This window comes from Podarcis gaigeae (assembly GCF_964106915.1).
Source record: "Podarcis gaigeae genome assembly, chromosome: 9".
Taxonomy (NCBI): domain Eukaryota; kingdom Metazoa; phylum Chordata; class Lepidosauria; order Squamata; family Lacertidae; genus Podarcis; species Podarcis gaigeae.
The window spans coordinates 5,820,428-5,964,186 of record NC_139685.1 but is presented as its reverse complement, the minus strand read 5'-3'; the positions used below and the strand labels follow the sequence as shown (position 1 = coordinate 5,964,186).

Here is a 143,759-nt window from a genome sequence, read left to right as displayed (position 1 = left end):
TAGTCCTGAAACGGCAAATGGCTCTCTTCCTGCTCTGCTGAAAGGGCTTGTGTCAGCCCTGGGGAAAGATGGGGGGGGGGGGGGGGAGAGGCAGCACTTGGGCATCACCCTGCTGTGTGGGGAGGAGGAGGAGGAGGAGAGTCTTGTTCTAGAACCTGAGACTTCCAGACACACCTCACATTCACTTATGGGGCGGGAAGGACTGAGACATCTTTCACAGGGAAGAGACGGTGGTTTAGAAAAAGGGTATCCAGCCCACACACACCTAGGTGGGGAAGACAAACTTGACAGGAGCCTGTTGGATATTTTAATAAACCACCTGCACCCTTGCACTCCCCTTTTGTGCCCACAGCCCACCCCACAATGGGACACACTTTACAACTTGGGAAGGGGAGGGGTTTATTCTGCTGATGAGCAACAGCTGGGTCACATGACGGCACACTTCTCGGCGGACTGCTTGAGGTCGTCCAGCGTGGCCTGGGCCTTGTCCTTCAGGGAATCCAGGTCCAGGTTCTGGATGCTGGTCAGCTGTCCGATAACAGAGTCCTTTTCCTCCTCCTCTTCGTTGTCCTGCTCAATCATCTTGGCCAGCTCTTTGGGGAGCTCCACATCACCCCCGACCAGCTGGATCTGGTTGTCATCTGTTTCATTCTAAAGGGGATGGTGGTGATTAGAGAAGAGAGGGAGAGATTAGGCTCAGGGGTCATAATAGTCCATAATGGTCTAGGGCCCGAGCCCAGCCACACCGGAGGTCCAATGCAATGGCCACTCAAAGCCAAGTTGCTGAGGGAAATAGCAACTGTGTTTTCTGTTGCTATGGTGACAGTGGGACGAAACTGCAAAGCCAGCAGCAGGTAGCAATGGGGGTGTGAACGTATCTCCTGGCTCACCGCCACACAGGAAGACATGGGAAAGGCAGGACAAGAAGGTGAGAAGTGCCAGGTTTGCTGGCAGGTATTTAAAGCCCAGCAAGCCTTGGTGCCCTCAAGAGGTTGAAGCACAGAGGGTAGGAAGGAAGAACAGGGTAGATTGACCCCATTCTCCCTTGGGGTTGGGGAAGCAACTGCTGCGTCCTGGAGCTGGCGGCCATGACAGGTGGCCTCAAGAGTGGGAAGATCTGAATGATGCTGGAGTTGGAGAAAAGATGTTTCCATTCAGTCCTGTTTTAATCTCTCATGCCTGACTGACTCCATCAGAACATAAGTGGATGTGATGATCACACTCTGGAAGTTAAGAGCATGAAAACGGGCTTTGATGAAGTGGAACAAGATGCTGATGTGTTGGAGGTGTCTGGGACAGATTGAAGTAGAGTGGCATTAGGCAATTGTGTTGGACGATTTATGGTTAGTGGTGGGAATCAGCCATGGACCAAAACATAGAAGGGAGGCAGTGTGTGTGTGTGAGAGAGAGAGAGGGGGGGGGGTGGCTGGCTGGTTGGTTGAACAGATGCCAGTGTGTTTGGTGGCTAGGTTGGAGTTAGATCAGTGAAACTCAAGTTCAATTCCCACTCAGCTAGGAAGATGGCCTTGGGCCAATCACCACCTCTTGTTCTAGCCAACCACATAAGGCTGTTGTGATGATGAAATGGAGAGGGGAGAAGATCTGTGCATGGAGGAGAGTTGGGATAAAAAATATAACCAATAAATTCTCAACCACAAACTCATTGGGAAAACCAGAATCATTTGGTGTCCTCTCATCTGTAAAAAGAAAGAGAGAATTATAATGACAGTCAAGAGCATTTTGATATTGATATAAAAGATATTGAACAGTATGCTAGATTACTTCATTGAAGACCATATGGTTAACACAGAGAGCAATTAGAAAACTTAGCAATAGCACTTAAAAAGAAAGATGCAGTTCTCAATTTTTGTGCAACCAATATTGCTATGCTGTAAAGCAAATAATTACTTTTTAAAAGCTAAAATTTCAGTGAACAACCAAACAGTTCTTTCTAGCTTTAACATTCACTCCTTCAGCACTGGCAAATGACACTTGTCTGAGGGCCAGAATGCTGTCATTCTGCTCTGCTCCTCACATCACCAGTTGCTTGAGATGTCAATGCAGCAAACCAGAATGATTTGGTACGCTAGAAGTGGCCCTTTTCTTTGAAGGATCATTTCGACAAACAATTATGACATGCAAAACCAGAGCTAAATAAACAAGAAGAAGGATGCAGGTTTTGGACAGATGGGGACGTCAGGTGCTAGTGGGGAGGGAGGACCCAAAATTCAGTGGTGTAAGAGGGACATTGTGTTAAAATAAGATGCCTTTATTGTCGAGATCTTTGCGTAGCTTGAATTGGATGGTCCTGGACCAAGACCACCTGAGAGCATCAGAGTTATCCTTGCCTGTTTTTCACAGAGCAAAGATAACCAGGAGGCTAGAGGCTAGTAAGAGACCCGTGAAAAATCAGGTGAACAACACCTAGGCAGCCCTTGACCATGTGGGACTTTTTCAGAGTGCTGGAGATGGGCGTGCTCTAACCCTCTTGATAGAGCTCCGCTTTTGTCTGGTGTTTAGAAAAACAAGAATATTAGATTACAATCTCAACATTAGTGCAGCTCTTGTAACATTTATGGAAAGATTCCAGAATGAATATTTCCATGCTTTACTACAAAATCTGTATCATCATCATCATCATCATCTTTAAATATTTTTTTCAGCTCTCTTTCTATTCTGAAGTTGCTCAAATATTTAAAAATACACAACCATGCAAAACACACACACACAGAGAGAGGCCCCAAATGAACCTGCAGCTTTAAGCCTGATGGAAGCTAACTGGACTAAACCAGCTTAAACTGAAATGATCAGCTGTCTAGGCATTTTTACAAGCAAGACCTCTAGAATTGGGATGATGTCATTCCTGGATCTAAGATCTGGAACTAGGCAGATCTGAGTCTGCAGAACACCTAGGCCTCCATGATGGTAGATTGGCAGAATATATGCATATAGGTCATATGTATCATCACACTATTAGATTTCTAACACTCCAAAGATCAGAAATAAGTATGAAAAATAAGAAGAAGAAACATATATCTCATTAATACTATGAAGAAATGTTTTATAAAAAATGCAATTTAAATATAATAATAACGGAGCCTTCCAATATTCTCTGTCTGGCTCTGGAGATTTCCCTACCCCCCCCCCCCGGACCAAACCCCCCTCTCAGCAACTCTCTGTACTTTGTTCTGCTTTGCACCCTCCTTCATTGCTGTATTGCCTAACTGGAATGTGTCTTTGAACTCTGATGATGCCTTTTGGTTCCCTGGATGAGTGGATGAAGGACCCATCTGTACAGGGATGTATGAGTGTGTGCAAAAACTAATACAGTGGCAAAATTCACATTCATTGTTCCACCTACTTCTTCCTCTGGCCCTGCCCACCACTGGAATGTGGCCCCCAGAAGATTGCCCAGAAAGGGATGCAGCCCTTGGGCTTCACAAAGCCCTCCACCCCCGTCCTGGCCTTAGGACACAATCCAACAGGTGTTTAACAAAGTCCCACTGAAGGCAATGGGATGGAATTCAGTTGCACCTATTTTAAGTCCCGCTGATTTCAATAGAACTTAACTGATACAAAATTTTGTTGGATTAACCTGATTATGTCTGGTCTTGCAGCCAACCTAGCCAGTAAACCAGCTGTTTCGATGGCAGGTAATGATGCATTTAAAGTCCAGCGTCACTCAGCTATTTCATGGTACAGAAATAAAAGCATACAAATGGCGAGGAATTGAACACCTTTTTTCCCCCTAAGGTGTCTTATCCATAAGAATATCTTATTATGTACTACAACAGTCTGAATTTCCTATAATTATGATTATCATTTATATTTCATGTATTACATTTCTATCCTGGCACACTTCTGCCAGGGAACTCAAGACCTGGAATGCCCAAGAGGCCTCTCATCCGGACGCTGACCAGATGCAGTCCAGCTTAGATTTAGCAAGTTTGTTGTATCAGGTACCTTTAGACCATGCCCAAATTGTTCCCAGATTCCTAACACCTTCTTGCTCAACACATAGCTTCTGGAGAAGTCTAAATGCGTTTATACACCTCTACATCCCCAAATCAGCTTCAGGCCACCTCAGATCCTATTTAAGTTTATTTCCATGCTCAGCCAAGTGCTTAAAGCCCTAAATGACTCAGGCTGCCTCCTTCTCAACAGACTTTCTTGAGTGTCAAGACTGGCAGAGGTGGCCTTCTTGCTAATTCCACTGCCCTCAGAAGGTCACTGTCTGGGACAGGTGTGTTTTCAGGATCTATCCTATTCCTCTGACTGTAATTTGTTTTTAATTCTGAATTTTAAATTGCAGCAACAACAACAACAGTTTATTACTTATACCCCACCCGCCTGGCCTCCTCAGCCACTCTGAGCGGCTTCCAACAAGATATTAAAAACACAATAAAAGATCAAACATTAAAAACTTCCCTAAACAGGGCTGCCTTCAGATGTCTTCTAAAAATCAGATAGTTGTTGTCAAGGAAATAGACATCTGGTGGCAGGGTGTTCCACAGGGCGGGCACCACCACTGAAAAGGCCCTCTGCCTGGTTCCCTGTAACCTTACTTCTCACAGTGAGGGAACCGCCAGAAGGCCCTCGGAGCTGGACCTCAGTGTTCAGGCTGAGCAATGGGGGTGGAGACACACCTTCAGGTCTACTGGGCCAAGGCCGTAACCCACCCTGGGACCAGAAGGGCTGCTACTACTCTGAAGTGTCAGTCCAGAGAAGTTTTATCTGAAATGCATTGCACAGGAAATAAGCTTTGGGCTGGAGACAAAGGTATGGAAGGTTTGCCTTAGTCATGCTCATTCATTTCAATAGTTCTACTCTGTGTAAAACTTAGTTGACTATCACCCACAATTTGGAGTGGCCCAGACCTTGACCCTAGATCCAGAGATGTGTCAACTTCCATTTCATATTCAGACAGCTCATGTAGTTCTGTGCCAAAGAAGAAACATAGGACAGCTGCCCTTAAACCAGGCCAGGTGCCTTGCCCATCTTACCTAGATCCATCTATTCTGACTGGCAGCAGTTCTAAAAAGTCTTAGGCTTAGAAGGGCCTTTCCCATCACTTGGACCTTGATCTTTTTAATGGAAGATGTCAGGGATGGAGCCTGGACTCACCTGCTGATCTACTCTGCATCCTCAACAAGGAACTGCTGACTGGTTCCAGCCTCATTTTGGAGTGAACTTAAAAAGAACGCCACATTCTCCCATTAGCCATTTCCAAGCGCAGGATGTCTCTGGCATTTTATCAGCACCGGCCACTCTGTGTATGGTGGCTCGTGACTCGTAAGGTCAACATATTGACTTCCACCCTTCTCTTCAGTCCTAATGCTCTGTCTCCATCAACAGTAGGGGTGGGGAAGAGCTGTGGTTCTCCAGATGTTGTTGGACTGTCCTGGATAGTAGAGCCAATGGTCATTGATAATGGGAGCTGTAGCAACATCTGGAGAGCCACAACCTCCCCACCCCTGCCCTACAGGAAAGAACAAAGAAGCTGTGACCCTCAGGATATTGCTGGGCTCCAGTCCCCATCACCCTTGCCCATTGGTCAAGAAGGCTGGAGGCAATGGAAGTTGAAGTATCAGCACCATCCGAGCGGTTATGGTTTCCCCACCCTGCCATCAAAGGTTCTGGTTATTTCTTCCTCCACTTCCTCTGGTATCTGGCTGTTGCTCAACCTAATACAACCAGCAATATCCCTGTGGAAATCTGCCCAGGTTCCCTTCATCCTCCTCCTGCAGCAAAGGCCTGGTGGCTTACCTTGGGAAGTCTGTATTTGTCCCGAAAATGGGTCCGCAGGGTGGCTCGTTCTGCTTTGCGCTGTGCAAACTGGGCATCCCGCTCCATTCTGCAAGCAACATTGGGAGAAGATGTTGTTGATTAGCTGCAATGTGTGTGCCCCACTTGGCATGGTGAGCAAATGTTTTGGTCACTAGGGCAGAGGAAGCCTGAGAAGTTTCCCGGTACAGGCCATTAATCTCTGCTTCAAACCTCAGCATTTCACACAGCTAATATGATGCTAGTCAGAGTGCATCCACAAGATCACACTCTGTTTAATCTCGCCTAATTAACTTGGAATAATTGCCAGTGCCCTTTCTCCACTCATCCTCAGTAATGCTGCAGATAACATGCACATCACAGAGAGAAAGAGAGAGAGATTTTTCTTTTTTACACAGCCTTGCATGTAAAACAACTCATTCTATTATTTTATGTATTCATCCCCAACAGAAAGGGCTCAGTGGCAGATCACCTGCTTTGCATGCAAAAGATCCCAGGTTTGGGTCTTTGTGGCACCTCCAGGTAGGACAGGGAGACTCGCTGCCTGGAACTCTGGTAAGCCACTGCTGGTCATTGTGGGCAGTATTGGGCCAGGTGGACTAAGGGTATAATTCAGTGTAAGACTTCTTTTCATGTTCCTGTGTAAGTCGTAGTTGTTAAGCGCCATCCACACAACACTGAATCTCAGCCTCAACATTATACAATCCAGAACACTGACCACCACAGGGTTTTACACTTACAATGGCTAATGCACACTGGGATGCCCATACTTGGACATACTGGAGGTGTGGAGAGAAAAATCCCTATTTTTATCGTTTTTTAAAAAACCACGATGGAGGATAACAAACTATGTGGTATGGAATTAATTCAAGTAATTAATATTAATAAATCCTGGGATATGGTCTCAGGGTGCTCATTTAACCAAATGACTGGAGTGTAGGATAGCTGTGAGAGTTCTTTCACCCCAGGTATTACCATCCCCAAATAAATCAAAGCTAGCCCATAATATCTAAGAACATAAGAGCCCTGAGGCTGGATAAGACCGAATGCCCATGATGTCCAGAATTCTGCTTCCACAGTGGCCAACCAGATGCTTATGCGAAACCCACAAGCAAGACATTGGCACAAATAATATGGCCATAATGACTTATAGCCATAAACAGTCATTCACCTCCTCCTTATCTCCCTTCTATGACCACAGTAACATGGACAGAAGGGTTGTGTAGTTGGATAAGGATGGAGAAGCTTAACATTGGCCACAAGTAAACTCTTGTTTGTTAACTTCTGAGGCAGGCTTCCCCATTTGGCCAGTGAGGCCATTTCCACCAAGCCATGCCCACCTACCCTACACCTGCCGTATATGATGTATATGTCGTATATGATGTCGTTTATGATGGCAGGTGTGGGGCAGATGAGGGTGGGGCCTGGACAAAAGCCCCTTGTGCACCCTTCCTGAGTGCCTGACAACAAGCTGGTGCCCAGGTGTGCAAAGGTGCCTTGCAGGTCTCGTGCATGACTCCCAGCAGCACAGTTCTCGGGAGAGTTTTACTTCCACTAAAATCAGTGGGGCGACTGAATACATCTCCTCTCTCCAGGTGCTTTGGCTAAGTTCATTTGCAGCTCTGGAAATATCTAGTACGTCTGGCTGATTTTGGTACAGCTTCTGGGAGTCAGTGGAGACAGTATTGGTCTTCACGATGGGGAGATCAAATGATACTGAGCAAAACAGAAGCTGACTTTGTTGTATTGGGCTGGGGAAATTGCGGCCCCCCAGATGTTGCCTGGTTATCACTTTCATCATCCCCAAACCATTGTCCACACTGTCTGGGGTTGATGGCAGTTGGAGTCCAGCAACATCTGGTGGGCCACAGGTTCTAAGCCTTAAGTCAAATGGACTATATGAACAAAGTATGGAGGAAAAGAAGAATTGCTCTTTTTGACACCTCATTTGTTCCTCAGCTAAAAACGACCATTTCCAACCAGTTTCATCATTTCTGTGATTGTGAGCTCACTTTGCATATTAGTAGGGTTTAAATAGATATATATTTCTATGGAAACATTATGATCAGAATTGAATATATCCAATGTCTTTCAACAACCAGATCTCTGAGCCAGCCCAGCCAATTAAAAAAACAAACTAGGAATTTGCTCATGAATGACTTTTCTAACTTTTTATGGATTTATGTTTTAATCATTGTAAACTCATCTGGTATATATTTTTATGATACAGCTGTATGCAATTTTAAAAAATAAGTAAATAAAACAATTCAAGAGTAACTTTCCTGGATCACTAATGACATAACGCTTCTATCAATGTGCCCCTAATATGCCTTGCAGTGGTAGGTCTTCAGTATGATTTAGGCGTTTTATGCAAATCCAGGAGTAGATCTAAGTTCTCCAGAAGACCTGTGCTTGACAGTTCAGTGGGGCTTCCACCCAGACAAGTGTGTGTAGGATTGCCACCTGAGTGATGGTGCTGATGTGATCTGTTCTCCAGAACATAAATTGCAGCATAGAATGTGTCTTTTTCTTTTCTTCTTTTAAAAAGTAGGCTGCTTTGTCCTCTTTGCAAAGAGGACTGTAGTGATGTAGACAATGGTACAGCAGGGTAATTAATGGTTTTGGTTTTTGTTTTGCTCTGGCAAGTGAATGAGTTGATACTGAGGCTTTCAAATTTGTTTGTGGCAGATTAGCAAGGCAGAAGGAAGAGAATGAAGAAAGTAATTGAGGAGTCTGGATACTTCTTTCCTTTTCCGTCATGGAGTTCCTACTAGACACAAGCAATTTAAATGGCAAGACATCTTTGGAAGATTTCTTTTAATTTATAATTAAATGCTAAAGGTTATGTTTGAACTGGCTGGAAATATTTTATTAAAGCACATTGTGTTTACCAGTCAAATTTATCCTGAGACTGCTGGCAGACTATAACAACCTGGGTATACTGCTATTTCTGCACTGCTGCTCTTTGGAAGGTGTAAGGACATATGTGCATATATGAATCAATACAGCTGCCTGTGCGTTTGTAAAAAAAATCCCCAGGGGTGGAGTGACTACAGGGGCTGCCACAATCAGTTCTTGGACTTCAGAATTTTCTGGAATGCCACTTGATGCATTAAATGGACAGCAGGGAAAACTGCTCAGCACAAGGTTTGGAAGCAAACTGCGGGTGGGAGGGACAGGTGAAACACAGTGAAATTATGCATGCAAACTACTACAGGAAGCAAACGGTTGCTGCGGGAGCAAAACAGCATTTAAAAATTGTGTGTAAATGCAGCCTTAGATACTTCCCCCCTTTTCAAAATCAGAAATGGTGAATAATCTAAACTCCGACTTCCGGGGGTGGGGGGAGGCAGGGAGCTATAGTGAGATGTAGTTTTTCCTGAGAAAACAATCCCATCTCTTGAAGGCAAAAGCGGATTAAAAGATTAGGGGTTCATTAAAATGCATTACTAACATTCCCCGCCTTCCACAACAAATGTAAAGTCCTGGGTTCACTTCCTCTTTCCCTTCACCACTTATTTGGGAGGAACTAAGGCAGAGGATCTCTTTAACCCAGTTTGGGCTTAAATGAAAAGATCAAGCTTCCACGGGGCGCCTTCTGTAGCCCAGATTCATATGTCGACATCTAAAAAGGGGAGGATTTGGGTCTGAACTTTGCATAAAAACTGCTTAGAGCAAGGGATTTATTTTCGCACAGACACTGCTTAGCGCTATTTTAAATTTATTTTTAAAATTGCCCTATTTTTATTGTAGGAGTGGACTTTTTAACATCCTGCTAGAATCAATCCAGTGGAGCCAGCATGAGGTTTTCAAATGTCCTCTTTTGTACACCACTGTTTGATGCTCAAGGTACAATCCCAGGACAATACAAAAGCAGTTTCTTGGGAAATAAATTTTATTGTGTGTGTAGTACTGGATGTTGTGAACTTGCAAGATCTTCCTAGATTCCCTTTAGCCTATTTCTCTCCTTCCTTAAAGATATAAACTGGTGTGATCAGTAAAGAAGCTTAGACTTAGACGCACACTTGTATTGCTCTTCAGATGTTGATTCACCAAACTTGCTCACAGCAGCCCAGACGTCTCCTGATTCTGAGACCCTGATTCTAGACCTGGGAATAATAGTCATTTACCTCAACAGGATTGGTGGTGGGATGAGTCTGAGATGAGGCAAAGTTCAGAATTCCCTTCATCTCAGACTTGCTTGCCTTGAGTCTTCTGGCCAGGCTCTACATTGAAATGCATAATATGTCATGAGCTGCAATCAAATCACTCACATTTCCCTGGTCTGATCTTGATTTTGCTCAGGAATTTCCTTAAAGGGGGTTATCAAGCAGTTTCTTTCTCCATCTCCTCTCCTGCTAATCTACCATACAGACTAAGACCATAAAAGACACGTACGGCTAAGGTTTCTAAAAGTTACATACAGAAAGAGTCATGTGATATTCTCCAAAGGGATAGCCATGGCTCTCATGAAGTGGGCTCTTCTCCATGAACGCTTGTGCCAAGGCTCTTGGTTGCAGTATAACTGGACAAACACAAAAAGGAACCCTTCATCACCCGATACTTACTTTTCTTCCACCAGCTGCTTCTGGTACTCTTCGTATTCTTCCTTCGTCATCCCCTGGGCTTCAGCCGGGGACTTCTCCCCTTCTCCTTTCTCTTCTCCTCCCAGTCCGCCAGTGAGGTTCTTCAGTTGCCCACCAACCATGGACTTCACCATGAAAGCCATGACTAGCTGTGTTGAGGAGGGGAGGAAGTTGCTGGAGGAAGAATTAGGATCAAGGAAAGAAGAAAAGATGGGGTAACGATGGGGACTTGAGCTTGGCCGGCTTGTCAAAGCTCAGCGACCAGGTTTGATCTAAATCAGCATCGTCTCCTGTTGGGGATCCCGTTGCTCACTGGGAGATCTGGCTCTGCTGCAGAAGGAATGGTCCGGGATTCCGCCGGCCTTCAGCACCGGCGGGAGGCGGACAGTTCCGAAAGCTCCCAGCAGTGCCGAATGAATCCGCTCCCTTCCTTCGGACCACCGCGCGGCTTTGCGTTCAGCACCACGGAGCGCGGACAGCGACTGCTGCTTCCGAGCGTCTGCGCGCGTCTGTGGCTGACGGAGCCGGCCGCGAGGAGGGGGCGCCCCCTTGCGGTGGGCAGTAGCTCACTTTCCAGGGACCCTCACGCTCATCTGACCTCGCCTCCGACGGTGTGGCAGTTTGGCTCTGCTCGCCCACTCCCCCCCCCCTCGCTCGCGCTCCAGCACCGCCTTCTTTGCCTTCGTAAAAAAAGATTAAAGCTGTTGACTGGTGTGACGAACCTCGCGCATCTTCCAGAGTGGGTAGCTCTGTGTTAGTCTGTTGCAAGAAAACCACAAAGTATCTCGTGGCAAAGACAGGTTTGTTGTGTAAATAACTTGCACGGAGTACAACCAGCTTCGTTAGTTGCAAGAAGGGTTTATGCTCAGCTGATAGATAAGCTACACAGAGAGAAAGTGATGAGCTTAAAGGGGGAAATGGGAAAGAGGGGAACCAAAGGCAAGAGGTCACCTGCGACAAACCTGTAGTGTAGCTTAAAGGTAAAGGTAAAGGGACCCCTGACCATTAGGTCCAGTCGCGGATGACTCTGGGATTGCGGCACTCATCTCGCTTAACTGGCCGAGGGAGCCAGCGTACAGCTTCTGGGTCATGTGGCCAGCATGACTAAGCTGCTTCCGGCAAAATCAGAGCAGAACACAGAAACACCGTTTACCTTCCCACTGGAGCAGTACCTATTTATCTACTTGCACTTTTGTGCTTTCGAACTGCTAGGTTGGCAGGAGCAGGGACCGAGCAACGGGAGCTCACCCCGTCGTGGGGATTCGAACCGCCGACCTTCTGATTGGCAAATCCTAGGCTCTGTGGTTTAACCCACAGCGCCACCCACATAGCTTAAATGCATGCAAAACAAGCACAGAGTGTGTGTGCAGGTGTGTATGTAATACAAACATGCATAGAAGTGTCATAAGCTGTACATATTGCCAGATACCTCAATTTCCCAGCAATGAGAGACTCCGGGGGCTTCAAGCGCTTTGTTTCCTTGGAATGAAGGTCAGCAGAGACTGCGAGGTCTTTAGAATATATGGACACACATGCACACACAGAGGGAGCAGAGGCTGGAGGTGCTCACAGTGTTAACACCCCAACACAGTTTACTTCCCCATTCTGTTTTGGGGGGTGGGGTGGCAAGCACAGAGCAATCAATGTCTCTCTCTCTCCAGCACTGAGCTTCCAGCTCATTCTTCACTCATCTCATCCCATTGTTCTTCTACCTACCACGTGAGAGGGGTGGGCCCACCACTTTTTGCCTATGGCAACCTCTTTGGACTTCTAAATCACAGTACTTAAGTACCTAGCAACTGGTCATTCCATTAACAAATGAACTGGATCAGGCATGCCCAAAGTCCATTTCAGGGGCCTCATCCAGCCCACTGGTTGGTTTAATCCAGCCCCTGTGGCAGTTTATTTCCTGGGGTAAAATCCTGAAAAATTGCTCAGCAACTTCAACCCTAAAAAAAGCTCAACAACTACTTTGGTCGGCCCTTTGGTTGGGCCCAAATCTGGCCCTCTTTGAAAAAAGTTTGGACACCACTGTCCTACAATTGCACTTTTGGAAGGTGCAGAAGGTGTCATCCAGACTGATCCCTCCCCACATAAACTCATAACACTATTGCAGTGGTTTTCAACCAGTGTGCCATGGCACCCTGGGGTGCCTTGAATGGTGGTCAGGGGCACCACAGGCCTCTGTCCCTCCTTCCCTCCTTCCTCTGATGCCCTCTTGCATCTCTGCCTCTCAAAGGCTTGTGCGTCTGTTTGTTGCAGCAGCCCTGGCTACAAGCTCCCTGGGCAAATGGTGCCTCTGGGGCTGGCCAGGGGGTGCTGGGTGCCAGGAGCTGAGGACGCAAGTGGGTGTGGGAGCCCAGGCAGCTAGTTCGCCAGTTGGGGGGTGGGTAGACAACTGGGAGGCCAGACAGGCAAGCGGCGAAGCTACGGGGGGGGGGGGGAGGCTAGCTTGTTCTTTTGCCCTGGGTGAAGCCTCCAGAGGGGTGCCATTGAGGCTCCCAGCCCATGTGTGTGTGTGTGCACACGCACACACAAATGCGTGTGAGTGGGTGTGCCAAACTGGGTCTTGGACTCAATTGAAATAAAGCCTAGTTACCCCGCGGGGAGGGGGAGAGGTACATCTCACGAGGAATGGCCAGGGGCCTAACCCCATCTTGTTCTGCCTAATGGTAGGTCTGGTTTTGCTTTTGAACCTGCCAGGTGATGGCGTTCCAAATGCAGGATGTCATCACCGAATAAAGGTGGGGGACCCAGAGAAGATCAGTGTGCCCTCAGTTCTGCTGCTAGGATAACAACGAAGATCTCTTTGGCACCTTGAAATAACTGTAGCTCAGTGGGAAAGCATTTCCAGCGGCTCTCAACCTGTGGGTCCCCAGATGTTGTTGGACTACAACTCCCATCATCCCTGAGCTCTGGCCTTGCTAGCTAGGGGTGATGGGAGTTGTAGTCCAACAACATCTGGGGACCCACAGGTTGAGAACCGCTGCTAGCCTCTCATGCCTCTCAAGTTCCATTTCTGACATCTCCAGGTGGAACTGGGAAAGCACTCCCCATCTAAACTAGATGGGCCTACACCCTGACCTGGTATGAGGTAGCTGCCCCTCATGTCACAGAACTGAAAGGAGGCTCACTGCCAGAGATGATAGATAGATAGATGATAGATGATAGATGATAGATGATAGATGATAGATTAGATAGATAGATGATAGATAGATAGATAGATAGATAGATATAGATAGATGATTGATAGATGATAGATGATAGAGATAGATAGATAGATAGATAGATAGATAGATAGATAGATAGATAGATATAGATAGATAGATAGATAGATAGATAGATGATAGATAGATAGATAGATAGATAGATAGATAGATAGATAGATATAGATAGATAGATAGATATAGATAGATGATTGATAGATGATAGATATAGATAGATAGATAGATAGATAGATAGATAGATAGATAGATAGATAGATGATAGATAGATAGATAGATAGATAGATAGATAGATAGATAGATAGATATAGATAGATAGATATAGATAGATTGATAGATGATTGATAGATAGATAGATGATAGATAGAAAGATAGATAGAAAGATAGATGATAGATAGAGATAGATAGATGATAGATAGATAGATAGATAGATAGATAGATAGATAGATAGATAGAGATAGATAGATAGATAGATAGATAGATGATAGATAGATAGATAGATAGATAGATAGATAGATAGATAGAGATAGATAGATAGATAGATAGATAGATAGATAGATAGATAGATGATAGATAGATAGATGATGGATACCTCTGGATACGAACAGGATTCGTTCTGGAGCCCCATTCGCATCCAGAAGCAAACCTAACTAGCGACGGCACATACACGCACGCTTACGCCAATTCTGCACACACGCACAATGTCATTTTGAGCGTCTGCGCATCGCAAGCGGCGAAACCCGAAAGTAACACACTCCATTACTTCCAGGTTGCCGTGGAGCGCAACTCAAACACGCTCAACCCGAGGTATGACCGTAGATAGATATCCGCTTTTCCACCATGTTTGGATCCCAGCAATGGAAATCAAATGCAATTGATACTGGAAGCAGCCTATTTGGGATTTTGGCAGGTGATGACATCGTCAAGGGTCCCAGCTCTCAACTCCATGAAGGAGGGGGACAAAGGGAGCCACATAAGGATTCACAGGGGGTGGGTGGGCCCACTGACAGGAGCAACCCACCCACTTATTTGCAAAAGAGTTCCTTCTGACCCTGGAGAGTTGGTGACATCATCCAGAGCAGAGCTGTGCTTTTGCTGTTTTATTTATAGATGTTGTTATTATTTGCAAAATCCATGTAACACTTAAAAAAATATTTCTATATCTCCAGCACCACCAGGATGCTTCCTGCCACTGGCTGGGATGGCTGCTGCCTGGGCGCGCAAGGTGTCCTCTTCACTTGTTCTGAGGCCTCCACCAGGAACCTTGCTCAAAGCGAGAGGGAGATGGAGGCCCTGAAAATCCCATGTGATGGGCACAAGCTCAGCAGAGGACAGACTTGGCTCTCTCCTTCTATTTTCATCTGTGGATAGAAGCTGAAACCTAAGGGGGGGGGGGGGAGGACGCCTAGCAGAACTCCAGACTACCCTTTGAAAACTAGATTCGTCTCAAGGAGACAGGCTGATCTTCTCCCCCACGCCCCCCTTCCAACGGAGGCAGGGCAGCCTTCAGATTGAATCAGGGCTCCTTAGGAGAATGCGCTCTCTCCGATGAGACTTGCGCCGTTAAGTCATACAGAAGGCAGCAGAGCAGTTCAGTTGCCTCCAACAAGAGCCTCTGCAGGCATATGGGCATGGGGGAGAGAGGTGTGTCCCCCAAGTTTAACTGGGATCTGAAGTGGTGTTTTTTTGAGGGGCAGAGAGAAATGCAAAAAGGAAGGAGCCAGGGCCCTTCTAAAGGGCAGGGGAGGGTAGCTCAGTACATTTTTGTACCACATGCATTTTGCACACAGTTATTTGTAAATTCATTCTGCTCTGTTTCCACATTAACAGGTGATTTCTCTCTAAAAACAGCAACAAAAACTCTGTACAAAAACTAAATTTAAATGTATATTTGTGTTTTTAAATCCCTGCTTAAATCCATTCTTTAATACATATTCTTTCAAAAAACACATATTGAAATGTGCATTTTATCCCCATGCATGCATTTCCAAAATAGTGTTATCCTAAACTAGGCACTTTAAAAAAATAAATGTTGGTACATTTCTTGAGCCAAGAAAATTTTGTATTGCAAAAATTTGGAAAGCTGCAAAATTCCAGTCTGTGCATTACTTCAGGAAGAAACATTTATTCCATATTTATTTCCTATATTTTTTTTATCCTGCATTTCAGAGTTATTGTCTTCCCAAGACAAGGCTAGGGAGATCTGGATTCAAGTCTCACCTGTGCCTTGGTAGCGCCAGAGAAATTTCTCCTCTCCAGCTCAGCTCCCCATTTGCAGGGACCTAACTTGCATGACTGTTGAAAAGACGAACGCAATATTATAATTTTCAGAGCAATTATCACAGATTACAAGCTGGCATGTCAATGGAAAATGGTAATAGCAAAATGCAGCACTTTCCAGATGACAGCAGCCTCCTTGGAGTTCACTCTCTCTTCCCGTTGCGTGATTTAGGTAGCAGCAGTGAAGAGGAATCCATTTATATCTGCTTTGATTTTTCAAGATTACAATGCACTGTGTCTGAGGATTAAAATGTCCAAAGAAATGTAAATCTACAGAGCTAAGGCAGAATACCTTGGAGAGAGAGAGAGAGAGAGAGAGAGAGAGAGAGAGAGAGGGAGGGAGGGAGGGAGTGCACCAAACTAGGGTCGTCTACACCTGCAGGACTGCCATAGGCAAAATGTCATTGACTTCCCTTTTCTTTCTTTGCTTGAGCAACAGTCTGGGATATGTTACAGATAGGTAGCCGTGTTGGTCTGCCATAGTCAAAACAAAAAAAAAATCCTTCCAGTAGCACCTTAAAGACCAACTAAGTTAGTTCTTGGTATGAGCTTTCGTGTGCATGCACACTTCTTCAGATACACTGAAACAGAAGTTTCCAGACCCTTCTATATGAGAAGGTGGGGAGGGGTATTACTCAGAAGGGTGGTGGGAATGGGTGATTGGCAGATAGCTCAGAAGGGTGAGATAGCTCAGAAGGTGGGGAGGGGTATTACTCAGAAGGGTGGTGGGAATGGGTGATTGGCAGATAGCTGCCAATTGGCAGATAGCTATCTGCCAATCACCCATTCCCACCACCCTTCTGAGTAATACCCCTCCCCACCTTCTCACTATATAGAAGGGTCTGGAAACTTCTGTTTCAGTGTATCTGAAGAAGTGTGCATGCACACGAAAGCTCATACCAAGAACTAACTTAGTTGGTCTTTAAGGTGCTACTGGAAGGAATTTTTTTTGTTTTGAGTCTGGGATATGATGGTCGTTCCTTCACAAGGGTTCAGTTAAAAGCAGAACCTGCCGCTTCTAACAAGCCCTGGTCTTTATTTTCTACAACAAAAAAAGACTTGCAGTTTAAGCTTTGCAAATTCCATTGGGCTCAACATAATGCTATGCTCTTCTCATTTTTCCTAAACAGGCACTCTGCCACTGAGCTAAACCCTTACCCTGATTTGATTCTTACAAACACCACCCTGGAATTCACAGTTTGGGTGATGGTGCAGTTTAGAACATTTCCAAATAGAAAAATTGCTCTCCCAGCCATTCACTCCCTTGCTTCTCCTGCCTTCCTCCCTTGTTTCAGTCATTCTTTGCCCACCCTCGGCTCTGTTCTGCTGCTGTTCTCTCACCTGCCCTGTTCAACTGTTGGCAAATCTGTATGCTCCTTGGGGCAAGGCCTTGTCTTTGGGGCTTATGGGAGAGGCAGCATCATGCGTATTGATGGCGCTGCGTTAAACAAGAACAGCAGCAACAAGATCTTTCTTTTTTAATGTCCTGAAACATCTCCAGAACCAGGAAAATGAAGCATTTGTATGTTTCTAACCCACCTGCCTGCAAAATGCACAAAATGAATATTCTCTACTTTTTTGACAGGCTACCTATTAACATAATTCCCATTTCTTTCCTTACAGGTTGGGGCCCTGAGCTTAAGCGTGACTCATGCTTGCTGAAGAATATGTCATGGATGGAGAACAGCTTAGTTCCCCAGCACAAGGGGTGGGGGTGGGGATGAACGCAAGTGCCTCTACCTTAAGCTTACCTACTTAGAGTCGAAAGGGATATGGAAAGAGGATTTTGACAGTGCAGATGTGTCGATGTTGTAACAGGAACAATTACAAAATGAAGAGGGAGCATTGAGTGTTGACATGAACTGAAGTCAACTTGTTGCCTGAGCTTTATTGAATGTCTGCTAAAATGAGAAAAGTCTGAAAGCTCTGCAGATTGGTGCCTGCGTCGTTCTGGTTGTGCTTTGTTTGTTACCAATTGAAGACTTGTGTGCTTGTTTTGCTTTGAACTGGTTAGAAGTCTAGACCTGGATGTTGCTATCCGGTGGGCCTGTGTGCTTTCTCTTGCAGCCCCTGAAGTTCAGCCTAGGCCAGGCTTGTGAAGCACCTGCCCGGTGGACAGCTGCTGCCCTTTGTGACCAGACTGTGGTCTTCAATGCCAAGAAGGTGAATTGCAGGCAACTGGAGCCAAGAGGCAGTGTGGCATAGTGGCTAGCGAGTGCCATGCTTGAGCTGGGTGAGACCAGCTCCAGGGTTCAAATCCCCAGGAAGCCATGAAGCTCCCTGGAGAGGGTTTGGAGGAGTGGCTGTTTCTCAACCTAGGCTACCTCATGAGTTGCTGTGATGCGAAAACGGATCCATCTCTGAGCTTCTTGGGAGAGGCCTGGGATGCAGCAGGCAAAAGTGAGTGTAATGGTGCATGTTTAGGTTAGAACAGAACAGAACAGAACAGAGCAGAGCAGAACAGAACAGAACAGAACAGAACAGAACAGAACAGAACAGAACAGAATAGAATAGAATAGAATAGAATAGAATAGAATAGAATAGAATAGAATAGAATAGAATTTATTATTTATACCCCACCCATCTGGCTGGGTTTCCCCAGCCACTCTGGGCGGCTTCCAACAAAGTATTAAAATACAGTAGTCTGTTAAACATTAAAAGCTTCCCTAAACAGGGCTGCCTTCAGATGTCTTCTAATAGTCTGGTAGTTGTTCTTCTCTTTGACATCTGGTGGGAGGGCATTCCACAGGGAGGGCGCCACTACCGAGAAGGCCCTCTGCCTTGTTTCCTGTAACCTCACTTCTTGCAGTGAGGAAACCACCAGAAGGCCTTCAGCGCTGGACCTCAGTGTCTGGGCTGAACAATGGGGTTGGAAACGCTCCTTCAGGTTTACTGGACCGAGGCCGTTTAGGGCTTTCAAGGTCAGCACCAACACTTTGAATTGTGCTCAGAAACAGGAGAGCCACTGTGTGCCAGTAGGTGCCTTCTCTGCAATTTACTGAGCATCACTGTTAATGCTGTCCCTGACTTCCAAAGGGTCCTGTCTTTCACCCTTCATGTGCCAGGGCTTGTCCCCCCTGAACACTGAGCCTCAGGGGCTCCCTTGGCGTGCACTGGGCAAGCTGTCAAAGGGAGGAGCGGAAAAACCCCCAAGCAGGCAGGCATGAAATCACAAAATGGCCCCATGTCACCCAGCCTTGGGAATATGCATGCGCTGCCGAGCGCTCATGGAGGGGAGGGGAGCGCATGCACCCAGAATGACACAAACATGCATGGACAGACACATACTGTGGCAGAGCCAGCCATGTAAACAGTCACATGGGGGTGACATGTGCTGCCGAGATGCCCTGTGGCTGGGAGTGAACCCTGAGTATGAACATGCGCACTAATATATATATATATCTACGTGCGCACACACACACACTCCCAGGGCTTCCCCCGAAGGGGACATCTCGATCCATGTGTGGTTTTCCTTGAGATGCAGGATGGGAGGTCAATGTCAGAGGATGGGGTGCCTTTCTGCACTGCTGTGCCATCAGCACACAGCAAGGAGGCACTGGGGAATGTTGCAGGAAAGGGCAGCCGTGCGCTTGCCCTGGGAGGGCTCCCCGGCTGGGCCCCCGGGGATGCAGCAGACGCTTCCCCACTCTTGCACTAACTGGCCCTAATTAGGAACTGCAAATAATTAGGCAGCCAGATGGCAAAGGGAAGCCGAGTGAGATTGACAAACACTGTACAGTCACCCCCTCTTCCCTGCTTCTAAGTAGAGCAAGCCTCTCCAGACAGCGATGAGGCAGTTGTGTCCAGATCCAGCTTCCTCTCAGCTTTGCAAATGGAAGGGGAAAGTATCCCTTTCCAAAACAGAGAGGGTGTGTTGCTCCGCACAAGAATGGGCTTCGCCAGACACCCACCCACCCACACTCCCCAGCATTCGCACCTATTCAGAGAGTGCCTGCTGCTGCTCATATATCCTAGTGGGTGACATTGTTTCTGGGAAGAGGCAAAATCAACCTGGCTCTTTCTGCATTTAATGCAGCACAGAATCATAGAATTCTAGTTGGAAGGGGCCCTTAGAGTCTTGAAAGACCTACATCGGCTCCCAGTACATTTCTGAGCACAATTCAAAGTGTTGGTGCTGACCTTTAAAGCCCCAAATGGCCTCTGTCCTGGCAGTTCCCTCACTGCAAGAAATGAGGTTACAGGGAACCAGGCAGAGGGCCTTCTCAGTAGTGGCGCCCACCCTGTGGAACGCCCTCCCACCAGATGTCAAAGAGAAGAACAACTACCAGACTTTTAGAAGACATCTGAAGGAAGCCCTGTTTAGGGAAGCTTTTAATGTTTGGTGCATTACTGTATTTTAATATTTTGTTGAAAGCTGCCCAGAGTGGCTGGGGAAGCCCAGCCAGATGGGCGATGTATAAATTATCATCATCATCATCATCTAGTCCAAGCAGGATTCTCAACTAAAGAATCCCTGACAGATGGCCATCCAACCTCCGCTTACAAACCTCCAGAGAAGGGGAGTCCACCACCTCCCGAGGGAGTCCATTCCAGTGTCCAACACCTCTTGCCACCAGAAAATTATTTCTGCTCTTGAGTTGGAATCTCTTTTCTTGTCATTTGAATCCATCGGTCCTATACTCTGGAGCAACAAAACACAAGCTTGCTCCATCTTCTGACAGCCCTTGAAGTCGGCTCTCCCCTCTCCTCTCAGCCTCCTCTTTTTCAGGCTAAACATACCCAACTCCCTCAACCGTTCCACCTTCGGCTTGGTTTCCAGACCCTGGATCCTCCCGGTTGCCCTGTGCTCCCCACGTTCCCGCTTATCAATATCCTTCTGGCTTGTGAAGCAGTGCACTGGATGTGGGAAACCCAGGTTCAAACTCCTGTCAAGATGGAGTTTGTGACACTCAGTTGGGTGTGAGAAGTCACAAATGTGTTTTAAAAACCTAAAAATATTTTTGTAGATTGCGTTGAGGTTGTTGTTGTTGTTTTTATAATCAAGCCATGTATAAATTTTATGAAATAAATAAAATAAAAATAAATGAAACCTTGAGCAAAATATTGACCTTTTGTGACCTTTAAATCATGAACAAATCCATGGTATTTTAATCATTTTTGCACCTCTATTTCTGTACTTTTCCTGCAAGTGAAACAAGGACATGTGAGAGCCAAACTGTCTTTAATTCTCACAATATTTTAACACCTTGGCACCAAGCCCTCTTCTGTTGCATGAACAAAACTTGCAAACTTGAGGAGTATTAAGACTACAAAAGTGGTATAACTGTAAGCAAAACAGGCATCCACTAAAACACCTGTGGATTTCATCTGAAATTTGGGATGTTGATTGTATATTGTAATAATTGTATATTGTGTATTGTAATAATGCAGGGGGTGCAGGTGGCGTTGTGGTCTAAACCACTGAGCCTCTTGGGCTTGCCAATCGGAAGGTCGACAGTTCGAATCCCCACAATGGAGTGAGCTCCCATTACTCTGTCTCAGCTCCTGCCAACCTACCAGTTTGGAAGCACACCAGTGCAAGTAGATAAATAGGTACCGCTGTGGTGTGAAGGTAAACGGCATTTCCGTGTGCTCTGGTTTCTGTCACAGTGTCCCATTGTGTCCTGCTGGCCACATGTCCCAGAAAGCTGTCTGAGGACAAACGCCAGCTCCCTCCCTGAAAGCGAGATGAGTACCACAACCCCATAGTTGCCTTTGATTGGACTTTACTGGTCCTTTACCATTGCCTTTTACCTGTAATAATGGCAGGGCCAACAGAATTAGCCCAAACTTGAATTTGCTGATGGGTTTTCCATGCAAACCTCCTGCTTGGAGAGTTGCAAATTTACCCCAAACTGAAATTCCCCCTGGGTTGGACTCAATGGCCCTTGTGGTCTCTTCCAACTCTATGATTCTATGATTCTAGACCTAAGCTCTGGCACCACTCACTCCTGACTCTGAAGTTTGGCCATGGGAGTTGGCAGAGAGCCACTATGGTGTAGTAATTAGAACACTGAACAAAGACTAAGGGGACCCAGATTCAAATCCCTACACAGCTAGGAAGTCACTGAGTGACCTCAAGCCAGGCACTATGGTCACATCCACATCCTGCACTCAAAACCCATTTGTGGACATGTCTTCCCCCACAAAGCATCCTGGGAACTGTAGTTTGCCTCACACAGAGCTACTGTGCTGGTCCCGGGGGGAAGGTTACCGTTGGCGTAGTCAAAGTCTGGTCCTGGGTCACTGGTCCTGGGTCGTTTCCTGCTTGGCAGGGGGTTGGACTCGATGGCCGTTGTGGTCTCTTCCAATTCTATGATTCTATGATTTTATGGTCTGGAAACAGTTCACAAGGAGCGAGGCAAGGTCCGAAGCAGGAAGCCGGGCGGGGACAGGGACACTGGAAGGTCAGGTCTGGGTCCAGGCAAGAGCAGGTACTCAACGACGTTGCTCCCGCAACCTGGGACCGGGCTGACTGACCTTTATCTTCTCTGAGGCCAGGGGCGGTCCCGGCCCCCAGGAGACCCGCCTCTCCTGGCCTTAAGGCGAGCACTCCTCCGGGGAGAAACCAGTTCCCTCCGCCTCTCTGCCCTAAGCCTTTGCAGTTCAGGAGAGGCTGGGGAGTTACTGGACCCAGGGGGAGACTCACCTTCCTCTGGCAGGGCTGGGAGAAGAGCACCTGTAGGCACTGTGTCCTTAATCATCTCCGGAGCTAGAGTGGAATCACCTGGTGTCTGCTCCTGAGGATCCGGCACAGGTGCAGGCACTTCAGATCCAAGGCCCTGCCCCAGCTCAGCCAGCCCTGGAGGTGGGGACTCCTGTGCAGGCTGGGATTCCTCCGGTTCAGCCTCTGAATCGGATTCCCAGGCCATCACAGCTACAATCCCCAGCACCCAAAACAAACCACAATCCCCCCCCCCCCCAGGATTATTTTGGGGAAGTCATGTGTTATAAATTTATACTGTGGCTGTGAAGAGGCAGGAAAGTGTGCTTCCTTGAGCTCCTTTGGAGGAAGGGTGGGATTAAAAGGTCACAAATGAAGAGGCTTGGGCCTAGAACTGTCTCTGAAGGGAAATAACTGGTGTGCATCCTCAAAAGCTCGGTGGCAGCAATACGCTCACTCGGCAGCCAAACTCAGGTGTATCATCAGACACTTCACAGTCATCAGAGTAGGATGTCAAAGAGGTTCTGGGGCCCAAGTTCCTGTGAAGGGTGAAAGACACACAGAGGTCACCAGGCATCTATTGCACCTGGAATTTCCATAGTAACAAATTACCAGTTTATGGAAGCCGCAGGAGGTCTCTTGTGCTCGGGTTCTGCTTCCGGGTTCCCCATAATGGGCATCTGGTTGATCACTGTGTGAATAGGATGCTGGGCCAGCTGAGCTCCCTTTGGCCTGGTCCAACAGGCTCTTCTCATTCAAAAAGGAGCCCACAGCAGCTCTATTTAGCTGATTGTAGCCTCTGGGACCTCGCAACCAGGACTCATAAACGGGGAATTTGTGAGGGCATTTTGAGGGGGATGTACGTAGGACCAAGAAATGGCGAAGGAGCTACTGTAACACATGTGGCACGTTTGTCTTCCTGCCTGAGAATGTGCAGTACTAAAACAACAGCAAGTGCAAGCTGGTTGCCTTCTGGATGAGAAGGTACAGGAACTTGAGGCCTGCCTATCCAAACTTTGAGCTACTGAGCAAGATGAGGAATTTCTTAACAGAGCAGAGCAGTGGAAGATCATCTATTGCATGCTGTCCAACATTTATCCGATGGAAATATGGAGGTCTTAAGGAAAAGCAGGACATTCTGGGATCAAATCAGAAAGCAAGACGGCTTCCGTAAATCCAGGGCTATCCCTGGAAAATAGGGATACTTGGAGGGTCTGCTGTTGCAGGGGACAAACCTGTGGAGGAAGGTGACACACCGAAGCAGGACTGTCTGGAACCTTGCTGCGTCACTGGAAATGCAAAATCAATTCCATGCCCTCGCCTCGGACGCTGGGAGCCAGGACTGCAGTGGCTGACCTCAGAAGACACCAAGGTGGCCCTGGAAGGTACAGTGCACAAAACGATTCCCGCCACTGCCCAGAGGTAACAGTGTGTGTGGAGGAAATAGGATGTCCTGAGAGGTGTGCTGCCTTTCAGGGTCAAAGATTCACAATGAGACGGAGCAGTTGCCAAGTCTTATAAAGCCCACTGAACACTACCCCAAACTCCACGCAATGTGAGGTTCCGGGGGTTATAGGAGCTTAGCCAAGGTTTGGTTTCTTTGGAACGAGGGACAGCAGAGACTGTGGTGTCTTTATGATATATGGTTCATTTACACACATATAAAGCCTGAGCCTGTGATGGAGGGGCTTCCCAGCATCAACACCCCAGAAGGTCTTGCTTCTCCAGCAAAAACCAAGCATGTCTCTCACTCTCTGGCCTCTGCCTGCTTTTAGCCCCCGTTCTCTCACACAGCCACTCTGGCTATTGTCTTTCTCACAGCCAGCCAGGTGAGGGAGGGGGCACACCCCTTTGCCCTTTCTTATACTAGTGAGCCAAACTTAGGAGCCATTATGGCCCTTGCCTGGAGGATTCAACAGTTGGATCCTCTATTAGATTTTAATCCTTGCTAGAGCCAGGACTTTTTGGGACGCGGGTGGCGCTGTGGGTTAAAGCACAGAGCCTCGGGCTTACCGATCAAAAGGTTGGTGGTTCGAATCCCCACAACGGGGTGAGCTCCCGTTGTTTGGTCCCAGCTCCTGCCAACCTAGCAATTCGAAAGCACACAGTGCAAGTAGATAAACAGGTACTGCTCCAGCAGGAAGGTAAACAGCATTTCCATGTGCTGCTCTGGTTTCGCCAGAAGTGGCTTAGTCATGCTGGCCACACAACCCAGAAAAACTATCTGAGGACAACCATCAGCTCCCTCGGCCAGTAAAGTGAGATGAGCGCGACAACCCCAGAGTCGTCCGCGACTGGACTTGTCAGGGGTCCCTTTACCCTTACCTTTAGAGCCAGGAGTTAAAAGGGACTCAGGCATTACACAGCCTAACTCCTCTTACCTCCAAACTCATGATGTTACTCTTAGTTACAGTTGCATAAGTGGACTGAGGATTTGTACCAAAGTAATTGTTACCCAACATGATAACACTATTCCGCCCCCTCCCCCCCGATTTTGGTTTGGGGATGGAGCAGGAAGTTGCTCCTGTTTTGTCAGCTTCCTAAACCTAGTTGAGAACTGTAACAGCATCTTCACAGACCATTTTCAATTCGTGAACTGAAAAATCATTATCCAGGAAATAAGAATATCCTGGTTGAGGAGCAGGATGGAACAGGACATGTGTTTCAAACATTTTGAATTGAGAGGGATGAAGAGCTAGATAAATAGATAGGGCAATAGCTTAAATTTTCCTATACTTAATGTTGCACCAAGGTGTTGGGAATGAGAAGGCAAGCTAGAGATTACAGAGCTGCGACGAACAGGCATGGAATAATGAAGCAGCATGGAGGGAGAAGCTGGAAGCTAAAAATATAACACAATTTTAGCCAGAACCGATTTGGAAGGGGGCAAATGGATTTCTCAGATGAGGATATGAAAGCTGGCAACAGGGACGGCTGCCCTCTACAGTCTCCATCCCCAAGATGTATCAATTTCAGGGCTGCATTTGCAGGCTGTTTCATGAGGAAGGTAAAAGGCCTGGTTGTTTTTTTTTTTGTGATGATTTGGTTTATTTATAAGTAATACAGGTGGAACAGGTGCTACGGGGGTGCAGAAGCAAGCAAACAGGCAGCGTTTGTGCCAAGGAAGCATCCTTGCTGTTCTCTCAAAAACCTCTGCTGTTTTCTGTGACGTCTGCAGCCTTGCTGCATGTTGAGCTACATTGGTAGTTTGCTGGCGAATGCAGCAAGGTGGAAGTTGCAGGATATGGATGGGTGTTTGCGGGGAGTAGACTTTCACCCCAAGAGAGTGGTTCAGGCTATAGAGGGCTATTAAAGGTAGGGATGGTCAAATCTGTCACGTTTGGTTTCTCTCAGTATTTAATTTTTCTAGCCTTAAGTTCTATTCTCCATATGCCCACATCAGTCTGTGTTTTTTGTTAAAGTCCTTGTGAAAATTCATTAGCATTTTTCACCCCATATGCACATTTTTGTTCGAATTTTCCCCCAATAGGCACATTTTTGCAAAGCAATTCCTGCTAATATAATGCATTTTTGCATGTTGGTTTCACTAAGATATGGACACATTGCCCTAGTACTGTACAGTTCATGCATTTTCTACACATTACTTGGCCAGAGGATTGCATTGCAAAATTCGGACAAGAGCAAAGTTTGAAGGATGGGTGTGTTTCAGTTCAGGTCCTTTTTCAGAAAGTGTGAATTAGGCAGATTCTCCATACTCCTTGAAATGCAACCTGAATCCTTATGTACTTCCATTTAAATTAGAACCACAGTTTCTAAATTTGCACCTACTGTATGCATAAAAAATAGTGCATGCAAATGCTTTGTGAATCTGCAATCTCTTCTGCCCTCTTATTTGGGAGATGAGTGTTACCCATGCTACTGGTACACCAACTGACTCAAGGGGGTCTGCTCTTGCCTCACTTTTCTCTGCACTGGTCACACCCTGCCTAGGCTACTGTAATGTGGTTTACACAGGGCTGCCTTTAAAGATGACTCAGAAGCTTTGGCTGGTCCACTGCCCAGGAGGCAGGCTGCTTCACACCAGTTTCACCGGTCACCGGTGGCTTCCCAAGCCTAAACAACAGTTTGGGACCACCTTCAACTTGCCCTGCAGCAGCCCTGCAGCAGAGGCCCTTCTCACATGGCTGCTCTGACAGCAGCGAGGCTGGTGAGGGCAAGCAAGAGGCCCTTTGGTGCAGTTGCCCCGCGGCTCTGGGATGCATGAACATCAGGCAGGCTCCGTCACTCCAGCCGCTTGGGAGAGCATCAGCGACCAGGAGTCAGTTTCCTCTTCAGGCGATGAAGCCAAGGACAAGAAATCCTAGAGCACTCTCTTGTTTTCAGTCGCTTTTCCTTGTGCTTAACCACAGTGACAATAATTTCTCACTGCTATCCTGTATTTTGGGTTTGGGGTGTAGATGTTTGTTATTGTTATGAGTTGGGGAAAGAAAGAGAGTGTGATGTTTGGCTTCTGTTTGAATCCAAGGCTGAGACTATGGGGGAAGTGAGGCCCTCTCGGGGTGTCAATGCCATGAACCCCTCCCTCTAGACTCAGGTTGTATATATGTGTAAATAAACCATATATGCTAAAGACACCACAGTCTCTGCTGTGCCTCAACTCCAAAGGAAACCCAAACCCTGGACAAATGTCTGTAATCCCTCGACTCTCACACCACTCACGAGACTGAGGCAGCATGCAACATTGTATTACCATTACTGGCTTTTATTAATGGATTTATGATGTTGGTTGTATTGTCTTTCATTTTGGAAGCCACTTTGGAAGGAAATAAAAAAATTCCTTCCAGTAGCACCTTAAAGACCAACTAAGTTAGTTCTAGGTATGAGCTTTCGTGTGCATGCACACTTCTTCGTATCTGAAGAAGTGTGCATGCACACGAAAGCTCATACCTAGAACTAACTTAGTTGGTCTTTAAGGTGCTACTGGAAGGAATTTTTTTATTTTGTTTTGACTATGGCAGACCAACACGGCTACCTATCTGTAACTTTGGAAGGACTTCATCTTTGAAGAACTAAATCTTTGAATGGTGTAGTTGTGACCCTGACCCCCTCCACAATGCAAACGTGCTGCTGGTCCTGGGGGCAGCATGGCATGTCCTGTTTCACCCCCTGAGGCAAGACAGGAAGTACCACCCCTCCCACCCTGGCACCTGAGCTGCTCTCATGCCACCCACCTCTGCCACCGGCGGAGAAACAGCTCTGGTACCAGCACTGACTGCCAGCGGGATCTTGTGAGGTTTCACTGAAATGAAATGCTCTGTGAGATCTCGTAAGATTTCAGCGAGATCTCAGAATATCTTGCTGGAAATCGGTGCAGAGGTGGCAGAGCAGTTGGGGCACCCATGGGGTGCTGCCTTGGCAGCTTCCACTGCCTGAGACAGCTGTTTCACGCTGCCTCATCATAGCCAGACTGGCCACTTTTCTGCTATCAATCTGTATGCTGCGTTCCAGCACCCTGGCAGCCTTGCTTTGGATCAATTGTATATCCAAACTGTCGTCAAGGGCATCTCCACCCAAGTTCATTGCTATAATCTCACCGTGCTGGTTTCTGATCTGCCATTTGGGCTAACAAGGAGCAGCAGAGAAACATCTGCAGTTCTTAGACGGCTTGTTCAGGTGATGGACCTGACACTCAGTTCACCGCACTCAGCTCTGGGGGAAAACCCTGAGAAATGTGACCAGAGAGACAGGAGGAGAAAAGAAAGGTTGGCCAAACAGTGAAAGGTTGCTACGGCATGTTTTTCTGCATTAGACTCACTTATGACCTTGGCTTTGGCTTCTGCAGACCCTGAGGCAAGAGGTCAGAGGAACATCTAAGGTGGCACATGCTATGATCTCATGGAACGCTTTGAGCCATCTTTGCGCTGTTGGATCCAACAAGTCTGATGCAGGTGGGGGAGAAGACAAATGAAGGAAATTCACCCCAAACTTCCTTCTGCTGCCTCCTTCTGCTGCTGGGTTTGTTTCAGGGGACACTCTTCTCAGCCCCCTGCACCCCCCAAAAAAAGCTGGTACCCTTGAGAATCTCTGCACCCTCGCCGAAATATTGGGAAATAATAGAGAAAGAGGGTAACAATTGGAAATTGCAGAGTTTGGAAAAAATGAAAGATAAAGTGCGAGACTGGTTACATTACGCTCAGATTCAAGAAATTTTTAAAAAGGATAAAAAGTTAGGATTCCAGGTGGAGAAATCGAAGTTGGAAACAGAATTGTTAGAACCTAAGACTAAAGTACTTTCAAGAATGTATAACTTGCTGTTGAAATGGAATACACAAGATGAAATGGTTAAGTCGGCCATGATAAAGTGGGCACAGGATATTGGGCATAATATTATGTTTGAGGATTGGGAAAGGTTGTGGACCACGGGGATGAACTTCACGGCATGTAATGCTCTGAAGGAAAATGTAATGAAAATGATTTATAGGTGGTACATGACCCCAGTTAAACTAGCCAAAATATGCCATGTGCCAGACAACAAATGCTGGAAATGTAAGGAAAATGAAGGAACATTCTTTCACCTCTGGTGGACTTGTCCCAGGGTGAAGGTCTTCTGGGAAATGATATATAATGAGCTGAAAAAGGTATTTAAGTATACCTTCCTTAAGAAACCAGAGGCCTTCCTCCTGGGCATTGTCGGCCAGATGGTGCCAAAGAAGGACCGAACATTCTTTTTGTACGCAACAGCAGCAGCAAGGATACTTATCGCCAAGAAGTGGAAAACTCAAGATCTACCCACTCTGGAAGAATGGCAGATGCAGCTGATGGACTATATGCAACTGGCCGAGATGACTGGCAGAATTCGAGACCTGGGAGAAGAGAGGGTTGAAGAAGATTGGAGGAAATTTAAGATTTATTTACAAAAATATTGTGATTTGGCGGAAAGTTAAGTAGGATGTTTGATCATAAATAATTGGCCACCACAAAATCGGATCGAAATGGGATGTAAAGTGAGATTAAGAGAAACTAATTTACAGAGGATTATATTTAAATGAGTGGTTATAAAATTTGCAAATTAGATGATAAATTGCTGGGAAAAATTTATGATGATGAAAATGGCAGCGGGAGATGTGAGGAAGTCCAAAGAAGTTATGAAACTTTGTTGAGATAAAAGAAAGGTTGTTTATTTCTGTACTTTATTTTGTAAAAACCCCTAATAAAAATTTATTAAAAAAAAAAAAGAGAATCTCTGCACCCTCTTCCAGTTCTGCAATGCAGCCGACAGCCTGATATACTCACCCCCTCACTTTTCAAAAACCCCCCGAATGTGGGTTTTTTGGGTGATTTTAGGCAAATCACTCTTTCAGCTTTAGTTCCCTGGTCTGAGAAATGGGAATATTATTATTATTATTATTATTATTATTATTATTATCTTATAGGAGAGTGTCCATTGGGAACTACATCAGGCGATGCTCAAAAGAGCACCCAGGCGACAACGTGGCAGCCTCTGCTTCCCCCCACCAGCACTGCATGTGGGCCATGGAGCTTGGAAGACGCAGGGTGGGCAGATGCCAGGACCCCATCACCCTGGCAGGGCCCATGTCAATGGGTCTCTTTGAATCCACTGCCTGCCGCCTGCCCCCATTGGCCTGGTGCTCTGAGCTGTGCTAAGTGGGGCTATCCTTTAGATTCCCCACAGGGCCCCTGACCTACCACCACCCCAGGGCATTGCAGGGCAATTGAAGGGGGTGGGGCTTGCCTGGTGTTGCTCATGAGTTCTGCCCCACAGCCAAGTAAGACTTCTAGGGCCCACAAAGCCCACTGGGAAACACTTTGCCCATGGGCCAGACTGTGATAGGAATTTTATGGTCTTAGATATATGGCAACGTTCATAACCACACGTACATAGATCAGCACAGGAAAGCCAACCTGGAACCATTTTGATTCCTAAACTGAGCAAATGTTTCTCTGCATGGTCAAAATGGAAAAGTCTCTCCATTGTCTCTTTCCTCACAAATCCTGTCTTAAGGACACATTTAAGATACAAGGTGTGAGCCTGTGACCTGGCTCAGGAAATAAGTATTTTACCACTACAAAAGAATGGCCAGGCTCCCCAGGAAATCCAATCAAGTAACCTGCCAGACAGGAGATAAACAAGGACAAGAGAAAAACAACATTTAAATTTCTGTGATGTAGGTGGGATGTATCTGAGGGGTGGTCTTAGGTTACACCCCTTCTGTGATGTATGCATAATGTTTCTGGGGGTGGGCTTGATCTACAGGGTGGCAATTTCAATAGTCTTTATAAGGCCTTGCAGGCCATTGTTCTGGGTCCTCTTCCTCTCCTGCGTGTGAGGGGAGCACCCTGTTGCAACAGATCAATAAAGATCAAGCTTACTAGCTGCTTTGCTTCTCAATATTCTCTGGTTGGCCTCTGTTATTTTCTCCTACCAATAGGGAACCTATGTAAGGACTCTATATGGGCTCTTGGATACCCCATAAGGGAAAAGGGCATATTTTTATTTACAACAAGACCCTCTAAGTGTCCCTATTTTCCAGGGACAGGCCTATACACAGAAGCTGTCCTGGTTTCCCAGAATGTCCCACTTTTCCTTAGGACATCCCTATTTTCAGCAGAGAAATGTTGGAGGGTATGGTAGGTTGTTCCTGTTTTTGACAGATAAATGTTGGAGGGTATGGAGTTATTTGAACCTTGAGTATAGAGAAGTTTTTTTTTAATGTTTAATGTTTAATGGTTTATTATGTTTTTATATATGCTGGAAGCTGCAGAAAGCTCCCTGGGTGATCTTGGGCCACGTGCTATTCTTCTCAAGCGAACACACCTCACAAGGTTGTCTTGAGGGTGAAATGGGGAGGAGGAGCTCAATGGAAGAAAGGTTGGCTATAAATGTAATGAGTAAATAAGAAGTCGTGCTAGTCTACCTCCCTAGGGATATATTTGTCCTTGAGCGGGTTGAACCAAGCCTTGTGCTAGTTTGCCTGCCTTCTCCATGGGAGACCATTGATCATCGCTTGAGCAGCTGTGAGGTCACCTGGCCAACTGGAGCACCCTGGGAATGGGAGGAGAAACAATTGTGTCTGATTTAGTGACTGATGACAATAGCTGCTGAAGATTCCTGCAGGCGCTGTGAGCAGTGATTGTGGAGCCCACCCAGGGACTGCCACAAGACGTTGTTGTTGACAAAGGATTAAAAACAAAGATGGAAGAGCAGGAATTGTTGGCCTTTCTGGAAAGAAGCTCAGTAGCTACCTGGCTAAAGTGTCCTTTCTCCGTGTTTCCAAACACGCACTGGCAAACGGCCACCCAAACTGCCAGCCCCATTGGGCAGCCCCCTCTGGCAATGCCACCAGCAAGGTCCCTCTGCTTCTCATGGGCTCTGAGGGGGCTGGCATTGGGGGGAAAGATCTTTGAGGTCCAAGCCATTGCGGACTCTCTATGATAGCTGTAACACCTTGAATGGGGACCAGTAGTTCCCTGGCAGCTCATGCAGTGCTTTCAAGATGGGTGACACATAGGTGAAGTCAGGGAAACTCATAGCAGCTAGAAGGAACCATGGAGGATCTACAGCACAGGATGAATCCACAGCAGATCTAAGAAAGATGTATCAAGCGTTTGATGATATGGTCCAAGACCTATTGAGGCCCCTGCAATGCCTTCATTTCTGTGTTGCTCTGCTTGGAAATGCATGCAAGTCTAGAAACTCACTGCTTCACAGGCCTAGGATCTTCCTGAGGGTTTCTTGCACCTGAATCCAGGGGGACACATCACAGTGGATGGAGATGGAAGGCACAGCAGTTCGAAGACCCGTGTTCCAAGGCTGCATTGGCAATTGACCACCTGTTGTCGCTCATGATGATCTACCATGTAGCTTCATTTCCAGTCGGTGCAAGTTCTTTTATCCACCTGAAATCCTGTAACGTCTTACACTGCAAATGCTCTGGGGCTTTTACTTCTCACCCCACTTTTGTTGCATGGATTTGCCCCTTCAGATGACGCTGATGCAACAAGTGGAATGTGATGTGTGGACAGTCCTGTGTAAATCCGCCACTAGTGCTTTCTTATTGTGCCAATATTGCAGGATGCACCCCGCCTTGTTGGTCCCCACATTGTTCTGGAAAATGAAAACCAAGTTTGCTTTAGGATGCAAACTGAATCAAGATTCCTCCCTCATCCTTCATTCCAACCTCCATGTGTGAATCTACCCACTTGGGCAGCTGACGGGAATATAAATCCCCTTGGCCTTGTTTTCTTCCTCACTTAACTATGATAAGCGAGATGATCAGAATGGAGCAAGACAGGTGCAAAAAATAATTTGAAGGAGAGAGAGAGGCAGCAGGTGAGATGTAGAGAAAGGGGGTGGGGTGAGGGAGAGAGAGAGAGAGAGAGATGGGCTTGTTTTTATCTCAAAAGGGCAAAGCAGCCATTGCATATTCTGTATCTTAAAACATTTCAAGCATCGCTCATGTGGCTTTGACTGTAAATTATTTTAATCTTCATAATCCTCAAAAGGAAAGCTGCTTATGTGCCTGTGGCTGTTGGAGCAAAGAATATGGGGGGGGGGTGAGGAGGGGCCTTGTGGCAGGCGGGCAGGAGGAGCCGTGAGGCCTAAGGAGGCCAGCAGAACAAAAGGGGGACAGGCACTGGGGAGGAATGGGTTAAGGAGCCCTGCCCTCCCACCAACCCTCTGGGCTTTTCCAAATGAGAAAATAGGACCCTGCACTATCAAAGCATTGGTCCACCCAGCTCATTATTGTCTGCAAGGACTGAAAGTGGCTCTTCAGGGTTTGGGTCAGAGAGGTCTATCCCTGCCCCACCTGGAGATGCCATTGGGGACTGAACTTAGGGCCTTCTGCATGCAAGACACGTGACCTGCGCTGTGTGTGTGTGTGTAGAATGTCGCATCACTAAGCATCTAAACACATGAGGGATGGGGAACCTTGTTGCCCCTCCACAATGCTGTTGGACTACAACTCCCATCAGCCCCCAGGCACCATGGCTAATGGTCAGGCATGCTGGGAGTTATAGTTCCACGGCAACTGGAAGGCCATAGGTTCCCCATAGCCACAAGACCATTTGAGCTTCCTGTGAGCCTGCCATATGAGTCTACCGAGTTTAGTGTGCCATTTACCCCCATGGTGGCCAGCCAGGTACATCTGTGAAGCCCACAAGTTGGGCATGAAGGCTACAGCCACCCTCCTGCTGCTCTTCCACAGAAACTGGCATTCATTGGCATACTGGATCCCATACTGGAAAATGCATGTTGCCATTGGTTCTCTGTCCGCAAGGGCAAGGGCACTTTTGCTGGTGGGCAGGTGCACTTCAATATTCTGCAAGCAAGAAATCCAACACAGCAGCTGTGCCAGGGGGAACATGTTACACACAGTCTATTGTGACAGTGTTACCAGCAACCTGCTTGTCCATTCTCTTCCACGACAACATCCCACCTGCCCATCACCACAGGATCCGAGGCTGAGTTTCAACATCACAGTATACAGCTAGTAAAACCATAAGAAATAGTTGTTGTTTTTTAAAGTAAGGTGTCAAAGACTGCTCAAACCAAAACCAGATGTATCCCCAAAACAGTGGCAGAGCAGAAGGGTGGGGCCAGGGGGGTTGTAGCCCTGGATGCATAATTGGGGGGGGGGAACGAGACGCAAACCAGGTGTGCCCCCTGCAAAGATCTCCTTCGTGCCCTACCTGGCTCCGGCAGCGAATGCTGGGTGAGTGTGAAGGGTGAAGAACATCCTTCGCACTCTGACTCCACCTGGAAAACTGTGCAACGCCCCTGCCCACACAAAAAAACCAAAACACACTTAATTGTCAAAGATCAGGATAAAGAGAGGCATCTTCAGCAGCATATGGTGAAAACTATACAGCAAATATGCTAGATGCACCTCTGTGGGGGGGCGAGCGGGGTAAAGGTAAAGGGACCCCTGACCATTAGGTCCAGTCGCAGACGGCTCTGGGGTTGTGGTGCTCACTCACTTTACTGGCCGAGGGAGCCAGCGTACAGCTTCCGGGTCATGTGGCCAGCATGACTAAGCCGCTTCTGGCAAAACCAGAGCAGTGCATGGAAACGCCGTTTACCTTTCTGCCGGAGAGGTACCTATTTATCTACTTGCACTTTGACATGCTTTCGAACTGCTAGGTTGGCAGGAGCAGGGACCAAGCAACAGGAGCTCACCCCGTCGCGGGGATTCGAACCGCCGACCTTCTGATCAGCAAGTCTTAGGCTCTGTGGTTTAACCCACAGCAACACCCACATCCGTGTGGGGGGGGTATCCACAATTCAAGGTAGACCCCAGAGAATGTCCCCTCCTGGACTGCCAGTCCTCCAAACGTCTGTGGGTGGTAGGACGACCCAGGGCCCTCCCCTGTCAATCTTAACACTCAAGGTTTCCGTAGTGTAGTGGTTATCATGTTCACCTGACAATCTTAATGCCCAAGATGGTCTGTAGGGAAGAAAGTGGAGTTGCAGATACTTGGGACTGGAGCCAGTTGGAGCTCTAGCCGCCTCCAATTTAGCCCATGAACAAATTGCCAACCAGTCTGGGACTAACTCTCATGTGTTTACCTGGAATAACTCTCCTGCGTCCAATGGGGCTCCCCTCTGGGAGAGCGTGCATCGAGCTTCCAGCCGAAGAGAGCAACCCTTTACACGTCTGCTCATAAAGAGGTCCCCCTGGTTCATTGGGGCTAGCCGCCCTCTTTACAGCACAGCCACTGATGTTTACAGTTCTCCTCTAGAAGGATGCACACACAAACAGATTTAAACTTAAATGTGCTAAAATGCCCTGAAAGCTTCCCATCTGTACCCCCTGAATGCATGAATTGTGTGCAACAACGCCCGCCCGCCTAATCTGCCTCTTCTCTGACAGCTCAGATCCTGAAGCCATTGGCAAAGTAGGGAATGCAAAACCAAAGAGCTTTAGGTCATTGAATATTTGTTTAACACTGAATAATTCTTTCTGGTGGAAAGAGAACTATTTTAAACCTCTCCTTGCATGTGAGAGACGCTTCCTTGCAGAGGTGGATTAGAGCCCTGTTGTGGGGGAAGCATCCTGCGCGGAATCGCAGGCTAAGTCAGAAGGGCATGAGATGCTTCATCCCGGGGTTGTGGGTTCAAGCCCCACGTTGGACAAAATATTCCTTCATTGCAGGAAGTTGAAAACCCTTGGAGACCCCTTGAGCTCTATGATTCTATGAAATAAATGCCTGTCCCCCTCTCCTGTTTGCCATTTCGTATTTCTGCCTGTGCTCCTGCAAGTACACCTTCCCCTCTCCTGTTTGCCATTTCGTATTTCTGCCTGTGCTCCTGCAAGTACACCTTCCCCTCTCCTGTTTGCCATTTCGTATTTCTGCCTGTGCTCCTGCAAGTACACCTTCCCCTCTCCTGTTTGCCATTTCGTATTTCTGCCTGTGCTCCTGCAAGTACACCTTCCCCTCTCCTGTTTGCCATTTCGTATTTCTGCCTGTGCTCCTGCAAGTACACCTTCCCCTCTCCTGTTTGCCATTTCGTATTTCTGCCTGTGCTCCTGCAAGTACACCTTAAAGCGAGGACTTCATGGAATAAAGTCACACCTGCTCCCCTCTTTAGCCCTACTTCTACTTCTGGTCCCACCAGAGTAGCAGAGTTTCTCTGCAGCCACATTCTGCAACATGCCACTGGTGTAACAGGAGTGCAGTGCAGTTATACTGTGCCGTCCACACAGCATCCTGGTTTATTTGTTGTTCTGTGCTGCTTCCCCAATATTACCATAGGATTGCCACCTGGAGGAACATTCTTGCTCTATATAGGTAAAAGGTAAAGGGACCCCTGACCATTAGGTCCAGTCGTGGACGATTCTGGGATTGCGGCACTCATCTCGCTTTACTGGCTGAGGGAGCCGGCATACAGCTTCCGGGTCATGTAGCCAGCATGACTAAGCTGCTTCTGGCAAACCAGGGCAGCACATGGAAATGCCGTTTACCTTCCCACCGGAGTGGTACCTATTTATCTACTTGCACTTTGACGTGCTTTCGAACTGCTAGGTTGGCAGGAGCAGGGACCGAGCAAAGGGAGCTCACCCGTTGCGGGGATTCAAACCGCCAATCTTTTGATCAACAAGTCCTAGGCTCTGTGGTTTAACCCACAGCGCCACCCGCGTCCCTTTTCTTGCACTATAGCACATCACAAACTATCATGTGCATGTTAGTTTGCCCCAGACTATCAATATTTATAAACATTACTTGGCTGGAGAATTGCATTGCAAAATCTGGAGATGTGTTAATTTGGAAGGATGGCTGTTTGGGTTTCTGTGTTGCCTCAGATAAGGGAATCAGGTAGACTTACCTATAAACGCAGTGTGACTAGGATCCCTCCCCCTCCCCCACAGCACAAGAGAGAACCTGGACAAGAGGGAACGCCAGCCGGGCAGCTGATTCTGTTGGTGATTTCCTCTGCATGAGACGGAGCTCCTTTTCAGCCAGTCAAGGGACTGTGCAGCCAGTTTATTGAGTAGCACTTGCACGATCACAAATACCCTCAGTCTATGAAAGCTATTCTGGGAACTAGGAACATGTTACGCCATTGATTTTCCTGCCAGGGGACTGGAAGCAACACATTTTCCACAGAAGGATAGTCCCAGGAGGCCCCACTGCCTTTTGAGCCTCGCTTGGGAGAGTTCTAGGGCGCCACAATAGTCTGTTGCTACAAAACCAGAAAGAGAAAAAGGGGGGAAAGAAAGAAAAGAAAAAGGAAGTCATTTTATGGCACCTTCAGGACTAGCGACTCTAACGTAGAAGTCATGGAGCAGAAGCCTGGGCCAGCAGGAGCCACACACGGGACGGGAGTGAAGAAGCTGTCTTAGTATAGTAGGGCCTGTCTAGCTCAGCACAGCTTGCTCTCCGGTGCCTCAGAAAATCGGCTGTCGCTTCACTGCCACCTGATCCTTCTTAACCAAAACAGGCAGGGACTGAATCTGGGATCAGGCACTTTGGAGAAGGTCCACAGTTCAGTAGCAAAGGTTGCAAAGGAAGCTTCCCGTCACCTGGTGAGGCTGTGGAGCCAGCACCAGGTTTCAGCATCACCTGCCGTCTCGTGATGTGCAGGCTTCCAGGCCAAAGCCCCATCTGGAGATGCTGAGGACTGGACTAGGGACCTTTTGTGCACAGGATGAGCACTCTACTGGTGAGTTTGGTCTCTCCCCCAACCCCCGCCAGATACAGAAAATATTAACAGCTGGGACAGGAAGGAAGGAAGGAAGGAAGGAAGGAAGGAAGGAAGGAAGGAAGGAAGGAAGGAAGCTGTGTTGGTCCTTAAAAGGGGGGGCACCCACCAAAATCCACAAATATGCAATAAAGGCATTGGGAAGAACCCAAATACTGAAAGGGGGAGTGCAAGCTTTGAGCTCCAGAACTCACCTGAAATTTTTACACCAAGTGCAGGGTGTAAGGAGGTAAATAAATTATATCTTGGCTGGATCCTGTAGCCCCAAGGTCTGCATTTAGACTCAGCCTAAAGATGGAGGCCACAGACTGAGTCTGGTACTTGCAGCCATCAGCAGGTTCCCCTAGAAGCATGAAGCAACCGTTGATCCCTGTTGTTGAAAACACAAAGCCTGGTGGTTACACAAATCGCACACGAGACCTTATTAGAGCTTGTTCACAATTGGTCCTAATGAACATGTGGAAGGGAAAAAACAATAGCAAATTGCGTCCACTTCTACACACTAACGTGTGTGTAGAAGCCTTTTGACCCTGCGCCCTTTGACACTTGAATGTGTGTCTTCAGGACCCGCCCTATTTCCTGATGTCAACTGATTTTAATACTGAGTTTTAATTTCTTGTAAGCCATCCTGGGGCCTGCTGGTAAAGGGCGAGTAATAATGAGCTTTGCATCCAAATGCCCCAGGCACAAAATGGCGCCACTCTTCATTGCATTTTTTCTCTGCGTATTTGTATACACCCAGAGAGACGCACATCTTGTAACTGAGAACGACACTTACTGCATCTGAGGACTTGTGACTCTCTTATACCGCTCTCATAACTTAATATGCAAAGTGGCTCCCAGTTGGAGAAAACTGGCTAGTATAAACAATGAAAGCCAACAAAACAGGGTACACTAGTGAAATATACTCAGAGTCGCAAAGTGATTTCATGCTCTTTATTCAGCTCATAGTGGTGAGGAGGAATGAATGAATGTCCCCTCAAGGTATCTGCTTTATATACATTATTTACACAATGGGCTGCACATGATTGGCTAATTCCGGAATTCTACTGTAAGCCAATCAGGTTGTGGATTCACTTAAATCTGGAGCATGATTGGGTGGTTCCTGCCAACCAATCATACTGCTGCATTGTTCTAGGACCAATCCGACTGCTGCATTCTGAATCCTATTGTTCTAGGACCAATCAGACTGCTGCCTTTTGGATCCTATTGTTCTAGGACCAATCAGACTGCTGCAGTTTGGATCCTATTCGACTCAGTACATAACACCCCTCCCCTCTAAGTTCCAGTCCTGCCCGGGAGGTCGCATTCATAGTCCTCAAGGTACGCTGGCGGCCTACGTGTCCGTTGCGGCCTGTGGTGTTCCCTGGTCCGGTGTTCAGGTTCTGGCTCGTGTTCCAAGGATGCTGGCTGTGATGGGGCTGTTTGGTCTGGCGCAACCGGCTCGCTCAGTCGTGGTTCTGGTTCCGGTGTCCTTTCGGTCTCACGGGTCCTCTCTGTATTTACTGATTCTGCCTCTCCTGCTGGCCCCTGCTGCTCTATGGGCCTCACTGCCCCACTGTTCCCTTGGGACTCCTCTGCCCTTTCCTCCTCCTGGGTTTCTCCCGGGAATCGTCGCCGTATCTGGTCGCAGTGGCGGCGCCAGCATTGCCCTCCATCCGTTAGCACCTCGTGCGACACAGGGCCAGTGACCCTGGTGACTGTGGCGGGTACCCATGCTGGGCCTGCCCCAAAATTCTTTGCGTACACTGGGTCCTGGGCCTCGAAGGTCCGGGGGTTCCTGCCTTCCCCCACCACTACCTCATCCTGAGCTCTATCGGGGTGAAGGCGGTCCAATCTGATTGCAAGGCGCCGACCCATTAGTAGTTCAGCGGGGCTCCGGCCAGTCGTTGAGCTGGGGGTGCTGTGCTGTGCTAGGAGGAATGTGGCAAGGCGGTACTCCCAATCCCCTTGCGTCATGCGGCGAAGGGTGTCCTTGGTGGTCCGCACCATGCGTTCTGCTTGGCCATTGGTGGCAGGGTGGAATGGCGCCGAACGGATGTGGCGGATGGCGTTCTGCGCTGTGAAGGTTTGGAATTCTCCTGACGTAAATGCAGTCCCGTTGTCTGAGACGAGAGTGTCAGGGAGCCCGTGGGTTGCAAACAGCCTGCGTAGTACCCGGATGGCTGCGGACGTAGAAGTGGACGGTACCAGTGCGACTTCCAGCCATTTGGTGTAGGAGTCCACCACTATGAAGAATGTTTTCCCCTGAAAGGGGCCAGCGAAGTCCACATGCAGGCGTGACCATGGTGCTCGGGCGGACTCCCAGGACTGGACTGGGGCCCTTGGGGGATCTGGGCGGGATTCTTGGCAGGCCTGGCAGTGTTTGACCCAGGCCTCTATCTCTCCGTCGATCCCCGGCCACCACACATAACTCCTGGCAAGGGCCTTCATTCTTACTACCCCTGGGTGTGTCTCATGTAGGGCTGTGAGGACCCTTTTGCGGAGGGGCTGGGGAACAACGACCCTGCTTCCCCATAACAGGCACCCCTTGTGGGCCGACAGTTCATGTTTGCGGGTTGTGTAGCCAGCGAATTCTGGCCCAGGCCTGCTGCTGGGCCATCCCCTCCACACCCAGTCCAGGACCCGGGAGATGACCCTATCTTTCTTGGAGTGGTGTGCCACTTCTTGTGCCTGAATGGGGCGGTCGGGAAGCAGCTCCAGGCTCATAACCTCTTGTGCAGGTGCTGGGTCGGGGCCTGTTTCCGGTAGTGGTAGCCTGCTGAGGGCGTCCGCATGGCCCATCGCCTTCCCCGGGCGGTGAATCAGCGCATACTGGTAGCTGGCAAGGAAAATTGACCACCTGAGGACACGAGGAGACAGCACTTGGGGGGTCTGCTTTTCGGGGGCAAACAAGCCAAGCAACGGTTTGTGGTCAGTCACCACGGTGAAGGGCCGCCCGTACAAGAAATCATGGAATTTTTTTACTCCCTTCACAATTGCCAGACCCTCCTTGTCGATTTGTGAGTAGTTCCGCTCGGTTGCGTTGAGTGTCTGGGAAAAGTATGCCACCGGTACCTCTCTCCCATCCGGGAGTTGGTGTCCCAGGACAGCGCCAATGCCATAGGGCGAGGCGTCGCATGCTAGCACCACCGGCAGCCTCTCGTCAAAGTGTGCCAAGACCGAGTTTGAGACAAGCAAGTCCTTGACTGCCTGGAATGCGGCCTCCTGGCGCTGGCCCCACACCCAAGGGGCCCGCTTGTCCAGGAGTCTGTGTAGGGGCTCCGCTACCGCCGCCTTGTGGGGAAGGAAGGAATGGTAAAAGTTCAATAGTCCCAAGAAGGCCTGAAGTTCAGTCTTGCTCTTGGGCGCTGGGGCATCACAAATGGCCCGTACCTTGTCCCCAGTCGGGTGGACCCCTTCTGCGTCCACCATAAATCCCAGAAAGTCCACCTGAGGCACTCCTAGTAGACATTTTTCCCGCTTCACCTTGAGACCCGCTGTCTGGAAACGGTGCAGAACGGTGCGGAGGCGGTCCTCAAACTCCTCTGGTGTGGGCCCGGCAATCAACACATCATCGAAGAAGGGGGTGACGCCAGGAATCCCTTTAAGGAGCGAGTCCATTAGATTCTGGAATATGCCTGGTGCCACGCTGACACCGAATTGCAGCCGCTTTACCCTGAACGCTCCTCTGTGCGTCACAATCGTCTGTGCCTCTGCTGTGGCCTCATCTACTGGCAGCTGTTGATATGCTTGGGCCAAGTCCAGCTTGCCAAAAATTTTCGACCCAGCCAGGGTAGCAAGGACATGGCTGACCACTGGCACTGGGTATGCATGGGCCGTGAGGGCCTTGTTTATAGTACATTTGTAGTCTGCGCAGATGCGGACCGAACCATTAGGCTTGACGGGTGTGACGATTGGGGTTTCCCAGGGGGCATTAGGCACCGGCTCCAGCACTCCTTGCTCCACTAGCCGGTCCAATTCCTCGTCTATACGTGGTTTCAGGGCGAACGGGACCCGGCGGGCCTTGAGCCTGACTGGTCGTACTGCGGGGTCAAGCTGTAGAGCAATGGGGGGGCCCGTATACTGTCCCAATTTCCCATCGAAAACCCCTGGAAATTCCTTGCATATAGCGTCCACATCCACTTGTAAGGTAGTGTGGTTCACTCCGGTGATGGCTAGTCCCAGTGGTCCAAACCATGCCAATCCCAGTAAGCTAATGTAGGGGCCCTTGACCACAAGCAAGTCCAGTTGCCGCGTCCGCCCTCGGTATTGCACCCTGAAGGTCCCCACCCCCATTGTGGGGACCTTACGTTTCTGGAAGTCCCGGAGGGTGAATGGGGCCGGCCTGAGTTTGGGACCCCCAGTAGGACACAGTTTCCTTAAGGTCCTTGCCGAGATTATGGATAGATTTGAACCCGTGTCAAGCTCCATGCGGCATGGGGCCCCCTCTATCCGTACCTCTACATAAATTTTCTCTATGTTGGGGTAGGGCAACTGGTATACCTGGAAGTCCGTGAGCTCCGTCGAGTTGCCTTGGTGCGTTGGGCCCCGGGACCTGGGGCTCTTGGATTGGTCATCTGATGCCTGGCGTCGGGTGGGCCGAGCCCGACACACCCGGGCGATGTGTCCCAATTTTCTGCACTGCCTGCACTCTGCATTGCGGAAACGGCAGGTCCTCCTCTCGTGAGTTTCCCCGCAGCTTGCGCAGTTCCCTCCTTCTCGTCGAGGCAGCTGTGGTAAGTGGGCTGCTTGAGTGCGCTGCTGTACTCGGTGCACCTCCTCCCTGTCAGATCCTGAGTCGTCAGTGAGGTCTTCGTGGTGGACCCTCGGTTGGGATGGCAGGCTCGGCCGTGCCTCTTGCGTCGACCTCTTGGCAGCTTCCGTTGCCAGGGCCTCCTCCAGAGCGACCTGGAACGTTAGGTCCTTCTTAGTGTAGAGTCGTTGTTGCAGTTTCTCATCCCTCAGGCCACCGACGAGGCGGTCACGAAGCATGTTCTCCAGCTCTGAGAAGTTGCAGAACCGGGCGGCTTGGCGGAGAGAGGTCACAAACCCAGTTATGGTTTCCCCAGGGGCTTGCCGCTTTGCATAGAAGGCATTTCGACGAGCCACCACTGAGGGTTGCGGCGAAAAGTGCCCCTTCAGCTGTTCCATTATTGTTTTGTATGGAACAGTAGCGACGTCTTCAGGCGCAAGGAGAGCCCGGGCGATTTCAAACGTCTCCTCTCCGCAGACGCTGAAGAATATCGCCCTCTTCTTGGCGTCTTCTTCATCGGTGACCCCTTTGGCTTCTAGGAGGAAAGTGAAACGGGAGGCGTACGCTTCCCAGTCTCCCGTTGCTGGGTTGAACGGCGAGAAGCTGCTGTCGGTTGCCATTCTGAGTTCCTTGTGTCCCGGAGCTGAAGCCTGGATACACGGTGCGAGGCAGCGGTGCGGCAGGTGGCGGTGCTGCGGTGCTGTGTGTGGCAGTCAGCTCAGCGGGATCCCACCTTCGTCGCCAGTGAAATATACTCAGAGTCGCAAAGTGATTTCATGCTCTTTATTCAGCTCATAGTGGTGAGGAGGAATGAATGAATGTCCCCTCAAGGTATCTGCTTTATATACATTATTTACACAATGGGCTGCACATGATTGGCTAATTCCGGAATTCTACTGTAAGCCAATCAGGTTGTGGATTCACTTAAATCTGGAGCATGATTGGGTGGTTCCTGCCAACCAATCATACTGCTGCATTGTTCTAGGACCAATCCGACTGCTGCATTCTGAATCCTATTGTTCTAGGACCAATCAGACTGCTGCCTTTTGGATCCTATTGTTCTAGAACCAATCAGACTGCTGCAGTTTGGATCCTATTCGACTCAGTACATAACAACTAGCAACATGAGGTGGGCTAGGAAAGCTGTTTCTACAATAGATGAAATAATATTTTAAGGTGCTTCAAGATCAGGGGTCCCCAAACTAAGGCCTGCAGGCTGGATGAGGCCCGAGAGACTCGTTTATCCGGCCCGCGGTGACCCCTGCTGCTGCCACCCACTCTTACCGTCACTGCGCTGTGCAGCTGCCCACTTCCGGGTCAGAAATAGCTTGCGCACATGCATGTTATTTCCAGTGCACATCCTGGTCGGAGGCGGCCCGTACACATGCACACAAGCTATTTCCAGTGCTCCTCTGACCTCAAAGTGCGCCAGAAATAGCATGTGCGCACACGTATGGGCACAAGCTCCCCCACCCTCTGGCCTGCTGCCTGAGGTGCAGTAAGTTTGCTGACCCGTTCCAGACGATGTAGTACCTCCCTCTTTTTTACCTAAGCCCAGAGTGGGAACCTGAGAGCTGGTAGCCAGATGTGGCCCCTCAGTCCTCTCTATCTGGCCCTCAAAACTCTCCCTGAGACACCCTCCCCCCACCCAGCGCTGCTCCACCCCCTCAAGTGTTTTTGTCTGGCTGGAAAGGATCCTTGTACTCCGGTAATTGCCAGGATTGGGGAGGGGCACCAAGGATTGTGTGTGTGTGTGTGTGTGTGTGTGTGTGTGTAGATAGTTAAACTAGCCTATTATACAAAATAGGGACGCAGGTGGCACTGTGGGTTAAATCACAGAGCCTAGGACTTGCTGATCAGAAGGTTGGCGGTTCAAATCCCTGCAATGGGTGAGCTCCCTTTGCTCGGTCCCTGCTCCTGCCAACCTAGCAGTTCGAAAGCACGTCAAAGTGCAAGTAGATAAATAGGTACCACTCCGGTGGGAAGGTAAACGGTGTTTCTGTGCGCTGCTCTGGTTCGCCAAAAGCGGCTTAGTCATGCTGGCCACATGACCTGGAAGCTGTACGCCGGCTCCCTCGGCCAATAAAGCGAGATGAGCGCCACAACCTGAGTCGGCCACGACTGGACCTAATGGTCAGGGGTCCCTTTACCTTTACTATACAGTTAATTTTTACATTTGTTGCTTTCCCCACTTTTGCCTCCAGCCACTCCCCCCCCCCATGGCATGAGATCACCAGAAGGCTGCCCAATAGAGAATGTGAACCTTAAGACTCTATTGACCTGTAAGAGAAAAATAAAACAAAAGATTCTCATTAGGACCACACCTTTACTAGGCCAACCAAAAGGATGCACAATGGTGTTGAAGTTTTTAGGTTCTACAGAGCTCTTCAGCAGGTTAGGTAGGAGAGGAAGAGGGTGGGGGGAACACATTGCCCTTCGATGTGGATTTTGGAATTTTTTTGTGGGCAAACATGGCTACCTTTGCTTCTCAGGCAAAGGAAGAAAACCTTTGGTCAGAGGGCCATCTAGTGGTGAAAGATTGCAGACAGCTATGTGGGTCCATTAGAAAAAGGGACCATGAAAACAGTCCAAAAATGCACAAAAGCACATTTCCTGATAAATATTTCATTTTCCTTGCATATTGTTGAGGAATTTCACTCTTTTCCTGAAGAACATTCAGCAAAATTGGTCCTCCTGCCAGTCTTTTCCTTTGTTCCATCATCCACCTACAGACGTGAACAAAAGTGTTTTAACATTAAGTGAGCTGAATTTTCTCAGATTTTTCTAAGAAATGTTTGAGAACACTCTTTTCCCTCTCCCCAAACAACTGAAGGAAAGTACATGCTGTGGCATTGCATTATTTTCAGTAAATGAACCAAAGTGAAAATTAAAATTGAATTCGGATTCTTGTTATTTCTAGACGAAGCTGTGTAGTGATGAATGTTGCATTTTGGGATCAGGTGAAATGATTTGGGGAGCAGAACATTATTACATTGGTCTCCAAGGATGTAGCACAGGTTGTTTGCAAGAGTAAGTGGCCTGATTCAGAAGCATAAGGCTATCAAAAGTATCTAGTGGGCCACTCCATTCAAATGCTTGTTGACACTCTCAAAGAATAATAATAATAAAAATAATTATTATTATTTATATCCTGCCCTTCCCAGCCGAAGCTGGGCTCAGGGCGGCTAACAACAATCAAAACAGTTCAACATTCTAAAAACATTCATTATAAAATTAATTAAAATCAAATTAATGGCAACCATCAAGCAAAATTCTGTGCAGATTGCCAGAGGAGGGGGTCAGGCTGCGCCCTGACCAAAGGCCTGGTGGAACAGCTCTGTCTTGCAGGCCCTGCGGAAAGATGTCAAGTCCCGCAGGGCCCTTGTCTCTTGTGACAGAGCGTTCCACCAGATTGGAGCCGCGGCCGAGAAAGCCCTGGCTCTAGTTGAGGCCAGCCTAACCTCTCTGTGGCCTGGGATCTTTAGGATGTTTTTATTTGCAGACCGTAAATTTCTCTGTGGGACATACCAGGAGAGGCGGTCCCGTAGGTACGAGGGTCCTAGGCCGTATAGGGCTTTAAAGGTTAAAACCAGCACCTTAAACCTGATCCTGTACTCCACCGGGAGCCAGTGCAGCTGGTATAGTACCGGATGAATATGATCTCGCAGCGAAGACCCCATAAGGAGTCTCGCCGCGGCATTCTGCATCCACTGGAGTTTCTGGGTCAGTCTCAAGGGCAGCCCCACGTAGAGCGAGTTACAATAATCCAGTCTGGAGGTGACCGTCGCATGGATCACAGTGGCTGGGTCAGGGCGAGAGAGATAAGGAGCCAACTGCTTAGCTTGGCGGAGATGAAAAAATGCCGCCTTTGTTATAGCTGTAATCTGCGCCTCCATAGAGAGGGAGGTATCGAAGATTACACCCAAACTCTTAAAGAACTCTGAAAGCAGGACATATCCTTGCAGAAGCCATGCTGGTTCCTCTCCAGCAATGCTTGTTCTTCTCTCTGCTTGGTAAGTATATCTTTAATTATGCTTTCCAGAAGTTTTTCCAGAGGAGACTTCAGCTAAATTAGCCAGTAACTTCCTAGATTCCCTGGATCCCCATTTCAAAAACAGTGTTGCATTGGCCATGTTCCCATCTTCAGGTATGGTGAGCGATCTTAGGGACTAGCTACCTAATTCTGTTCAAAGGCCAGCAATTTCACAGCAGGCCTCTCAGCTGGTTGCCTCCGGACAAGAGAATTGGAGTAGAGGTGTAAAAGATGCATTGTCCTGGTGCACTCACAGTTTTTCTCTTGCCCACGTGCCTCTGTGAAAGTGCTTCCAGGTGATGCCTCCACACATGGAACCTGAGAAATTTGACAATGCAAACATCCATAGCTCCCAAAGCTGCAGTTATTATGGGAGGGAGCCTGAAGAATGAGACAACAGAGGGTTTTTTTTGCCAAGCTCTATCAATTCACCGTTCACTCACCATTTCAGAAATCAGCCCATTAGTTGGATTATAATCCCACATCTATACAACTGGCTGACCAACCACATTAAAAATCCCCTGATGATTGAAAATGTACCCACAATTAATCAGGCATTAAAAAAAAAAAACTTCCAATCTAAGCACAAATATAAATCTATAACTATATTAAGTACATTGCAGTCAATCACATGCTGAACATGAGCCAGCAGCATGATGCAGCTGTAGGAATGCCAGCTTGACCCCACAACTATGGGAGCCCGAGGCTGTGGCTGCCGTGCAGTGTGCATGGCCCTGGCACTGAAATTTGTGGGTTCCCGGTTCCTTCATGAGGAATTTTGTGTGGGTGCTCAGGCACCCAGGGAGTCGGCACCGATGTGCAGCTGGGTGAAGTTGTGGTGTTGCATTACTGATTGCGGGCAGAGCCACAAACAAGACAGGGTGGCATTTGTAGTGCTATATAGGCCCTCCCCCCGTGCCACCCCATTCTCTGTGTCCCCCCCCCCCATGAGGTTCACAGGCTCCTCAACGCAGGCTGACCATTTGGAGCAGAAGTCTCCAATCTTTCAAGGCTCAGGACTCACCTTTAACCTGCAAATGCATGTGGGAACCCGTTTCCTAATTCTTTCGCCCTACATTCCATGGTGGTGGTGCCTTGGAGGACCCACTCGGGGGTCTTGACCTACCAGTCAAAGTCCAGTGGATTTGGAGCCCTGTCATTTCTAACCAGGCAGCCCAGCCTCCTCCTCAAAACCACCCCCTGGTGCTTACAGACGCAGGGAAAAGATGACAAGCAAGGCAGGAGCTCATACGTGTTCATATGGAATGATCTTTATTACAGTTTAATCTCACAGTTGGCAGCATTATATGAGCATAAAGCACTAGACAGGACTGGAAAAAGGCCTCTGGAGACAGCATGCAAACACTGTTTTTAAGCAAAGAAAACCCAAAAAACCCAACAGCCGTCCTTGGTGGCTTTGCGGTTTTAAACTTGCCCTGCCTTCATTTGGTTGGGGGTGGGGGGTGAATTTGCTAAATTTCAGAGCGTGTTCTGTTTTCTTTTCTTCTTTTTTTTTAACCTTTTTTATTATTACTTTAAAAAATAAGATTTGCAACTTTAGTAAAACCCAGCAAAACGGCTGATTTCCGGTGCAGTTTGAAATAACATTAAAAGGAACAAAAAATAAAAATAAAAACTGAACAAAAATCTTTTCTTTTTTAATAAAAAAAGGTGTGTTGTGGGCAGCGGGGGTGGGGTAAAAGATACTGGATTGGTAATTTGGGTATTTCCAGCAGTCACAGAAATACTGGGAGGGGAAGGGAAATCCCTCTGTCTCCCACACCTCATGGGGGCTCCCTCCCTCCTCCCCCCCCAATCTTCCCATTGTTTTGGTGCTATGTGAACGTCTTACATCTCCCCATGAAAATGGGAGGCATGGAGGTCTGGTTCTGGGGAGAAAGTCAAAGGGGGAAGGAAGGAGGCACGGCGGGGGGCGGGGAGAGGCGCTTCTGTGAGGAGGGGGTCAAATGGGGGGGGGGAAGTGTGGGGTACATGCTACAAACGAACAGTCAGGGTCTCTCCCCGCTATAAGAGAACCGGGATTCCTACAGGACCAGGAGAAGATTTTGGGGTCTCCCATATTTTCTCTCTCCCTCGTGCGTCTACTGGTGACCCCACTGAAAAAGATATGGGGGAGCCTTTTCCACGGAGGAGGAGGGAGAAGGAGCCGGACCCCCACCCCACGCCCCCCACCAGCTGGGGCACGGGGGTGGGGGGTAAATATGCACACAGTCCAATATGTTTCTCTAAATACAGTCCCTTGAGTGGAGGAATTCTGCATTCCTGGAGGGGTGGGGAAGAACCGCTCCCTCAGCCCCCTCGCCCGTTCTCCCCAACCCCCAGACGCATGGGCGTGGGAGGCGGGTCGCAGGAAGTGGTGGAGGAAGAGGCGTGTCCAAGGGAAACCCCACCCTCCCGCCCACCTCACAGGTAAAGCTCGCTGGCTTTGATATGCTCTAGCTGTTCCCGTAGTTGGTGGAAGGCGGGCCGGTGTGCGGGGTCCAAGGTCCAGCACTTCTTCATCACCTCGTAGACGATCTGAGGGCAGCCGTCGGGGGACTCCATTTTGTACCCCTTCTCCACGCGAGGGACTACATCCTTCAGAGGCTGCAAGGGGTGGGAGGAGAGGGAAACAAGATGAATTTGAGCTCTTAATGCAGAACATGCATTATATGACCTAAAAAGCATATGACCTAATAAGCATTACTAAGATCTGATGGGATGAGGCTCATGACTGAAATATAGAAATTGAGAAGAAGAAGAAGAAGAAGAAGAAGAAGAAGAAGAAGAAGAAGAAGAAGAAGAAGAGGAGGAGGAGGAGGAGGAGTTTGGATTTGATATCCCGCCTTTCACTCCCTTTAAGGAGTCTCAAAGCGGCTAACATTCTCCTTTCCCTTCCTCCCCCACAACAAACACTCGGTGAGGTGAAAACAAAAAAAATTCCTTCCAGTAGCACCTTAAAGACCAACTAAGTCAGTTCTTGGTATGAGCTTTCGTGTGCATGCACACTTCTTCAGATACCTGGTATTTTTTTTGTTTTGACTGTGGCAGACCAACACGGCTACCTATCTGTATCTGTGAGGTGAGTGGGGCTGAGAAGTGTGACTGGCCCAAGGTCACCCAGCAGCTGCATGTGGAGGAGCGGAGACGCGAACCCGGTTCCCCAGATTACGAGTCCACCGCTCTTAACCACTACACCACACTGGTTATAGGGGTATAACCTATTCAAAAGGAATAGATCAAACAGGAAGGAAGGAGTAGCAGCATTATAAAGGATGTGTACACTTGTGAAGAAATACATGACCTGGAGTATGGAAAGCAGATTAAGAGTATATGGGTTAAAACAGGGGTCCCCAAACTAAGCCCCACGGGCTAGATAAGGCCCGAGGGACTCGTTTATCCGGCCTGCAGCACCACCCACTGCTGCCCCCCACTCTTACCGGTGCTGCGCGGCTGCCCACTTCTGGGTCAGAGAAGCACCAGAAATAGCTTGTGCACATGCGCAAGCATTATTTCCGGTGCACATCCGGGTCGGAGGAGGCCCGTGCACATGCCGTTTCCGGTGCTCCTCCGACCCGGAAGTGCGCCGGAAATAGCATGTGCACAAGCGTATGGGCACGTGCTCCCCTGCCCTCCGGCCTGCCGCGCGATCGGCGCTGGAGACAGCGGCCTGAGGTAAGTTTGTTGACCCCTGGGTTACAAATATAGGAGAGAAAGACAAGAGTGACCTTACTGTGGGGGTCTGCTATAGATCACCAAGCCAGGCTTGGATGGTGCCTTCCTACAGCAGAGTACCAAACATTCAGAAATATAGTAGTCATAGCAGACTTCGAGTACCCTGATATCCATCAGAACTCAAACTCTGCCAAGAATATAAGGTCCAACAAATTCCTCCATTGTCTCGCTTACAGTTTCATTTCCCAGAAGGTAGAGAAAGCAACAAGAGGGCCATCTACCTTGGACCTCGTCCTAACCATCAGTGAGGAATTGATTGACGAAGTCTAAGTACTTGGAACCTTGGGAGGAAGTGATCGTACCCTTTTGGGTTTGATGAGAACAGAGGCAGGGAAATCTGAGCGTAGTCAGACATGCACTCTGGATTTTAAGGCCAATTTCAAAAAGCTTAAGAAACTGCCGGGTGAGATCTCATGGTCAGAAATACTCAAAGAGAAGGGAGTCCAAGATGGGTGGGAGTTTCTTAAAGGTGAACTATTTAAGACACAAAAGCCGAGAATTCCAACAAGAAAGAAAAGTGGGGGACATGTAAAGGAACCACTGTGGTTGCATAAGGAGCTTTCAGATGAGCTGAGATGTAAGAAGGCAGCGGTGTTGTGTGAGCAAATGCTCACATGTGCCTGAGGGATGCATGGGCATTGTGGGCCCGGCAGGTGAGCTGGAGGGGCGTGTGCACACAGGCCGCAAAGGGTGAAGGAGTCCCAAAACAGCTGGAGGGCCAAGTTTGGCCATCACTGCCCTAAGGCAGCTCAACTGCTATGAGAAGAGAAGGCAGAGCAAAAATGCACTTGCTGCAAGAGTTGGCTGCAAAAAAAGGAGGGGAGGGACAGGATCCCTGTCGAAACATCAAAAGCCGCCCAAGCTGAGCTTCCGTCACTTACAATTCTCGGATAAGGCACTCGCCCAAAGGAGTAGATTTCCCAGAGGAGGATCCCAAAGCTCCAGACGTCGGACTTGGTGGAAAATTTCTGCTAAGAGAAAGGAAGTCCATCGTTGAGGGAAATGGTTCCTGGGGGTGGCGAGATAATCCCCAAGCCTGGAGATCATCACACAGCCTCTCACCACAGTGGTGGATTTGGACTCTCATATTTCAGCAGCAGCACCCTCTGCCTCTTGCACTCTGCTCCATAGCACTGTTTGGGTGCCCCCCCCCCACAGAACAGGAGCCAGCGCAACCGGACCAGTCATGCCGTGTCCTAAAACCACCTCTGCTCACCACCCTCTTTTGGGGGAACTGGATTTTAGCACTTTCCCAAATAATAATAATAATAATTTATTATTTATACCCCGCCCATCTGGCTGGGCCTCCCCAGCCACTCTGGGCGGCTTCCATAAAAACCAAAAATACAGTAAAATATCACACGTTAAAAAGTTCCCTGAACAGGGCTGCCTTAAGATGTCTTCTGAATGTCAGGTAGTTGTTTATCGCTTTGACATCTGCTGGAAGGGCGTTCCACAGGGTGGGCGCCACTACCGAGAAGGCCCTCTGCCTGGTTCCCTGTAGCTTTGCTTCTCGCAATGAGGGAACCACCAGAAGGCCCTCAGCACTGGACCTCAGCGTACGGGCAAAATGATGGGGGTGGAGACGCTCCTTCAGGTATACTGGACCGAGGCCGTTTAGGGCTTTAAAGGTCAGCACCAACACTTTGAATTTTGCTCGGAAACATACTGGGAGCCAATGTAGGTCTTTCAAGACCGGTGTTATATGGTCTCGGCGGCCGCTCTCAGTCACCAGTCTAGCTGCTGCATTCTGGATTAAAAGCCACCAAATGCCCCCCAAACTACACCCAGCCTCCTCTGCAAAACATGAACTATCGTAGCTCATGACTGATCAAGTCCATTTTGCAAATCAAGCTCATGCCGGCCAGCAGGGGGTGGGGCCTGGGAAGGGGCACACCCGCCCCCCGAGAGTCAGTCCCAAGGGCTGAAGAGAGGGGGAAGGAGGGTGCCGCTTGCCCCCCAGGTTGAGGTTCCTCACTCTGGACAGACAGTCATGCCTGTGTCTGTGATGGCTCAGGGCCCCCCCAGGTCACCCCCGTGTTGTGCCACACCTTTTCTCTAAGTGCTTCTGGCGCCGTCCATTTCACTGGCAGCTTGCCCGTGTCCTGGGTTGACGAGGCTTCTTTCGTCAGCCCGAAGTCACTGACTTTGGCAATGTTGTCTTCCGAGACCAGGACATTCCGCGCTGCCAAGTCCCGATGGACGAAGTTGTTTGCCTCCAGGTACGCCATGGCTTCACAGACGTCTCTGTGTGGGGAGAACAGGCAGGCAAGACTCAGGAAAAGGAGCTGTTGCTCCAGGAGATGATGCCAGCGCAGAGCTGTCTCCCTGCATGAGCCTCCTGGCAGCCAAGACGTGCGAGTGAGGCTCTGCTCTGAATTGCAACTTGCAGCACAGGTTGGATTGCAAAGCAGGGCCTGTTTCGGTGGTGGCCCCCAGGATTTGGAATGCCCTGACCACATTCTCTTTCTTTGTTTGTAGGACCAAAATACCCTTTACCTGGTTCTGCTGCTGTTGTATTCTGTACTGATTATTTGTGTTAATTAGTGCTTGCATCTGTTAAACCATTGCATAATCCTATTTATTTTATTTTTTACATGAAAAGTAGTGCGGGCATTTTAAGACTGAATGATTGAAACGTTATCATTACAGGCCGTAGTTTTGACACTGTGATGAAAGGCCCATCAATCACCTGACATTCAAATCCTTCCCAGCATCTCCTTATCCATTTTCCTCTGTTTTAAGCTCCTGTGAACACATGCTATCACCCCCAAGAAGATTCTCCTGTGCTTATAGATGCGTCCTCCAAATGATTAGCTGGGAAGATAGAAAGCTGCCTTATACCAAAACAACAACAGTTGTTTATTTCTAACAACAACAGTTATAAGGTTGAAGCGACCTCAGCGTCAGAGTATCTGATGAAGTGTGTACAGTGGTACCTCGGGTTACAGACGCTTCAGGTTACAGACTCCGCAAACCCAGAAATAGTACCTCGGGTTAAGAACTTTACCTCAGGATGAGAACAGAAATCGTGCTCTGGCGGCGCAGCAGCAGCAGCAGGAGGCCCCATTAGCTAAAGTGGTGCTTCAGGTTAAGAACAGTTTCAGGTTAAGAACGGAACTCCAGAACAAATTAAGTACTTAACCCGAGGTACCACTGCATTACACAAGAAAGCTCATACCTTGAAAGCTTATATTTAGTTGATCTTTAAGGTGCCACTGGAATTATTAAAAAAGATTTTTTGTTATTTATTATACCAAAACAGTCCATTACTTCATCTAGGTTAGTTCTGTCTACACTGATTGGCAGCAGTTCTGCAGAGTTCCAGGCAGGAGTGTCTCCCAGCTGCCATTGGGACTGAACCTGGTAGATCTCTGCATGGAAGGCATGTGGCTCTTCCCTGTAATTTTAAAACCAGAGTGTCTGGCACTGTATAATGCTGTGGGCAATTGATTAAAATGCATGGATTTAAGCCTCAACAGGTATTCAAGGTGGGCCACAGAATGCAGTAAGAGAATGCGGAGCTGCAAAAAAGGCAAAACATTATCTGAAAAGTACACTAACAATTTTTTATCGCTGGCCAGATGCCAAAAATGTACAACAGGGATGAGGAACAAGCAGCCCACAAGCTAAAACTGGCCTGGCCAGGGTTCTTATTTGGCTGGCAAGGCTGTTTCCCCCAAACCATGCTCACATCTGATGTTGTGCATGGTGCCCAAGAAGCACTCAGCTGTCAGGTGCTTAGGGAAGTGTTGCGCTAGGGGCATTGGTGGGTGGACATGCCAACCCACTTGCCAACCATGAGATGTTATGAGGGCTCCATGTGACTAACAGGCGGGCTGCCCCATCCACCCATCAAAATTGTCCCATTGGGGTGGGGCTAGGTAATGACCCAGCTGCCAAGGTCACAGAACAGTTTTCTTGAGGGCATGGTTGAACATTCCTCCTCCAGCCGAATTTTAAAGGGGGTCTCATTCCAAAATCATGCATGTTCATGCAAAGACGGTAATGCTGACACATGGTTTTATGCGCTGCCAATCTGCCCTCTGTGCAGACATTTACATAATCAATCCGCCACCAACATCTCATCCAGAATGTGACTTTTCTCCTTGTGGATCAAGAAAAACTGGTGACTGAAAAGACAGCAACAGTTCTAACAACTGCCAATAACATAAAACGATTGACCCACAATGATCCTCTCTTGATTTTTAAACTGTGTGACTTTACATTTAGCTTTTGGCAATTTTATCTGCTTAGCGATGTTTGCATATGTTTGTACTTGGCACCCAAATTGCAATGGTTGCAAGTATCTCTCTGTCTCTATTGATCCATCTGTCTACACACAAACAAGTTCTGATTGTTGTTTTCTGCAGGCACAGATCCTGCCAGGTGGGTGTGTGGCCTTGTCTCGCCCGTGCCATACTTACAAGGAGAACTTCAGCAGACATTCTCCCCCTAGCACAGACCTCCCTCGGGAGCGAAGGTAATCGACTAAACTTCCCTGCAGACAAAGAGAAGTGGGAAGAGAAGGGTTAATGCCACAAACAGGGTGGGGGGGGTCAAGTATGGAGTGCAACTCTCAGCCCATTACAAGTCTGGTCAGGGGTGTTTTTTTCCAGCTAAGCAGAGGCTGCAAGGCACATCCTGACCTCACCAGGCATATCTCTCTCTCTCTCTCTCTCTCCTTAGTCACCAAGGCCTCTTTTGTTATACAAATTTTAAGGTGCATACATAGGAGGCCCTCCCCCCCCCAAAAAAACCCCAATCCTTCACCCTTCAAAATTAGGAAATATTCCCTGAAAAAAGACACTTTATCTGAGTACACAGAACCTTCCCAAATCCATCTTGGCCTTCTTAATAGCCCCGGATATTTTCTTTGCAGAAGAAGGAAGCATTCCCAATAGTTCTTTTCACTTGCAAATCCTTTCCAATTCTGTAAACAGACAAACCTCTTGGAATGAATGGGCAACCCCTCTGCAAAACTGCTATGGCAAGTATCTGTTACAAAGGTCATCTTCTGGGTATGAATGGGGTCGGCCTTTATGGTACATAACGTTTCAAAAGAATGGCCCAGACTGGCAAACACAATTAGGTATATTGACAGACAGGGAACAAGCCACATTCTCAACTTTCTGTTGCAGACAGCCTCTTTCTGTGATCTGGTATTATATTTTGGGTGGTCTTTGGTTAAGGAGTTGGGAAATCTCTAAAGCCTTTAAAAGTTGTTACACACTCGGTATTCTAGGCGAGGACATTAATAGGCAAGATGTTAAATTGTTTTTATATGCAATAACTGCGGCAAGAGTATTGATAGCCCAGAAATGGAAACAAGAAGAAATTCTGATGAAAGGAGAATGGCAGACAAAATTAATGGACTATGCAGAATTAGACAAAATGACAGGAAGGACTCGAAACCTGCGGGACCAGAGATTTACAGAAGATTGGAAGAAATATACAAACTATTTGAAGAGCAACTGTAATCAACAGATTACGCTAGTAGGACTACAAGAAATTTTGTAAGAAGAAATGTATGAAGCATTGCAAAGTAGAGAAAGAATAGAAATATTAGTTATGAATTAAATGTAATTGTGGAAGTAAGAAATGTATATTTAGTGAATAGATTGGAAAATTTTCAGATGTGATTGATGGAAGTCAAAAAAATGGTCTAAGATATGAAAGTATGTCTAATTACTGTTGAAAATGATATGTTGAAAAACTAATTAAAAATTATTTTAAAAAATAAAAAATAAAAATTCAGTTCACCATGTTTTTATACAGCAGTCGTGCCCCCCACCCTTTGATCAGGCCACAGCTTGGCCATGGGTCCTGCCCAGCTGCTGAAAACTGCCTGGTAGGGTGGCTCAGCCTTTTGAGCACCCCTGGCCAGCAGCACCAGCCCCTTACCTTTGCCATGTACTCTGTGACGAGGTAGAGGCCGCCCTTCTCCTCCACAATCACCCCCAGCATCTGAACCAGGTTGCTGTGCCGGAGCTGCCTGCAATGAGATTGGCCGGGGAGGGAGGGAAGAGAAGGTGTCATCCACAGGCTGCTGGCTGGTTTCAGAGGCAGCGCAGTGTAGTTGTACAAGTGTCAGTCTAGGAGCCCTTCAGACCAGGGTTCAAATCCCCACCCCACCCCGCTCAGCCATGAAGCTTACTGGCCTTGGCCCAGTCACCACCGTTTGAGGAACGCTCTCCCCAGGGAGGTTTGGCTGGCACCTCCATCACACACCTTAAGGCGCCAGGTGAAAATGTTCCTCTTCAACCAGGCTGATTGTTATTCTAACAGCCTTTTACATGTGTTTGTGGGAGGGGGTTTATTGTTTCGTTTTGTTCTATTTATTTTGTGTTTTTATCCTGTATTCTTGTCTTGTGAAATGCCCGAGATCCTCATATGAAGTGCGACATATAAATTTAATAACTAAATAAATGACTGGTGACACAGCAGGGACACTGCAGACATCCATGGGCTCAAGGGAGGCCTTTGCGGATCCTGCTCCCAAGTGTTGGGGGGCCTTGGATACCCCAGGGAGCCCTCCCTACACTCAGAAGGATGTCAGGAAGGACACTACGTTTCCAAGCACAATTCAAAGTGTTGGTGCTGACCATTAAAGCCCTAAACGGCCTCGGTCCAGTAGACCTGAAGGAGCGTCTCCACCCCCATCGTTCTGCCCGGACACTGAGGTCCAGCGCCGAGGGACTTCTGGCGGTTCCCTCGCTGTGAGAAGCCAAGTTACAGGGAACCAGGCAGAGGGCCTTCTCGGTTGTGGCACCCGCCCTGTGGAATGCCTTCCCACCAGATGTCAAAGAGAAAAACAACTACCAGACTTTTAGAAGACATCTGAAGGCAGCCCTGTTTAGGGAAGCTTTTAATGTTTAATAGGTAATTGTATTTTAGTGCTTTGTTGGAAGCCACCCACAGTGGCTGGGGAAACCCAGGCAGATGGGAGGGGTATAAATAATAAATTATAATTATAATTATAATTATAATTATAATTATAATTATAATTATAATTATAATTATTATTATTCTGCCCTAGACCAGAGTTGGACCCCTGGTCCAGCGAGCTCCAAGCTCCAAGCAAGGCCTGGTAGCTATTCCTCAGGGACTTCAGGTGCAAATCTTTTCCATCTCCACTTGGAGATACCATCGTGGACTGAACCTGGGATCTTCAGGGTCTAAGCCATGCAGAAGTCAGACTGGAGCCCTGGAGCCCAATCCTTCATGGCGCCCAGCACCCTTCTCCCAACTCTTAAGCAACCCGGGTGCTTACTCTGGGAGAAATCCCATGCGGACCTACTGACGGGCTCTTGCCTCCATCCTCAGTGCTATCAATCTCACTTCCTTGGGCAAACCTCCATGTCAAGCTGGAGCCCTGCAGATGTTGTTGGACTCCAACTCCCGTTCATAGAATCCTAGAAACGCAGAGCTGGAAGGGACCCCAAGGGTCATCCAGCCCAACCCCAGGAATCAGAGCTGGAGAATCGACAGATGGCCAGCCAAGCTCTGCTTAAACTCAGCCAGCATGGCCAATGGCCAGGGAGGATAGTTGTTCCCAGCACTATGCCAGCCTCCATTGGACTTATCTGTCCTTTACCTGATGATTCGGCCCTGCCTGTTTTTTAAAGAGACGGACAGAGACAGGGAGAGGCTGGACCAGAGGCAAAGGCATCCTCATCTCTGAAGCCAGCTGCCTCAAGGGAGAGAGACAGTGTGGTGCAGTGGTTGGAGAGACCTTGCTCAGCCACAAAGCTCATTGGGGCCAGTACTCTTGCCTGTCCCCCTAGCCTACCTCACAGGTTTGTTGTGAGGATAAAATGTGCAAGACTAGAACTATGCCCTACCATCCCGATCTCCTTGGAGGAAAGAAGGTAGGGTGATATATAAATAAGCAGATCATCACCCGACGTCTCAGGCTCACCTGGGCAAGGCTACACCAGGACAGTCTGTGATGGCGGCCCTCAAAAGACTCCCTGCACACACACCCCAGCGCCTCCACTTCTTTCGGGAGGCCTCTGATCCCCCCCAAAAAAGTTACATATTTTTCAGGACCCACCCTATTCCCATGAGTGCAATTTGTTTTTAACTGGGTTTTTAAAACAGTAACACCCTAGAGGTCCTGGGCACTAAGGAAGTCAGATTAGCATCAACCAGAGCCAGGGCCTTTTCAACACTGGCTCCGGTCTGGTGGAACGCTCTGCCTCATGAGACCAGGGCCCTGCAGGATCTGATTTCTTTCCACAGGGCCTGTAAGACAGAGTTGTTCCACCGGGCCTTTGGCTTGGAATCAACTTGATCCCCTCCCCCTCCCCCTCTTCCTTTTTCCTTTCTCCTTCTGTGATGGAACTCCTATTTGGGGACTTCCCTGGCTTTTTTCTGGCCCACGTAGGACCAGTCTGGATAGTTGGCCTTGGTGAAGACTTGACGTTTTCATCCCCAAAAAAGGTTTTTGATTTGAGTTCCTACTGAAATGAGGCTGCATTTTAATGTTGTCTTTTAATCTTGTTTTTAAATTGTATTTCAATCAATTGTTTTTATACTGGTGTTAGCCGCCCTGAGCCCGGTCTTGGCTTGGGAGGGCGGGGTATAAATAAAATTTAATACTAATAATACTAATAATACTAATAATACTAATACTAATAATAATAATAATAATAATAATAATAATAATGGGCTGCCACCAGCCCTGGGACCTTAAGGCAAAATAAAACAAATCAATGAAAATTCTCCCTTAAGCTTCCGCCATTATCTTTTTTTTTTTATAAATATTTATTAAGGTTTTTGAATACAAATGCATAAATAATAAACAACATTATTTATATCATAACATAATTTCATCACTTCTTTGGACTCCCTCACGTCTCCCGCTCTCACTTACATCGTTAAAAAAGGTTTTTCCAAGCAAATTACCATCTTGTTTACAATCTTATATCCGCTTATTTAAATAGGATCTAGCAGTTCTCCAAAAGATTTATATTTTCCTTAATCTCACTTATCGTCAAATTCGGATCTAATTCAGTGGTGGGCAATTATTTGTGATCTAGCATCCTTCTTAACATTCAACCAAATTACAATATTTTTGTAAATAAATCTTAAATTTCTTCCAGTCTTCTTCAACCCTCTCTTCTCCCAGGGAGAAGGGGGAGGATAAGCTTCTGCCATCATCAACGTGCCTTTGTTCTCATGCTGGGCTCCCCCCCCCCCCACCAGCACTCACGTCATCACCGAGGCCTCCGCCAGGAAGGCTTGGGCGGTGGCGTCGTTCTTGATGCACTTCACAGCCACCTTGTTCCCATGGTAGTCGCCCAGCATCACATCTGAAATGGAGAAGGGCAATCTGAAGGGGGGGGTGCAGGGCTGGCAGACGCGAGCACAGGTCAAGGTCCCTTGAACCCAGCACCCTGCTTCTAGGGAACAGCAGCCAGGTGCCCCCGGGGTGGCTCACAGCTCAGGCCATTAAGCGGCCCTCTCTTCTACCTGATGCTGGGGTTTGGGCAGATAAAAGGGCTTCTTCGCGCAGCACAGAGTTAAACAGTGGAACTCCCTCCCACATGAGTCCCACTAGATGACTTTAAAAGGGAATTGGACAAATTCGTGGTGGAGGAGAAGGCTGTCAATGGCTCCTGGCCAGGATGGCTATACTGTGCCCTCCAAACTCAGAAGTACTAAATGCTTCTGAATAGGAGTTGCTGGAAGCCACAGGGGGGGGGGGGGCATTGGCTCTCACATAGCTTATGTCCGGGGAGAGAACACCAGTCCACAGCCCGGTCCCTTTCCCTTAAGCGAGGACATAGAAAAGGTGCCTTACACGGAGTCAAATCACCTTGGCTCAAGGTGGTTTTACCCTGACTAGATAGATAATTTATTACGGTCAAAGACCAGCTCACGTAACATAACACAATAAAAACAGTGTTCATAAAGATAAAATATGCAATCGGAGCAGAATGCAGCAATAGCTCATGAGTTAAAACTGAGATATATACATACAGTGGTACCTTGGGTTAAGTACTTAATTCGTTCCGGAGGTCTGTTCTTAACCTGAAACTGTTCTTAACCTGAAGCACCACTTTAGCTAATGGGGACTACCACTGCCGCCGTGCCACTGGAGCACGATTTCTGTTCTCATCCTGAAGCAAAGTTCTTAACCCGAGGTAATATTTCTGGGTTAGCGGAGTCTGTAACCTGAAGCGTATGTAACCTGAAGCGTATGTAACCCGAGGTACCACTGTACACCCGTACAACTGAGATTTGGGCTACCATTAAAAGAAAATTGACCCTGAGGCGCCCCAAAGGGCAACTTCAGCATTTTATTCTGAGGTATTTTATTCTAGAAGATGATCTGTGCCTGCGAATCTGGGCGCAGAATCTGGCTACCAGTCAGGTCGTCTTGTGATCTTTGCCTAAGAGGAGAGAATTACCGTATTTTTCGCTCTATAAGACGCACCAGACCACAAGACACACCTAGTTTTTGGAGGAGGAAAACAAGAAAAAAAATATTCTGAATCTCAGAAGCCAGAACAGCAAGAGGGATCGCTGCACAGTGAAAGCAGCAATCCCTCTTGCTGTTGTGGCTTCCGGGATAGCTGCGCAGCCTGCATTCGCCCCATAAGACGCACACACATTTCCCCTTACTTTTTAGGAGGAAAAAAGTGAGTCTTATAGAGCAAAAAATACGGTAAGTTTAGACTTGTCTGAAAGTTCGGCAAGCCTCTTCAGCAAAGGATTAATGGTGGCTCTACGGATCTCAACTTAAAAAGGACATCTAAATAATATATGTTCGGGGCTTCCTATTTCCCCTAATGTGGAGGCGCAAAGTCTCTGTGCGTACGGGACTCTTCTATACAGGACTCTGTGTGTACGGGACTCTTCCAGAACCGGTGAGGGCCAGGCTGAGCTTCTAGCAAGAGTATTTACCCTGACTAGAAGCAGCTCTGAGGTTTCAGGAAGGGGGCCTGCCCACCTGGAGATGCTAGTGTGGACTCAACAGAGGACCTTTTGCATCTGAAGTGGGCCCTCATGAGCTTCCGAGGTTCTTAGCTGAGCCTGGCTCAGGAGAACTTTAAAAACCCAACAGCCAGCTGGATCAGACCCATTGCCCATCTAGTCCAGCATCATCTTCTCACAGCAGCCAACCAGATGCCTGCGGAAGACCAGCAAGCAGGATTCGAACTCAAGCCCTCTTCTCTCCTGTGGCTTCCAGCAACTGTGGGTTATTTATTCCTTAGTACAGCGGTACCTCAGGTTAAGTACTTAATTCGTTCCGGAGGTCTGTTCTTAACCTGAAACTGTTCTTAACCTGAAGCACCACTTTAGCTAATGGGGCCTACCGCTGCTGCCATGCCGCTGGAGCACGATTTCTGTTCTCATCCTGAAGCAAAGTTCTTAACCAGAGGTAATATTTCTGGGTTAGCAGAGTCTGTAACCTGAAGCATATGTAACCTGAGGTACCACTGTACACCCGTACAACTGAGATTTGGGCTACCATTTTTAAAAAAATGACCCTGAGGCGTCCCAAAGGGCGACAGCAGCTGGCTGGATCAGACTCATGGCCCATCTAGTCCAGCATCATCTTCTCACAGCGGCCAACCAGATGCCTGCGGGAGACCAGCAAGTGGGATTCAAACACAAGCCCTCTTCTCTCCTGTGGCTTCCAGCAACTGGTATCCAGGAGCATTGCTGCCTCTGGCCATAGAGGCAGAGCACAGCCATCATGGCTAGCAGCCATCAATAGCCCTCTCCACCATGAATCTACCTAATCTTTTAAAGCCACGTAGGTTGTTGGCCATCACTGCCTCCTGCAAGAGGGAGTTTGGTAGTTTAACTATGTGCTGCATAAAGAAGTCCTGTATTTTACCTGTCCCAAATCCTTGAACATTCAGCTTCATGGGATATCCATAAACTTTGACCATGACCCTTAACAGAGCCGGGGGGGGGCTGACTTCCCCAGCTGCCAGGAGAAGAAAGATCTCCCTGCGCCATCACTTGCCATCACTGCCCGACTCACCTCCGAACTCCCCTTTCCCAATGATCTGCAGCAGTTTCAAGTCCTTCATGTTGAGGGACCACCCGCCTGGAAGAGGGAAGAGATACAGAAAGGGAGAGGAAGTCAAATAATAATAATAATAATAATAATAATTTTAAAAAGTAATATTTATTAAAGGTTTTTTTAAATTATAAAAAAGGAAAAACAGAAAAAAGAAATAGACAAAACAGAAAAATAGAAAGAAAAAATACATCCATCATTCTCAAATCTTTAACTTTCATTACCTTCTTTCTTTGACCTCCTCCTCCTCCCCTTTCTTGTATCCTGGTTAATAATTATCACAGCAAATCCTTTCCATAGTTAACAATATTTTGTCCTTACATTATCTTAATCTATTTTCATCTTGTGTTATAGCAAACCTTAAAACTTAAAACTTAAATCTTATTTTTACCAACTTCTCATAACCATATCATTAACCTAATTCTTTAAACATTTTTACTAGAACCAAGTAGTTCCATTTCAACATTTTTCTAACATTCATCAATTATTTTAAAACAGTCCTAATGACAAAAGAAAAAGAAAAAAGTAAAACAGTACAATCTTCATCCAGCGTCCCTTCCTCCTGGTCCCGAATTTTGTCAGTCCTTTTTGTCCCATTAATCTAGCGCATTAACCTGGTATCCTTATGTCCGAGGCCCTCAAGTCTCTTCCATGTCCCCTCCGCGACTCTTCTTCATATTTTCCTTTCACTCGTGGGAACTCCAGCTTAGTAATGTTTTTGACCCTTTTCAGCAGATCAGCCCCATTTCAATAATAATAATAATAATAATAATAATAATTTATTTATTTATTCCCTGCCCTCCCCAGCCAAGACCAGGCTCAGGGCGGCTAACAACCAATAGTAAAAACAAATAAGCCGTGCGCCAACTCCCACGGGAGCCCAGCCCAACCAAAGGGCCTGCCCAGTCCTGCTGCCATGCTCACCGCGTGAGAACTCGTCCTGAGCAGCCACTGTGCCCTCCATGACCTTTGGCTTGATGAGGCGAGTGCAGAGCCCGTCAGGATCCGAGGTGTAGTGCTGCCAAGTGGATTGGGGGGGGGGGACAGGGGGAAGAGAACGTCAGATCAAACCAGAGTCCTGCACCCGGATGCCGCTTCCCCACCCAGAGGAGCAGGCTGGCTTGGGTGCTGCTGATCGAAGGCACCCTGAATGCCTTCTCCCGGGGCATCCACCAGGCCTTTACTGAGCACCAGCCCTGAGCACCTCTGCAAAGGAGGACTGGCCCCCTTGACATGCTCGCCAAGAGGTGGGGTTGGACTCGCCGCAGCGAACGGAACTGCTGAAACCCAGGAAAGTGCCGCTCTGACTCTCTGAAAAGCACATGCTCCGAAATAACACTACGAGCACATGTTGATATAGGAATGTATTAGATAATGCGTAAAGAAATATACAGGGACGCGGGTGGCGCTGTGGGTTAAACCACAGATCCTGGGACTTGCCGATCAGAACGTCGGCATTCAAATCCCCATGATGGGGTGAGCTCCCGTTGCTCGGTCCCTGCTCCTGCCAACCTAGCAGTTCAAAAGCACGTCAAAGTGCAAGTAGATAAATAGGTACCACTCCGGCAGGAAGGTAAATGGTGTTTCCGTGCGCTACTCTGGTTCGCCAGAAGCGGCTTAGTCATGCTGGCCACGTGACCCGGAAGCTGTACGCTGGCTCCCTCGGCCAATAAAGCGAGATGAGCATCGCAACCCCAGAGTCGGCCACGACTAGACCTAAAGGTCAGGGTTCCCTTTACCTTTACCCTTACCTAAAGAAATATACAATAATAAGAGTACATTCATTTGTAAATAAGGAATATACATCAGAAAAGACAGGAAGTCTAGTGTGTTGGTATGTATATTATTGGGGGGGGGAATTGTTTTTCCTTTTTTCTTTTTGATCTTTCTTTTTTTTTTTTTTGTTTCATTTTCTTTCTAGGTATACAAAATTTGTATATAATTTATGTATACATGTTGGAAATTATATTATAGTAAGTCCTGTAATGTAATATGACAACGCTTACCGATGTAATATAAGAATGTTAACAAATAAATAAAATGCAAATTCAAAAAAGAAAAAAAGAAAAAGAAAAGAACATGCTCCACCACCTGGCTGCAGCCCCTTCATGCAGCCTCCTCTCACAACTGCAGAGCTGCCACATGGGAGTCGAGTGACTCCTGGCCCAGAAAATGACTGCCAGAGCAGCGGAAGGTGGCCCTTGAGGGCAAGTGGGCAGCAGCAGCAGCACCAACCTGAAGGAGTGTCTCCACCCCCATCATTCTGCCCAGATACTGAGGTCCATCGCCGAGGGCTTTCTGGCGGTTCCCTCACTGCAAGAAGCCAAGTTACAGGGAACCAGGCAGAGGGCCTTCTCGGTAGTGGCACCTGCCCTGTGGAACGCCCTCTCACCAGATGTCAAAGAGAACAACAACTACCAGACTTTTAGAAGACATCTGAAGGCAGCCCTGTTCAGGGAAGCTTTTAATGTTTAATAGGTTATCGTATTTTAGTGCTCTGCTGGAAGCCGCCCAGAGTGGCTGGGGAAACCCAGCCAGATGGGCGGGGTATAAATAATAAATTATTAGAAACCAGAGGGCTTTCTTCTGGGCATGGTCGGCCAATTGGTGTCAAAGAAGGATAGAACTTTCTTTATGTATGCGACAACGGCAGCAAGAATACTCATCGCAAAATATTGGAAGATGCAAGATCTACCCACCCTGGAAGAATGGCAGATGAAGATGATCGATTATATGGGATTGGCAGAAATGACCGGCAGAATCCGAGACCAGGAAAAAGAGGCGGCGGAAGAAGATTGGAAGACGTTTAAAGACTATTTGCAGAAATATTGTAAAATTAAAGAATGCTAGAATTATATTGGATAGAAATTTAGCGGTTTCCAGCTGTAATGTATAAAAGAGATGGAAAATAAGGTTTTGATATAATTAGAAGAATCAGTGGTGAGGATTTGCTAAACAAACAAATTTAATTAGAATATAAGAAAGGGAGGTAAGGGGCGGTCTGGAAAATAAGTTAAATGAAAATAAGTAAATGGAAACTTTATGTGTTTTTAAACTCTTTTTATTTTTTGTATTTTTGTTTTTCTTTTTTACAATGTATTATCTTTGAAAACCTTAATAAATATCTTTTTAAAATTATTATTATTATTATTATTATTATTATTACCTCTGCTGCCCCCACTTGCCTTCTTATCTGAAGTCAGTGGTCCCTGCCTGTTGGCTGCCCTCCTCCCCTTTGCCTCGGTGCTGCTTTTGCAGAACTCACCCAGGAGGCGGAGGAGGGTGGCAAAACTAGAACGGGCAGTTTGCCATTGTCCTCCTACCTCTATGCCCGCTGCTTTCCAGCAGCCACCAGTCCCAAAGGGACAGCTCTGCAAGTTGCAGGAAAATCAGCAAGCAATCTTGTGGTCAGATTTCTTGTGCTGGAAGACTCTGAAGCAAACAAGGCCCTGGACTGGTTAGTCTTCCAGAGAGGCGTCACAAAGTTTTTTGGGATAGGAAAAGCGAGGGGAGAAGCCCAAAGGCAAAAACATGGGAGCTGGACAAAGGTGGGAAGGAGTTTGGGGTAGAATCTCTGTCTTTGGAACTCCCTCCTAGAGAAGCCAAACTGGCTCCCTTTTTGCTGTGCTTCCAACAGCAGCTGAAGAATTCCTTGTTCCGACAGGCTTTTGGGAACTGACTGTTACTCTGGAAAAGGCTGGTGCGGTGATGTTTTTTATTATAGTTATCTGAATGTTTTAGTACATCATATGATAGAGTGTTTTAATTCTATTGTTTTTTAATAATTGGTGCTTCTTTTTTTTAGCTGATTCTATTTTATCTGTAAACTGCCTTGAGTACTGTCTGGGAAAACGGTGGGATATAAATAATAATAATAGGGGAAAGATGTAGGCGCTGGGCTCTCCTCCAGGTCCTCGAGGGCTGGGAGTTTTGAGGCCTGGCAGAATCCCTTTGAGACGGGGCTGCAGCTCAGCAGAGGAGCAATGCTTTGTGTGCAGAAAGAGACGGGAGTTACTCTCCTCCAGCACTTCCATGGAGAAAGATGCCTTCTTGGTCTTTTTATTTATTAACATTTATACACCGCTTGATTGTAAAACAAAACAAAACAAAACCCTCAAAGAGTTTTGCAAAAAGATTAAAAAAAGAAAATCAAGAAAAAAAATTAAATATACAAAAAGGTTAAAATACAAAAACAGATTAAAATTCACACCAGCATTTCTAAGCTCATCTAAACAAGAATGTTTTCAGCAGGAGCCGAAAAAGAGTCTGGGGAAGGCACCTGCTTGATTTCAAGAGGCAGGGAGTTCCAGAGTCTGGGTCCTGCCACACAAAACAACTGACTTCGTGCAAAGGCAGAGCAGGCATCACACGGCCTTGAGCATCTTTCGTTTTTGTTTTTAGAGTGCTGATTCTACTGATATTCTGCTTTATTACAACTTACATTACTGTAGTTTTATTATTGAAAGTTGATGGTACTCATGCTTACAGTTACCCTATCTGTGGGCCCTGATAATAAAAATAATTAAGTCTATTATATTTGAGAGAGGCTATATATGGAATATAGGGACGCAGGTGGCGCTGTGGGTTAAAGCCTCAGCGCCTAGGACTTGCCGATCGAAAGGTCGGCGGTTCGAATCCCTGCGGCGGGGTGCGCTCCCACTGCTCGGTCCCAGCGCCTGCCAACCTAGCAGTTCGAAAGCACCTCCGGGTGCAAATAGATAAATAGGGACCGCTTACCAGCGGGAAGGTAAACGGCGTTTCCGTGTGCTGCGCTGGCTCGCCAGAGCAGCGATGTCACGCTGGCCACGTGACCCGGAAGTGTCTCCGGACAGCGCTGGCCCCTGGCCTCTTGAGTGAGATGGGCGCACAACCCCAGAGTCTGTCAAGACTGGCCCGTACGGGCAGGGGTACCTTTACCTTTACCTTTATATATGGAATATATACATATATACAGTGGTACCTTGGTTTACGAATCTGTTCCGGAATTCCGTTCTTAAACCAAAACCTTTCTTAAACCGAGGCGTGCTTTCCCTAATGAGGCCTTGCGCTGCCAGTGCCCTTCCACCATTCGGATTTTGTTCTGAGACCGAGGTAAAGTTCTCAAACCAAGACACTATTTCTGGTTTTGCGGACTTTGTAAATCATATCATTCTTAAACCAGCCTGTTCTTAAACCGAGGTACCACTGTATATCCCAGCCAGATGGGTGTGGTAATAATAATAATAATAATAATAATAATAATAATAATAATAATAATAATAATATTCAAAGGTCTGTTGAACATCTAGCCTGGTTGCAGTGGCAGCATTCCCCCACAAGGGGGCAGTAGGAGGTCGACAGTGGTCCACGGCCCTACATTCTGTGGGTTCTGCAGTATTATTACCCCAGAAAAGCAGCTTGTGGGGGTGTCCTCCTCTGTCGTGTGAGAGAGGGAAGAGGCGTTTCACATGGGTTCACCTATTTGGAAGGAGGGCCCTGCTTCTTCCAACCATCCCAGTAAGCACATGGTCCTCTCCACACACACCCACACACCCTGGCTGGGCCCCACACCTGCTCTGCAAGTAGGGCACTTTCGGAATTGCTCAGAGCATCTTCCTGCCTCTGCAAGAAACAGGAAACCCTCCACAAGTCTGAGCTTTGCAGGCTGTGACCGCTGAGCAACCCTAGGAGGAGGGCAGGGCCCCTGCTGATCTGGCAACACATCTAGCGACAGCCCAGCTCCCTCGTGCTGGCACAAAGGGTGGCAGCTCAGGGGCCCACCACTCCTGATTTTATTATTATTATTCTTTGATTTTATTGATACCATTCATTAACACACCATACAGAAAAAGAAAATAAAAATTCAATCACCGCCAAGGCAAAAAGAAGAGAATTAATACACCAACTAACAACCTTCAAAACATAAAACAAAAGAGGTCTTTTTCTATCGACAAGACTTCCCGTCTATTCCTTATGACAGATTCTGTATGATTTGTTCACTGCCACTGCATAACTACGGTAGTAAAAGTAAAGGGACCCCTGACCATTAGGTCCAGTCGTGGCCGACTCTGGCGTTGCGGTGCTCATCTCGCTTTATTGGCAGAGGGAGCCGGCATACAGCTTCTGGGTCATGTGGCCAGCATGACTAAGCCGCTTCTGGCAAACCAGAGCAGCGCACAGAAATGCTGTTTACCTTCCCGCTGGAGCAGTACCTATTTATCTACTTGCACTTTGATGTGCTTTCGAACTTGGCAGGAGCAGGGACTGAGCAATGGGAGCTCACCCCGTTGCGGGGATTCGAACCGCCGACCTTCTGATCAGCAAGTCCTAGGCTCTGTGATTTAACCCACAGCAGCGCACGGAAACGCCGTTTACCTTCCCAACACAGTGCACTTTGACGTGCTTGCATAATGGCTGAATAAACTATCATAATGGCAGCAACCCCCTCTGGCCCACAGGCCAGACTCGGCCCACCTTTGGACCACGAGGCCGCTCTGAGGCAGGGCTGAAGCACACAAGTGGCAGGGCAGAACTGGCTCCACCGGTGCGTTTGCTGCCTGAACCCCGCTGCTGCCCCGTCCCAAAGGGACGCCGGCACCGGGAAAGCAATTCTGCAGCTCTGCCCGACCTGGCCCTGCTACTGAATCATAGAATCATAGAGTTGGAAGAGACCACAAGGGCCATCGAGTCCAATCCCCTGCCAAGCAGGAAACACCATCAGAGCACTCCTGACATATGGTTGTCAAGCCTCTGCTTAAAGACCTCCAAAGAAGGAGACTCCACCACACTCCTTGGCAGCAAATTCCACTGTCAAACAGCTCTTACTGTCAGGAAGTTCTTCCTAATGTTTAGGTGGAATCTTCTTTCTTGTAGTTTGGAACCATTGCTCCGTGTCCGCTTCTCTGGAGCATCAGAAAACAACCTTTCTCCCTCCTCTATGTGACATCCTTTTATATATTTGAACATGGCTATCATATCACCCCTTAACCTCCTCTTCTCCAGGCTAAACATGCCCAGCTCCCTTAGCCGTTCCTCATAAGGCATCGTTTCCAGGCCTCTGACCATTTTGGTTCCCCGCTTGCTGAAGCCTCACCTCCACCAGCTGCATGAGGTTCTCAAAGTAGACTTCCTCATCGATGCTGAGCTTGCTGGAGGAGTAGATGATCCGGTAGTGCTCCACCTTCCCCTCGCAGCTGACGCAGAGCGTGTAGTCCCCGGGGTAGTTGGTGCTCTCGCGCACCAGGAAGAGGCCTGTCTCAGGAGGGTAGAGGAGCCTCTCCGCCTGCTCCCGCGTGATTTTCCCATGGAACCAGCTGGGGGTGGGAAAGAGAGATGGAGAGAGAGGGAAGGAAGAAAGAGTGACCACAGCAGTCTCCACGAAACCCATGTAGTAGTAGTAGTAGTAGTAGTAGTAGTAGTAGTAGTAATTCATTCTTTGCACCCTGCCCATCTGGCTGGGTTTCTCCAGCCACTCTGGGCGGCTTCCAACAAAGATTTAAAATACATTAAAATGTCACACGTTAAAAACATCCCTGAACAGGGCTGCCTTCAGATGACTTCTAAATGTTAGGTAGTTGTTTATCTCTTTGACATCTGGTGGGAGGGCGTTCCACAGGGTGGGCGCCACCACCGAGAAGGCCCTCTGCCTGGTTCCCTGTAGCTTTGCTTCTCGCAAGGAGGGAAGCGCCAGAAGGCCCTCAGAGCTGGACCTCGTAACCACAGGGCCCATAGCACTGTAGGTCTGGAAGAGACCCAAAGGGCCACCAGTCTAACCCCACCCCCCGCCCGACAACACAGGAATCATGGCTAGCCATTTTTCTAACATTTCCATGGGGCAGCCTAGAGATTGAAAGCCGGTTGGTGTACCTGTACACTCAGGTGAGGTTTATTTGTTTGTTTATATTTACTATTTCCTTGTTGCATTTATATCCCTGCTTCTCCAAGGAGCTCAAGCGGTGCGCATGGCTCTTCTCCCTGCTGGAATCCCCACAACAACCCTGTGATGTAGGTCAGGCTGAGAGGCAGCGACTGGGCCAAGCTTGCCCAGGTGAGCTTCATGGCTGGGCGGGGGGATTCGAACCCTGGTCTCTCCCATGTCCTAGTCCTACACTCTAACCACTGGCTCTCAGGGCTCAAAGTTCCCACCTCTGTGCTAGCACCATTAGGAAGATGCAATGCCTTCTGGTCTGCAATGCCCACACTGAAGGAAGGAAGGAAGGTTGCATCATACAGCCTCCAACAACTAGGAATTGATCCCTAAGCTAATACATTGTCATATCTGCAACTACATCTGTATCTGTATAGTTCTATTTATTGGCCTGTTGATTCTGCGCATGCGCAGAGCGCCTTCACAGAGAAAGAAGCAGCTCTGTTGTGTGCCAGCACCCCTGGGAGTCTTCCTGTTGTTTGTCACGGATCAGGCCTTGCGCGTCATAAGAACATGCAAAGCACCTGCTGGATCAGGCCATTAGCTCACCTAGCCCTGCATCCTGTTCTCACAGAAGCCACCCAGAAGCAGGACCCGAGTGCGAAAGCATTCTCCAAATGTTGTTCCCCATTATCTGGTATTCAGGGATAGACTGTCCCTGGACATGGAGGCTCTGCTATCACAAGAGGCCTCCATAAGAAGAGCCCTACTGGATCAGGCCAAAGGCATCTTGTTCTCACAGCGGCCACACAGATGCCCCAAGGGGAAGCCCACAGGCAGGATCCGGTCTCAGGCCTCTCTGAAGAATACGCTGTTCTGCTAATCGAAATCCTGGAAAACGGCAGCCTCTCCCTTATTGCGGAATATACTGATCTGTGGACGACCTCGAGGGTGTCCATGGCCTGCACAACTCAACCCTAAGGGCTGCACCCCCCACGCCATGGCACTTCTCCTGCAAGCACAGACCGCTAGTCATCTAGCGCAGGATTTCCTGCACTGACTGGCAGCGACTCTGCAGAGTTTCAGGCAGGATTCTCCCCCAGCCCCACCTAGAGAGGCCGCTGAGGATCGAACCTGAGCTATGGGGAGCATGGGCGAAAGAGGCAGGAAGTGTGGGGGTGCTTACTGAGGGGAGCTAAGGGCCAGTGCGGCGTGACAGACTGAGACAGAGAACTATACTAGTATATCTGCATTGAGATGCCCACTCAAGTCATGCTGCCCTCTGGGTGGGCTTCTTCTTGGCACAGCCTAACTTGCAAAGCAGCTGTGAGGATAATAGGGAAGGGGGAGGAATCTGCATGTACTGAATGGGAGCTGGATGGCACACCTTTCCCGAAAGGCCCTTGTGTTCATCTAGGCCAGGCCTCTCCAACCGGGCGCCCTCCAGCTCCCGTGAGGCCTGCCTACTGGCCACACTGGCTGGAGCTGGTGGGAATTGGAGTCCCAATTGAGGCCAGATGCCCCAATCTAGAACCCCTCCCCAAATATCCTGGTACTCTCTAGATGTTGCTAGATTATAACTCCCATGACGCTGATGGGACTGATGGGAGCTGGGAGTCCACAACACCTGGAGGGCACCAGGTTGGGAAAGGCTGATCCAGCCGCCTGCCCATGCCCTCCTCCCAGAGCTGTGCGCAAAGCTCAGCTCAGCAGGCGTCTCCCATCTGCCCGGACTCACGGCATCAGGCTGAGCTTGGTTCCGGCTTTCACCCCTTCCCGCTTCTGCACGTAGTTGGCTGGGATGATCCCCTCGCGGCCCACTTTGTTCTTCGCTTTGTACCAGTTGGGATCCTGGCAAGAGAAAGCAATTGTGAGAGTAGAATCGTGGAGTTGGCAGGGACCACCAAAGGTCATCTAGACCAACCCCCTGAAAAGCAGCAATCCTAGCGACTTTCCAACACCCGCAAAGGTGGACTCCTCCATCGTCTCCTCAGATGGATGCATGCAATGAATACATCCAGCGCTTTTTTTCTGGAAATAAAGGTGCCGGTACTGTGTATCCTTGAGCACCTCCAGAAAAAGGCACTGAATATATCTATATGCTGTTGTTCATTTAAAAGAAGACAGTGACTTATACATAATACAATTAAAACCATATAAAAATCTATGACCAGAAATCAGTGCTGTTTTTGTGGAACCCCTTTTGTGCTGCACTTGTTGAAAATGCACAGTATATAAACATACAGAATCTCTCTCCTCCATCGTGGGCTATAACGGATGATTTACAGTCTCGGCTTCTGCCCCTGATGGGGTTCATGTCCTGTTCTGTGTCCTCTCTGTGTCCGCTCTGTGACACTCTGCCAATGTTTAGCCTCTTCTCACAAATACGGTGGCTGAGTCTGCAAATCCTCTCCCTGGGACTTGACCAAGTGGCTTACTCTTGAAGAACTTTAAATAACGCTCACATCAATTAAAACATATTGCTTTCCCTGTCCCTTTTCAGGTCGCTAGGGAGGGAAGGAAGATCACAGCCACAGAAGGAAACGCCTGGATCTTGCAGATAGTACCACATTAGCATCATGTGAAGAGCTCTCTTGGAGCCAAACAAATACCTGCATCTCGTCCAGGATCTGGTTGTGACAAGGTCCAACCGACACACAGACACACATGAGAAGCCCACAAGCAAGATATGAGGGCAGCAACACTCTCCACCTGTGATTCCCTGGCCACTGGCACTCAGAGACATATTGCTTCCAACACTGGAAGCAATTTGTAGTGCCCATGAGCAGGGAGGGGCGATATCAGTTTTTCAACAACGTGATGTATCACCAGCCAAACACCGTGATATAGCGATACATTGCAAGGTTGAAAAGCGGAGGGAGGAACAACCTATATTGGCCACAGCGTCTTGTGGCTCGTTCCTCTCTTGGTTTGAGGACCAGAGCACAGTGAGTCAGGAGCAGCAGCAGTTTCACCTGCGATATACTGCCAGGTAAAGGCTCCATCGTGCTCTGGCCCTCAAACCAGTCCTGCGTGGATGTATTGATGCATCGCCCAAGCCTAAGTTTTATTGTTAGTGGGTAGCCAAATGCTGCATTTGGTCAAAGACTTTCCATTTGGGCTCTCCTCTGCCTCCTCCTTAGAAGGGGCCCATCCAGTTCAGAATTCTGTTGCCACAGTGGCCAAGCACTCCCAAGGGGGAGCCCACAAGCAGGACCCGAGAGCAGGGGTAGGCAACCTAAGGCCCATGGGCCACAAGCAGCCCACGGGCATTGTTTACCGGCCTACAAGCTGCCCCCGAACAGAGCTGCCCGCTCAGTGAGTCCCCGTGCACTGTGCTAAACTGGCGCGGCACAGTGAGGGGTGGGGACTTGCTTCCGCAGCATCGGAAATTGCGTCTGTGCATGCACAGATGCCGGAAATCGTATCTGCGCAGGCGCAGATGCTGGAAATCGCAGGTGCTCATGCGCGAGCACAATCTAGCCCACGGAGGGATCTCTGCTGGAGTGAACTGGCCCAGGCGAGGTAAACCTTGCCGACCCCTGCCTTACAGCAACAGCAACTCTCCCCAGTTGTGCTTCCCAGCAACCCATTTTCAGAGGTCTACTGCCTCCAATAAAGGAACAAGTCAGCTTTGCTGATGGGCAAGAAAAATGACCCCCCCCCACTCCCCCAACTTCTGATTTCTCCCTGGTACCCGAGACGGGTGGGTTACCTTGGTGACAGAGATAATGGTGAGGACATCCCCTTTGCTGAACGGGAGGTCCTGATCCGCCGTGCCATGGAAGTTGTACTTAGCAATACATTCCGTACCAGATGGCCAGACGGCCTGTGGGAGAGAAGGAGGACATGGCTGACTCAACAGGGTCTTGGCACTTCACAGAACCACAGAATCGCAGAGCTGGAAGGAGGGACCCTGAGGGCCATCTAGGCCAACCCCCTGCAGTGCAGGAATATCAACTAAAGCCTCCCAGAGAAGCCTAACTATTGATCCCTCTTCACAGGGATTTCTGGGAATTGTAGCTCTGAAGAGGGGTCTTGGCACCCATGCCAAGCTACAGGTCCCATAATTCTTTGAATGCTTTTGACTGCTTAAAGTGCTGTCATGGTGGTTTAAAGGCATGGTGTGAATGTGGCCTTTGTGATTATGTACAATTATTTCCAAGAAACAAATCTGATTGACAGACAGACACTGGTCATCTAATTCTCTTTTGGAGGACTGAGGGGGGAAACTAAGAGACCAGGGAAATAGGAGAAGAAGAGGACTTCAGAGCACAGCTATCACCTGGTAAAAGAAATCCGAGTCTATTAAAATCAAGTGTTTTGATTGTCTGTTTTTCTGAAACATAGATGCAAAAGGATTAAAAGGATAGTTCTGAATGAAAAACATGCTTGCTTTTTTTTTTTTAAGGGGAAAAAATACCAGGTTGGAGATCCAGGGGCCCCCTAGATACTGTCAGACTACAACTCCCTGCACCTCTGACTGCTGGGCTGTGGACCAACTGAAATGTGTCCTTGAACTGTGGCAACGACCCCATCTCATCCACCCAAAGCAGGATCATACCAGCCTCTGGAAGGCACCCCTTCCCACTTATCCAGCAAATTAAATGTTGCAGCCCAGATTCACATTAGGGATGGCATAAAGGGCAGGGGAGTTACACTTTTGGGCTCTTGCACACGCCGCGTTCAAGAAGCCACACGCCCAGCTCTCAAAAACGATGCATCTGCAAAAGCTGAAGAGTTCTGTAGATTCAGGATGTTGTGCAAAATTCAGAACCTCTCAACCAGAGAAGGGGGAGGGGAGGAAGAGCGCAAGTGCTCCCACCTTTGCACAGCACTGAAACCAAGAGGTGCGCACACCCCGCCCCGGTTCTCTAGAGGAGCAGACCAGCGTCTGGGTGCTTCCTAAAATCGTGCTTATTACAAATGCACCCAAAGGTTTGATTCCTTATTAGAGGGGTGCTAGCAAATCTCCAGCATTTGTTCTGCTGAGCGCCTGGGAAGCTCTACTAAGAAATTGTTATTTGAGATCAAGGAAACCACACAGATCCGCAGGGCTTGAAAACTTTTTTTTTAAAATGAGCTTTCTGGGTGGGATGGGGAGATTGCTTGCTGGTGTACTGTGACACCCCAGTAATTATTCCAGGAATGGATCACAAGCCCACCCATTTTTGTACTTTGAAATCTTTCCCCCGTCCCCCACTATTCACTTGTCCCAATACAGTCCCCATGTAAAAGATGGGGGGGGGGGACTCTTAAGCACCAGGAAGCTGCCTTGTTTCGTCAGAGCATTGGTGCAACTGGTCCAGTGCTGTTGACTTTGACCGGCAGCAGCTGCCCAGAGTCTCAAGCAGAGAACATCTCCCCCATCCCTTGTGACCTGACCCCTTAACCAGAGATGCTGCTTTGGGTGGGGCCCCAGACCTCATGCGCCCATCTCCTCCTCAGTGTCATTTTTAAACAGACAGCCAAAGCTAATGCTACTCAGAGCAGACTCATTGAAATTAATGAATGTGGCCACCTTCAGTTCATTCATGTCAATGGGCCTGCTCTGAGTAGGACTAGCATTCGCTATAACTCATTGTAACTTGTTCTGGGAGACTTCTAACAGCAATAGTTGTAATAACAGAACAACTTCTCCTAAAATCGACGAGTCTATGATTCTATATGGAGAGCCTTTTCCCGCCTTACCTGCATTCCTGACATTTTCTCAGGGGGTTCTGGGGACTGGATCTCACAAGAAGGACACGTCACTTGGTACCATGAGACCTGGGCAAGAAAGAAGAAACCTGAAGTCACGCTCCACTTCCTGTGAGCAGAGAGCATTCATGCGCACAGACATGCACCACCACCTTCTCTCAGAAAGGAGAATGAGAGGGGAGAGACCCATGGAAGCTGGGAAACCAGGACAGTTCTTTCCCCCTCCAGTATCATTCTCTCATTCATATCATCTTTCTCTCTCCACATAATACTAAAAACATTGTGACATCAAAACAGCAGTGGTTTGAAACAATGCAGAACATCACACATAAAAAAGCAGCACTCGGCACAAAACAAGTTTTCAGGGTTCATTTTAAAGCCAGTAAAGTAAAATTCCTATGTACCTCCCTAGGAAAGCAAATTCCACAGGTATGGAGCCACCATCAAAAGGGCCCTGTCTCCTGTGCCTGCCAGTGTGACGGATCTCGACAGCCATTCTTAAAGCCCAGGGCAGGTTCAGGTGGGTTTAAAGACCTTCAAATAACCTGGTTCCAAAAGGTTTAGGGCTTTAAAGAGTCTTTACCAGCACTTGAAATTGGGTATAGCAACTTATCATTTGTGGTTGTGATATAGAAGTCTCCTGACAGTCTTGTATGTGTCAGACATCCGGACTTTAAATCCCTCCACTGTCACAGACTTCATTCTCCCCTTGAATATTTATCAATCACTGAAAACAATTGATGCTACATGAGCAATGAAGCTCTGTAACACTGAAACTAGAAATATCACAACACATCATATCATTTATTGCCTGTGCTTTACCCAGGGCAGGTTACACCATGAAAAACAATTAAAAGCAACTCTAAAACTAAATAGCTCTCATTGCTACAGAACACATATAAATATAACACACTTTTCCCAGCTGAATAGCCAGCCCTGCACCCAAGTAAGATGAAGCTACAGGCTCTCTGCAGTGGGAAAGGTTTTACCTGCCCCTTGAACCCCAGGAGAGGCTCATGGGGACAGATCGGTGCAAGCGGCTGCCCCATTCTGGCTCTTTCCTTCAGCCATTCTTCACACCCCACAGAGCAGACCCCCATAGGGTAGACCCAAGACCTGCCACTTACTTAAGAGAGAAAGACAAAACTCCAAATCTTTCATGGTGTCTCCCTCCCTGGCTCTGTGACTGGTGTCCCTCGACATACGGTTAGTTCTACAGCGCCCAGAGAGGTTTGGCAGGTGACCATCTTCAGAAAATGCCGAGGATCCATTAGAACACCACTGATTGTGAGGGGGAAGCTTGTCAAGAATAGTGAGCGAGGAGAGAGTGCTGTTGGGGGGGGCATCTCTAAGGAGGTGTGAATTATCAGTCTGCAAAAAGGGGCGAGGACCCACAACCCATCTTTTGCTCCAAAAGCAAGGGAGCCAAGAAGCTCTGGACCTTCAAAGGCGGCTGAGCTCCAACTCCTCTCAACCTCAGCCAGCATAGCCAGTGGCCAGGGAGGATGGGAAACGAATTCCTCCGCCCCTGGAGGGCTACAAGGTGCCTACCTCTGCTTTGAAGTGTGAGGCTGGGTTTGCACAAATGGTCCACATACCTTGAGAGCCACCTTTCCTTTTCTTCTTGCCAAAGAACCTTCAGAAATGTCCCTGAACTTGAAATCCAGCCTACGATGCATTCAAGTGAAAGTGCAGAAAAAACCACAAGTGCCCAGCACAGCCTTCTAGGAGAAATGTCACCTAGAAGTGTGAAATAAATTGAATTGCTCTCCCATTCTGTATCCTAACCGAAAGTCACAGAATCACTAAATATTCTGGAAGCTGCAGCAGCCCAGCTTTATGTAATTTTGTTATCCAAGTTGCTCACAGCACTTGAAATGATACAAGCTGATGGGCTTTTAAAAAATTTATGCACTGCTCCATCATCACTTTCACTCTCTGAGCATTTGCCCCTTTCAGTTGTCTAAAGTGGGGGGCGGGGGGGGGAGCTGAAACCCCCACAGTTGCTGCAGAAGAGCTCTCCCCCCCACTAGGGTGGCAGGAGTTGGAGTCAGCCACATTTGGGTTAAAAAAAACAACGAAAACATAAACCTTTTACTCAACAGCCTTCCTTTCTTCAAAGTTTTAATTTTTTTGCCTCCCACACAAAATTGAAGTAATTTCCACCTTCCAGCTGAAATCAGCAAAAGAGTTTCAAGTGAAAGCTTTGGAATAGCTCTATTCTTTTCTAAAAGGTGTGTCGTCCTCTTTCCTTCGAGAGGATGTGCTCCATGCTTGTAAAGCACCACGACCGCAGCATGCTATTAAAAACACAGGAAAACATACCCTGTCTGACGGCAAAAAAGGGCTGTTTATGCCCCAATCACTCTAAGCTGCTTCCAACATAGTATAAAAGCACAACTGTACATCAAACTTCCCAATACCTTGAAGGAGACAGCTCAAATATGAAGTCCATAACATTTGTCAAAATAAAAATGTGCTCATATTTATTAGTAAAATTCAGAACCTGGTGGGCTTCCATTGCAAAGTACCGTATTTTTCGCACTATAGGGTGCACCTAGGTTTTTTGGGGCGGGGAATAAAGAAAAAAAATATCCCCCCCCAGGCGCGGGGCCAGGGCGGGGGGAACCTGAGCTTCCCCCGACCCCAGCCCCCAGAACAGGCTGCTATCCGCAAGCCTGGGGAGCCCGGCAGGAAGTCGCGCCGGGCTCCCAAGGATTGCGGAGAGCTGCCCAAAGCCTGGAGAGCGAGAGGGGTCAGTGCGCACCGACTCCTCTCGCTCTCCAGGCTTCAGCGAAAGCCTGCATTCGCCCCATAGGACACACACACATTTCCCCTTCATTTTAGGAGGGGGGAAAGTGCATCCTATAGGGCGAAAAATACGGTATTTCCCCAGCTGATGCGCACCTGCAGCAGGAGCTCCTACAAATCCTTCGCACATTCCTCGCTGGTGAGCATTTTCAGGGACAAACCCTTTGCTTTAAGATGCAATTGCAAATAATGATCACAATTTCCCTCAGCTCTGACCACTGGCCATGCCGGCTGCAGCTGATGGGACCTAGAATCCAAAACAGTCCGAATAAGAAGCCCAAGATGCTCACAAGCACTTTCTCATTTTCCTCTGAGCCCTGTATCTCTCCTGCACTGCGTTTTGCCTAAGCCTGAGGTGCTTACTCAGTTAACCAGTTAGATTTTAAATCAACTAAAACGGTAGCCCCTTTCATTTGCCACCCCCCAAAAGGTGACAAGTCACCAAATCACAGAACTGTAGAGTTGAAAGAGACTGCAAGAGTCATCTCATCTTGGCTGTGAGTCCTGGAAGACCTGCTCCCTGCCTTGCAGGCCCTTGGTGGTTTGATAAAGTTATGGTGCTCAACCCTGGCCACCCCTCTTTTGTCCTGCCAGATCTAGAAGTCAGCTTGCCTTTCCTCTTCTGCTCTACAGCTGCATGTGAGAAATCTCTCCCCCCTCCCTGGGCCACACACCTGTTTGTTGCAGCGCCTGCTATATTTAGGATCGCGCTGTTCCGCTCTCCAAGGGAAGCCCCCTCAAGACCAGCAGCTGTTATTCATAGCAGCCAGTGCTCCAATGCATCTGCTTTGACAGCTGTGTGGCGGTACACTTGCCCAAGGTCTGAAGACGTTGCCCAGAAGCAGGCTGGCAAAGATGCCTGCAAGGAAGGAGCAGCAGCCGTTGGTAGGACAAGGCAGACCGCAAGACCTCCAGAGGCAGCTTCTCAGCAGCTGAACTACATCAGCGGCTAGGACGCCAGGGCAACCACTGTGTGGACCAGGTTGCCTTTATGTTTGTCACCTGCCAGACTGGGCTTCACAAGTAGGCACTAATGCCGGCTGGCAGAGGATTAAGAGGGACCTCATGGACCATCAAGTCACACCGCCTGCCAGCAGGAAGAAGCCTAAACTGCTATTAACCTTATTTTTATGCTGGTTTCTATAGACCTGGCCAGTGGCATGCTAATGTAAAGCAACTGCTGGATCTGGCCAGTTGCCCATTCAGTCCAGTCCAGAATCCTGTTCTCACAGTGGCCAACCAGAAGCATCTATTGGAAGGCCGCATGCAGGGGCCTGAGAGCAACAGCATTCTCTGTCCCTTTGTGATACCCAGCAGCTCATATCCAGAAGCATTTACTGCCTCCGACAGTGGAGGTGGAACATAACCATCATCTGAAGAAGTGTGCATGCACACGAAAGCTCATACCAAGAACTGACTTAGTTGGTCTTTAAGGTGCTACTGGAAGGAATTTTTTTTGTTATAACCATCAAGGTTAGCAGTCACCGAAAGCCACAAACCCCACTCAACTGTTCCGTCTATTGCTGATGTCCAGGTTGCACGTGCTCAGCAGAAAATCCTCACTTAAGATCTATACGTACAAGTGGTACCTGCAACAAAATGTTGTCATGTGGGGTGCTCCTGTTTGGGATGCAAGCAGACCACACCCTTTCCCTGAATATCCCCCCTTTTCCATACTTTCCTGCCCTTCACTACCAAAAAAACCCATCTGGCACCATTCCATGCTAGCTGGGAAAACTCACTGGGCTGCTTTATCTCTTTTTTGGGGGGGTATTCCCTCTTAAATATTCTTATTTATTTCTGCAAAAAACCCAAACCTGCTAATTCTCCCCCCACGCACACACTTTGCACGCAATGCAAGGACCTAGGCTTGGAGACTGAACATGCTAATAGTACTAGGATTCGGTCCACAAAGGTAACAAACAGACATGATTAACTGGGAGGCCCTTAAAGCTCAGCCTTTGCAAGGGGGAATGAGCAGCAGAGGCAGGCCAGCCGGGCTTGACAGAACCAGCTGGGTTACAGGCTCCTCGGAACAAACCCCACTTTGTCTGAAGCGCCTTGAGCCATGCGGAAGGATGAGATCACTGGCAAGAGGCGTCCATCAGACAAGGGACCTTCTCACTCCCCTCCATCTCCTTCTGAGATGGAGAAAGGCGTAGGTAGGTGATGAGGGAAGAAGACGGGCTGAGCACTGGCCGGTGCCCAGGAATTGTGCAGGAGAGAAGCACTTGCTCCAGGGGGGCAGTCACAGAATCATGGAGTTGGAAGGGATCCCACGGCTTGCAGGAATCTCAACTAAAGCATCCACGACAGAGGGCCATCCAACCTCTGCTTAAAAACCTCCAAGGAAGGAGAGCCCACTACCTCAGCTGTTCCGCTGCCAATCAGCTCTTACTATCAGAAAGTTCTTCGTGATGTTTAGTCAGGAGCAGGAGAAAACAAACTTGCTCCATCTTCCATGGGATAGTCCTTGAGACATCTGAAGATGGCTATTGTATCTACTCTCAGCCTCCTCTTCTCCAGGCTAAACATACTCAGCTCCCTCAACTGTTCCTCATAATCCTTGGTTTCCACTCCCCTGATCATCTTTGTTGCCCTCGTCTGCACACGTTCCAGCTTGTCAACATCCTCCTTAAATTGTGGCGCCCAGAACTGGACACAGCGTTCCAGGTGTGGTCTGACCAAGACGGAATAGAGTGGTACTATTACTGGCCAAGAAAAAAACCTGTTTGATGGATCTCTTCACACTGAGGCCTCATTCACACTTTGGGTGGGATTCAGCTAGGCTGCTGCATGCGTGGAATGAGGTCCGTTCACACAAGGGCATGTGACCACTATCTCCTCCCTTCCACAGCCCCTAAACTTGCTCCGGAGAGGTAGGGAAACCTATGGAAAAGGATAAGCTACAAAGCATAAGGAGGGGAGGGGGGAGCCCTGCAGTGCAAAGGCCTCGTTTTTGCCCCATCCCTACTTAGTGGCACGTTGAACTCCACCCTGCCCATTTAAAACCACTTTGGCTTCCACCAAAGAATCCAGGGTTTGCCTGGGGTGCTGAGAATTATTAGGAGACCTCCGCTCACAAAGAAACTTCTCAGAGGGGTTCAACCTCCAATCCCCCTCCCCAGAGAACTCTGGGAATTGTAGCTCTGGGTGAGCCAGAGGGGTCTCCTAGCAACTCGCAGCACCCCAGGCAAACCCTGTTTCCAGGATTCCCTGGGTGAAGAAGCCACGACTGTTCAAAGTGGTAGTGATGCAGATTGAACTGTAGAGTGAACACAGAGCCCTGGGCTTTGGAAAAGGGGTGCTTAGTCAAAAGCAACAGTTTTAACTTTCCATTCTCCCTCAACCCCCCCCCCCAATCTATCTGAACAACCCCTCCCCATAGTCCTCTGGAATGAGGAGGCAGGAGGATGTCTATGTTGTTGGCTCTCTTTGCCTTGTGCCAAGAGAGCAGGCTTGGGGAGCCTCAGGCCCAAGGACAGAATGCAGCTCTCTGAGCCTCTCTGCACAGCACTTGGGGTTCTTCCTAGATCACCCCCTCAGTCTCCAGACCACAGACCCCAACGACCATGTTCTGCGCCCTCTTTAGAAGGTCCTTGATAATGCCTCTTGCTTGCCCAAATGGAGGGCAGAGAGACAATTTGCAGGTGCATGGAGGAACCCCTTGACTTTTACCCCAGAATCATAGAATCAGAGCTGGAAGCAGTGCTTGAAACTCCGCAGGCGTTTTGCCAGGCATGGGTCCAATTGCAACCACATAGAGATCTCTGGATGCCAGGATGGCAACCGTGCAGCGCTGCAAGAAATGCTGCACATCTTGTGCTTCTGTGCTGTTGCGCGAGTCAGCTGGCTCACATGGCAGCAATCCTTGGTGCACTTTCTTGATGGTAAAGGAGTCTTATCTCGTGCCCCTTTGGGACATTTCCCCTTGCCCCACGCGAGATGCTTTTTAGGAATAAGGGGAGGGTGCCCTCTGCCCTCCTCCAAACGGCCTCTTCACCTTCTGCCCACCATGTAAGCCCCAAAACTGTCTGTGTCTTCTGGGGACTCAAAGAAAGAAGATGAGAGAGTTGCCCAGGTAGAAATGAGAAGTGTTTATTCACTTACAGCAGCACAGAGCAAACAGCTCCTGTTGGCTTCTTTTTGGTTCAAGGGGCTAAAAATAGCAGGGAAAGAGGAACAGAGATAAGGTAGAATCACCGGGCCAGCAGAACAAAAAGCGAGAGAGAAACCATATATTTAAAGTGGTACGACACCAAACAGGTATGGCTTCGCCCTCCCAAAGAATCCTGGTTCTGGTTTGTTAAGGGTTCTGAGTGCTGATGGGAGACCCCCTTCTTCCCCTGCACAGAACTACAATTCCCAGAGGGGTTAAACCATAAATAATCCTCTTCACCATTTGTTAACCATACCTGTTTAAATTGTGCATGCTTTTGCACCACAAATATAAAAGCATGCACAATTTAATACAAGCATAGGCTTTTTAAACAGGTACAGTTAATGAATTATTATTATTATTAAAGGTAAAGGGACCTCTGACCATTAGGTCCAGTCGTGACCAACTCTGGGGTTGCGGCGCTCATCTCGCTTTATTGGCCAAGGGAGCCGGCATACAGCTTCCGGGTCATGTGGCCAGCATGACTAAGCCGCTTCTGGCAAACCACAGCAGCGCACGGAAACGCCATTTACCTTCCTGCCGGAGAGGTACCTATTTATCTACTTGCACTTTGATGTGCTTTCGAACTGCTATGTTGGCAGGAGCAGGGACCGAGCAACGGGAGCTCACCCCGTCACGGGGATTCGAACCACCGACCTTCTGATCAGCAAGTCTTAGGCTCTGTGGTTTAACCCACAGCACCACCCGCGTCCCACATTATTATTATTACTATTTACTAAATTTGTATACTGCCCTATACCTACAGGGCTCAGGGCAGTTCACAGAATAAAAACACAATATAAAAACACAGAATACACAATCAAAATAAAAACAAGAACAACTCAATAACTCACCCCAACACAATTTAAAAGGGCATTGAATGTCAGTCAACCAAAGGCCTGGTTAAAGAGGAACTTTTTTGCCTGGCACCCAAAGGTATATAATGAAAGTGCCAGTGACTGGCCCAAGGTCACCCAGCTTCGTGGCTGAGAAGGGACTTGAACTCTGGTCTGTCTCAGGTCCTAATCAGACCCTCTAACCACTACACCACCTGAGAGAGTCTGCTTGCTGCTGCTAAAAAATATAATAATGCTCAATAGGTTTTTTAAAAGGGAACTGGGCAAATGCATGAAAGGCAGGTCTATCAGCAACACAGCTAAATGAAACCTCCGTGTTCAGAGGCATTTACCTCTGAACAGCAACTGCCAAGCAGTGAGGGAGGAATGCCACCTTCAGGGCCTGCTCCTCATAGGAGCTTGGTGGCCTGACCCAGCCGGGCTTCCTTTTACATTCTCTCTCTTTTTTAAAAAAAAATATTTTACATTCATTTTACATTCTCATGAATATTCACATTAGTAAGTCACCTGGTTCTGCACTCTGCGGTGAAGAGCAGGTGAGCTGGTCAGGAAAAAGGATGGGGGGGGGAGCAGTGCTCAGACCCCCCAGGATCTGTGTTTTGATTTAAAAAATTAAAAACAAGAGAAGTTCTCAGTGGCGTCTGGCAACATGATCGCAGCCAAGCAGGTTCCTAGACTAGGTGTCCACGTCAACAGCCAAAGTCCAGACTCTCCGCCTTTGGCTCTGGGGAAAGAGATAGATTCATGCTGGAGCAGAAGACCTAGAGAAAGCTCTCACTGCAGGATTTCATTAAAGGTAAAGGTAAAGTTATCCCTGACCATTAGGTCCAGTCGTGGACGACTCTGGGGTTGCACACTCATCTCGCTTTACTGGCCAAGGGAGCTGGCGTTTGTCCACAGACAGCTTCCGGGTCATGTGGCCAGCATGACTAAGCCGCTTCTGGCAGCACACGGGAACGCCATTTACCTTCCCGCCAGAGTGGTACCTATTTATCTACTTGCACTTTGACGTGCTTTCGAACTGCTAGGTGGGCAGGAGCTGGGACTGAATACCGGGAGCTCACCCCTTCGCAGAGATTTGAACCGCCGACCTTCAGATCGGCAAGTCCTAGGCTCTGTGGTTTAGACCACAGCGCCACCCGCGTCCCCTGCAAGATTTCATTACAAGCCCCCAAAGGCTTGCTGGCAACCAAGGGAGAGGCTTGAAGGCTTGCACACCCCATTCATTCAAAGCACACCCACACCCATTCAAAAATATTCCTGGGAACTACAATACCCAGCACCCTCAACTGTACATATAAGGCACAGAGCACCCAGCTTCCCCCAAATAATTCTGAGCTACAGTTTGCTAAGGGTGCTGGGAATTGCAGCTCCACTGAGGCAAACAAACCCTCCCAGGATCCTGTGTGTTTTCAGTGTGCTTTAAACACAAGGTGTAGCTGTGACCCCAGCGAGAAGGAAGAGCATGCTTCCACAACACAATTTTTGAATGTGGTTGCCAGCCTGAACTCCTATACCAGGAAATGCAAAAGCGTCCCCATGGTAGCCGCCCGGGAGTGACGGCAGCTCAGAAAGCACCGTTTGTTCAGAATTAATCCCGGGCTTGTCTTCTTCTTTGTCCAGTGGTTGATTAGTTTAATAAATGCAGTTCAGTTTCACAAATTCAACACCATTAAAATATATATATATATATATATATATATATATATATATATATATATATATATATATATATTTTACCCTCACCCCACTCAAATTCCTGCTTGCCCTCTGGAAACCCGGGTTCCTTGTCCCTTGCACGATGTGGCCCCCAGGCTGTGGGACTGAAACTGGTTTCCGAACCCAGGTTTAAGGACACTCTTAACCAGCTAGTGCGACATGCACCAAACCATGGGTAAAAGGGAATGGGAGACAGACTGCAACCAGTGTTTGAAATTAGCCAGGCACCAAGCGCATTTTGCACCTGGTTTTCAATCATTTGTGACCAGCTGAAGATAGATGGGCGCCAGGATGGAGCCTGACATCTTCACCATCTGGAGATCATAGTATCTGGACTGTTTTCGCACACTAATTGCCCATATTGTAGAATTCTATCAGTTATATTTTATCTACACAATCGGAATGAATTTCTGGAACCAAATTGCTTTCCCTGTGCAGCCTGAGAAGGAGCAGACACCCTTAAGAAAGAGTTCAGAATAGCCCAAAATATATGTGGTCTGTCCTTCATCAAGTGACTTTTCTTTAAGTTCTCAAAGCTAACTCAAGATTGTCATCTGAACTGGCCAGATGTTTAACTGAGAACCAATCACAGTCAGTCCATCATTTGAAAAATAAGACTTTAGAGCCGTCTTACCCAAAACTGGCAACTAGACATTCCATTTTGGCGACTGCAATCTTGATTTAGAGCCATTTGACGCCTAGCTTATATATCTGAGTTTTGAACTCTGGCTGCATCATGGCTGCAGACCTGAAAGCATCACTTCTTTGCTGGCCCACAGAGAAGGCATTCCTTAGTCGGAAGGGCTGTAGCACAGTGGTTAGAACACATGTTTGGCATGCAGAAGGTCCCAGGTTTGATCCCCAGCAACTCTAGATAGGGCACTTTAAGCAATCCTGGCTTCCCCCAAAGAATTTGGGAGCTATATTTCATTATGGCCCCTATTACCCACAAATATCTGCAATTCCCAGAGTGGTTTAACAATCAGTTCCTCCTCCCAGGGAATTCTGGGAATTGCAGCTCTGGGAGGTGAATAGGAGCCTCCTAACAAACTCTCAGTGCCAATAACAAGCCACAGCTCCCAGAATTCTTTGGGGGAAAGTGGTAACTGTTTAAGAGTGGTATCCTAGCACTTTGAATCCATAATGCTGATGAGGCCAGTATTTAGAATGCTGGGAAATTGCAGCCACTTGATATAGAGAAGACAACACTGAATGAGGTGGAACAATGGCCTGACTCTGCAGTGGGCAGCTGCTTCGTGGTTCCGCTGGATCTCTTAGCGGCTTTTGATACCATCAACCATGGTATCTTTCTGGGCCCCTAGGAGGGCTGGGAGTTGGGGAGACTGTTATGCAGTGGTTCCACTCCTTTTTTCTGGGTCAAGTCCAGAAAGTAGTGTGGGGTGTTTGGACCCCTGGGTGCTGACTTGTGGGGTGCCTCAGGACGGTGTCCTCTCCCCCATGCTTTTCAACATCCATATGAAGCCACTGGGAGAGATCATCAGGGGGTTTGGGCTGGGTGTTCATCAATATGCAGTTGCACCTCTCATTTAAATCAGAACCAGTGAAGGCAGTGATGGTCCTGTGTGGGTGTCTAGAGGCTGTTGGAGGGGGTGGATGGCAGTCAACAGATTGAAGTTGAATCCTGACAAGATGAAAGTACTATTTGGGCAGGCAGGGTGGGGGGACTCTCTAGATCTGAATGGGGTAATTAATTGTACCCTTGAAGGACCAGGTGCGCAGCCTGGGAATCATTTTGGACTCACAGTTGTCCATGGAGGCGCAGCTCAATTCTGTGTCCAGAGCAACTGTCTACCATCGCCATCTGGTACGCAGGCTGAGACCCCACTTGCCCGCAGACTGTCTTGCCAGAGTGGGACATGCTCTGATTATCTCCTGCTTGGAATACTACAACACACTCTATGTGGAGCTACCTTTGAAGGTGACCTGGAAACTACAACTAATCCAGAATGCGGCAGCTAGACTGGTAACCTGGAACAGCCGCCAGGATGATATAACACTGGTCCTGAAAGATCTTCATTGGCTCCCAGTATGTTTCCGAGCACAATTCAAAGTGTGGGTGCTGACCTTTAAAGTCCTAAAAGGCCTCGGCCCAGGATACCTGAAGGAGCATCTCCACCCCCATTGTTCAACCCGGACACTGAGGTCCAGCTCTGAGGGCCTTCTGGCGGTTCCCTCCCTGTGAGAAACAAAGTTACAGGGAACCAGGCAGAGGACCTTCTCAGCAGTGGCGCCCTCCCTGTGGAACGCTTTCCCTTCACATTTCAAGGAAATAAATAACTATACAACTTTTAGAAGACATCTGAAGGCAGCCCTGTTTGGGGACGCTTGTAATGCATGATGTTCTGGTGTGCTATTGTTGTATTTTTATATACCCTGTTGACAGACTGGCACAAATAATAATAATAATAATAATAATAATTCCAAGAATTATTGGCAGGAGGCCACCTGACCTCTGCTCTGAAACCTCCAATGAAGGAGAGTCCACCACCATCTGCTATTTCAAGCAGAGGTCAATACACCAGTAGAGATGAGCTAGATCCTGCAGTCCAGGCCTGAGGGCCCCACCCTTGACAGCTGCTCTCAAAAATAGAGAACCATGCAGAGTCATGAAATTGTTGGAGTTTGGTTCACCCCCCCCCCCGAAGTGCACTGCAAGTTTGGGGGCAGCGCAGAGAGGGGGGTGAGAATAATCCTCCTGCCTTAGCGAACGAAAACTCTCCGTCTGCTAGGGATTAGGATAAACTCTTCCAAGCGAATGTGATTATTTCACATCTGGCTCCCAGGGAAGCCTTACGTTTTCTGCCTGGGTATCTGGCAGAGCCTGGAGAGGGAGGCTGAGAGGATGGGAGCTGTGCAAGGGGGGCACCTGACCAGCGCTGCTGGGAAGAGCCCGGGAATGAAGGCAGGAGAATGTCTGATAACACGCTGGACCAATGGGCCATCCATGTCAGTGTTGTCTACACTGACTGGCAGCAGCTCTCCAGATTTCAGATGAGGGTCTCGCTCAACCCTTCCAGGAGGAGCCAGGGACTGAACCTGGGACCTTCTGTATGCAAAGCAGATGCTCCACTACTGAGCTATGGCCTTTTCCTCATGGAGACGGCCTGGCCCTTTAAAAAAAATAATCTAGGCCACAGAGTGCTTGTTTATAAATTTATATTCCATTCTTCCTCTCAGGGAGCCCAGGGCAGCAAACACAAACGTGACAAAACAATGCAATTAAATATAAGATAAAAACACATTTTAAACCAATTTTTAACATCTAAAAAACATGTAAAACAGTAACAAGTCATTTAAAGACATGTAGGGCAACAGTCTTTTAAAAATATATAAAGATACAACTAAAGGTGTTAATCAGGAATCTAGTGCGGTGCTTTAAAAAGCCCCCTATTGTAGCCTACTGTAGAAAAGTGAGGGGAGATTCTTATTATGCTATTTTTATTATTTACGGCCCTGGCCCTAAAGTCCAGGACGAGGTTACACAAATTTAAAATGCAACATGAAAAACTGTTTTTAAAAAACCCCTTACAATCACAAGAAATGCAGTAATAGAAAACGGGGGGAGGGCCTCCAATTTACCTCCCTTGTTCTGTTCACCTTTGCCCTGCCCTCCCTTTGCCCTGCCCTCCCACTGGCCCCCCTCCAACCAGGAAGGGGTTAGGGCCCTCGTGGTGGAAAAGGCCCCCCAACCCTGCCCTAGCCTCTAGGAGTTCGCTTTTTAAATTTTCTCTTCCACTTTTCATAACTGCTCTTCCTTCCTTTGCCAGATCTATTTTTAGGCCTTGCAAGACAGTCAAAGATTCTCGGAGCAGAGAGGGCAGCAGATGGAGCCCCAAAGCCCAGGACCATCACAGCAGAGGGTGGCCGGAATGAGGGACATGTCTGAACTGTGCCACCCCGGACCAGGAAGAACTTCCTGACAGTAAGAGCTGTTCGACAGTGGAATTTGCTGCCAAGGAGTGTGGTGGAGTCTCCTTCTTTGGAGGTCTTTAAGCAGAGGCTTGACAACCATATGTCAGGAGTGCTCTGATGGTGTTTCCTGCTTGGCAGGGGGTTGGACTCGATGGCCCTTGTGGTCTCTTCCAACTCTATGATTCTATGATTCTAGGGAACCTCCCTTACATCCCAGTATAGCATTCTTGTTCCGGAACTCAGCCTCCCTCCCTCCCCACAGGACAAAAAACCAGGCCCTGTAGCCACAAAATGAACACAGTTTCCTCCCTCTCTCCAAGTACTCAAACTCTGGACCATCTCATGATATTGGGAGACTCAGGACAGACAAGACCTGCAGCTGGTGAGCGAGGATTTCAACCCGATACGCCACTCCAGCCTTTGCAATCCTGCTATCCTCCAAGCGATGGCAACTCTCAGCTCCAGCCCCAAACAGCCAGGCTGATGGGGGCAGATGGGAGTTGCAGTCTCAAGCACCCAGCGGGCAACAAACTGGTGGCCAAGAAAAGTAGACTTCTTGCCAGTCAAACTGCTGACCCACATCACGCCATAGTTCTCCCCACTGACCGGCTGCAATGGCTCTCCAGGATTTCAGGCAAGGGGCTCCCCCAGCTCCCCCTGGAGTTGCCAGTGGGGATCGGGCCTGGGGCTTTCTGCATACCACACAGCTGCTCCACCACTGAGCCATAGCCCAACAGAGCATCTTATCGAAACAGGAGCAGGTCTTGTGTGACTCAGGGAGGCCAGTCAGATTTTGAAAGCATCTTAAATCAGGGGTAGGCAACCTGAGGCCCAGGGGCCAGATGTGGCCCAATCATTGTCTAAATCCAGCACATGGACAGTCCAGGAGTCAGCATGTTTTTACATGAGTAGAATGTGCCCTTTTATTTAAAATGCATCCCTGGGTTATTTGTGGGGCCTGCCTGGTGTTTTTACATGAGTAGAACGTGTGCTTTTATTTAAAATGCGTCTCTGGGTTATTTGTGGGGCATAGGAATTCGTTAATTTTTTTCTCTCTTCAAAATATAGTCCGGCCCACCACATGGTCTGAGGGACAGTGGACCAGCCCATGGCTGAAAAATGTTGCTGACCCCTGAGCAAGACCGACACTTCCCCCCCCCATGTTGTTGCAAAAGTAGACTGTGGGAGTGTGCTCTGGCTGGAAATCTTAGGAGCCAAATTTTGAAAGTCCTGGGTTGTAACAGGTTTATATAAATAAAAGGAAATTTATCTAACACATAAAGAGTACAAAAATTCATAAAGCTAAGGACAGTGGGAGAGAGAAATGGGCATAATCTGTGCTGGCAAACCCACTCTGCCTTTGAGGAAGGGCATCTGGTTCAGACTTGATCCTTCAACTCCTTTCTGATTCTCCCCTGCTATGCCAAGTGGAGAAATCCTGCTAAGAGAGAGGGGGGGTGCCCAGGTGGGGGGAGGTAAATGCAAGAATGACTCATGGTCTTGGGAGCAAGGATGGAGAAGCCGCTATTGGGGAGAGGGATTCCATCCTATGCTGGCACCACAAGTTGTGCAGTTCAACTTGGTGCTGAGGCCCTTGTGCAACAGACGTGCTTCCCCTGCCCTGTCAGACTTTTTGCAATAAAGGAAATTTACAGGGAGACGCACTGGAAAGTGTGGGATAACCCTTGTTTTGATGTAACGGAATCTAACTCCCCTGCAAACAATTTGGAAAGAATGTGCAATAAAGTGTCCAGAATCTTCCTAAGAACGCAATCACTCAATTCTGCATTGCATCCTCTTCACTTTAAGGAGCAAATCTGGGCACGTTGTTTTGGAAGGAGCATCTGGAGAGCTTCTTCCCATGTGGCACGGCAGACAGTACCTGGAGACCTTGGCCCAAATCCCCACTCGGTCACAAAGCTCATAGGTGACCTTGCGACAGTATTAACCCTCAAGCCTACCTTACAGGGTTGTTGAGAGGAGGGGAAACGAGTGCAATTGGGCTCCTTCGAGGAAGGTAAAATATAAAAGAGGAAAATAATAAATGCTGCTTGTGAAATACAGTGCTTAAGAGCAGACTCTGCTCCTGGAACAGCAAGACAAGAATAACTGAGACGAGAGCATGTGCAGAGTGCCTCTCTTTCATCCCTGAAGAACAGCTGGCTCCCTAATACTGGAGATTAGAATACCTTCCAGGCAAATAAGGGCTGCCCCCCCACAAGCACCTCTTACATGCAAACGTACAAATAATGAAGAGTATTCCAGCTGGATGAGAAGCTGGCACAAGTTCCTTATTTGAGGTCAGGCTATTTGGTCCATCTAGCCCAGTACAGTCTGCTCTGAATGGCAGCAGCTCTCCAGGGTTCCATGCACAGACCTTTCTGATCACCTGCTACCAAAGCATGTTAAGTCAGAGGTTGGGAGCCACTGGCCTGTGTGTGGCCCTTTGGGCCTCTTCACCTGGCCCTCAGGACTCTACCTAAGCCTGACCAGCCCTCCTTCACAATCTCTGCAAGTGTTGTTGCCCAGTAGGAATTTGCCCCCGAACTCTGAGAATGCCTATGACTTGCCTGGAGGGAGGAGCACATGTGTGCAGATGTCAAGGCAATAAACAGCTATTTTACTTTTAAAAGACAACTGAAGGCGGCCCTGTTTAGGGAAGTTTTTAATGTCTGACGCTGTATTGTTTTTAATATTCGGTTGGAAGCCGCCCAGAGTGGCTGGGGAAACCCAGCCAGATGGGCGGGGTATAAATAATACACTCATACCTCGGGTTGAATATGCTTCAGGATGAGTGCTTTTGGGTTGTGCTCCGTGGCGACCCGGAAGTATTGGAGCGTGTTACTTCTGAGTTTCACCACTCACACATGTGCAGACGTTCAAAATGACGTCACACGCATGCGTGGAAGCGGCGAATCACGACCCGCACACATGCTGTCGCAGGTTGCATTCACAGATCCCGTTCACATCCTAAGGTACTACTGTAATAATAAATTATTATTATTATTATTATTATTATTATTATTATTATTATTATTATTTTCAAAGCAAGCCTGTTGTCCAAAAAGGTAAAGGTTACATAGAATTGTAAAGTTGGAAGGGACTCCAAAGGAGGGCCATCTAGTCCAACCCCCTGAAATGCACAACTAAGCATCCAAACTCTGACATCCAACCAATGTCTGTCACAACACTCACCTCTGCCCCTGGTTGTGCCCACCGCTCCCAGCATATGGCCCCTGGGTGGCTGCCCATCAATGAATGTGGAGAGGAGGTACCCCACTCCTGTCTGAATGGGAGATGCCAGCAGGGATCAAAGTAGGAACCCTTTGCATGCCAAGCAGGTGTTCTTTACCCACTACCATCCCTCAGACCCAGCCCTGGCCCTGCCCACTCCCTCCCTCCCTCCCTCCGCTGCTGTTTCTGCTGCTGCTGCTCTCTCCAATTACCTGTCAAGGCGGACATAACCAGCTGGAGGACCAGCTGGGAAGGAAAAGTCTCACCTGGCACCACTCCCCATCGCCCTCCAGGCTGCGCCTGCCCTTCTGCACAAGCCTCGGAGCCCCATGCAGCCGGCCTCCTCTCCAACTTTCTGCCGATTCAGAGCCTGCAGCCATCAAAGCAAAGACCAGCGGCGGCCCTGCCAGATCGCTCCCCGTTTGGTATTGCCCGGGATTCACTGGGTCCCTGTGGCAGTGGTGGTGGAAGAGGAGGAGCGCTGCGTCGTGGGGCCCAGCCAGCAGCTTCTCGGCCAACTTGAATTACAGATGGATTTTTAAAGGAAGAAAGAGGGGAAGGAGGTGGGCTGGGAAAAGGAGCAGCAGCAGCAGCAGCAGCAGCAGGGATGGATCTTGCAAAAGAGGGGAGAAAAAGGAAGGTGCACTTACAAGACCAGAACAGAAGCTGAGAAGCATCTTGTGTTATATAACAAGTGGAGCAAGGAACCAAGGATACATGACAACTGTCGGGGGGCACTTGGAAGACGGCTCCGCTTCAGACACAGACACACACACACACACTCACATCCTCTCCTCTCTTGCGGCTCCGGGGAGGAGGGAAGGTGGGGGAAGGGAGATCAGGGGGGAAGCAGCAGAGAGCCTGCCTGCCTGCAGCAGCCGCGGCAGAAAAGCTGAAACTGCGGTAACCCAGGATTCTCACGCCGCCCGCCAGTTCTCCGGAAACGCCACAGGGACCAGCTCCACGGCAACTGCCCACGTCCGCCAGGGATGGTTTCAAAGAGACGTTCGCCGCCGCCACAAGCATGCACACACCAGGATGGTAGAGTTGGAAGGGCCCTCCAAAGGCCATCTAGCCCAACCCCCTGCAATGCAGGAATCAAGAGCTAAAGAATCCCTGGCAGGGGACTGCTTAAAAGCTCTCCAAGGAAGGTTCCTCCCCTCTGGAGCAGCAGAATACAAGCTGGCTCAACCTTCAGCCCTACAGACATTGGTAGTGGTTCCCGTATCTCACTCTCTCACACACACACATTCTTCCATGTTGCAAGAGGCCAGCTCGCTCAGGCTGGGCTCCTACCCCCAGGCCCACTGCAAAGAGATGCTCTTCCTCAATATGGTGGGGAAGGGAGAATAGAATAAGGGCAATTTCACCTGCAAGCCTTTGGTTCTTTTTTCCAAAGCTGCAGCAGGATCCAACGTCCGTTGAAACTTGCCAAAATGCTAAGGATTAAGAGTGAATCAAATCTGCAATTTTACCTTATTTTTTGTGGTGGCGGGGGAGCCAGGATAGGGGAGAGGGGAATGGAAGGAAGAACACAGAGCACTAAAAGGGGAGAGAAACGGCAGCTTTTGCATAAAAAAACAACAACAGCCCAGTGTGCTTTCCTTGATTCCAAAGGAAAAAATACATGCATGGCTTGGCAGGAATTATTGTTCTTATTGTATTTTCTCAGTGCCGCAGCAAAAGGGGTCGATGCGATAAGCTAAAAGGAGGGATTTTATTGTCCTGGAGGAGTGACTGAAGACCCCAAGCAGGCAGAGGTTTGGAAAATGAACTCTGGCCGTGATAATAAAGGTGCATAAACTCCTTGGGATGGTCAAGTGGGGAGAACTGTTAGGCAGAGTTGCTGCTTGGAATGCAGAAGAACCCGGGTTCAAGCCATGGCTGCATCTCCAGGTGGGGCTGGAAGACACCCTGACGGAAACACTGAGCCCCTGAAGAACTGCTGCCTGTCAGTGTGGACAATATGGAGATTAAGGGGCCAGTGGCTGACCTTGGTCAAAGTCAGCTGAGCAATGACTTGAACCCAGTTCTCCCTGACCCTGACTGCCCACTAAGGAAGAGGCTTTTGCCACTAGGGACTGCTACTGCCCCCATCCTGACATTTAGTTTTCATTTTTATCGATGGCATTTACTGCACAGTTTAACCTGGTCTTTGGCTGATGAACATCCTAACACCTTTTAAATGTGGTGGTTTTTGTTGTTTTTTTGTTTTGATTTGGTTTTATATTCGTGTGTGTGTGTGTGTGTGTGTGTGTGTATACCCTTCATCCGTTGATCACAAGGTGGTTCACAAGGTAAAAAATACAATATAAAAACACAAAATACATACACACACACACACATATTGTGAACCACCTTGTGATCAACGGATGAAGGGTGGTATATAAATTTAATAAATCAATAAAATACAAATTTATATCCCACCTTCCCTACAAGGAGCTCAAATAAAAGGGGAATCCAGGAGAGTGGGGTGGGGTGGAAGGGTCCAATCCTTCCCAACCCCAAACATGCTTTTTATGTGCTAAATTGTCTTGAACCCTGTGAGCTCTGTTTCAGAAACTGCAAGCACAGATCAGGACTTTTGGGATATTTTGTTCCAAATTTCCTGGTGTCAGTAGCAAGCTCTAAGTCATTTGCTGGTCTTAATAAGAAAATATCCATATTTCACACACAGAGATCTGCATGTGGTTCTGTTTAGAGCATGGGTAGGCAAACTAAGGCCTGCGGGCCAGATCAGGCCCAATTGCATTCTGGATCCGACCCGTGGACGGTCCAGGAATCACCGCTGGATCGCCAGCTCACATGTTCCTTCCCTCTCCCTCCCTCGCCGGCGACGCCACCTCCTCCTTCCCTCCCTCCTCTTGGCTTCTCCCTGCCCTGCCTAGAGGAGGAAGGGGGCTGGGCTTTGTTGGTGCCAGCAGCAGCAGCGCTTGAGCGGCTGCCATTTTAAGAAGCACCTCTCCAGAGCCCTTTGACGTGCCACTCTTTGTCCATCCCCCCCCCCCCGCCAGCTCCTGCTACTCACAAGAAACAGGTAAGCAGCCACCGGGGCTCATGGGGCTCTTGCATCATCCCCCTCAAAAAATATAGTCCAGCCCCCCACAAGGTCTGAGGGACAGTAGACTGGCCCCCTGCTGAAAAAGTTTGCTGACCCCCGGTTTAGAGTATATCTGGAATGTTGTTAATGTGTACATTTGGCATGTGCTCCTCACAAAGGTGAACCGGGTGCCCACTCATGTGTCCTCGCCGATGCCAAGAAGAGGGCCTTTCCTACCCATTTCCCCAGGTTTCCTCTCCTTTTAAATGTCAACTCTTGCTTTATTCTGTCTTGTGTATTTAATGCTACTTTCACCAATTTGCTATTTTAAGTTTATTTTCACATATTACTTTCATCTGCTTTCTAATGGACGGTTTGCCAACATGGGGGTGACGTTCATGTCTTTCCCCTGGTGCGCACAAAGTCTCTGAACCTTCTCTTTTTCACTGCCCCCTCGGTATGAGTGGTTACCCTTTCTTCCTTTGAGAAAAACCATGGAACTGAAGGAGGAAGTTGGAGCGGCGACCCTCTTCTCTTCTCCTCTCCCACTTCCCTCTTCCAGCTCTATGCACTTTCCAAGGCTTCAATTAACTCTTCTCCAGCACCCAGAGGACATGGCACCCACTTAAAAATCCAAATGGGCCTGAAAAGGTAGACAATTCCTGCTTATCATAAGCTACTGAGATAAATTCACTGAAGGGCAAAGTCTCAGTAATATAACTTGATGGAAGGGCAAAGTTTTTTTTAATGTATTTTTATTAAAGATTTTCTTGGTTTACAAAAGTATGTGCAATCTCTCTCTCTCTTCCCCCCCCCCCCCCCAAGTAACTTTTTCTACAGATCAGTTTCATTTGTTGAGACATTAGGAAGAAAAGGGGGAAAGAGGTGGAAGGGCAAAGTTAAAGTCTGAATAATAAATAACATTTATTTAATAAAATTATTTAACAGATATTTATCGAGCCTTTCTTCCTCAGTATGAGTTACTCAAGGTTTCTTGCAACAAAATCCAACACTTTAAAAAAAAAAAAAACAGAAGCACTTGTCAACATTTTGGGTGTCATTGATCCCATGCTCTGGAACACTATTCCAGCAGAGATTCGGCAGACATCCTCACTTTTGGCTTGAGAACCGACCAGCCTTTGCAGCTGTTTATGCTTTTAGTTTTGGTTAGGCAGTCATCTTAATGATAATCTGCATTTTTATTTTTTAAATGGTGTTTCACGTTTTAAATTTGCACACTGCCCTTATATTTCATGGTATGGCAGAACAGAAATATTTATAAACTCTCTCTCTCTCTCTTAAAACCCAACAGATAATACCAATCAAAATCACAAACAGGGAACAAGAAAATGTCAGGAAAAGTCTAATAAACTGAAACTTTTGTTTTATTTTAATTTAGCAATGCCCTTATTTTTAAGTATACAATTTAAGACTGTAAAAAAGAGTATGAGAATCAACATTCCTTATGGCACATCTAGACTAATATTTAGTTTTTCAAAAAAAGATGGTGCCTGCAACAGAATGTTGCAGTGTGGAGTGTTCCTGTCCAGGGACAACCAAGGAACTCCATTCCTTCCTCCCATCCAAGTTTCCTGTTGTGGTTTTCCCCCTCCTAACCTACAATCAGTATTCCAAGCATGCACAGTTCTAATGGGGGGAGGGGCTTCCCCTCCTCAAGGGTTCTCCCTAAATATTTTGCATTTCTGTAAAGCTTGGGATTCCCCTCACCAAAGTCTGTTGACACCTCCCTTCTTGAGCATGGATGGCCTAGCTTTGTGAGGTAAAGGGACCCCCGACTGTTAAGTCCAGTCACGGACGACTCTGGGGTTGCGGCGCTCATCTCGCTTTACTGGCTGAGGGAGCCGGCGTACAGTTTCCAGGTCCTGTGACTAGCATGACTAAGCCGCTTCTGGCGAACCAGAGCAGCGCACAGAAACGCCGTTTACCTTCCCACTGGAGCGGTACCTATTTATCTACTTTTTTATCTACTTGCATATTGCATATCTACTATTTTATCTACTTGCATATTGACGTGCTTTCAAACTGCTAGGTGGGCAGGAGCAGGGACTGAGCAACGGAAGCTCACCCCGTCGCGGGGATTCGAACCGCCAACCTTCTGATCAGCAAGCCCTAGGCTCTGTGGTTTAGACCACAGCGCCACCCGCGTCCCCTATTTAAAGGGTGAGTTCACTGTTAAATAAGCTAACAGGATGTTGTTTTTCTCAAGGGCAGATTTGCCAGTCCAGAAAACCTACAATGCCGGCTCTGCGCACCTGGTAGCCTCCAGCCAACAACAAGGTTGATGCTTTTGTTTCTGTGGCTGCTTTTACGCAGCCCAGCAATTTGCAAAGGGAGCAGAGTGCATTTGGTCCTTGTATCTCTGAGCCATTTCAAAATTAAATCTTGACTCAGTCTAATTGGCAAGTAATTTAATTGCCTATAAACAAAAATACAGAAAACTCACCCTCTAGTCAAGGAATAGAGTGCTCCTGATGCTGAGTAGGAGACAGAGTATTATTTCACATAAAATTAGTGCTTGGATGCTTATCTCACATGCCGTAAAGGGCCCAGGTTTTACTACGCCACAAGTGTCTAGACCGTAATCTAAAATCTGCCAACGCTCTATCTCATGGCGCTGCAGACTTCCTAGCACTGGCAGGACTCAAACAAGCATTAATCTCATTCTGTCCTCCCCACTACTTATTCAAATGTTCCAAGAGAACATGGAATTGTGGCGTTTGAAGGGACTCCATCTAGTCCAATCCCCTGCAATGCAGAAATCACAACTAAAAAATCCCTGGCAGATGGCCATCTAACATCCACTGTTGAATGGTTCTTACCCTCAGAATGCTCTGCCTAGAGTTTAGTCAGAAGAACTTCCTTTCTTGGAATGTAAACCCTCCGGGAGGAGGAGGAGAAAGCAAGCTTGCTCCCTCTTCCATGTGACAGCCCTTAAGATACTTGAAGATGGCTATCTTATCTCGTCTCAGCCTCCTCTTCTCCAGGCTAAACATACCCAACTCTTTCCACTGTTCCTCATCAGGCTTGGTTTCCATACCCTGGATCACCAAGCTTGTCAATATCCTCTGTAAATTGTGGTGCCCAGAACTGGACACAGGACTCCAAGAGGGGTATGAACAAGGCAGAATAGGGTGGTACTGTGGTTTCTCTTAATCTGGAAACTACTTTTATTGATGCAGCTTAGAACTGCATTAGTTTTTCGTTTTTTTTCTGATGCATCACACTGCTGACTCATGTGCTAAGCTTGTGGTCACCTAAGACCCCAAGATCCTTCCTAAACATCAGTGAAAGTTTGACATGCTCGCCCTTAAAAGCAAGAATTGCCTCATTTTGCATTTCCTCAATGCCTTTCGGTCGTCTTGACTTCATGCTTCAACTCTGCCCATAGGAGAGGGGGAAGTTATCACAGGATACAAGTGCAGAAAACAAAAAATAAGGAAACAGGTAAAGACCAGTATTTTCACAGAAAGTTTTGCAACTGTCCCAAGAAGCCAACAAGAATTTCTGCATTCTGTTTGCATGGATCACGGCGTAAGAATTTAGGCTGCAACTTGTTTTGTTTTGTTTAAAAAAGCAGCCGACATCACAAGCTGTCCCAGCATTCTTCAATAAACTAGAGCATGTATCATCATTTGGTGCCGGAAATGACCATTTGACCTTCTGCAAGAACAGCCTCAGCTGTCCTGTTCTGTGCCTCCTTCATACCCATTGGCTGTACTTTCTCCCTATTTTGCTCTTAACCTGTGAAAAAGAGACCTCAGACCCCACCCATGCTAACACTGGAACGCAGGATTGGGCTGCATTATCCCAATATGCTCTATGTGGGGCTTCTGCAGTGAGTGCAGAATGCTGCAGCACGATTGCTGACAGGAGGCCTTGTCAGCATATAATACCTGTGCTCAGAGATCTCGCCTGGTTACTGATTTGCTCCTGGGGCAGGTGCTACTAAAAGCCCTTAGCAGCTTGGGACCAGTGTACCAACAAGATCACCTTACCCCATATGTGCCCACACATAATACCTGTTCCATATTTGTAAGAACTCGATATTCTAGTGTGGCAGCACTGACTCCAGAAAGCTACTTTCCCTGTACGCCTTTTGGAGCCTGCTAAAAACATTCCTGTTTAGAGAAGACTCCCCAGATGTTTAGAAAATTAATGTGAGTTCTAGTTTGTTTTTAATCTATTGTTACTTTAACTTTTTGAAAGTTGTAAAACATTCTTGTGGTTTTTTTTTATTCATTCTTTTTGTAAGCCGCTTTGAGGGGTTGTTTTACAATCAAGCGGCATATACATATTCACTTATTCTTTATTTAAGTAAACAAATAAATACGAAGGAAGCTGCCTTATGCTGAGTCAGACCACTAGGTCCACCTAGACCAGTACTGTCTACACTGAATGGCAGCAGCTCTCTAGGGCAGGGTTCAGCAACCTAAGGCCCATGGGCCGGAAGCGGCCTGTGGAGGTCATTTGACCGGCTCATGAGCCGTCCCCCAACTGAGCTGCCCGCTCGCGGGCTGTACTAAACCGGCACAGCGCAGCACGGGGACTCACTTCTGCGGTGCCGAAAATCGCATCTGTGCATCAGCAGACGCCGAAAATCACGGGGGGGTGGGGTGCATGATCCAGCCCACAGAGAGATCTCTGCAGGACTAATCCAGCCCAGACAATATAAACTTTGCTGACCCATGCTCTAGGGTTACAGGAAGCAGTGACAGGGTCAGATCCTGTCTACTGAATCACGTGGAACCTACTGTGTGAACAGCACTGCAATTTACATCCCAAGGCACCTTCACACACACCATGCGGAAGATGTGCTTGATGCAATCGATATGTCAGGTATTAGAGGCATCTGCACTACCTTGCCCATGAGATACCCCAAAGTGCTTAGAAACTCGGATCTCTCCATTTTCCAATTTACAGATTTAACCACAGCAGGCCCCAGGGGAAACACGGTAAAACATAACCAGCAAATTAAAGTGCAAAAAGGCTCTTGTTGCTGACTTATTTAGAAGATTCAGAAATTAACTATTGCCCAATGAATATTCAACAAGACTGGCAGGGTGTTTTTGAGGGGGTTTTTTTATGCCTGGTTGCAAGCAATTAAAAGCGTCACTGCTGGGAGATTCTCTGAATGGCTGGCCTAAAAAAATGTTTCCATTTTTAGCACCTATGACTTCCTTCCTTCACGGAGGCAGACTTGAGGGCTGAATGAGTCCGCCTGCAAGAGCCACTCGGTCACAGCACCCTAGAGCTGTGAGCCAAGAGGAGAGCTGCATGCCTATCAGCTGGCTAGCCCTGCCTGCTGAGAGGGCTGCTTCCCCTTTTCAGCTATTTTAGATACTTCCCCCTTTAAAGAGCTGGGCTGGACTTCTGACTGCCATGTGGAGTTTTTTTTTTTGCTGCTGACAAAATACTGGGAAAGACAGGCGGTAGGAGGGACAAAGCCTATCTTGAAATGCAGCTTCCCTCTTGGGTCGCAGTCGCACTGGGAGTTTAAAATTACTCTTATTCCACTTCAAGAGCCATGGAGAATCCTGGGAACCATAGTCTGTGAAGGGCGCTGGCCTCGCACAACTACAAATCCCAGCACCTTCCACAAACTAGTTCTCAGGATTCTCCTTGGCAAGTGCTTTCCACAAAGAAGGCCTGAGACTCGGTCCCCAGTCTCTGTAGGAAGATTTCCCTGCCTGAATGCCTGGGCAGTAGCTGCCAGTCAGTGTAGGTAGACAATACTGAGCTAGATGAACCAGTAGCCTGAGTCAATATAAGGCAGCTTCCTGATTAACTCAGCTCTCTTGTGCCAGCAGGCCCATAGATTTGCAGAATTGAAAAGGACCCGAAGAGCTTGAAGATTAATTTGCACACTACAAATATAACCGACGGCTGTGTTTGTGTTTATAGACGATCCCTCCAATCAATGCATCAGAGACCAGGTGTAAAATCAATCTTTTAAGCCGCCTTGTGATGGCCTAACACACTCTACTGCCCCAGCAAAAAATAACATCACAAGTGACAGCACAAGGTGTGGTGATCTGAAGGGATGGAACCACAACTTCAGGCAGCAAGCAGCTCCAATTGTCTTCAGTAAAGGTAAAGGTAAAGGTACCCCTGCCCGTAGGGGCCAGTCTTGCCAGACTCTGGGGTTGTGCGCCCATCTCACTTAAGAGGCCAGGGGCCAGCGCTGTCCGGAGACACTTCCGGGTCACGTGGCCAGCGTGACATCGCTGCTCTGGCGAGCCAGAGCTGCACACGGAAACGCCGTTTACCTTCCCGCTAGAAAGCGGTCCCTATTTATCTACTTGCACCCGAGGGTGCTTTCGAACTGCTAGGTTGGCAGGCGCTGGGACTGAGCAACGGGAGCGCACCCCGCCGCAGGGATTCGAACCGCCGACCTTTCGATCGGCAAGCCCTAGGCGCTGAGGCATTTACCCACAGCGCCACCCGCGTCCCATTGTCTTCAGTAGCCGAGCTTAAATAAATGAAGGAACTGCACATGCTAAGGCAATACATAAACTCATGATGGCAAACATGGAAATCAGTGGCAAATTAAGTAACTCCTCCTCTCACTCTTTCCACTACACTAACCTTTGAAATGCAGGTCTGGTGGATCATCTCTTGCCTTTAACACACCTGCCAACACAATTTCATTCTCTTCCGGCATTAAAGCAGGGGCTGGGGGAATGACAGCACCCCAACTGCTGGGAAAACACATCAGCCCTGTAGCCATTATCAATCTTAGCTCCCTCTCACTGGGTGTTAATGCCAGAAGAATAATCTCTTTCTCTCCCAGTGTTAAACCCGAGAGGAGGGGGAAGAGGACCAAGCACAGCACCTCGGAGGAAAGGTGGGATATAAATGCCATAAACTAAAAATGACAGCACATACAACCGCTGGGAAAAGGCAGCAGTGCTATGGCTACTACCAATCTCCATTCTTCATGTTAATGTGAGCAGTGGGAAGCAAGACAAAGCAATCGCAGAGGCCCTGCAAAACTGTGTGATGCCTTCCCATCTGGCAAACCACAGTGCGGCTGCTAGGGCTGGATGATAACCGGTTTCCAATATTGCGATACGTCACCAGTTAAAGATTGTGATATATTGATATATCACAGTATCTGAAATAAGGAAGGAACTATGCAGAGGCGAATGGGACAATGTCCTGGCAACTGCTACCGAAGGGTATAAAACTGATAAATGATGATATTATCAATCACCTCATGGTCAGTAGCAAGCAAGCCAAGATGAATCCAAATGAGACTTTTGGTTTTGGGCTTGGCTAACAAATGGTGGTATTCAGGACAATCCAAAGTACGGTGTGGAGTCATAGTGAATACAGTGGTACCTCGGGTTACAGACGCTTCAGGTTACAGACTCCACTAACCCAGAAATAGTACCTAAGGTTAAGAACGTTGCTTCAGGATGAGAACAGAAATTGTGCTCCAGCAGCGCAGCAGCAGCAGGAGGCCCCATTGGCTAAAGTGGTACCTCAGGTTAAGAACAGTTTCAGGTTAAGAATGGACCTTCGGAACACAAACAAATCTCACTACAGTTCATCAAAGACAAATAAAGGCAAATAGACATGCCCTGCCTCCCTAATCTTCTCTCATCGCCAATATAAACCTACAAATATACAGAAAGAAAACCTACTCACTTGATACTGACCTGAAATACCAAGTTTACAAAACAACAAGATAGTGTGCAAGTTCACAACCCACCCTCTGCCCTCTTCCCCTACCTTTGAAATCATTGTTTTACATTTTGCATTGAACGTAACCAAAATACTTTATAATCTGATCAAAAGAGAGAGATATTGCACGTTCTTTGTAGTTCATGAAAATCTTTAATAAAAATTATTTCAAGAAGAAGGGAAGAGACACCAGCACAGCAGCTCTTTCCTGTGCTTTCGCAAGATCCCAAAGGTGAAGCTACCTTCCAAGTCAGTAACGTAAAGGGACCCCTGACCATTAAGTCCAGTCACGGATGACTCTGGGGTTGCAGCACTCATCTCGCTTTACTGGCTGAGGGAGCCAGCGTTTGTCCACAGACAGCTTCTGGCAAACCGGAGCAGCGCACGGAAATGCCGTTTACCTTCTTGCCAGAGCAGTACCTATTTATCTACTTGCACTTTGACGTGCTTTCGAACTGCTAGGTTGGCAGGAGTCCAAGTCAGTGGCTCATGCCTGAGAGGAACTTTCCAGTAACTGCACTCAGGCTCTCAAGGGGCCAAGGCTGAGTATCCGAGCCTGCACTTTCCACCAAGGGGGACCTAGCTTCAATCCCCAGCACCTCCAGAGGGGCACTGTAGAGCAGCACGGGTCAAACTGGGAAGGGTAAGGCCCAGGCTCAGTGGCAGCGCCTGTTCTGCATGCCCTAGGTCGCAGGTTCAATCCCCAATGGCACCGCCAGGAAGAGGCAGAGAAGACTCTTGTTTGAAACCATAGAAAGGCAACTGCCTGGCAGTGCCAGGAGCCAAACGTCTGGTAGTACACAGGGCAGCTCTTGGTGGAACTATCTCCCCCAGGACCTGTAGCTGCCCTCCTTTCTCTTCTGTCCTCCAGCAGATGGATGGCAAAGATCCTTCAACTTCAAGAAGACTTTGCGGGGGGGACGTCAAACGTCTGCTGATCAGGATATTTATTATGTGCTTGCTGCTATTGATCGATTGCTCCCACATCACCATGCTGCTGCTTTTAACAGTATTTAGAGGCTATATTGTGATGATTTAAAACAATTAACTGACTGGGTGATCCTCGAGTGTTCCAATTAGTTGAGACAACAATTTGGATATTTTATATAAAGAAGTGGGATAAAATCCTTTTAATAAATCAAACTATTAAAATTGAAATGAATCGCTCAGCAGGATTTTTATGTTCATCCTGTTCTCACAATTGCAAAAGTGTGCACTTCCTCTAGCAAGGGACTGCGTGTCACATACCCTTGAAATGTTGGTTCCCAAGAGTGTTTATCAAAGTCAGTTCCAGGAATCACAGGAAGATGGGGTTTTATCCCAGCAAGTTTTACTCAGAGTGGACCCATACAAATTAATGGACCTGGGTTGGTCTGGGTTGAACCCAGGACCTTCAGCATCCAAAGCAGCTGTTCTGCCATTGAGCTACAGCCCTTTTCTTCTCAGAAAAATTACTTCCAGTCTAGAAAGCAGACTAAGAACTTTGATATATTCTCTCAGGACTTAACCACGTGATCCTCCTCCTGCAGAGAGAGAGAGAGGGAGGAGAGGGGAGGCACTTATGGACACAGCATGTGGAAAACTGTATTCCTAGACGGCTGTATCCCATGTTCATGGGCGCAAGCTGCAATTCTGACCTGCTGAAAATTGCCAAGGGAATTAATTTGATCAGCACTGGTCATCTGTTCTGTATTTTAGGATTTTATAATTTAATTATTGTACTAAACACCTTGCCAACAAAGGTCCATATAGTTAAAGCTATGGTTTTCCCAGTAGTGATGTATGGAAGTGAGAGCTGGACCATAAAGAAGGCTGATTGCCGAAGAATTGATGCTTTTGAATTATGGTGCTGGAGGAGACTCTTGAGAGTCCCATGGACTGCAAGAAGATCAAACCTATCCATTCTGAAGGAAATCAGCCCTGAGTGCTCACTGGAAGGACAGATCGTGAAGCTGAGGCTCCAATACGTTGGCCACCTCATGAGAAGAGAAGACTCCCTGGAAAAGACCCTGATGTTGAGAAAGATGGTGGGCACAAGGAGAAGGGGACAACAGAGGACAAGATGGCTGGACAATGTTCTCGAAACTACCAGCATGAATTTGACGAAACTGCAGGAGGCAGTGGAAGACAGGAGTGCCTGGCGTGCTCTGGTCCAGGGGGTCACAAAGAGTCGAGCACGACTAAACATACACCACCATGTGACTTTTTCTTAATGAGCTGGTGGTTTAGAAATACTCTCATAAATAAACCAACAGAACACACCCACCCACAGGAAGGAGCAACGTTTCCCCTATCACAGCACATCCTGGTAACTGGAACAGCCATGCAAGGCTTCTTGAGGCCAGGGCCTTTAACTGTCCTCCAGAAGTCTCTCCTTGTTCCCACGTGGTTCTCTTTCTGATGCCAGGCAAAGAGCTGCTCATTCACCCAGGCTTTTCCATACCTTTTAGGCCAGGCTTCCACAGCCAGGGGCCCTTCAAATGTTGGACCCCCATAATGAAATGGGAAAAAATGCTTAAAGTAACCTTTGTTAAAAAAACAGAAGCCTTTTTATTAGGTATTGTAGGAGCGGAGATTCCCAAAGACCAGAATAAATTGTTTATGCATGCTACGACGGCCACCCAGATGCTGTTAGCCCAAAGATGGAAAGAGGAAGCAGTCCTGACCAAAGAAGATTGACAAACCAAGTTAATGGACTATGCTGAAATGGTGAAACTGGAAAGCTCAGAAATCAAGATGATAAGAAATTTTTAAAAGAATGGGAAATATTTATTATGTATTTGCAAAAGTATTTTTAACAGATTAATACACTGGCAGGACTTTAAGAAGACTTGTAATTTTAGAATTAATATAGGAAATTTGAGGTAGAAAAAATAATTTGGAGTAGAAATGACATGCAGTTGAAAAGGGAATTTAAAGAACGGAGGGAGGAAGTCATGAGATTCAAAGAATCCCATTTTATGGTTTTGATATCGTTGTTGTGTATAATTTTCTATGTTTGTTGTTGTTTATTTTTGGTTGGAAATTTAGTAAAAATATTATAAAACAAAAACAAATGTTGGACCCCCAACTTCCATCAGCTCCAGACAGCATGACCAATGGCCAAGCATGATGGAAGCTGGGAGTACAAAATGTCAGGAAGTTACTTAAGGTCACGCTGAAAGTGTATTTCTGCTCCCTTTTTGTTTTGTTTTTAACTTTATTGGCCATGCATTTTCTGCTGTTTATCTTGTTAGGAACACAGAATCATAGAATTGTACAGCTGGGAGGAACTGAAAGGGTGATAGTCCAACGCTTGCAATGCAGGAATCATAGTTAAATGAAGCAACTTGCCTGCCTAGCCCAGCTTAGCTATTTCCGAGTGGCAAAAACTCTCCTGTGTCTCAGACAGCGCTCCGTCTCTCATCGACTCTTCCTTTTGAAACCTGGAAGCACTTGTGGAGGCTTGCAGGATAGATATTTAACAGGCAAATCCAGGCGTGAACAGAATGCTAGTGAACAGATTCTGCAGAACCACCCTGCGTGCCTTCACACTCTTTCCAATAGATGCAACATTTGATGCCCAAATCTGTGAAGGTGCTACAAGGCCACCACTTTACTAAACAGTTTACTTTTGGGTACACCCTTGTTAAATGCCCCCTGCTGCCGCTGCCATAAATTCTCCAACTCCCTGCTGCTTTTCTCTCAGTGATAAACCCAGCTTCATTTAGGGCTGCAATGATTCATTGGCTAATCAGCAACACCGATCAGCTAGAAGGCTGCAAACAACTTTTAAAAAGTGTCCTGATTAAACTGCAGATTTTAAAAAATATTGCATGAATTTACAGTAACTGTGGGTGATGGGCACCATACCAGAATCTATCTATCTATCTATCTATCTATCTATCTATCTCTATCTCTATCTCTCTCTCTCTCTCTCTCTCTCTCACACACACACACACACACAAACACAGACTTATGCATGGCAATGCTCTTTCTTTCTTTCTTTCTTTCTTTCTTTCTCCTTCCTTCTTTGAAATAATTGTTACTGGTTTGGCAATGCCTCTTCCAAGATAGTATCCCACCGCAACATATGTCTGCATCATCTAGAAACTAATAAAGCACAAGCGGAAACAGCAACACAGTGTTGCAGCGTAAAATTCTCTAGTTCAGAAGTCCAGCCAGCCATGCTGTCTTTCAGGATGCCCCAATTCATTCTATTCCTCCCCAGTTTTCTGTTATTTCTCCCATCACCAGTGGGTCAGTATTCTGCAGCTGCTGAGCATGCTCAAGTCTCATTGGGTCGTTTTACCCCCAAACTTAGGCGTTTCTCTCTTTCTCTCTCATTGGTACTTTTGCAAACCCTGAAGTTCCCCCAGGCCTGGAGGTAACTTCTCCAAATTGGTTCCAATTGGGCCACATAAGGACCCATGCTTAGAGAAGAGTTTGCTATTCATATACAGCAGGGATGGGGAACCTGCCATCCTCCAATTAATGTGGGACTACAACTTTCATCAGTCCCAGCCACTGAAATGGTCAGGGGTGATGGAAACTGTAGCCCAACAACATCTAGATGGCCCCATATTCCTGGTATATGGGGTGCTTTCACTTTTCAGTCGTGTTGTTCTCATCTTATGTACATTTATGAATCTTTTAACTGATCAGTTGCCTAAGGTTTATTTGACCATGTGACAGCCCTGATTTAAAGTACCTCCAAAAAGTGGTCCTATTGTTTTTATATGCAACAAGAGCGGCAAGAGTATTGTTGGCTCAGAAATGGAAACAAGAAGAAGTACCAACGAAAGAAGAGTGGCAGACAAAATTAATGGACTACGCAGAATTGGATAAAATGACAGGCAGGATTCAAAACCTGCGGGACCAGAGATTAACAGAAGATTGGAAGAAATATACAAATTATTTGAAGAGCAACTGTAATCAACAAATTACGCTAGTAGGACTACAAGAAGTTTTGTAAGGAGAAATATATGAAATATTGCAAAGATGAGAAAGATATTAGTTATGAGATTTAAATGTAATAGTGAAAATAAGAAATGTAAATTAAGTACATAGATTGGAAAATTTTCAGATGTGATTGATGGAAGTCAAAAGATTGTATAAGATGTAAAAGTATGTTTAATTATTGTTGAAAATGATAGGTTGAAAAACTAATATTTTTTTTTATAAAAAACAAAAACAAAAAGTGGTCCTGAGCATCACAGTGAAGCAGGGAAATTACAGCTCTCTGGCCACTTTTGGCCCATGGGATATTTTCATTCATTCATTCAGCCCTTGAGAAGCTCAAAAATCTTCCTGGCTCCCCCTGGCCCTCTTCTTAGCAGGCAAGTGAGACCACCTGCCTCCTCCACGGCTTCCCTTGTCTCCCTGTAAGACAAGGCTGACAACCCTCACAGGCATGGTGTGGGCACCAGAAGTCTCCTGAGAGATTTGCAGGGGGTGGGGAGAAATCTCATAGAATCTTAAGAGTTGTGGAGTTGAAAGGAACTCAGGAACTCCTAGCCCAACCCCCTGCAATGTAGGGATCACAGCACCCCTGACAAATGGCCACCGGACCCCTGCTTAGAAACCTCCAACAAAGGCGAGTCCATCACCCTCCAAGGAAGTTCATTCCACTGTTAAACAGCTCTTACCCTCAGAAAGTGCTTCCCAAGGTTGAGTCAGAAACTCCTTCCCTGTAATTTGAATCCATTAATTCCCCCTAGAGCAGCAGAAAACAAGATCTCCTCTCAGTTTTCTTTTCTCTAGGCTAAACATCCCCATCTTACCTTGGGGACTCATCACAACTCCATCATCTTGACAAGGGAGGCATGAGCAGTAGAGATCATGGAGGACACCACTACTGCAGACTCAAGCAGTTATGGATAGGCCATTGGTCCACCTAGCTCAGTCTTGTCTATACAGACTGCCAGTTGCTCCTCAGGAGTTCAGAGCAGGTTCTCTCCCAGTCCTACCTGAAGATGCTATTGGGGACTGAATCGGGGACCCTCTGCATGCCACTGCCAAATGAGCTGGAAGAAGGAATAAAATGGGAAATAACTGCCATGGAAATTATGGTCGTTGGCGCATTTAAGCTTTGTCACGTAGGCTTCTAAGCCAGGGTTCGGCCACCCCCACCAGCCAGAACAATTAGCCTGCTCCCAGTAGAGAACAGGGTGCAATGGCCTCTATTAATTTGGCGGCTAGCAATCCAAACAGAAGAACAAAGCCCGTCTCTTCCACTAACTCAGCAGGGCACAAACAAAAAGGCTTCCCACCAACAGCACAAAACAAACACCACAAGTGTGAAGCACCAAAGTGCTGTTTTAACAGAAATTGCTCTGTGGTTGCTTAGTTGCAGGCAGCCTGGCTTGCATTTGCTACTAGCAATGTGCTTTATCGAGCCTTGATTACATGGAGAGTAATTGCAGCACTCACTCACAGCACCAGCAAATCATATGGACACTGGCTTCATCTCAGGAATAACATGGGGGCAGCTATCCCTAACGGGAGGTGGGCAAGCACCAATGAACTCTTAGCTAGGCAAGGGTCACGACATCACAAAACAGTCACATGAACATCATATAAGGAGCACTACCAGGAGGAACGCGGGTGGTGCTGTGGTCTAAACAACAGAGTCTAGGGCTTGCCGATCAGAAGGTCGGCGGTTCGAATCCCCACGACGGGGTGAGCTCCCGTTGCTCAGTCCCTACTCCTGCCAACCTAGCAGTTTGAAAGCACATCAAAGTGCAAGTAGATAAATAGGTACTGCTCCGGCAGGAAGGTAAACGGCGTTTCCGTGTGCTGCTCTGGTTCGCCAGAAGCAGCTTAGTCATGCTGGCCACATGACCCAGAACTGTATGCCAGCTCCCTCGGCCAGTAAAGCAAGATGAGCGCCGCAACCCCAGAGTCGGTCACGACTGGACCTAATGGTCAGGGGTTCCTTTACCTTTACCTAACCAGGAGGCTCAGCTTCCATCAGGAATGGGGAACCTCCAAATGTTGCTGGACTACAACTCCCAACATCCTTGACGGTTGTGCACACGAGCAGGAGCTGATGGGATTCAGGAATCCAGCAGCACCTGGAGGGTTGCAGGTTTCCCTAGTTTCCAGAGAGAGAGAACATCTCAGGCCACATCAAAGTGCCACATGATCTCATTGCTGGACAAGGAAGTACTGCACACAATCAAAGTAAAGATGGCTAATTGAGGAAATAGACTGCACACAACCTGGTTCAGTTGGGGTGTGCAATGTAAGGACTGATACAGGCCAGTGATAGATAGATGATAGACAGACAGACAGATAGATAATCCCTATCCTCATTCAAGTTTAACATCTTAACAGACAGCGCATATACTACAGTACAGACTCAACAGAACACCTCTAAGCAGCTTGACAATCTAAAATGTCAATTAAAATAAACCAAGATGAACAAGCATTTTTTTTTTAAAAGTTGATGCAAAAATATTAGCCAAAATAAAAATAAAACCAGGAATTTTAATAAACTTACGCACAATAAAATTACATGGTAATTTCATGGGTATGCATGCTGGCAGTGGGGGGAGGGTAGAGGCACCCAAAATAATGTGACGACACCACCTGGCAGAACATACCTAACAAATTTCCTCACACTATCAGAACAGCAACCCATCTGGACCAGCACTCTGCCTTCAACAGTGGACAGATGTCTAGCTGTTTGCCATAATACTGAAATAATTGTTTTAGGATAATGTTGGGGGGAAATTTAGAAATCATTTGGTTGATTTAGCATTCCTATTTTTCTTTAGATATTTTAGGATTTTGATGTTTATTTTTATGCATATATTTACTTTACTATATTTCAAAGTATTTAATTTTTCTATATTAAGAGCTGCTAACACAGCCCAACTAAATGCAAACTGTTTAAAATTATGAAAATAGTCTTCATATTAGACCACATGAGAAACAGGAAGCAGGGTTTTTTTTTACCAAAAAAAAGGGAACACATCAGCAGATCAACAATCTATAGATCAATAGATAGATATGGAAAGGGATGAGGCTCAGTGGCGCATCTGCTTTGAATACCAAAAATCTGAGTCCACCCTCTGATTCTCCCGTGGGGCCAGGAGAGACCCCTGTCTGAAATACTAGACAGCCACTGCTAGTCAATGTAAGACAGTACTGCGCTAGATGGCGTGACTTGGCATGCTATATATGATCCTATAGAGCTGTCAACCAGAACTCAAATGTCTGCTAAAATGAATGCAAGGTGCAAGCAACAACTGAGCCAGCCAGTTCTTCTCCTAGGAGGGGACTGTCAAATCTAGGTGGGATGAAATGCCACGTTGTGCTGTTCTCAGATACTGTTTATTGCATTCAAAGCTGGGCACAAACTGCACAATGAACCTTATTTCTTTTAAATCAGAGCCAGGGAATCTGTCTCCAACTCCCACCAGTCCCAGCCAGCCTGGTCAATGATCAGGGATGATGGCAGTTGGAGTCCAATAACATCTGGAGGGCCACATTCCCCCCCCCCATTTTAATTACAAGGGGCAGCATCCAACAAACATCTCGTCAGAGCAAGGATTTCCGCTGCTTGATGCTGCTGTTATTGGGAGTTGCTTTAGGTATTTTTAATGAATGGTACATGTTTTGCAGATATGTGTTATAATATAAAATATCTTACATATCATATAGAATATTTTAAAAAGTTCCAAATTCTTTTGAGATGTTTTGTGTAACAAATTCAGTAAATTAACAATTTGCTCCTTATAACTAAAACCTTGAAAAGTTACAATCCAAATAATACTAGATCACTCAACATGTTTTCCCCTGAATAATTTTCAAGTGACTTCCTCTTAATCTGTTGAGCATCACATTTTTATTCAGATTCAGGGACCTGCAAAAGAAGGCTCCTCAAACACCGTGTGGTGACTAACGTCTTGCAAAATGTCAAAACGATAATGCCTACATAATTTTGTGGCCACGATCCTGCCACTGAAAAGTACAGCTAGTACTTCGGTAACCCAGAAGTGCACACAGGTGTCTTGAAAAACACTCCTGATCTTATGTGGCTTTGTGTGAATCCAGATCGGGTTATGGTTGCAGGTGAAGGTGGTTCCAGCCCAGAAGCTATTAAGAACATAAGAAAGAGTCTGCAGGATCAGGCCAATGGCCCATCTAGTCCAGCATCCTCTTCTCACAGGGGCCAACCAGATGCCCTAAATGAGAAACTCAAAAGCAGGATTCAACCACAAGAGCAAACCTCTCTCTTCCTTGGCTTCCAGCAATGGTTATGCGAAAGCTTTGTTCCCAGCCATTGATAGCCTTCTCTTCCTCCATGAATTTATTTATCTTTTAAAGCCATCTAGGTTGGTAGCTATCACTGCCTCCTGCAGGAGTGAGTTCCACAGTTTAATTATGAATAATAATAATAATAATAATAATAATAATAATAAATTTTATTTATATCCTGCCCTCCCCAGGCTCAGGGCAGCTAACACCAAGAAAATCACAGTAAAAACATAATAGGGGGGGAAGGGGGGGAACCAATTTAAAATACAGGTTAAAATGCAATTTAAAATGCAGCCTCATTTTAAAGTAGCTGATAAATCAATACCATAAGGGGAGGGAAACATAAGGGTCAGACCGAGTCCAAACCAAAGGCCAGCTCCGTCTTGCAGGCCCTGCGGAAAGATGCCAAGTCCCGCAGGGCCCTGGTCTCTTGTGACAGACCGTTCCACCACGTTGGGGCCAGTGCTGAAAAGGCCCTGGCCCTAGTTGAAACCAATCTAACCACCTTGAGACCTGGGACCTCCAAAGTGTTGTTATTTGTGGACCTTAAGGTCCTCCACAGGGCATACCAGGAGAGGCGGTCCTGTATGTACGTGGTACTGTAGGTACTGCATGAAGAAGTACAGTGGTACCTCGGGTTACATATGCTTCAGGTTATAGCCTCCACTAACCCAGAAAAAGTGCTTCAGGTTAAGAACTTTGCTTCAGGATGAGAGCAGAAATCGTGCTCCGGCGGCGCAGCAGCAGCAGAGAGGCCCCATTAGCTAAAGTGGTGCTTCAGGTTAAGCACAGTTTCAGGTTAAGTACAGACCTCCGGAACGAATTAAGTACTTAACCCGAGGTACCACTGTACTTTCTTCTCTCTGTCCTGTATCTTTCAACATTCAACTTCACAGGACGTTCGAGAGTTCTAGTGTTGGGAGGGATGGAGAAACTTTCCTCTTTAAATTACTTAATCCAGCCTTTGCCAACCTAGTGCCCTCCAGATGTTGTGGACTACAATTCCCATCAGCCAGCACAGCCATGGAGGGCACCAGCTTGGCAGAGACTGGATTAATCTGAAATAGATATCCAATATCTCAGTCACTCCCTCTCTAATCTATCTCCATTTGAATGAGGCAAGACAAGCCTTTGGCAAACAGACTTGAAAACGACAATACGGCACACGGCAGAGACTCGCAAGGCAAAACCCAACAGATCTGAGCCACGGAATGTTTTTGACTTTGCTCTTTCAAAAGTTAGCTGCCTTCTGCCACAGCCTAAGAACTATGAGGCCACGTGCAGACAAAGACAGGCAAATCAGCTGCACTTTCACTTTTCTTGTCTTTATGCATTCACCCTCCAAGAGCCACATAATTCTTCTTTCTCACATACACACTCACAACAACCCTGTAGGGTAGGCTAAGCTGAGAAAACGTAATTGGCCCACAATTATTCCAGGAGCTCCCCAAGCGCACAGAGATTTCAACCAGTAAGGGCTAATGGTTATGGCGCTGAGCTATGATTTGGGAGGTCCAGGGTCAACTCCCTACTCAGCTATAAACCTGAGTATGGATCATGCCCAACCAACCTCACAGGGGAGCTGCCAGGCTAAACTGAGAGGGTGAGAGAACAACGCAGGGTTTGGTAGAGGAATTACCGGTAAGTAAAAATAAAAACCTAACAGTAGGATTCAACTTTGTGCAAGAAAACCTTTGTTCCTGCATTGCAGGGGGTTGGACTCTGTTCTCCTTGAGGTCCCTCCCTTCTCTACACTTCTATGATTATTCTGGAAACAAAACACACACATGGATCTCTCCATGCAGGTATTTAAAGCGCTGACTAAGGGCTGACTTTGGATTTTAATCCACTGCTGTATTGTTTAATGGTTGAATTGTTTTGAGCCCCACTTGATTTTATATGTGTGTTACGGTTTCTTGGACACTGCCCTGAAATTCTGTAGGAGGAAGGGCAATATAGAAAAATAGCAAAGAAATAAACTTTTCAGCCCACAATCCAACTTACCTGGAAGAAAGTGCCACTGAACAGAACGAGCATTATTTCTGAGTAAACATACTTTTGTGCTCTGAAAATGTCATACACACACCACAGGGTACACTTTCATAAACTAAAACCACAAATGATGAATTGTATGTAGTTAAACAGGTAAAATAAGCTAAGGCTTGATTGGGAAAGTCTTACACATATTTCAATTCTTCCTAAAATCTCTATTGCTCCCTTTCCCCTCCAGGGTGGCAAGAAACAGGCTTTTTCCCAGGGGGGCATCAGGATTTATGGAAATTCTACACCCCCATTTTGAACAGGAATAGCAGAGAACAACTTGCAGGCGATAGTCATAAAGGGCTGTGCATTATTTAAAGTGCAATGGAGTAAGTCAGTCGTACTTCCTGATGCTCAGGGCATCTGAAAAACAGGAAGAATCTAACCTGGTCTCCCACCTCCAGCAATGCAGAGCTAGCGGGGACCTGATTTTTCCCCTTCCTTTAATTTCTATGCACCTTTCTCAATCTCCAGACAAAAACAACTCCTGCCTGGAAAACATGTATGTATGCAAACATGCATGAAGAAGCCGCTCTCTGCCCTCAGCAGCACGCCACTAATCCTGAGCGCCCAGCACCACTGAGCCCTCACAGGGGCAGCTTTAATCAGCTGTTGCCAGACCTTTAAATTAGCTGCGGTAACAATAAGCTCCCACCCACCTGTCCCTGAGCCTTTTAAACCCCTTATCCCATCAAATGCCTATTGGCAAAGGGGGGGGGGTGAGCTTTGCTGCACTGTGCCCCCGCCTGCCCCCAGGCCTGCTGGTGTGACAATGGCTGTTGTGAGGGCGGCAGCACAGATCCCTCCCCGCTGGCCGGACAAGCCACTCCACACACAATATGACTCACTGATGGTGACAATGTGCGTCTGCAAAGGCCCAGCTGGGGAGGACTGTAGCACCACTGTCCGTGGGGGTGGACGGCAGCCATACAAAGGCAACGTGGATCTCCAAGCCGCCAGCCAGCCATTCTTCACACCCGTGCAGGCTCCAGCTCTGTGAGGCGCCAAAAGAACCCCACAAGAGGCATTTCTGCTGCCACACACACCTCAGAAGAAAAGTTCATTGAGAACCCCCGGGGAAGTTAAGAGGGAGATCTGCACAAGCAACACCACGGAGGGAAGGGTCTGCCAGATGTGGGCAGAAAAGGGAGGGGTAACCAAGGGGTCAAACAATAAGCGACAGGGACGAAATGGGTGATCACCATTCCAGAAAGCATCTACAGTATTTGTTTCATGGTGTTTTGCTGCTGCTGTGGCTTATGGGCCCCCATTGTTTCTGTGTATCGTCTTGGGCTCCAGGAAATGTTCAGTTACCAAGAACCACTGAAGGGAAATTTCATTTATTCTAGGAAAGAGGGGAGGGCGAAACCATCCAAAAGACGGCCTTTCCCCAGGGCATTGATTCTCGCCTTCTACACCGCTGACGTCCCTCCAGGAAGACCAGGCCACTTTCTAAGGTGTGATCTGAAAATATCCCTCCGCATCAGGTCATCACGAAGCCGGACATCAACATTCAAGGCACACACAGGGACGATGCAGAGCAAAAGACACCTCTGCAGCCCGACGGATCTCGCCCACCCGCGAGACCCCGACGGGTCTTGCACCCAGAGAAAGGGAAGCAGCAACGGGGCCGGAGGGAAGTGGCAGGCCTCGTCCAAGCCGAAGGCAGAGCGACTCTCTCGGAGGCAGCGACGCGAGGCAGGAGCACGCCCCGCCGCCGCCGCCTCGCACCCTGGGGCGGCTGGGGGAGGCTGATCGGACGGACGGCCTGCCAGCCACTTCCCCTCGGCTTCTTTTCGGAAGCCTTGCGTGGGAAAGAGCGCTTTGGTGGGTGTGATGCACTCTCCCCCCCCCCCCACGCCACGGCTCTTCCCCAGGGACTAGTCACTTGGGTGGAATATCCCCCGAGTTCCCACCCGCCTACAAAGCGCCAGAAAGAAAGGCGTGATGGTTGATGGGCAGGTCGCCCCTCTCCAGGCGGCCTGCGAGGAAGCGGGGGCACGAACCTTTAGACCCCCACAACGCACCGTGGGGCGGCAAGGAATCCGCGCTGCTCACCTCTCTCCAGGCTCCGTGTTGCCTCGGCGAGCCGCTGTGGGGTTAGTCCATGCAGCGGGAGAGCCCCTCGGGGCCACAGGGCCGGCGGAGAAGGCAGCTCCGAGGGCCGGAGGGGTCCCAGCAGCGGGGAGGCGGAGATCCAGAGATGCAGCAGGAGGAAGGCGGAGGGCGGGAGGGGCGCCCGGGCAGCAGCGGCGGGACCCGGGGCGGGGGCGGGGAAACAATGTAGCGCCGCCGCCGCCGCGAACGTTCCGATTTCGAACGCCGCCGGCTCCCTTTGGAACGTTGGCGCCGCCGGAGTTCCAGGCGCGTCGCTGCAGCCTCGGAAGCGGCACGGCGGCTGCGAGGGAAGGAGCGGCGCCCGAGGCCACCGGCGAGGAAGGCGCTCGTCCTTCGCGTCCCACCACCGCTTGCTCTCGTTCCGCGCCCGCGCCCCAGCTCCGCCGCCGCCGCCGCCGCTGGGAGCCTCGCAGGGCCTGGCTGCACAGAGAGAGAGGGAGGAAGCCCCGAGCGGTCCTACGGCGCCTGCGCCGCCTCAGCTCCTTCCTTCCCACCATCGCCCGCCCAGCCCTCTCGGCAGCAGGTCCCTCCCAGCCGGCGGCGGAGGGAGCGCGTCACCTGCTGGCCGGTAAGAGAAGAGGAGCTGCCGGGCGGCGCGCTCGGGCTCTCTCCCATTGAGCCGCTAAGGCTCGAGGAACGAGCTTTGCGGCGGGCTGTGCCAAAGTGCGGGGTTGCTACTGGGAATAGAATATTCTGTGTTGCATCCGTCTCCGTTTCGCTCAGAGTAGACCCGCTGAAATGAGTGGACATGCATTGTTCAGGACCATTCATTTCATTGGGTGCGCTCTGAGTGTGGCTGACTCACGAGACACCTCTTTGTAAGTGACTTGGAAGAAAGGGGTGATCAACAAGCCAAGGAGCTTCTATTTATGTAATTATGTTTTGCTTATTGTTTTTATTTATTTCACAAAATTTATACAGTGCTTGATTGTAAAAAACCAAAAACAAAACTCAAAGCAGTTTAGAAAGAGAACAAAACAATAAAATTATCAGTGGAAAAACCTGTTTAAAACATTCAAAAGATAAAATTGGCAATAAATTAAACACACATACATATACACACATTTGATGTGTCTTCATAGGGTTCTCTAAACAAACATGTTCTTATATCCCATCTTTCCTTCTAGGAGCTCTCCCATTTTACCCTCCCAGAAACTCTACAAAGTAGTTTAAGCTGAGAGAAGTGATTGAGCCAGCAGGCATCCTGGCTGAGTGGCAATTGGAACCCTGGTCTCTCCCAGGTCCTAGTCCAACATCCTAATAACTGCACCACACTGGCTCTCAGTTGGTCGTACATTAATGGGGAACCTTTGGCCCTTCAGTTGTTGCTGGATGAGCTCCCCTGACCATTGGTTATGCTGGCTGGGGCTGATGAGAGTTACAGTCCCACCTGAGTTAGAGTTCTTCTGATGATATGTGCAGCGCACAACTTTGTTATTACCAACATGTGCGGCTTTCTCCAGATTGAAGTGCAGAGTGTTTGAGGACATTCACAGGGAAACCAAAATGCTTGTTTACAAAGCTATTGTACTACCAACCTTACTATATGCTTGTGAAACATGGACCACTTATAAACACCATCTCCAACTCCTCAAAAGATTCCATCAACGGTGTCTCTGAATATTTTTACACATCACTTGGGAAGACAGGCAAACTAATATCAGTGTTCAGTGATACCTCGGGTTACAGACACTTCAGGTTACAGATGCTTCAGGTTACAGACTCTCCTAACCTATAAATAGTACCTCGGGTTAAGAACTTTGCTTCAGGATAAGAACAGAAATCGCACGGCGGCGGCACGGCAGCAGTGGGAGGCCCCATTAACTAAAGTAGTACCTCAGGTTAAGAACAGTTTCAGGTTAAGAACGGACCTCCGGAACGAATTAAGTTCTTAACCTGAGGTACCACTGTACTGGAAGAAGCAAAGATCACCAGTGTTGAAGCAATGATTCTTCAACATCAACTTTGTTGGACTGGTCATGTTGTGCGGGTGCCTGATGATCGTCTTCCAAACCTACTACTCTATTCCGAACTTAAAAATGGAAAGCGTAATGCTGGTGGTCAACAAAAGAGGTTTAAAGACTGTCTCAAGGCAACTCTTTTAAAAATGTAGTATAAACACTGACAACTGGGAAACACTGGCCTGTGAGCGCTCCAGTTGGAGAACAGCCTTTACCAAAGGTGTCAAGGGCTTTGAACAAAACAAAATAAAAAAAATTCCTTCCAGTAGCACCTTAAAGACCAACTAAGTTAGTTCTAGGTATGAGCTTTCGTGTGCATGCACACTTCTTCAGATACACTGAAACAGAAGTCACCAGGCCCTTCTATATAGTGAGAAGGTGGGGAGGGGTATTACTCAGAAGGGTGGTGGGAATGGGCTTTGAAGACACTCGAACTAGGACGCAAGGGGGAAATGTGCTAAGAGGAAGGCACGCTTGGCAAATCCACATCGGGATCAACTCCTGCCCGGAAACCAATGTCCCCACTGTGGAAGGACGTGTGCCTCCAGAATTGGCCTCCACAGTCACTTACGGACTCATTGTTAAGACCGTGTTCATGGAAGACCATCTTCCTCGGCTACAAGTGATTGCCAAAGAAGAAGAGTCCTTCCCATCTCTGATTTACCATTGAAGGTTTTACCATTGCCATCACTCAGGTATAATACAGAGATGCAGAGCAGAACTCAAGCTGCAACATTAGATCAATGAATCAGTTAAAATTCATTGCTATAAAAAAACAGAAGCAATGAACTTTCAATTGACTAAAATAGTGTGCCCTGATTAATCAATCCAGTGACACTATCTATCTATTAAAAAAAAAAATATTCCAGTTTTAAAAATTACAAAAAGAAAACACTAAATTAAGCAAAAAAAACCAAGACAATACATCACCATGAATACAGACAAGCAAAAAATAAAAAACCCAGAAAAATACAATTAAGAAAAAAAGAAAAAAGGAAAAGAAAAAAAACAAATCAAACCTTCCCATAACTTATTTTTCATTTGCTTGTTTCCTTGACCTCCTCACACCTCCCTTTTTTGTATTCTAGTTCAATTAGATATTTCAGCAAATCCTTTCCATCTTTGTTTTTATCCTAATAATTTATCTTAACATACTGTAATTTTACACTCTCTTCTTTCACCATTTAACTATCAATTTTTACTTAATCCTTTATATCATTTCTGCTAAAACCACATAACTTCATTCCAACATCCTTCTAACATTCCTTAATTTTACAATGTTTCTGTAAATAAACTTTAAATTTCTTCCAATCTTCTTCCACCAACTCTTCTCCTTGGTCTCGGATTCTGCCAGTCATTTCCGCCAGTTCCATATAGTGCATCACCTTCATCTGCCATTCTTCCCGGGTGGGTAAATCTTGTGTCTCTATCTATCTAATCTACATACATACAACAAGAGAGTCATGTGGCACGTTAAAGCCTAACATTTATTATGGCATAAGCTTTCATGGACCACACATGAGCAGTGACATTCCACCATGCCATCTACTGCTATGTCCTGATAGGTAAGCTCCTATAAGTGACTTGGGTAAGTGTTATATAGGATTGCAGCCTTGGATATATTTAATTTGGTGTCAGGCCTAAGTATATGTCAAGGCGAGTGCTGTGATTCCTGCATTGCAGGACTGGACTGGGTTGCATTTTGAGTCCTGTGTAGCTCTACAACTCTACTATTCTAAACCAGTTAATGTAATGAACTATCTGCAGATGGTGAACATACCTCCAACCCAATTGAATAGAGAACCTATGGCCCTGCCAGAGACTGTTGTACTCCAACTCCCATCACCCCCAGCTAGCATAGCCCATTAGTCAGGGATGATGGGAGCTGTAGTTCAGCATGAGGGCCATGTGCTCTTACGCAGTTCAGGAATAGGATATACTATCTGCCTGCTTGCCTGGTTTTGCAGGGAAATTTGGCTAAGCAGGTAAGTATGGATTGCCTGGTGGATGAATGCCTTTTCTTTCTGTAGGTTGATTATAGTGCATAAACCAACATGCAAAACAGGATCTAGAAACAGCAGCGGCTCTGTTGGCACTAAGCGCCACTGAGGATCCATGGAGGAATAAACATTGTTAAAATGTAGATGGGGTTAGGATCTGTATGAGTTTTTCTAAACTTTTTGCAAAAGTAGGTGGTTTCAGAGCTGAATGCTGCTGAGCAGGGCCACATCTTCACCCTTCCTGGGACAGTGAGAGGAGCCCCCAAATGGATCTTTTCAATTTTGTACCATCTGTACCACCCTAAATTCAGGGCTGCAGTTGCTGCTGAACTACAACTCCCAACAGTCGGTGTGACATGCCCTGGCCTGCATGCAGGGTAACAGGGTCCAATATTGTGTGGCAGGTCACACCTGCAGATTTGCAGTGTGCTCCGCCCTGCATGCCAGATGACAGTGTCGTTCAACACAGAGCAGGCCATGTTGAGCAGGCATGGTGCACCCCGCCCTGTGTTGCTCAGAGACGGGTCCAATATTGCGCTGCAGGCTGTGTTTGCTGTTTGATGTGCGTAGCTCACCATGCCCTGCATGCTGGGTGACAGTGTGCACCGCCCTGCGAACTAGGCAATGGGGTCCCTTGCTTCGTGGCAGGCCACATCTGATGGCTGTGACATGCAAGCTAGGTGACAAGGTCCAATATTGCTCAGCAGGCCGCATTTGATGGTGGAATATGGTTAGAAAAGCCCAAAATGCCACAAAAGGTAAAGAATGGTCAAATAAACCAAAAAGGTGCTGGGAGGGGCACATCTTCAGAAAAAGCACAATTTAATCAGTACTGAAGAATGCTCAAAAAATGTATAAGGTACAAGGAAAAGCAGAACACACTGAGAAACATGCTGAATCCCACAAAAATCAAGAAAGCTTGGGAAAACCATAAAGTCCTAGAAAAGGTGGAAATGGTCTGGAAAAACCCAAAATGCCAGAAAGAGCAAGGATAGTCAGAAAAACCCAAAAGTCCCTGATAAGAGAAACACACTTTGAAATAGGGAAAATCCCACCAATACTGAAGAGTGCTCAGAAGAATTGGGTGCATGAAAAATAATGGCACCTTGAGAAGAAGGGAAAACCACAAAAATTGGTTTATTTCACCATTTTGCAGGAATGGTGGTGAAGGGCATTTTGAGTCTTTCTGATCACCTTCATTTCTTCTAAGACTCTTCATTATTGGTGGGACTGTGTTTGTTTCTGAATGTCTTCCCCCTTTCTTTGGGGTTTTGCTCCATCAGACCATTCTTCACTTTTCCTGGCATGTTCAGTCTTTCAGCCCATCTTTCAGCCTTTCTGAGAATGTATTGTGTTGATTATTTTTACAAGTTGTTGCCATTTTACTTGTTTCTCTGTGCTTTTGACCATTCTGCACTTTTTCTGGTATTTTGCATATTTAACTTTTTATGGGTTTCTATAGTTATTTTGACCATTCTTCAATATATGTTGGATTTTGCACATTTCTGTGGGTGTTTGGTCATTCTTCACTTCTTCTGTCTATTTGCATTTTTCAGACCACCTTTTATATTTTCTATGACTTAATGGTTGTTCTGAGCATTCTTCACCATTTGTGGGATTTGGCTTGTTTCTCAGTGTGTTCTGCTTTCTTGGACATTTTGCTTCTCAGCATTCTGCACTGGTCGGAATCTGGGGGTTTCTGAGGGGGTTTCCCTTTTATGTTGTTTTAGGCATTTCAGGCTTTTCGACCCATCTTTCACCTTTTTTAGGACCTTATGCTCCATCTGAGCACTGATGGGATTTTGCTTGTTTCTGAGTGGTTCTCCCCCTTTTAGGGTGAATTGCCAGAGAACAGCATTTGGTGTACAAAGTGCTCGCACCCCATTCTCACTTTCCTGTGTGCAGCTTGAGGTGGTAGACAATTCTCTCTACGTACCTGGTTCCCAGCATAACCAGCAAACTCTCCACCATCGCTTAGATGAACAAGCATATTGGTAAGGCAGCTTTAGCAATCGCCTCTCCAAAAGGGTATGGGAAAATGTGATGCCAACAGCCAATACCAAGATGAAGGTCTACTAGGCTTATGCATTGAACACGCTGCTTTATGGGAGTCGTGGGCAACTTACAACCGTCATGAGTGATGCCTCAGCGCCTTCCACATGCACTGTGTCAGGAGGATTCTGGGTATCACATGGCAGGACAGAAGTCAAAACAAAGATGTGCTCTTCTAAACCCACAGTCCCATGATGTTTGCACTCCTGTCTCAACGACTTCTACGCTGGCTTGGTCACGTCCACAGAATGGAAGATGGCAGGATTTCCAAGAAAGTTCTCCACTACAGGCACAAGGCAAATTGACAGGCCAACCCTGTGCTACAAAGATGTCTGCAACCACGACATGAAGGCTGGCAACATCAACCCTGCAATGTGGGAATCCCTTGCAGATGACAACAGTGTTTAGAGATAGGCAGTCATGTATCCCTAGCAGTGACTAGAGGAGAAATGACCACTGGAGGGAGTAGAGAGACGAAACACCATGGTGTATCTGCAGCAACAGAACTGGGCACTTTCAATTGCCTCATCTGCAACAAAACATGTATCTCCCAAATTGGTCTCTACAACCTCAGCAGGTACTGCAAACTTCCAACAGCCTGATTTCACCCGCAAAGGCACACTCTTCCACTGTGTCCCGAGGCAGATGAATGCCAATAATGCCATATAAATAGATAAATTTCTTACATGAGTATGTAAGGTCTGGGACAATGGATTCAAAAGCTGAAGTATTATACACAAAGCTTTACAGTGGTGCCCCGCAAGACGAAGGCCTCGCAAGACGAAAAACCCGCTAGACGAAAGGGTTTTCCGTTTTGGAGGCGCTTCGCAAAACGAATTTCCCTATGGGCTTGCTTCGCAAGAAGAAAGCCCATAGGGAAATCTCCGGGGACCTCTTTTAAATGCTAGCGGTGGGGAGCAAAGCCTTTTCCCCCCCTCCGGCCTTCAGAAGAGGTCCAGGAAGGCTGGCGGGGGCCGAAAGGCTTTGCTCCCCACCGCCAGCATTTTAAAAGCAGTCCGGGATAGCAGCGCTGCGTTTCTCCGCTCTCCCGGGAAGGCAGGCAGGGGGGACAAAGTCTTTTGCCCCCCGCCCGCCTTCAGAAGAGGTCCAGGACCTCTTCTGAAGGCCGGTGGGGGGCGAAAGTCTTTGTCCCCCCTGCCTGCCTTCCCGGGGGCTTTTAAATCGCCCCGGGACAGCGGATAATTCCTCCACTGTCCCGGGGCGATTTTAAAATGCTGGCGGGCAGCAGCGCTGCCGCCCGCCAGCATTTTAAGATCACCCCAGACAGCGGAGAAGTCCTCCGCTGTCCCGGGGTTTTTAAAATGCTGGGGGACGGCAGCGAAGGCTTCGCGGGCAGCAGCACTGCCGCCCGCCAGCATTTTAAGATCACCCCAGACAGCGGAGAAGTCTCCGCTGTCCCGGGAAGGCAGGCGGGGGGGGGGGAGCAAAGACTTTCGCCCCCCACCGGCCTTCAGAAGAGGTCGGGGGACAGACTGTCCCCGGACCTGGTCTGAAGGCGGTTTCCATAGGAACGCATTAATTGATTTTTAATGCATTCCTATGGGAAACCGTGCTTCGCAAGACGAAAAACTCGCAAGACGAAAAGACTTGTGGAACGAATTAATTTCGTCTTGCGAGGCACCACTGTATTGTGGTCCACAGACCTAAAATACACAGTACAGTACAGTACAGTAACAGTATATGCATATAAAGTTATTATTGAGGTATAAAAGCTGCCTTGCTAGCCAAACGGAGGGGCTTTACCCCGTACATACTGTACTGATTTCTGATTCTTGCTGCCTCCCAGAATTCCTGTGTCGTGAAATGGTGCATGACTCCAAAGTGTGCCACCGAAGTGGAAAGTTTGGAAAGTCCTGCTTTTAAAGTTCTCACACACCTTTGTTGTGAGTCGGGGGGGGGGGGGGGAAGGGTCTCTGTTGCCACAGGAAAACAAAAGATCTACTCCGGCGGCTCCTGTGACCCATCATGGACTTGGGGCCCTAAGAGGCAACCCCAAGTGTTTCCGATAGAACAGTGTTTTTCAACCACTGTTCCGCGGCACACTAGTGTGCTGCGAGATGTTGCCTGGTGTGCCGTGGGAAAAATTCGAAAGATTTAAAAATAAAGTATTTTATAATTTTTCATATTTCTGTTTACTTACTATTTCATAATAAGGTAATTATAAAATACTTTCTTTGTGTTTATTTGATTCCTATTCAAGAGAATTACTTTATATATAGTCAATATAGGCACAGAGTTACATTTTTTAACATTTTCTAATGGTGGTGTGCCTCCTGATTTTTTTCATGAAACAAGTGTGCCTTTGCCCAAAAAAGGTTGGAAAACACTGCGATACAACACTCAAGCGGCGCATAAATTTCATGAGATAAATAAACGAGCAGGTTGCGGCGGAGCCCTCAGACGCGCAGCGGAGGGGCGGACGAGGGGGAGAGGCAGGCAGCCCTTCGCGGGGGCGACGCGGGCGCTTCCCCGCCTCCCGCCGCCGCGGCCTGCGTTCCCTCAGGCGCCGCCTCCCTTTCTGGAAACTTCTCCGCCTCCTCCGCTCGGCCCGCCCGCCCGTCCGAGGGGGCGCTCGAGAGGTGAGCGCGGGCCCGGCTGCCGAGCGGAGAGCCGAGAGGAAGCAGGCCCAGCGCCTCGACGGAGGAGGAGCCCCGCCGCCGCTGTTGCCGCCAAGCGCCGCCCGGCGAGTCCCGCTGCTGCTCCGGCCGGATCGCCGAGGGAGAGAAGCGGCCCGTGCTTGCTTGCCCGCCCGCCCGCCCGCCAGGGAGGAGCCGCGGAGGCCGCCATGACCGCCGAGGAGGGCAAGGCCGAGGCCATGAGCGCCGCGCCGCCTCAGGAGGGAGAAGCGGCGGCCGTGGACGTCACCCCCGGCCGCGACGGCGGAGTCCTCAAGGTAAGCGCTCCGAGCTCGCGGCCCCGAGGCCTGCGGCGGGGAAAGCCCGACAACAGCCCCGCGGAGTAGGACAGCCGTCGTGGTGACGCCTCCCGCCGCTCCGCACGTGAGAGCGGGAGAGGCCTTGGAAGCACGCACGCCCAAGGATCCCGGCAGGCGAGGCCCAGCGAATTCCCGGGAAGGTGCGCCCCGAGTGTAGTAGAAGATGGTCTGGAAGGTGCCCGAGACGTGCGGAGGAGGGAGACGCTGTTCAGTTTGCTCCCGGGATGGAAGGGTCAAACTCGGGCTTCAAATCCATTTCAGTGTTTAGGCTCAAGAACTTGCGGAGTAGTAGCAGCAGAGTGCCTCTGAGCATGTGCAGAATGCCCTTCTCGCCCCCGATTTGTATCCCAGCAACCTTTCCTGGCCTGCGCTTTTAACAACATGAGAATGAGGGTACGATGTGCGTCTCCCCCGTCCTACACAGTCACTTCCCTCCCTAAATTTCTGTATTGCCAAGATAGCTGTTCTTACCTGTACCTAATTGGCCATCCTACTAGATACTGTTGATTTTATTCACCCTACATGTATATTCCCCAAGTGATAGATAGATAGATAGATAGATAGATAGATAGATAGATAGATAGATATCTAATCCAGTGTTTCCCAACCTTGGGTCTCCAGCTGCTTTTGGACTACAACTCCCATCATCCCTAGCTAGCAGTACCAGTGGTCAGGGATGGTGGGAAATGTAGTCCGAAAACAGCTAGAGACCAAAGGTTGGGAAACACTGAATTCTAATCAATCACTTGGGGCAGCTTACAACAAATTGAAATCACAGTATTACCCTGAAACAAAAACATTATGCAGTAAAATACAATGCAGGAAAAGGAGGTGTAACAGATAAAAACCAACTCAGTAAGCAGCCTTGGCAAGATAATGCACCTAGGGAGCAGCCTCACAGGTCACAAGGAGCTTGGTCTTTATTTTTTCCTGGAATGCCAGGATCCCTTCAGACCACTGAGTGTGTATGGATGGATGAGGGGGTAGTGACACCTAAATTAAGACATGACTTGCAAAGGAATGAAGTGCATATTGATGAGGGTTGGTATAATTGCTTCTCTTGGTGGTGCCTTACATTTCTTTAACATCCACTTAACTGTGTGTTGCACACAGGTAGGCCCTGCCATGACCAACTACAAGTTTCCTACAACACTACTTTCCGGAGGGATAGTCAGTTACCAGATCACATCATGCAGAAGAGGCTTGATTCTTCTCAGTGGTTGCATATCGGCTTCTGTGTTAGAATAAAATAGTGCAGACCACAGAGAAGCCTTTTCTTTGCTGTGCAGAATACAGACATCAGGTTGCTGAACCACTCTGGGTGGTAGCAAAGGAATATTGTGTTTTGCTTTAGCTTTTATTTAAACTTATATTTTATAGGTTCCTTAAAATTAGTAGAAATCAAAAACAAAACTCGGATGGACGATTGATGTATTTCTGTTTCCAATTATTGCTTGCAAATTAAACATGCAAAGTATTTGCAATCTATTGTAAGCCGTTCTGTGATCTTCAGGTGCAGGGCAGTATAGAAATATCATTATCTTTATTGTAAGAAGCTGTTTCTATTACTGTTCTTAAGATAGAAATTGAAGTTGACTCACCCAAAATTTACAGAGGTTGGGATTTGATGTAGTTCAGATCCAAGTCTCATTTCTTCATCAGTGTGCCTATTGCAGTGATATTATGACACCTGACAAGTATGAACCTTTGTGAATCACAATTTGAAAATGAAACTAAAAGTTAACCACTGCAGTCTTTTGTGGAATGACATAAACTAAGACGCACGTGCCTTAAACTGAAATTATATCCCTTAAAACTGCAGACATCAAAATAAACCCAGAGCTTGAAAGGCATGCAACAGTTTCTAGGGAATATGGACTGTGCCTTTTTTATTGCAGTTGTTTTAGATTAGTGCGTTAAAGGGCAGCACCAGGAACTGGGGTCAGAAACAGACTGGCAGCCAGTGAAGAGTTGCAAAGCCACTTTCTGCACTAGCTGCAGTTTCTGATCTGTCTTCAAGGATAGCTCCATCATACAGTGCATTTCAGTACAGTGGTACCTCGGGTTACAAACACCTCAGGTTATAGACTCCGCTAACCCGGAAGTAGTACCTCGGGTTAAGATCTTTGTCCCAGGATGATTTCAGAAATCACGCGGCAGCGGGAGGCCCCATTAGCTCAAGTGGTACCTCAGGTTAAGAACAGTTTCAGGTTAAGAATGGACCTCTGGAACTAATTAAGTTCGTAACCAGAGGTACCACTGTAGTCTTAACTCAGACGTTGCCTGAGCATTGATAACTGTTTGGTCACTCTATCCCTTGATTAAAAGTCACTTTTTTCTGAAAACCGACCAACTCAAGTCAATTGAGGAGTCACAGAGACATGAACAGGTAAGAAGGGGCAAGAGAGAAGCTACTAATTAAGGAACAATAGCTCTGACAAGCCTATAGCACCAGTCTTCATTATGTAGGCTGGTGCTGCAATTGTGTTTTAAGACAAAAATTGCCAAAAATGTTTTTAAAAGGATGGGAAAGTAACATGGGAATCACCAGGATATACAGTGGTACCTCGGGTTACATACGCTTCAGGTTACAGACTCCTCTAACCTAGAAATAGTAGCTCGGGTTAAGAACTTTACTTCAGGATGAGAACAGAAATTGTGCTCCAGCGGCAGCAGGAGGCTCCATTAGCTAAAGTGGTGCTTCAGGTTAAGAACAGTTTCAGGTTAAGAACGGACCTCCAGAACAAATTAAGTACTTAACCCGAGGTACCACTGTAACACATTGCTGATGTCATCAGAATTTCCTGTAAAAACATAATGATTAAAGGATGTTATTTCAAATTAAATAGCATGGAAGCAGTCTTATTTTGCAAAGCTAAATTCTGGATTTCTAAAGATTATACTCCCCAAAAGGGGATTAGGGAGCAAAAAGTCAAAAAAGGCCTAGTATTTTATTTTGTGACAACAGAACAGATCAAATGGTAAAGGAATGGGCTGCTATACGGAATCATAGGAGTTGGAAGGGATCCTAAGGGTCATCTAGCCCAACCCCCTGCAATGCAAGAATCTCAACTAAAGCATCCATGACAGTGGGCCATACAACCCTCTGTTTAAAAACCTCCCAAGGAATAAGAGTTCTACACTTTCCAATACAGTGGTACCTCGGGTTAAGTATTTACCGTATTTTTCACTCTATAACACGCACCCGACCATAACACGCACGTAGTTTTTAGAGGAGGAAAATCCGTAGGCATGCCACCCGTAGGCATTCCCTCCATAACACACACAGACATTTCCCCTTACTTTCTAGGAGGAAAAAAGTGAGTGTTATGGTGCAAAAAATACGGTAATTTTTCTGGAGGTCCGTTCTTAACCTGAAACTGTTCTTAACCTGAAGCACCACTTTAGCTAATGGGGCCTCCTGCTTCCGCCGCACCACCAGAGCACGATTTCTGTTCTCATCCTGAAGCAAAGTTCTTAACCTGAAGCACTATTTCTGGGTTAGCAGAGTCTGTAACCTGAAGCGTATGTAACCTGAGGTATCACTGTAGTGTCTGTTCCACTGCCACTGTTGGTTCCACCAATTGCAGCAACCGCCCCTCCGTAGACCCCATAACCATCAAAATGTAGCAGATCCCACCTCTCTGTGTAACACCATGCTCAAAAACCTCCACGGGTTATCTAAGGTAAAATTTTGAGACTCAGGCAGAAGTTGAACAAATAAGAAAGATTTGTTTTACAGAACAAAGTTGGCAGAACAAATCATGTGTCAGGAAATGATTAATTTAATAATTATGCTAAATATCGTGGATGCTACAGGGTTCTAAACAAAGTAGTAAATGCACAGCTTTTAAACTTCAGTTGCTTATTTTCAGTTACTACTCTTCAGTTAGGTGTTACAGATTTCTAGACTAGAAGGTAAATGTTCGACTTATTTCTAGTTAGGTTACTTCAATTTCTTAAAATGTAATGGCATAGGTGTTAAATGTTTTGGTTCTTAAACAAGGTCAGTTTTTGCCAGTTTCCCAACCTTCTACGAATCACAATCGTGAGGTACCGTATTTTTCGCCCTATAGAACGCACCGTCCCATAAGGCGCACCTAGTTTTTTGGGGGGGAAATAAAGGGGGAAAAATTATTTCCCCCCCAGGCGCAGGGCTGGGGCGGGGGAGGCCCGCCGGAGCTTCCCCTGACCCCAGCCCCCAAACAGGCAGTTCTCTGCAAGCCGTGGGAGCCCAGGGCTGGCTCCCGCCGCTTGCGGAGAGGTCCGCGAAGCCTGGACGTGCTGAGCTCAGCGCGCCCAGGCTTCCGCATGCAGGCACCTCTCCGCAAGCGGGGGGAGCGCTACCCCCGCTTGCGGAGAGGTCCGCGAAGCCTGGACGCGCTGAGCTCAGTGCGCCCAGGCTTCCGCATGCAGGCACCTCTCCGCAAGCGGCGGGAGCACTCCCCCCGCTTGCGGAGAGGTGCGCGAAGCTTGGACGCGCTGAGCTCAGCGCGCCCAGGCTTCCGCATGCAGGCACCTCTCCGCAAGCAGCGGGAGCGCTCCCCCCGCTTGCGGAGAGGTCCGCGAAGCCTGGAGAGCGAGAGGGGTCTGTGCACACTGACCCCTCTCGCTCTCCAGGCTTCAGCGAAAGCCTGCATTCGCCCCATAGGACGCACACACATTTCCCCTTCATTTTTTGAGGGGGAAAAGTGCGTCCTATAGGGCGAAAAATACGGTACTTCTGGCAGTATAACAAACCCAGGGGGTCACCATACCCCTTTTAACTTCTTCTAGAATATCTCTCCCCTCCTGACTGAAACGAAACTCCTTGTACAGTGGTACCTTGGTTCTCAAACTTGATCCGTTCCGGAAGCCCGTTCCAAAACCAAAGTGTTCCAAAACCAAGGTGCGCTTTCCCATAGAAAGTAATGCAAAACGGATTAATCTCTTCCAGACTTTTAAAGGCAACCCCTAAAAGAGCAATTTAAGATGAATTTTACTATCTAACGAGACCATTGATTCATAAAATGAAAGCAATAAACAATGTACTATAAAATAAATAATGCAGTATTGTAGAATGTAGATGATAAAAATTTAATTTAATTTTTTTTCTTAACTGCACTGATGATAGTCATTGTTTGGATGGGGTGGGGCTTTTATCTATTTCAGCAGTCACACAATCAATCAATCAATCAATCAATCAATCAGTAGCTGAACTGGGTTCCACACAGTCACAAAATCAAATTAACCAAAAAAGCCTCAAAAACAAAAACGCCAAACTTAATCTGTTCCGGAAGTCCTTTTGACTTCCGAAATGTTCGAAAACTAAGACGCAGCTTCTGTTTGGTGCAGGCGCCCAGGAAACAATAGCCAACAGCCGCATTGGGCATTCGGCTTCTGAAAAGCATTCGAAAACCAGAACAATTACTTCTGGGTTTTCGGCATTTGGGAACCAAGGTGTTTGAATGCCAAGGCGTTTGAGAACCAAGGTCTTTTTTCCACTTTCAGTTTCTCAAGTTGTTTAGTGGCAGGGAACAACAACAAAAAGGATATCAGGATATAGGAATATATTCTGATATATTCCATATATCCCTCCTATATAAGGATATAGGAATTCCTTTCCTACTGTCCATTGTGATCTTTATTGGTTTTTTCCACAACAGACGGTGGTACTCACAGAGTTTCAAATTATAGATTTCCCCCAGCAGATGGAGGGGGCTGTTCTCCCATTACAGTTTCCTGTCCCTAACATATTTTGAAGGGTTTTAAAAAGAGAGGGTGCAGTTCTTTTCTTTCTTATAAGGTGATTATGTGGTGTTTGGGCATGAGGGCATTCTCCTCGACTTGCTAGCTCATTATAACTTTTATGCAAACTGCAGGGCGTAGACAGCAGAAAAATGGCTTTGATCCAAGCGTCTTGAGATCAGTCTTATCTCCAGATTGATTTAAGAGCCAGGCTATTTGACTATTAGCCATCACTATGTGATTATCTTCTGTCAGTTGGAGCTAGCAGAACAATTTCCAAACCCCTATGCCTCTCTCCCAGAAGCCAGTGTCCCTTTTGATGGGTGGTTCCCATTTTGGGAGATTGGCAAGTTCTGGACTCCCTTGCATTCCCTCTCAAGGATACTCTTGGATACATCTTTGTCAGTAGAGGCCCAGGGGTCCTCTGTGGCTAGGAAGGCCTTTTATCAGCCTCATCTGGTTTGACAGCTAGCGCCATTCCTGGACGTGAATAGCCTGGCCACTGTTGACCATGCTTTGGCTGGCTATAAAAGGTAAAGGGACCCCTGACAGTTAAGTCAATTCGCAAACAACTCCGGGGTTGCGGAGCTCATCTTGCTTTGCTGGCTGAGGGAGCCGACGTTTGTCCACAGTTTTTCCAGTTCATGTGGCCAGCATGACTAAGCTACTTCCGGCAAAACCAGAGCAGCGCACAGAAACACTGTTTTACCTTCCCGCCAGAGCAGTATCTATTTATAGAATCATAGAGTTGGAAGAGACCACAAGGGCCATTGAGTCCAACCCCCTGCCAAGCAGGAAACACCATCAGAGCACTCCTGACATATGGTTGTCAAGCCTCTGCTTAAAGACCTCCAAAGAAGGAGACTCCACCACACTCCTTGGCAGCAAATTCCACTGTCGAACAGCTCTTACTGTCAGGAAGTTCTTCCTAATGTTTAGGTGGAATCTTCTTTCTTGTAGTTTGGATCCATCTGCTTCTCTGGAGCAGCAGAAAACAACCTTTCTCCCTCCTCTATGTGATATCCTTTTATATATTTGAACATGGCTATCATATCACCCCTTAACCTCCTCTTCTCCAGGCTAAACATGCCCAGCTCCCTTAGCCATTTCTCATAAGGCATCGTTTCCAGGCCTTTGACCATTTTGGTTGCCCTCCTCTGGACATGTTCCAGTTTATCAGTGTGCTTCATGAACTGTGGTGCCCAGAACTGGACACAGTACTCCAGGCGAGGTCTGACCAGAGCAGAATACAGTGGCACTATTACTTCCCTTGATCTAGATGCTATACTCCTATTGATGCAGCCCAGAATTGCATTGGCTTTTTTAGCTGCCACGTCACACTGTTGGCTCATGTCAAGTTTGTGGTCAACCAAGACTCCTAGATCCTTTTCACATGTACTGCTCTCAAGCCAGGTGTATCTACAGTGGTACCTTGGGTTAAGAATTTAATTCGTTCTGGAGCTCCGTTTTTAACCTGAAACTGTTCTTAACCTGAGGTACCACTTTAGCGAATGGGGCCTCCCGCTGCTGCTGCACTGCCACCGCGTGATTTCTGTTCTCATCCTGAAGCAAAGTTCTTAACCCGAGGTGCTACTTCCGGGTTAGCGGAGTCTGTAACCTGAAGCATCTGTAACCCGAGGTACCACTGTACTTGCACTTTGACATGCTTTCGAACTGCTAGGTTGGTAGGAGCTGGGACCGAGCAACGGGAGCTCCCCCCCCCCAATTGCGGGGATTTGAACCACCGACCTTCTGTTCGGCAAGCCCAAGAGGCTCAGTGGTTTGGACCACAGCGCCACCCATGCCCCCCTGGCTGGATAAATGTGCTGTTATGTGCGGCTGCCCTGGGGTCTGGTTTGGAAGCTCCAGCTGGTGCAGAACGTGGTGGTCAGACAGCTGCTGGGAGCTGCTGGTTGGCAACATGTGACACCATTGTTAAAAGAGCTGCCCTGGCTGCCTATCTGCAAATGAGTCAGGTTCAAGGTTCTTGTATTGATTTATAAAGCCCTTTGATTGATATATATGTCAATCATGATACAGTGGCATACAAATATTTTTTAAATAAACAAACCCTTCAAGCATGCAAGTGCATTCTCTGTGGGTTATTTATTCCTTAGTACAGTGGTACCTCAGGTTAAGTACTTAATTCGTTCTGGAGGTCCATTCTTAACCTGAAACTGTTCTTAACCTGAAGCACCACTTTAGCTAATGGGGCCTCCTGCTGCCATGCCGCCGGAGTCCGATTTTTGTTCTCATCCTGAAGCAAAGTTCTTAACCTGAAGCACTATTTCTGGGTTAGCGGAGTCTGTAACCTGAAGCGTATGTAACCTGAGGTACCACTGTATATTTTCTTTGCCGTGAAACAGATGTTTAAAGAGCAGTTGCTTGAGTGAGTCTGAATACCTTAAAAATTCCCAGAAAGCACTACATTTGTAGATACCAGAGTGAATGGCACCTGCTGTTTCCCAAACTCTTACCTGTGTTAATGACTGTGAGCACAAAAGAGGGTAAGAATTCTGCTTTTATTAACATGGATTGTGGAAACAGAACTTAGTATGCTTAGTATAATTGGAAGACAGGGAATTGGAAGCCCACCCTATTTCTTTCTTTTCAGCCTCTTTTTATATCTTACTTTCTTATGGTTCCTTTTTCTTTTTCCTCCTCCTTGTTATACTTACGTTTTGTTCTGTAATTTGAAGTTCCCTATCTCCAGATGAAGGGCCCTCTGTGAGGGGTAAGGCAAAGAGGATCTCCCAGAGTGAGAGGCTGGGGGAAGAGGGGGAGGCTCCCAGGTGAGAGCTGGGAGGGCTCACTTTTCTGTGTGTGGAATAAGGGTTAAGACTGAATTTAGATAGAGGACTTTGTAAGTTCATTTTCATCTTCCTTTGCTCATCTTTCCCATCTTTTTCTTGTTTAAATTAGTGTGATTTTTATTGTATCTTATGTGGAAAACTTTCAATAAAAATTGATTTTTTACAAAGAACTTACTCTGTGCTTATTCTAATTGATAAATACTAAATTTAAGCAGCACACTGTAAAAATCCAGCAGTTCTGGCTGCTGGCACGTCTTTAGTGCTGGAGCTGTTGGTGACAGAGTGCTCCTTTTGTACATGTATTCCTTCTCTATGTGCACACCTGTCAGTCTGGAGAAAAGTCAGTGAAGAATAACTTTATTTGGAGCTGATGAACCTGTGTAATAGTAATCATTGGTTGCTTAAGTTTGCAAGGGGAGGGGATCAGCTGCTGTAGAGTTTGTTTGTGGAAATCTTCAGCTCATGTCCCAGAGCAGCCATGGCTCCCTACGCAGCCATGAAGCTCACTTGTGGTAGTCAATCTTGGTTTAGCCTACTTTGTAGAGTTTTGCAGAAATTAAATTATGATACCACCACCCCTAGAAAAAAAATGTACAAGGCACAAACATTGTACTTTTCTCCCATTTACATGAGATCCAGTTCTTAGTTTGACTACACTGACTGTATAAAGTAGTCGTAGCTGAAGAGTCATGTTAGAGGGCTCTACTTGGACAGATGTCCATTTAACAGCTGTGCTGTTCCAAAAACATTTGTAATTCCTGAATAGTTCAAAGGTGGACTAAACATCACTATAAAACTGAGCTGAAGCTCTGACAGTGGAATGATCTAAGTAGAGAAGGGAGTGTTGCTAGTTTCTTTAATATGGTTTTATGTATTTATCATCACAATTTTCTCATGCAGAAGATCTGATCACAAAATCTCATTTTATAGTGAGGGTTTGTGAACTGAAGCCTAGTAACTTAGAGGTGCCGTTAGCTGCAGTCAAGATGTCTTAAATCTTTAACAGCAGGAAATGGAATTTTGCAGTGTTGATTACATTCAAGAACAGTGAAGCACAACCCTTTAACACTTGTTCAATGAATAAAATGCTGTAAGTGGTAAAACTAGTATCAGATGGCATTGCCACAGCAATCTGTAACATCTTTCTTAACATACTTGGTAGCATGGCTTCCTAGTAGTTCATATAAATATTGTTTTGTTTCCCCCACTACAGATTATCAAGAAAGAAGGGACAGGGACAGAATCACCCATGATTGGTGATAAAGTGACTGTTCACTATAGTGGGTGGCTTCTAGATGGCACAAAGTTTGACTCAAGCCGCGACAGAAAGGACAAGTTCTCGTTTGACTTCGGCAAAGGTAGTGTGTTCTATGCCTGGTACACAATAACATGATCTCTTCAATAGCATTTTTAAAAAATGATGCATTTCATATTCCATATTAAATGATGATCCTCTTCTTAACTTGCAGTGTAAAATGTTCGTTGTCCTACACTTTTGTATAGAATTGTCTTCTCATTATGGGAACAGAATTTAATTGTTATGTGGTTTCATAAATACATTTGAATAGATTATTGAATAGAATAGCATATGCAGGATTGCTTTCACCATTGTTGTTTGTCGGGAATGCCACACAGGCTATTTTCACTTGTTGCTCTGTTAAATAGAAATGTATCAAGCTAATACGATGAGTATAAATTGTTAGGCACAACTACAGTTTGCACAAATGTAAGTGTGATGAAGTATAATATGTACAAAAAGCTTCTTTGGCCAGGGACAGTTTTGAGCATAGAAGTGATGAGGTTCTTAAGGTGAACCCAACTATTTCCCCTCAGCAGAGTTCCATTTTGTATGTTTAATGCCTCAAATACATGTCTGGATCTCTGCAGAGGTAAAATCATCTTGAATGGAGGGTGGTTATTTGGAGCAGGAAAAATAGATTTCTGGGACAGAGTTAAGTACCTATTCCACCCTGCTGCCACGGACGAGGTTCCATTGATGGAGAAAGGAAGTATCAGCCGTACCTGTAGAGATCTTTGGGAGAAAGTCCTGTTTCCAGAGAGAAGAAGGTTCTGAAGTCCATATTCTGTTCTAGTCTCTATTACTGTGACAGCAGAACTGAGCTTACAATTTTTGTTGTTTTAAAGTACCTGCCACAATTATTGTTCTCTTAAAGCAGGGTTTCCCATCATCCCTAGCTAGCAGAAACAGGGATCAGCTTTCCAAAAACAGTTGGAGTTCCAAATTTGGGAAACCCTGTTTTAAAGTATTCCAGTACATTTAGTCATAATCTGTGAACTTCCTTTTCACTTTTTCTTCTTCAACATTCCTAATATGGATAGACAAGTGTCAAAGAGGTATCCTGATTCTTTAGTTCAGTTGGGGTTTGTGACCTGCTTTGGGGCTTATCCCTGCAATGTCTTTGCTTTTTGCTAGCAGAGAGAATGTGAATAAATGACTACTGATGACAGCAGCTTCTTACAGGTGCTTGCGTTTTAGTAATGTGGCCAAATTCTTCTTTTTAGGTGAAGTCATCAAAGCTTGGGACATCACTGTGGGAACTATGAAACTTGGAGAACTTTGTCAAATAACTTGCAAACCAGAATATGCCTATGGCTCTGCTGGCAGCCCCCCTAAGATACCTCCCAATGCCACACTGATTTTTGAGGTAAGCCAGGGAGGCTATTCTTTCATCTGTAGCAGAAGCAGGAGAACTGCTGTCTGCAGCAGCTGTACATGTTTGCCAAAGCTGAACAGCTGGTGCCAAAGGCAGCAGAATCAATGATTCCCTGTAAATATGGAACTTGGTTGGCAAAAGCAGAACAATATTTGAAGAGTAACCTGTATGATTACCTTTGTTGTAAGAAAAGAAATAATAGATTTATTCACTCAAGTTTACTGCTGTAAGTATAAAACCAAATTCAGAAATAAAACAGAAAAGTTGACCAAGTGGTAGAGTAAAAGATCTCAATGTAATTAAAACATAGAATTTTAGAGTTGGAAGGGACTGAAGGCTCATCAAGTCTAACCCCCTGCAATGCAGGAATCTTAGCTTTGGTTTAAGAAATGTCTTCAAGATGTCTTTCCTGTAAAAATGGTTTAGTCAGCCATACAAACTGCAAGAGAAGCTGCTGAAAAGAGAATTCAGTTTGAGGGCTCTGCCTTTTGCCTTCCTGCACCTGCATGTGAAGCAGAATTGATGATCTTAGCATGTGGTAATGGAAAGGGACTGAAGTGGGAAGAGGCATTCTCCTAGGTACCAGCGTGGTGTAGTGGTTAAGAGCGGTAGTCTCGTAATCTGGTGAACCGGGTTCGCTTCCCCGCTCCTCCACGTGCAGCTGCTGGGTGACCTTGGGCCAGTCATACTTCTCTGAAGTCTCTCAGCCTCACTCACCTCACAGAGTGTTTGTTGTGGGGGAGGAAGGGAAAGAAGAATGTTAGCCGCTTTGAGACTCCTTCGGGTAGTGATAAAGTGGGATATCAAATCCAAACTACTACTCCTCCTCCTCCTCCTCCTCCTCCTCCTCCTCCTCCTCTTCTTCTTCTTCTTCTTCTTTTTCTTCCCATTCTAATATTGTATTAGCTGAATACTCCTTTCATAGTTCTGGTCAGTGGACTGGCTTTTCAAGAATTATTTTGTTCATTCCTCTAGATAGAGCTGTTTGACTTCAAGGGTAAAGACCTCACAGATGATGAAGATGGTGGAATTATCCGAAGAATTCGTAAGAAGGGAGAAGGCTACTCCAAACCCAACGAGGGAGCTATGGTAGAGAGTAAGTAGCAGTAAAAAGATGATGGGTGGGGGTGTTGAGACAGGTCCCATAACAGACACTTTTTATGCATTTGGGAGCATTAATAAGTTTCTAAGTGCATTAACTCCTTAAACTAAAAGTTTTTTGTTCTGTTATCAAAGAACTTCCTTCAAAAAAAGATAAGAAAATGGCATTATGTTAAAATTAGTATCTGAAGTCCTGCTCTCCTGGTCTCGGCTAACAGGCATCAGAGATGAGGCCTTTTCTATGGTGACCCTGCATTGGAAGACTGTTCCCAGGAAAAGACCTTTCTTTGTTGGCTTTGGCAGAATGGGGAACATGTGGCCCTCCAAAGGTCCCGTCCCCCCAACTATCATCAGTCCCAGCTAGCATAGCTGATGGTTAGGGATTACAGAAATTGTATATGGAGAGACATTTTTGTTCCTGTCCATGTTTGGGTAATTTTATGGGGCTGAGTTTTTATAATTGTTCGGCTTTTACTATTCTTAATGTTGTATTGTTAACTGCTTTAATAATCTGGAATTTTAGTGTACCATTACTTTTTGTTGACTGTGTTGCAAGCCATCCTAAAAGGCATGGTTTGGCTGTATTAAGTAACTATACCCCTGTCTCCTCTCATACCATGCTAGATAATCATGCTTAGTATTGATATAGTGCTTTAAACTGCTGAGAGAGGATAATATATATAATCCCAGTAATCCTGTCTAAACATGCCATTTTTTGTATCAGTTGAGGTGGAAGGTCGGCATGGAGACAGACTATTTGACAAACGGGAGCTGCGGTTTGAAGTAGGAGAGGGAGAAAACTATGACCTTCCTCCTGGCGTGGACAAAGCACTTCAGAAAATGGATAAGTTGGAAGAGTCCGTGGTGTATCTCAAGCCCAGGTATACGCCTTGCTTTGGAGCAGTCCTAACACACCACTTTCTTGGGTGCTTGAGGCACAGACTATTGTTGCCACTGCAAACAGACTCAGCTTTGGGGATTGGGTATATCTGTAGGCAGTTTTATGAGGTCGCTTATTTAGAGGTGGGTGATGTGATGCCTTTCGAAGGAGGAAAAACAAGCAGATCTGGATCTTAGAAGCGTCTCATTTCTTTCACAGCTATGGTTTTGGAAGTGCTGGGAAACCAAAATTTCAGATCCCTCCAGATGCAGAGCTACAGTATGAAATCAAACTTAACAGTTTTGAAAAGGTAAGCAAAGGAGGGGTTTCTTCTAATGAAAAGGAGATAGAAAGAGGGTTCATGTGTGGCGAAAGAAATAGAAATGTATTACAGTAACTTGCATGAAATGAATCTACAGTATACTTTCCCAACTTTTATAATTTTTATTGATTTAAACTTGTTTGTTCCATGTGAACTTACTATTGTTGTTTGTTGTAATATATCTGGAGCAGGTTAGGGTGGGGATGGTTTTAAAAATCCGCTGCTACAACCTTTGGAATCCCTGGTGAAGGGTGGGAATGGCCTCATCCTGTTTGGGGGGTGGGTTTTTGATACCGCCAGCTATGCACATTGTTCCACAATGGAAAGCCACAGCACATCAAAAGGCTTCATGGAGAGCAGCATTGAAAGCGAAGGCCAGAAGCTCAATAGCTGGTGACAGCTTTTCAGCTTTTGTGGTCGGTCAGGAACGTTTCCCTCACTCTCTCCCACAGTGTGAGATTTCAGTTGTAAACTCTGGGACAGGAAATTTCCACTTGGTTGCAAAGGGGGAGCTCTTGGGTTGCAAAATGCAGTTGGCACCCAGTTAGTTTGATTTCACCCCCAGAGGCACACTCCGATGTCTTTCGAGACAGATGGATGCCAACAGCAATTATACTTAATGAATGTATAAAGTTTTCTTTAAAAAATTAATAAATCAAGGTTGCTCTTAATCCCATCTTCCTTTCTGATTGATACCTGAATGCTCTGGAGGAATTTCCAGCTGATACGGCTGCTTCCCTGCCAGTCTGAGTCTCATAGTGGAATGGTGGTGTCATGACTCAGTGACCAGGATAAACGAATCAGAAGCGTTAGGGTTAATGTCGGAGGAACTGGAGCAGAGGTCTGTTGAACCTAGCAGGCAGGAGGCTGCTGAACCAGTTCCCACACACCAAAGCCAGGACCCTCACAAACCCCTTTCCGTGGTCTTCATAAACCACGTTTCTCCCACACTTACCTCGCCAGCCCAACAGCACAGGGAATGTACCTTAGTAGGAGGCCAGTGAGTAAAGGAGACACATCATTTTTCAAGCCAGAGCCATGTCTGCTCTCCCCAGGTCACACCAACATGAACCCTGTTATGCATCCTCTTAACTGTTTTCACCACAGTGAAGTATGTCATTAAACTGTGATCATGCCTCTTGCTTGCCTACATTGGAGAATGGAAGGGTGTGTTTGAGGGGGGTGCTATTGTGTGGCTGGAATGTATTCTTCTGTACAAAAGGCAAGAGTCACATTTCAGTATTTGTCTAAAAACTGGAAGAAAGGGAGATTGGTAGAACTCCCTGGGAAAGGACTTTATACAACTGCCTTACTATCACACATAAAATTAAATTGTATGATATAGCAGTTGTCAAATTTAGGCTGCAATCGCGTAGTTGTATACCTTGGAGCAAGTGCTATTGAACTCAGTAGGACTTCTGAGTAAACATGGATGCAATTGCACTGTTAAGTGATAAATAATATATCCTTGAAACATCATCTCACATTTCAAATCAGTAGTTTCTGATTTGGACTTTCAATTTTATCTCCATGGATTTCACAGAACTGATGGTTCACACGTACTGAAACAAGCATCTCTGCTTTTTCACATACAGTATTAACTTGCTTTGTCATTTGGTTGTATGTTTCCCAACCTTTTCTTTCACATGCTGTAGAAGATGGAGTAATATGAAAGAGATGAGAGATATGAGAGGTGTATAGGCATTGCAATGGCCTAGTACTGCAAACTGTTTTACATAATTATTAGAAATCATTTGGAGGACATAAAGGGCGGGTAAAACAAAATTTTGAAACCTTGTCTTTAGAAACTATTTTACTCAGTATTTTAAAAGAAAATAGTTCATAAAAACCCAGTGCCCCCAATTTCTATTTTTTCCATTGGACATAACTGAGAGAAGACCAGAAAGATGCTTTGTTGCGCTTTGGCTGTGACAGGGAACCATGTTGCAGATAGATCTAGAAGCTATAAAAACAGCATAGCACAATCTGATGTTTTGGGATATAGGAAGAAGACCCAAAAATAAAGGGTACAAAGGAAGGGACGGCAAGGCACTAAATGCTAAATTTCTGCTGTGTGCAGCATCGGCATATGAGACGTACAGACATAGCTCAAGAGATGTATTATTCCTCTGACTTACATTTAACCAGTCCTGAATGTGGTGACTAGAGGTTACCCTTGCTTTCTGCTTCCATTTTCTTCTGCCACACCCGTCGGTGTGTGGTTTATGGCCAGCAGTAGAGGCAGTAAACTGACGTGTGTATCTGCTTGCCTGGTGTCTCTCCACTTTACGCTTCTATACAGTTACATTCCATTCTTCTATAGACGCCTTGTCTTCAAAAAAGCACCCCGTTGATTGGTTTCTTTTTTGTCTGGACAGGCTAAGGAGTCGTGGGAGATGAACACCAATGAAAAGCTGGAACAAGGGTCCATTGCAAAGGAAAAGGGCACTCAGTATTTCAAAGTGAGTGTAATAGGGGATTTCAAACACCCCTGGCAGATACTGAAGTAATGTTGAGTGTGCCATATCTTTTGATTTGCATTCCTCTGAAATTGTGGTATGGGTGTATGATTGGAATTTGGATTATTGATGACTAAAAGCACTGTATGTTGGAGTGGAAGGAAACTGTTTCCAGTGTTGAAACTTGCTTATAGGTACCATAGTCATAAAAGTGAGGCCCATAGTTTCACTAGCTCGCTTTAATGCCCCAAAATCTACCTGAGTGTGATGTACAACAAAGTTCTCAAACTTTATTAATCTATATTGTACTCTGCCCACAGTCAGGGCCGTCTTACCCATAGGCGCTAGGGGTGTGGGGTGCTGGGCTCTCAGGGTCACTAGGCCAAGAGTCCGGGGCCTGAGAGTTGAGTCTGGGGAAGAGCCCACCCATCGGTCAGCGTGCCGCAGCAGGCTCTGTGCCACAACTTCGGGGACGACCGAGCCAGCGAGACACTGAGGTGGCCGGCCAGCTCCACACTCCTGCGCGCCTGGCACTGAGCGCTGGACAGATCTTTGCACCCTGGCACCATTTATGCTTAAGACAGCCCTGCCTACGGCAGTGAAATTTCTGCCACCTGTTGGATAGGCTGAGATGATAGCATAGAATATAAATACTACAACTTCGAAAGGAATAAAGCTGTCAACATGTATACTCCATTGAGGGAAGGCAGGTTAACTCCTGTGCCCCTACAACAGAAGGCAGGGCTTAAAATGTTTGATATTAAGAGTCAAGGAATGGTCCTCTCCCACTCAGCTAATTCTTGCCTTCTAGCATCCAAGAGGTTTTTGTGGCCTTATAGGCCATATACTCCCTCCACTGTCTTTTTTAAGTAGAGGCCACTCTAGATAGATACAAGTCCCTCATTCAACATAAGTAGCAAGGATTTTCCCATGGTACTAGGAGTGATACAGTTAGTTGTCCTAGGGGGGCATCCAGCCAAATGGTATGGCAGTCCAAGTGGCCATCATCTTCATTTTTATAAGGTGGGAGAGGACCAGGATCAGAACAGGGAGCCCCTTCAATGGGCCATGAGCGTTCTGTTTCCTCATCTTCTCTGACCCCATGAAACCATATTGAATCACCCTAGGTGAATCTAGAGGGTAATTGTGATCTTATTCAGAGTCGGGCATAAAGGTGGGAGATCCCACAAAGCAGTATGAGAGAGATTCCCTTGAATTCTCTTCTTATAGCCTGTAAATTCCTACTGGCTTCAGGTCAGTATGAAACAGTGTGGGAATTGGTCTAAGCATTGGCACTCCTGGCAAACTCACAGCTAGCCAACAATAATGTAAAAGATGCATGTGCTGACAGAAGCCATCCTAGTAGGGGAGCCACTACTAAACAATACTATTCCACCTGTTTTGTTTTTTAAAAAACAATGTTTTAATTCATGGTTGCAAAGATGTTTTGGAGAGTAATGATAGCGCTTTCCCTTACACCCCTACGCTGTGTGTCAGGGACCTATTCACTTTGGTCTTCCTGTGCCAGAAGTGCGTCATTTAAGGTCCCAAACATTGCCAACAAGGCTGAACAGTTGAGGAACATAAACTACTGTGCTTTTGTGGCAATTACAGTGGTGCCTCGCAAGACGAAAAGAATCTGTTCTGCGATTCTCTTCGTCTAGCGGTTTTTTCGTCTTGCGAAGCAAGCTCATTGACGGCTTAGCGGATTAGGGCTATTAGCGGCTTTTAGTGGCTTATCGGCTTAGCGGATAAGCAGATAAGCGGCTTAGCGGCTTAGAAAAAGGGGGGAAAGTCGGAAAAACTCGCAAGACATTTTCGTCTTGCGAAGCAAGCCCATAGGAAATTCGTTTTGCGAAGCACCTCCAAAACGGAAAACCCTTTCGTCTAGCGGGTTTTTCGTCTTGCAGGGCACCACTGTACTTTTTTAGTTGGTCAATGCAACCAAGTGTTAAGCAATTGGGAGTCAGAAATCCTTGCTGACTTACTGCAAATCATCTAGAGATCTACTAGTAAATCCTAATGTTCCTTTTATCTACCCTGATCTACACTGTAAGGTGGATAAGCGTTAAATGCCACTCTGTCCATTATGCAAGGAGAAACTAAGGAGTCAAGGAATATATCATAATTGCCAT

General features: G+C 47.3%; 3 protein-coding genes across 14 annotated transcripts in view; 1 reads left to right on the top strand and 2 right to left on the bottom strand.

Annotated features, from left to right (window-relative positions):
• The window catches only part of CPLX3 (complexin 3), an 11,715-nt gene extending 708 nt beyond the window's left edge, over window positions 1-11,007 (bottom strand). The window contains exons 1-3 of the mRNA XM_083754705.1: window positions 10,353-11,007; window positions 5,767-5,854; window positions 1-651 (exon numbers count right to left, since the gene is read on the bottom strand). The exon at window positions 1-651 is cut by the window's left edge and continues 708 nt beyond it. Of these exons, the coding sequence (XP_083610831.1) occupies window positions 427-651; window positions 5,767-5,854; window positions 10,353-10,513 (474 nt within the window). The 5' untranslated portion in view covers window positions 10,514-11,007 and the 3' untranslated portion in view covers window positions 1-426. The remainder of the gene's footprint in view (window positions 652-5,766; window positions 5,855-10,352) is intronic.
• Window positions 11,008-47,739: 36,732 nt separating this feature from the next.
• On the bottom strand, window positions 47,740-117,296 carry CSK (C-terminal Src kinase). 12 transcript variants are annotated; one of them, XM_083698312.1, is made up of 13 exons: window positions 116,619-117,296; window positions 75,806-75,883; window positions 73,830-73,943; window positions 71,853-71,965; window positions 69,341-69,560; window positions 63,193-63,286; window positions 62,230-62,295; window positions 59,443-59,542; window positions 56,130-56,220; window positions 54,653-54,726; window positions 52,277-52,472; window positions 51,107-51,193; window positions 47,740-49,097 (listed from the first exon to the last, which is right to left on the bottom strand). In XM_083698312.1, exons 2-13 carry the CDS (start codon window positions 75,818-75,820, stop codon window positions 48,915-48,917), a joined length of 1,353 nt encoding a protein of 450 aa, XP_083554438.1. In that variant the 5' UTR covers window positions 75,821-75,883; window positions 116,619-117,296; the 3' UTR covers window positions 47,740-48,914. The 12 variants fall into 12 exon arrangements, with proteins under 12 accessions (XP_083554438.1, XP_083554434.1, XP_083554439.1 ...); XM_083698308.1 differs by having other exon boundaries at window positions 115,409-117,113; XM_083698313.1 differs by having other exon boundaries at window positions 116,567-117,113.
• Window positions 117,297-125,116: 7,820 nt separating this feature from the next.
• FKBP4 (FKBP prolyl isomerase 4) overlaps window positions 125,117-143,759 on the top strand; it is a 22,388-nt gene continuing 3,745 nt past the window's right edge. The window contains exons 1-7 of the mRNA XM_083698375.1: window positions 125,117-125,605; window positions 135,401-135,545; window positions 136,711-136,853; window positions 137,838-137,958; window positions 138,688-138,844; window positions 139,063-139,153; window positions 141,544-141,627. Of these exons, the coding sequence (XP_083554501.1) occupies window positions 125,498-125,605; window positions 135,401-135,545; window positions 136,711-136,853; window positions 137,838-137,958; window positions 138,688-138,844; window positions 139,063-139,153; window positions 141,544-141,627 (849 nt within the window). The 5' untranslated portion in view covers window positions 125,117-125,497. The remainder of the gene's footprint in view (window positions 125,606-135,400; window positions 135,546-136,710; window positions 136,854-137,837; window positions 137,959-138,687; window positions 138,845-139,062; window positions 139,154-141,543; window positions 141,628-143,759) is intronic.

Bases quoted from the DNA above. Each gene is read 5' to 3' on its own strand.
- CSK (XM_083698302.1), bottom strand. From the start codon at position 93,598: ATGGCCTTTGGAGGGCCCTTCCAACTCTACCATCCTGGTGTGTGCATG. The intron at 71,966-73,829 runs GTAACCCACCCG...TTCTCTTGCCAG, and splicing joins CCATTATCTCTGTCACCAAG to GATCCCAACTGGTACAAAGC. The intron at 51,197-52,276 runs GTGTGGCACAAC...CCTTTCTCTTAG, and splicing joins CAGAAGCACTTAGAGAAAAG to CAGAAATTTTCCACCAAGTC.